The sequence below is a fragment of the Syngnathoides biaculeatus genome, chromosome 3, assembly GCF_019802595.1.
Source record: "Syngnathoides biaculeatus isolate LvHL_M chromosome 3, ASM1980259v1, whole genome shotgun sequence".
NCBI lineage: Eukaryota > Metazoa > Chordata > Actinopteri > Syngnathiformes > Syngnathidae > Syngnathoides > Syngnathoides biaculeatus.
In genome coordinates, this window is record NC_084642.1 from 10,267,625 (window position 1) to 10,411,803 (window position 144,179).

A 144,179-nucleotide genomic window follows, 5' to 3' on the forward strand; every position below is an offset into this window, starting at 1 on the left:
CAAATGTGCCTGCTCAGTTAATGAAGTGAATGAAGAGGGCGAGTCCCGTCGAGCCTGGCCAGCCATTGAGGTGTACAGCATCTCCTGGGTGACAAGCATTCGAGAAACATCGTTGATGGAGTTTGTCGGAACGGGTTTATCATAATTCTTTGTTGGAGGAAAAAAAAAAAACATTTTCCTTCATTCGCATTTACCATTTCGACATGCTTTAGTGGATTTCAACTCTGGAAAAAGTGAGCAAAACTGGAATATTTAATGTTGAATACTCATTAGCCTTGCAGAAAATGTGACCTCTTTTGACATTTGACAGCAATAAAAATACCTGAATGAAAGTTTTTCACAATGAAATTGGATTAATTTTCTAAAAAAAAAAAAAAAAAGGCCTAAAACACAAACGAGAATGTAAATCTAAAAAAAAAAAAAACAATGTACAAAAATCTTTTTGTACAGGTGTGTCAAAGTTTGTGTGGTCTAACTTGAATCATGTTAACTCAAATGAATTTTAGATGTATTTATTTTTAATGTATTTTTAAACTATATTATTTGTGAGCAGAAGCTTGAAACAGTCAGCGGGGGAAAAAAGCTGCCTGTATTCCCATGACATTTTTACAGCTTCCTGGTGAAACGTGCTCATATCAAGCATGACCTCAACATTTCACGGAAAGACCTCACTTCTGTTTTGTGGCTTTTTTTGTGTGATGAAACAAAAATGATGCGAGAAGAGAACCAGATTATGTAATATACTGGAAATTCCGCACTATGTATCAGGCTTCAATATATGTTGTACCAATGTTTACATTTTTTTTTTTTACAGTTACAGTTTGTGTTTAGTTTCTTCGCTGAAACATGTTAAATTCACAAATATTGGATATTTTCAGCGGGTGGGTGATTTCCAATGAAGCAGAATCTTTGCAGAAATGATGCCATAAAGTGTCTAATCAGATTACTCTGTCATCTCTATCCTATTCATGTCCCTAGAGGACATCAAGTATTTGAATGGTTTTTCTGAAGTAGTGTCGCAGTCCTCAATTAATTTCTTTCTTCCTGCGTCTGTGGCCAGTGTGGAGTTGAGGCCTTCTTGTCTCTTTTTTTTTTTCCAACAGACGCCTGATTGTGTGTCGCGCTTCCCTGTGTGGCCTCGAGCCTCTCATCAGCATCAAAGCACAGCCGGGCATCCGGGAAGTCCGCCGTTGTTTGCGCGCTGATGTTTTTCTTTTGTACAAAAGCACTTAGTAACTGGTAATCCTTCGCAACGAGAGGGAGAAAATACCCACAACCCATCACGCTGACACTGCTTTGTGGCTTTGTTCCTGTGGGCAGTAGAGAGAATCGGAGGGCATCTGGTTTCAGGTCATAGATGGAGATTTAATAATCTGTCATATCACCACCAGTGTAACATACAATGGACTTTTTGGCAGTTTTTTTTTTTAACTCTTAGTGGGGGCTCGCTGATGTGTATTTGCTTCCTTTTTTAAGTTAGAAAGTAAAATCAGTTACTTGAGCACAACCAGCTTCATGCCAGGTCGTGACGAGCAACAAAAACCATAATCGCATAACCACACCTCGCAATAGAGGTGGGGGGGGGGGGCTGCGTCAAATCACTTTCTGACCTCTCTACCAGTTAGAAAAATTAGTCAGTCAGTTTATGTACATGTATACGACGTGCGAGTGTTCTTACCACTTATTACCATCTGTCCTTCCAGGCTGTGTTTTCGTCTCTCTGCGTGCGCATATTGAGACACCTGATTAATCGCTTTAGGGGGGTAAAAGATTCCCAGTGACAGAAAGCCTGTCATCTCCTTACAGGCTGTGTCCCCCCCCCTCCTTTTTTTTTTTTTAATTTTTATTGTGGATGGTTTTATTCACAAATGGCCAACCAGGCATGAGTTCTTCCAAATACTTAAACACAGCAGGGACAGAAGCCGTCCCCTGCTCTGGGATTTCTCCTCCCCTCAACAACAAAAGTCTTCTTTTCCTCTCTAAGATCAAACGCACTTTAGCTTTGGATGTGTTTTAATCAAAGAGAGAGCTCTGATTGAAATCCAAAAGGGGGGGGGGGGATGGGCTCATGTTATTGCTCAGTGCAGGTATGCCGTATATCATCATGGATGCACTCCACAGCTTCCCTCTTAAGGCTTTAAAGGGCCACTGAAAGATACCTACAAATTTTCTTCATGGCATTTGAAAATTAAGTGTAGGCAAATTATTCAGGGATATGAAAAAAAGCAGCCCTCCTGCTTATTTTAACATCATTCTCCAGGAAAAAAAAATCTACTCTTGTATTTATTGTTGTGTTGTATTTCGCTGCCTTGTCTGCTCGATGATTTCGGCAACAGGTTTTAGGGTCACAGAACTCATGATCCAAGATGATGTCACCATACGAAAATGTATTGATTTGAATAACAGTGTACAAGGAAATGTGTAACCAGAAATTTTACGATATGTTGGGATTGGATAACACGTCACCTACTACTCAATTGTAGAAAATTGATGTATTGATAGAAAATGATCTAGAACCAATCACAACATCAATGTAAATGAAGAGAAAAAGTACATTTAAAAAGAGGAAATGTTTTTTTCCCCAACACATTTCAGATTCAACCGTGCTCCATCAGACTTGAGTGAAATTAAATTTTTCTTCACAACATTAAAGATGATTATCCAAGCTTGTCAGCATTTGTTTATTCAGAAAAATGACAGAGATCTGTGAAGATGATGATGAGCTAATAATATGCAAAGTACCCCTAAGAATGAAACTGCACATGCTTGTCGTACAAAATATCAATATTTGATGTTGGTGAATCAAGTATTGCATTGCGAGAGGACAATGATGAGCTAAATCAAGAACTCAATTCGGATTTATTCTGTGAAATTGTCAAAATTGTCAAAAAGAACCTCAAAGACATTTGTTCTCAACACATTCATATCTTGCTTTTAGATAAACATACATATACATTGCATATTTCTGCTGTCAACAAAAAACAGGTATAGTACAGGATAGCAAAAACGAAGCCTTACTGCAATTATATAAACTATACACTAGGTACGTGTTCACTTTGATTTCATGATTTTCTTTTGGGGAACTCATCACTAGTTGCACACTTCACGAGATGCACCTTCTTAAAATGTATGAAAAATAATGAAATATTTACCTTATTGAAAATAATAATGTAATGTATAGCTGCAGGTCTATATGATAAAAGTGTCAGTTATTGTTAGTCCATCATAACTACATCACGCTTGTGTGACATAACTGCTCCGTTCTATTTCAGGGCATTCCGTAGACCATTCAGATGCTGTTAAGAGAAGATGCCAACCTCGGTAAATCAAGCACAATTCAAAAGGCCTTCACATCTTGTTATCCATCCGTTCCCTATCTCTGTGGCATGTGTATGATTTAGCATCATATTGTGTCAGATGCACAATGCGAGCTCTTTTTCCACGGCCTGAAACAGCGGCTGAGGGGTGTAAGCTGTCATATTGAAACCTCTGCACTCGCTCACTTAGCTCGCCACTCTCCGGGGCGCCCCTGTTTGTCTACACTACTGTTCCGGTTCAGTAGAGAGAGCAACAGGGAGACGAGAGACTCCATGTGCCTTCCTGTCAAGAACTCCTTCACTAGGCCTGTAAACACACACACACACACACACACACACACACACACACGCACACACACACACACGCACAAAATGGTCTTAACGCAGATAAGCTGACTGCGAGTCTGCAGACTCGAAAGGCTGCAGGCGTGCTGGCTCCGCTTGCACTCACCTACTGCGGTTTCATTCATTATTGTTCTAATTAAAACCTTTAAAGCCTTAATAAGGCCCTCCTGATTATGGCGGCAACCACTGTTATAGTTGAATAACATTTGTAAATTAATACTACGCCATTCTGCGGTAGTTAGCGGGTTAATAAGGTTAGTCTTTGAGGTTCGAGGTGATTGCACTTCAATGGGAATTTCTGCTGAGTGCGCTGGAAGCACAGAGGCCTTTGTTGGAAGGACAGGGGCGGTGTGCCGCCAATAGAGGGCATTGTTGTGTAACTGCAGGCAGCCGAGGCGGCGTCTTTGTTTGGCCAGGTCGTCGTGGTTGCTGTGGTTTTGTTTACCTTGACCTCCGCTCAAACTGATGGATTTGCAATGTTTAAATTGGGGGTTAAAAAAAAAAAAAAAAAAAAAGCTATCATATTGTTTTCATCTCCTCTTAAGGGAAACTATTTTTGATTCACGAGCAGAGGTGGTGGAAGTATTCACACTTTAAGTACTCATATTTGAAGTAAAAAATGAGCTGCAGACAACACCCATTTTGAATAACTTGGCCAAAAATTAAAAAAAAAAAAAATCAGTTAACTTGCATTGTTTGTACTGAGGAAAAGAAGAAATCAACAGCGTGTTTGCATAGTTTTGTTAATCCTGATAACGGATGAGTAACAAATGCAAAAAATATTTAATGATAATTGCAAAAACTACCTTCCCTGTGCGTGTATATTCAGAATGGAAGGAGATATTTTTTTGAAGACCGCAATGCTGAGACAAGATGGAACGCATTTGTCACAAAATATTCTTCGGGGTGTCTAAATAACACACTTCTCCTAAGAAAAGGCCACTAATGGGGGAATATCTTGCTTCTCCCGATGTATTAGCATTGTCGTTAACACTTGTTCATCACTTCTTCCCTCATTGTTTTGTTTCACACCCCATTAGACTCCAGTCCAAGCGTCAATCAGTTAAGATCTCAAACCGCAGTTGATTTGACCCCCCCCACTCTCTCTGTTTCCACGGCGATTGAATCAAATAAGTCTTTATTTTTTTTTTTTAAACCTAGTACGACAGACATCTGTTTTCAAATGTCAGGAAAAATAAATACTAAAATACAGAGGGATGAAGATTTTGTTACCGTGGTGATTTTAATTTTGAGACTTTTTCCACCATTCTCTTTTCCCCAGATTAAAAAAAATAATAATAAAAATGTAGGGTTCATCACTTGAGTCCAAAGTAGAGTAATCCTCAGATGTCTGTGGACACTTGCAAAGTGAGCGTAAACTGCATGTGTGTTTTTTCAGGTGCCATGCAGGCATAAAGTCAAATTTTATGGGCACACAAGCAAGGGGCACAGTTCATAGTGTTCAGATACACAAAGCTGTATATGTATAAATGTTAAATGAGATAACCACAAAACATCCCTATAATGCGTTTTTGCGTTGGAAACCCCCCCCCCCCCCTTGGTCGAAAGGACAAACCTCATCCACCCTCAATTGAACATAATGGATCAGCATTCAATCAAATGCGTGGCAATTTATTGATTTAGAGGAATGCACAAAAGAGCGGATTTAAATCTCAACAGCGAATCTGAGGATAGATATGCAATTGGTCATAGATCACAAATGGCAGGAAATCCATCTGCAAATTCATATACCTCTCCAGTTTTAATTGTACCCCGAAAAAAAAGGTTGAAACCTGAGCCAAACCTGTTTTCGACCACCTGCCTTTTCTGACTGGCCGACAAGAACTGTCAATAAAGTTTATTGTGCGAGCCTAAGTGGCAACACATATGGATTTGCTGTCTTCGGGGGGGAAGAATGCCGGCCTGTTGGGGTGGAGGCCTAATTCGTACAGAATGTTCCCTTCAAGGCAAACGTGAATATTTGAGTGTAAATTGATTTTCAATTCGTCAAACCTATCAACAAGCCTGCAAATGTGGGAAGAAATTAAATTTTTTTTTTTTTTTTGATGCAACGTACATCTTGCCTCATACCCCATAAAGTCCGTCTTATACAGTATTAAAATGATAATTTAAAAAGGCTGTTTTGACCATGACAGCGAGTTGGTGGGGATGCTGACAAGACGTGCATGCAATATGCGGCGGCGGCAGCAGCGGCGAGGTCATTCATTCATTGGGTACACACGTTTTATCCTGGCCCTGAGTTCAGCATGCAATTGATACAGTATGTGATCTGGGAGCGGGCCGTTTATTGATTACTGTGGGGACTTAAGACGGAGTACGCTGGTGTGTGGATGGATTGTTCCGTGGTCCTGCACACTAAAGCCCTCGGCTTACCCTTTCTGAGCCTCATATAGTAGCCACTTTTTGACATGTTTATAGCAGTGCGTACAAACATCAAGTATGCACATAGGAAACACAAAACGTACTACATTATTACAATTTGCGCACGTTTAAAGTGGAGGTTACACAGAGAAATCAGTCTTTGACTAGTTATTTATACAGTGAAGAAAGTAAGTATTTGAGCAGCCTGCTATATTGCAAGTTCTCACACATAGAAATCATGGAAGGGTCTGAAATTTTCATCATAGGTGCATGTCCACTGTGAGAGAGATCATCTTAAAAGAAAAATCCAGAAATTACAATGTATGATTTATTTTTTTTCAACGATTTATTTTGTGTGATACAGCTGCGAATAAGTATTTGAACAATGTTAATATTTGTTATGGTAGCCTTTGTTTGCAATTGACCCCTCCGTACAGGGCACTTAACCACGCCTCCTGAAGTGACATCACGCCACGTGCGCTCACGTAAGACAAACAGTAAAAATGGCAAATACAATACATTCTGAACTGAGACAGACTCTATGCTTCTGATTTCATTCAAATCAATGATATATTATAGATTCTAAATACAATACATTCTTAACTGAGAGAGACGCCATGCTTTTGATTTCATTCAATCATTCACACGTAGCAATGTTATGCTAGCAAAGAACGTCTCATTAATTTATACGAGACGTGTATTAAAAATCAAATTTAGGGCATATCTTCGTGCAAACACAGTCTGGTTAAGCTTCGGCCGCGAGCCAGCAAGAAATCAATACGTTTGTGCAGTCCGATCATCGCTAAATATCGCTCAACAAAGAATAAGTGTGCCAATCGTTCACACGCAGCAGTGTTATGCTAGCGAAGAACTTCGAATTCATTTATACGAGACATCTATTGAAAATCAAATATAGGGCATACCTTCGCGCAAACATATGTGTTCCGGTTGATATTAGATGGATTTAGTTGATGATGCGGTCTTCCACAAAGTTTGATCCATCAAAGGCATTTTTCGTACTGGGTCTTCGGTTTTGGAAAGGGTACAAATCGAACTCCACCAACTAGCCTTTCAGGATACCTGTCGTCACTATTACAATGTCCGTGACTACACCTCTTAACCATATTTTTTGTTAAATAACCCAAATACGCGATAAAACGCTAACTCAACCTATACTGGACCATTCAATGTTGTCAGAGAAAATGGCGGGAGCAAAAACGGGCTTTGGTCTATGCAGATCTCTGGCCTCTGATTGGTCAGTGACGCGGATTGCGCAATATCCTCGGAGAGGTCAATTGCAGAGGTCAAACATTTCCTGTAGTTGTTCACCAGGTTTGCACACACTGCAGGAGGGATTTTGGCCCACTCCTCAACACAGATCTTCTCTAGATCAGACAGGTTTCTGGGTCGTCCCTGAGAAACACCGAGTTTCAGCTCCCTCCAAAGATTTTCTATTGGGTTTAGGTCTGGAAACTGACTAGGCCAAGCCAAAACCTTGATATGCTTCTTACGGAGCTACTCCTTGGTCTTCCTGGCTGTATGCTTCGGATCATTGTCACGTTGAAAGACCCATACATTGTGATTTCTGGATTTTTCTTTTTAGATTCTCTCTCGCACAGTAGACATGCACCTTTGATGAAATTCCAGACCCCTCCATGATTTCTAAGTGGGAGAACTTGCAATATAGCAGGCTGTTCAAATACCTATTTTCTTAATTCTATATGATATCTTGTATATATGTATAAAAAACAACTACTCAAGTACTGGGTAATTAGTGAGTAACTTCTGATTTGTTCCTTTTTAAATTAGGCAATGTCAAATAAAGTGTACAACTTCAGGTGTTGCCCAACAATATCACTTTCACCCACAAAAAAATCATGAATTAAATCTTGATAAAATATAAATGAAATTAACATTGAAATTAGTAAATTGTTTTTTGTCAATCAATACACACACCTAGTACAATTACATAGAATAACAGGAACAAGTTTGAGGTGGGATTCTTGTAGGCTGAAATGTTTTTTTCGGCAAACAGTTGACAGCGGATGAAATAACTTTTCTTTATCCTCGTGTGCAAGGTAAACATAGATTAAATGTGAAGCCAGGGGAGCTGCTTCTCTTCTGACAATGTTACTTTTTTTTTCTTCATTGTTTCTTGCCATACTTCAAGTAAATTACACACATTGAAAAACGTCGCTTCTGCTTTTAAGCCAAGTAAGAACATTACCGGTTAGTATTGTGTTGAGCTTCTCAACCTGAGTTTTCACGCACTCTAGCGATTGTTAAAATTCATCTCGACTGTGGCCCTCTTTTATTTAGTTTATTTTTTACTACACTCAACTCCAATTTCTCAACAAAGCACCTTTATGCATTCCACTTAATTTAAATGGACTGTAGGTGTCACCGTAAAAAAAAAGACAACTTTACCAAACTGCTGCGAGGGTGTCCGGAGGGGCTGCAACGCGAGCTTGGCTTGCGGTCTGTGTCCTCAGGTGATGGATAGACTCGGGGAGTAGGTGCTGGTGTGGGCCAGCTTTGACCTTGAACATGGACGAGTAAGCGCTAGCTCAGATATGTCACGCGACACCCGTACGGAGAGGTTCATTACGGAAGAGCCCCGTCATGCAAAGTGCCGAGCTCAACACCGGTGGACTGGCGAGGGTGTCTGGCCGAACACTGCTGACCTAACAATAAGACAACAGGGGGACGTCCTCTCTTCCACCTTTTGAAAACAGCGCCTAGTCAGGGTTACTTTGACTGCACAGTTCAGCAGAAGTCTGCACTTTGCACCTTTTTTTTTTTTTTTTAAAACATTTATTTGACCAAATTTCAATAGTGAAGGTAGTAGTATATAGGAGGGACTTGCTTATTTGTTATCCCATGTTTTGACGTCTGTAAATCTTCACTGCTATAAAAATTGAATGGCATACCCCGATGTGCAAGAGGTAATCGTCAGGCATGGTTACAGTTTTATTGACATCTGTGATTGACTTCGTCTGTCTTAAGTACCGACCATCCTGGAAATGTTTTTTCTCTTCAGAGTTTATGGTGGTTGACCCCACAGGCTTAAAAGCCTCTTTTTTTTTTTTTTTTTTTTTTTTTTTTTAAGGGGTGGTGGCGGTAGGGATTTTTATGTAATTTTCCCCATAGCAAATATTGGGACTACAAAAAATCTGCTCTAGGGTCAAAATGTTAGGCCCTTTTTAACCACTGTAATATGTCAAAACAAATAACTACTTTAGATAACACAAGTAGCCACTTACATGTCACTAATATTAAAAAAAAAAAAAAAAAAAATCTTACTTTGTTTCACAGTTTCGTAACTGAGAAAATTTCAACCAGTAGTGGAAGAAGTAGCGACAAACTGAATAGTATTTAAAGATTTACAGCATATATTTGAACATGTTTTCTGTACATTTCCTTATTGACAAAGATGATCTTTTACATTTTTTTCCTGCTACGACGTTTTTATGACCACCTCAGGACTCCCAGATGACCTCATTAGTTTGATAATCAAACAAAAGCTAGAAATATTTTCACGAAATGATTTTGGTTAAAATACAATAATGCTATTTTGTTCATTTTCTTCACAACTGTATTCCTCAACTTCTTCAAAATGTCAGTGTTGACGGAATATCTTCTTGGACTTTACGTATGATTTACACCAGGGGTGCCTAAACTTTTTTGCCCCAAGATCTACTTTTCAAGCAGCCAAGCTCCTGCGACAAAATTTGAGACACTTGGCAAACTGCCGGAGCAGCTGTTGTCTCAGCAATACTGTAATGTTCTGTTTTCTACATGCTATTGGGCAAAACTGTGTGTGTGCTAACTGTGTGAGTGCAAAGAAGATGAAGGACCCAAATTGTAGATGTCGCCTGGTGGAAAGGCACATCTGCTCCAGGGTAACCTCTTATCAGAGCCATTGGCATATCTTGAGCAGGATGACATAATCAATGATCAGAACTGTTAATCAATGGGTTTCTAAATAAGCATTGATTGGGCCCACAAGGTTAGCCGGCTTTATCGGTTTAGATTAAGCGAAGCAACACAATAGACAATGGCCTGTGACTGGGACGGGTTGATTTTTAAACATCAGCCTTCATATCACATATGAATATGGTCGAGGGATTCTTTCACCATCTTGGCCTTCAGACGTTTATCGCTGCCGTCTTCAAAAACAATTTCTTTACTTGCATCCTTTCAACATAATCGTCACGCAAGTGCTCATTTGAATACAATGAAGCTCCACTTGTATCTCATTATCGACATGGTCAGGTAAGACAGAGGTCACTGATTTGTGTCACCTTTCACAAAATAGCCAGCTCTCTCTGGGAGGGGGGGACTCTTGTTTGATTCTGAGGGAGTATGGCGGTACGCTGAAAGCATGCAACCCACCCACATCTCCCTAATTACCAGCTAGTGGAACCCCGTCACAACTGTCTGCAGGGTGGCTTTAGATGACCCTGGAGAATACACAATTTAGCACCCCCCCCCCCCCACCCATAAAACCAACATATTCTCAACCAACTGCAGTATGTGTTCTTACTATTATTACTTAGTGTCTACAGGTGTCATCTCCATGTCGCATACACTCTGCGTGCACCGTGATTGCAGTTTTCAGCGTTCTCTCTTGCTTCAGACTATACAATAAATAATACATGATTGCTGTCCAAAGTGTTTATTACAAAACTAATGGCAGACATGAGTGGAAAATGAGCAGAAATAAGCCTTTTAGTCTTCCTATGGCACAGCAAAAGCTCCGTTGCATTATGACAATCTGACAGCATGGATGCTGCAATCATTTATTGTAAACCATCCCCCCCCAAACCGCCTTCTGCCAGCGACTCACAGCCATCTTGTCGTTTCGCCATCACTTCTTGTACGGAACACATGGCTCGTATTTCAGACTCAGCCCGTACCGGGCGACGCAGCCAAACGCAACTAAAGCAGACCATCGCAAAAGAATTACAGTTGTCGACACTTCACCACACACCGGGGGATTGAGCATGACACATCTACCAATGCGCTGCAATGGAAAATCTGAGACCCTATATCAGGTTTTGAGGCTCCACAGACAATATACTGTACTGCAACATTTTTTTAATGAACTACAAAAACATGGCGTGATTGTCGAGGAATAAGTGGAGTGCATAAAAGAGGAGACTGCCAACAATAAATACTGTAGTGAGTGAGGATATTTTGAGCAGGTTTTGCAATGATGGATCGCCCCATTTACTGATTGGACCTAGACAGATTCTCAAAGCGTACATGTACATATGAAAATTATAATGCAGTTGAATACTATTGAAAAGATCATGTGTACACTGTATTGATGTATCGATTTGATTGAGGGGACCAATATAATTTAATTTTGCCATGCCACTTTTTCACCAAATGAATTCAAGAATGAAAGACTGCTGTGTTATGTTTCATATATATCATCGTGAAAAAGTGTCCCTGTAACATGAAAATAAAAATGTTGGAAATTTTGAGGTAACATACACAAGTGTTGTTAATAATTGCAAAATTCAAATGATTCAAAAACTGAAAAGTATATAGAATAAATGAGGCTTCAAAATGTCTCCCTGCTCTCGAACAATGTGAACTTGTCATCTGAATCTACCTGAACCATGGCCCGCTCAACTGTTGACTTCCACTGTAATACCACTACTCCAACCTTGGGGGGGGAATGGAAGCTATTTCCTGAAGCATCATAACTCCATATTTGAGCCCAGAAAATGTATCCTCTTGAATGCTCCAGTGTCTGGAATAACTTTCAAACAAATGTCACACGGCGCTGTTCTAGCCAAACCCAGAATGTTAAGGACTCTCATATGGTGGAAAACTATGAGGCTACATCGCCATACCTGAGCACTACATACTTTAATTCTCAGTCTTTGCACGTTTTCAACAATTATCTTCGTACATGTATCATTGAATTAAATCACTTAAGTTAAATGGGTTCCGGCTCCACAAGAACTCAACAAAGGATGTCAGGGGACTGCACTGTTCTGACAGAGAACTTAATCTTGGGTAAGCCAAAAACTCCTGGAAATATGATCGAGTTTGTTTAACAAGCTTTTATTGCGATAGTTTTTGTACATAATCTTGAAAACGGTAACTCCTTTAAAGCAACACTGTACACCGTTCAACGCATAACTGTTAAAATAATTAGTATACATAGAAAGTGTTCCTGACAGCTAGTTCGAAGCATGAAGTAAATCTGAAGACGTACATGGTGTGCTTCAGTCCTGTTAAAATATTTGAACTCACTGATAAACAAAGAAATTAAGTATTTGTTTAAATGGACAGTTAGTATCATTTATGTATTATTCATACTGAATTGTTTCACTTTGTTCTGGAGCTTGCTAAGTGCAACAAATGGGAGGTAAGCATCAGTGATACATGTCTATCTCCGAAGAGCTCTGTATCAGCGCGCCATCTTTGTCGACCCCCCCCCCCCACCACGCTCCCCTCATGTCTTCGCCTGCCGCCCCGTCGAGTGGCGCGCTCCCACTCCCTTTGTCCCTCGTGAAAGCCCCTGTCACCTCTGGCCCTCCCTCCTCTCCTCCCCCTCTGTGAAGCTATTACAAGAAGCGCTCCTCCCGCCCTGCCTTCCCCGTGTATTGCCATTAGAAGACATGCATCCTGGGAGCTGCTGCTCACTCCTCTGTGTTTTGATTAATATTTTAGCAGCCTCGGGGAGGAAATGGGTCTTCCTCTGAGCTAATCCGTTATGCGGTGGATGATCGGACCAGAGGAAAGGAAAGATGATAGACGAGGAAGGTCGAGCTTTGCTCTTTTTATTTTCCATGTCAGAAAGTTGTGACAATCAATACAAACGAACATGGCTGCAGTTTGAATTAAACACCAGCAAGAAATACTGAGCATCAACAAGTACTCATTCTTAATTTGACTACTTAAAAAAATCCATTTATGCACGGCATTAGCTCTTTTCGGCAATTCCATGTACTGTATGTTGACTTTATTGATGCTACAACGCAAGTGTGTTTGTTATTGCTTTTTTACGCTTTCAACGCTCATTGATTATAACTCCCTTTTATTTATGTTTATGGAGCAGCTTGACTCCGGAGCTACCTTTTTTCTTTTATTGTCCAATGCAATGAGGGGCTTTTATCACCGTTTGCCTGCAGGTCAAAGGTGAAAATGGAGATGAATGAGCCAACTGTACAACAATGACCTCTGTGTTCTGCGCCTGGAATCATCCCAAAAGTCTTTCAGTTTGTGGTGCTCGGAGACAGGCCGGGTGGAAGTGTTTTAGAAGAGATATTGCTAAGTCTTATTGCAAAATGGTTCAAACTGATAACTTGAAGCCAATGTTATTGAAAATATTTTTGAAAGTGTATCCCGTCAAATGCCCTCTTAGAGCCGTCACATTGTCATGGAAGGGTGTGGGTGTCCCAATGATCCAAAGAGTTTAAGTTGGGTCACCTGTGGCAAACCGGTCCTCGATGAGGGTCCAGATAAAGTATGGTTCAAAGACACCCTATGAAGACAAAAATGATTTAACCACGTTTTTTTCCCTGCTCTGGCATGGTTCACCGGGGTCCCAATCTGGAGGCGTGTGTAGAGGTGGGCCTCAATGCTGAGCGCCTGCACACGTGGCCCGGCCAGTTACAACCCGAAAAGGCAACGTGGAGTCCCCTTCCCGTGGGCTCACTTCCAATGGAAGGGAGCAAGCGGGTTGGGTGCTTTGTAGCGACCAAAGGCAGGGACACTGGTAGTCTTTTAGGGACCTGGACCCTCACTTATCTGGCAAATAAAAATCCTGAACTGGTGTGGGAGTTTGACAGGTTCAGACTGATTATAGTGAGGTTGACCTGAAGACACAACCTGGGCCTCTAGTACCAATCTTTTCGAGAGAGGTTGGAATCTTTTCTCAGGCACGGTGAGAGGCACCAAGCAGGTATGAGCCTACTGGTTGCCCCCCTGGCTCTGTGCCTGTATGTTTGGGTTTACCTGAGCAGAAAGGGTAGCTTCTCTTTGCCTTTAGGTGGAGTGATTGGTCCTGACTGACTCTGGTATGTGCCTATGCACCAAACAACAATTCAGAGAATCCACCCTTTTTGGAGTCCTTGGAAGGGGTGCTTGAGAGCTGGGGAGTCTATCGTTCTGCTGGTGGACTTCAACATTCACGTGGGCAATGACAGTGACATCTGGAGGGGCTTGATTGGGAAGAACCCCTCCCCCTTATCAGAACCCAAGTGGTGTTCTGTTATTGGACTTCTGTGCTCGCTATGGACTGTCCATAAAAAACACAATGTCCAGATATAAGCGTGTCCACATGTGCACTTGGCACCAGGACACCCTTGGCCACAGTTCAATGATAAAACTTGTGGCCCCCCTTCGGGTGAGGTCTTCCAGGGGTGTTGCACCTCGGAATCCTCTCAGAAGAGCCAAACGAAGTAGCTGGGGAGAGGGAATTCTGTACTTTCCTGCTTCAGTTGCTGTCCCTGTGACCCGACCTAAGATGGAAGGACGGATCCTCTCAAAGTTCTAAAATATTTTAGATTATACAGTCCTGCTATCCTGATTTATTTAATTTATTATTACATATTTAGGACACTTAAATGTTTCAGATCATCAAGCCAGTTTTAAATCTCACAAATAATGTCCAATTAAATGTATTTAAGGGGGACAAATTGAAACCTATCTGGCCCCATGTGGAAAAAGTAACTGCCCCATTCCCAAAAACAGTTTTTAGAAAGCTGATCTCAATTTGACCGACCAAACCCATGCCTGATTGAACCCGCCATTTGTTAAAATCAAGAAATCTCTTAAAAGACCACAAAGTGTAGAAGGCTACAGGTCTAAAAAAATAAACGTATATCACAATCTAAAGGAATTTGAAAATAAAGAAGAAACAAAGTGATTGAAATTTGGCAGTCTGCCATAATACACAAATGGATAAAACTTCCCTTTACCAAGACTGGTCGGCCAAACCAAATTACTCCAAGAGGGAATGTCGACTCATCCAGGAGGCCCCAGAAAAAAACATACAGTGACATCCAAAGAACTGCAGTCAAGGTCTGTGTTCATGACTCAACCACAAGGAAGGTCTGAGCAAAAATGGCATCCAAAGATGTTACTGTGCAAAAAAACGCAGCAATCAAAAAAAGAACACACAGGATTACATTTGCCAAGTAGCATCTTGGTGATTCCCTCAACTTTTGGAGAAATATTCTGTGGCTTGACGACAGTAAAGCTGAATGATCTGTAAAGTGTACGGGCCAAAACATCTGGTGTAAAAAAAAAAAAAAAAAAAAAAAAAAAAAAAAAAAAAAAAAAAAAATCCTTGTGCCAATGTGATGCTTTTGAGCTACTGTGCTACTTCAGGACCTGGATGACTTACAGAGATTGTTGGTAAAATAAATTCTGCTGTCGACCAGCAAAGCCTACAGGTGAAAATCTAGCCATTAGTTTGTGCCCTAAAGTTCAAACGTTCTTGGGTTGTACAGCAGGACAAGGACCATAATCAGGACCAGTAACTCCACCTATGAATGGCTTGGGGAAAAAAAAAATGGATTGGTGAAGTTTAAGTCTGGAATTAAATCAGAGGCATTTCATGCTGACCCCCCACATATGAGTTAAACTTACTCTGTGAAGAGGAGTGGGCCAAATGCAAAAGCTCCATCACAGTTACTGCAAATACTTGATTTCAGTTACTACTGCAACCAGTTATTGCAGATGATTACTTATTCACAGAGCCAGATTGGTTCCAAATTGTTCGATGCTTATGAAATCAAATCATCATATTGAAACTGAATTTTATATGTACTTGGGCCATCGCTGAGAGATATAAAAAGTGGTTTGATGATGTGAAACTGTGACACCGTCAAATGTGAAATCAAGAAGGGCACGCGTACATTTTCACAGCACAGTATGTATATTTTGAATTATTGTTTGGGGAAATTATTCCTTCAGTGTTCCTGCGTCGATGAAGAGGATGGAGGTCAAGTGGCAACAATTACTCACCCTGTGTCGGGTGGGGCAGAGTGTGTGAGGCTGGCACATTGAGAACATACAATGAAGGCTTGTCTTTGTGGGATGAGGGCCTTTTTTTGTTTTTTGTTTTCAACTCTGCCAGTGCCTTTGGGATAATGTCCACGAGGCAGATGCTATTTTCCACGAAAGGCTTTGACTTCCCAACGACGGCAGTATTTAATTTGGTTAAAGGCGGCAGGGATCTTGCGTTTGTTGCAGGCATGAATGGGAAGTGCTTCCTTAAAAGGGATCGTTGCGTTTACGCCATGTTTATGACTTTATGTGCTTTATGGGACATCTTGAAAGGAGCTAGTGAACATTTTGGAGTTTATACTTGGCCCGAGGTGTATTCTTTGTATTGTGAATATATTTCCAAACAAATGGCATCCTGTAATGTTTGTTGAGGGAGTGGTGCTTACTGCCTGCACAATAATACATTTCAGAAGGGACAAGGGGACAAAAACAAACAAAGCATAGAAAAACATTTTCGTGCATGTGACCTTGCAATTGAAGGCAAACAATGTGTGGTTGTTTTAAGCGGGTTTTTGTTTTATTCTAGTTTCTTTTGGTGAAAGAGCCCACTGACAGTGATTAGAGCAAATTTGTGAATTCTCGAGCCCTGTGTCTATTGGACTTGCGATGTTTCTTCATTAAAAGTGACAGTGATGCCAGAGGCAGAGGAAGTGTTGGAGCGCTACCGACCTGTCACCACCTTCTTCACAAACCGTAATTTAATGCCTGTACCATAATTGAAATAATTCTCTCTTACTGACAAGGCTGCCAAACGTGGGACCCGAAAAGTGCAGACAGAAGAAAAAGTCATTCCTCATGGTATTTCCCACTAAAATTCATCTTATATTTTAATGCATTAAATGCATAAATTCTCTAACTAATGGTTAGTGGGAGGCAGAAAAGTGGTCCATCCAATGTTGCAGTATAAGGGGGTTTTACACTTTAAACAAGACCCTAATAAATGCCAATAAATCTGTACACCCGTCCATATTTTCATAGTCCTAAATGTCTGCTGAATTAATCCCTTTCTCTGCACTGGCCATTTGCAGGAAGGCAATAGCGGCGTTTCTTTTCTCACTATACTTTGCGTCGTAGGATATTTTAAAATATATACTGTACATGCTTATTCAAAAATGTTCTGATTATTATTTCTTGCTCCAAAACTCAACTTGAACTTAATCAGCATTAACAATGTTAGTTACTTGGCTTTCAATCACTGAAACGTCACCGAGTCAGCACAAAAATCAAACATTCATTTGGCTGACCTCATGATTTCCACCAAGGGAAGACTTGATGGAATGGCCTCAAATAAATCAAAATGTGGAAAAAGAATCGAAAGTCATATGAGGAGGTTTTCCACGTGTCGAACGCAATGGAAGCAAATAGAACTCAGTGACTACGATTTCTCAGAACCAGAATCTTTTCTCACGCATCCTTTTGAAATAAATGTTTTTGATTGTGTCCTCACAAGTCTTTTGCTGATATCGACTCAATTGTTAATGAGTCAGACTTTATTGCAGACAGCACCGGTGTCGCGACATATATATAGTTTAAGAAATGTTTTTTTGTGTCAGACACTTTAGCTCATGAGATAATTAAGATCAGTAGTGATGGGAATTAGAATGCTTTGAAGGCTGAAGAATGTCATAGTTCCACTTCCCCATCAGTGACTTTCATTTTTGGCTGGCCATGAAAAGCGGAACCACTTGGGCCACTGCTTGCTTGCTCAATATTAGCATTGACGTGTTTGTCACTTTCACCATTGAACAGTTCATTTAAAAACTAAATTTTTACAGATGTGTTTTCTCTCTTTTTTCATTATTCATTCTAATGTTGGCATGTGATAATTTCAACTTCAGCAATTTCTTCCCACCATAAAATTTATCGAATACATTTCACAATTCACATTTTTCAATTTTCTACATTTTGAGTTTTTTCTCAGCAAAAGTACTACTCTTTCCACCGCCCGAGATTGCTTTATTTACTGTTCATCCCGGCCTACAGAGGGGACCTGGTTATAAGCCTCACCCAATACATTTGTAAAGGAAATACCATTTGGTACATACATACGCCGCAGCCGTGTAAAAGCCGCAAGTGCCCACATTGAAACACGAAATATTTACAAAGACTGTACACAGGGAGTTTAACGCTAGTGCCGCATCGCTAATGCTAACGTTAGCATCAACGCGCTAACGGGGCAAGTTGAAAAAAAAAAAACACACTGGTAAAAATCACTGAGACACAGCAGTAACTCGCTAACAGGGCTGGATCGGTAAAAGTCACTTCCTCGGCACATTAATTCCACCGGTCGCACTCTTAACTTTTCCGCTCGAGTGCCCCCTTGCGGCCTTTAGAAAAAAAATACACAAATTAGCCGCATCACCGCATGAACCGCAGGGTTGAAAGTGTGTCGGAAAAAAAAGTTGCGGCTTATAGGCCAGAAATTAAGGTAGTTGTATGCATGTTGAGGGATCAAACATCTGCACATGGAAAGAAAAATGGCTGCACTTTATGACTGCCATCAATAAGAGGAGATGTATGATTGATTAATAAAGCTTTTGTCAATACCAGGATAAGAAAACAACCCCCCATCCCCCACCCCCTCACATGCCACCAAATCCCCTTTTAAATCAGTCAGGCACTTGTATCCATCCTTCCGTGGGCGTGATTTATATATGGAGTCAAATGAAAAACACTGGCCTGCACATGACTACATAATGGAATCGTGAGCTAAGTTGGAGTGCACAAGGGCCCCTTACTCAAGGAGCATTTACTTACAGTAAGTGTACAGATTAGCATAAGAAAAGCAGTCCCATAACACGAGCCCACCTCTCTAATTGAGCTATTGTTCATGTAAGCGGTGTGATTTTCTTGCTCAGACGTGCGCATGTGTGTGACCGAGTGCATGCGCGCATATTGGCAAGTCTGTGCGAGTGCATATGAAAGGGAACTTATTTCTTCGAATTGATCCCCGCAAGTCACCAGGAAAGGACATGGGGGGAGTGGGGCGGGGGTTGGCAAACAGACCCTAAATCAGCCAATAGTGAGCAGGGTGGTTATAATGTGAAATCCATGGCCTCTCAATCGGGGCCATTGATCAAAAGTGTCTCCCGTCTGTTTGATTCCCGGCCTCCCTGGTGTAGTTCTAAGTAGTTGTTGATGACGAATCGCGCTGTTCTCGGTGATGTCGGTACAGTGCAAGGACAAGGGAGGCTCCCCGGGGTTCGTCTGAAAACAATTGCGACTAGAGCGGGGCGAGGATGAGTTTTAGTCACCTTGGTACAAGCTCCCCACTGTGCACTGACTTTGACTGGACGCCTCTCAAAGCTTTTAACAGGCAGATGTAATAGCTCTGTGGTTTGGAGGAAGCCGCGAACGAAGCATCAAGCCGGCGTCTCTCGTGGCCTCGGATGCGGTCTAAGTTGTACTTAATGCACTGACACGGTAATCCATCTGAAACTGTGATGCTTTATGCTGATTGAGACTGGAAATCAGAAACCTCGTGAGTAATTAATCCAAATGTCTCCTCCTGTTATCCCCAACCCATTAAGCAGAGGTGATCTTATGTTGGTTCCCTTTTGCAGGATACAGATTTTCTCAGCGTTTGTGCTGCTAAAGTAGAGCAATTTGCGGAAAACCGCAAGTAGTTGATGACCCCTCCACGCCTAATAATCCTTATAGTTGTTTTTTTTTATTAGTTTTGACTATAATTGTTCCACAAACTATGATACAAAAAACTGTTTAATATTATTTCAAACACATTTTATATCATTGCAATTGAAAATAGTTGGCTCAAAGATTAACTGATTTAGAAGACTCTCCATAACATCCCAGGCTAAATTTAGCTTCTCTTCTTCTCAACATGCAATCCTCTCGTCCAAGATGTGACTTCATCACAGCTACCTCCTTGACACCAATTATTACTTTCGAGTTTTGACGCCATCTTGTTGAATCGTACAACGTTACAAAAAGAGCACAAAAAGGCAAATTTGCGAAATCATCAGAATTCCCAGGATGATGGAATACAGTTGGAGCACCATCTGTGAGAGACTGAACCCACTTGATGCTTTTTAGAATTGGGGGAAAAAATGTAAATAAGTGGGGAATTGGGTCAAAACAAAGCATCAAATAGTATGGGATCTGTTGAAAAAAAAAAAACAAAAAAAAAAACCCAAAAATGTATGTTGGGATCTCTGTGAATAACTTGATTAGGTTCTCCCCAACATGCCCATCAAAATATAACCTCATGCTGATTTCCTACTAACTTCTAAATTTGTTTGTGTGGTTAAAAAGGTTTACTAAACCATTTTTTGTCTCTGTTGACAAGTAAAATTAAGAAATATACCAAGACAGTTTACAACTTCTTCATTGTGAATGAAATTTTAGCACAATATCCGTCAACATGAAGATTAAACACAATTCAGTAGTCATTTGCAACTAAAAATAGTCAAGAGGAAGCCAAACAAGCAATTGTAAAGGTCCACTGTCATGAAATGGATAATTTTTAGTATGTTATTAATGAAAAAAAGGCAGCCGGAATGGACCTACCCGTTTTTTTCACCACACATGATTTTGACATATATGGCTTTTTGTCACTCCCGCCATGAAAATCCTCTCAAGGGATTTGTTTTGGAGAAGAAGCAGGAAGTGACGTTAGTAGCAGACGCCCACTCAAGCAGTCTCGTATGTCTCTACTTGTTTTACCTGCTGGAAGGTAGCTCGTTGTTCCTTCGTGTTAGCCAAAATGCCGGCTTGTTGTATTGCTGGATATTGCTCGAACACTCGGAGGATGGATTCACTCTTCATACAAAAGACCCGGTTCGTCGTGAAAAATGGATTGCACAGGTGTAGAGGATGAGAGCTTCGTGTGTTCCAAATGACACGTAGGTGCGTATAGGGCTATTAAAAAAAAATAATAATAAAATAGTTGAGGGGGGACCACGTAATCCTTCGAATATAGCATAAGATCCGCGTATGTAAGTGAGGGGTGCTAAATGTGTCAATGTGCTCTCTCGCAATATGGCTCCCACTTGGTTGTGAGACTTCCGCAACTTTGCACATGGATGACACGCTCTCCGCTCATATTTATTTTGAAGTGAATGATGTTATATGTATTCATTCATTACAATATCTATTTTAGAATTTAGAATGTTTATAGGCATGACACTTGCACTTTAAGGCAATGCGTGTGATTCACTTGCATTTATTGTACACACATTCAACAGAGTGTGTGGCAGAAAAGTAAATCTGTCAGTCATCGTTGACTGAGATTATGTTATGTTTCAGTGTATCCCCACACGGATTCAACGCTTCCCAATTAGCCTGGTCACCTGTGGGATGTTCCAAAACGGTGTTTGATGAGCATTCTGCAAGTTTCTATCTTTTTTTGCCACCGATCACAGCTTTTTTGAAATATCTTGCAGCCATAAAACATTAATCATTGACTAAAAAATAGAATGATTGAATGATCAGTTTGAAGATTAAATAGCTGGTTTTTGTTCTGTATTCAATTCAAAATAGGTTGAACATGATTTGCGAATCATTGTAATCTTTTTATTTAACAATGTTGCAACTTGATCGGAGTTGCCGTTGTACGTCGACTGCAAGCCAGAGGGATAATTTTCTGATGTTCAAATACGTTTTTCTTTGAAACTGAATTGAAATGATGTGCCAATCACTGTTTTTCTCTCATTTAGCTCCCCTGTTTGTGTTCAATGACACGGATCCACACATAAAAAAAGGAAAATTAATTAATGTGCTGTATCTAATATACACAGATTATAGAAACACACAGTCCCAGGCTGTCCTCTGCGGTGATATTTTAAAAGCCGTCATTCCCACCGCAGACGTGCTCTCCAGAGACCACTGAGAGCAGCTTCCGGAGGCTTTTCTCTCCCTGAAACACAAGATGCCCATTACATCTTTTCATTTTTCACCTCCTGCTCGCCCATTTGCTTTTCTCTCTCTCTCTCTCTCTCTCTCTCTCACTCTCTCTCTCTCTCTCTCTCTCTCTCTTTGTCTGTATTTTTCTTCTTTTCTGAGGCTTTATCCATTTCATGTTTGGCGAAACCAGGAAACCCGATGCCGCAAATCTTTGATATCTTAAACAGAGGGCATAGTGCCAACGCTCTTGCCAGATAGGAAACCGGTTATCCAGGAGAGGAACATCATCCTGAATCAAACAAAATGAATAAATAATCGGGGTTGCAGACACACTTTCGTACTTGCGGTGCGTGTCTGCCGAGGATTGCTTTACCAGCCCGAGCGATTAGTCTGTTGGCAGAACTGTTTGGTTTCAATCATTCACAGTATGAAACGGCAGCACATTCAATCCTCTGCTTTTCTGCGTTAAGGGCTTAAACAACGGGGAGTTGGGAAAAGGCCTCCGTTCTCTGTTAGCAACACAGCCGCGGCAAATTTACAGCAACACGCGCTCTCGTGCTCCATGTTATTTGTGCCATCGTCTTAACTTTCTCTCCATTTTGTTTTCTATCTTTTTTTTCGTGTATAGATTTACTACTGTAATTCCGACCTAGCATATTCAAAACCACCTTCCCCGAACACTCAATATGGGTCTTTTCCTCAGTACCGCGTGGCTACTTGCCTGACATCGCATGAATAAACATGCAGTCAGAGATAATATTTTAAATGCAAAATCGATTTTCATGAGGTTACATTCCTAATGTTTATAAGTCAGGGACCTCGTTCCTGTTTATAGAATAGCAGGTATTAAACGGGAGATTAAATTTGAGCCGGCTGAATATAATACAAACACAAAATTATGCCTCTATTTTCAGGCCAAGCTGTGCATTGTCATTTATTTATGAGGTATTTTTGCCCTTCCCTCCCTTTGCAAACTCGACGGTGAATATGGAAATCGTGTTTGCCAGTCGACGCGTGGACACGCATGCATGAATGAGTTGCGTATCTGTATATGTGTTCCTTTGTGTGCGTATCTTTTAATGTGCGTGTTTTATAGCATATTCAATGCAAAGTTTGCATAACTACTATGAGGGCGCAAGTGGCACCCAGGTCCCTTTTTGGGTGGTCCTTCAATAAACTCCCATCCATCTTCCCAAAGCGCTAAAGACAGTCAATCATCCATTTTCGCACACCTTCTCTTCTCGTATCCTTCTGCAGACAGACTTTTATTGCTACTTTTATGGTTAGCCACCATTATCCCTTTACACAGGTGGGTCCATCGTTCGGGTTATTCCCCCAGAAGCACTTTACATTTCAAGAAGAACAAAACTGAAAATAGTTTCTCTAGGGTCTCAGCTTTTCTTAGTGTTGTAATGTTCTACAGTACATCACACATTATTGTTTCTGGCCTACGGTGGATTAACTAACTCCACACACGTCTGTTTTTCAAGACAGACTTTCGTGGAAATAAATAGACCAAGGTATTTCATTTTGAAAACTTATCCGTAACCTCTACAATCCAACTGCTTAAAAAATCTTTTTCAGCGTATTAAAAAGGAACAATTGAAATAATTTTTGCACAACCACAATCAACTACATTCAAAGTAACAAACAGCACACATTTAATGTCCCCCTTATTAATTCCAAATACTGAAATTCCCAGCCTACAGAGTGTACCTGGTTATAAGCCTCACCCAGTACATTTGTAAAGGAAATACCATTTGGTACATACATACGCCGCAGCTGTGTGAAAGCCACAAGTGCCCACATTGAAACCCACATACGCTATCGCAAGTGCCGCCCTATCGCAAGTGCAACGCTAACGCAAGTGGCGTGCTAGCAGGGCCGGTTTTAAAAAAAAAAAAAAAACAGTAAAAATGATGGAGACACGGCAGTAATATGCGAGCGCAGCGCTAACGGCTCCGGACCGGTAAATCTCACTTCCTCGACACATATATTCCACCTCTCCACCTTTTCCACCCGAGTGCACCCTTGCGGCCGTTAGAAAAAAATGCAAAAGTTAGTCACATCACATCACATCACAGCTCTATCTTGACACGCGTACAAATTTCTGAGTAGCATTGAAGATACTTGTACTTTTTTTTTTAGACGAAAATGTTGTGATGAGAATTTAGAATAGTTTTTAAAGTTCTGCTACTGGTCCATAAATCACTAAATGATTTCGGTCCTGAATACATGAAAGAAATACTTATGGAATACAAACCCAGTCGAGCTCTGAGATCGACTGACTTTGGTCAAATAGTGGAGCGCAGAGTCCAAAGCAAACATGGTAAAGAAGCATTTAGCTATTATGCTGCACACAAATAGAATAAGTTGCCAACAGAGGTGAGGTCACCCCAAGTGTGAATGTTTTTAAATCCAGGTTGAAAACTCTTCTTTTTTTTGGCTGACCTTGAGTTAACAGGTACTCTGATCAGCACTGGACTTCCAAATAGCAAAAATTATAAAAGAAAAAAAGTGATCACTGGAGACACATTCCTGAACCTGACGTAACGTTCCGGGAGGTTGGTGAGCCTGAACCAGTGGCAAAAATAAGTTCTGTGTATGGTCAGCCTAACCCCCTACATCATGAACACTATCCAAGTACCAAGAACATCGCAAAACACAGCCAACAACAAAACAAGACCTCAGTATGACCAACACTGAAAATACCAGCATCCCGGAATAAAACAGGACCATAATACATCCAAAAGGAAAGTCGTTGGGGTCAGAGGTCATTGAGGTATTGGTTGTGGTTAATGCCAAGTGCTCTCAGATTCTTGTACATCAGACTCGTTCCAGCACAGCTCGATAGACCTTGTTTGTGCACTGGAAAATGGAAAATGGCCTTCCTCGAACTGTTCCCACAAAGTCGGAGACATTGAACTGAGTGGTTTAGCCTAACCCCTGATTGATTCACGTATTGATTCAAAGTTGTGTTCTAAGACTTTTGCCCACACTGTATAGCGTTACTTATGCTATAGTGCACACCTGCAGTAATGTAAAGCTTTCACTTTTTCCGTCTTAAGTCCAGGCGCCCACTTACAGGAGGTGAGCTGGCTCTCTGTTATGTCCTGATAACATGGGTCAGAGATGGCGAATCCATCCAGCACCCTTTGCAGGATATGAAAATAAAATTCTTGTCCAGTGAGTTGCTGGCCTCTCTTCCTATGGATGCCCTAGCATGAATAAAGCATAAGGACTGCAGTCCACTCGACACCGGGACTAAATCACCCTTATTTACAACCACTTGAAGGCTTTAGTTGGCACGCAGAAAGCAGAAATATCTCATTAAGAAGCTTTTAGATCTTCTACAGAATTGCTGCCTTATTGGAAAAGATCTTTTTATGTCCACCGAAGGTTTCAGAGGGTTCAGGAAGTTGCCACAAACTTTATAGTAGTCGTGTAACCTACTGGATTTTACTTTTATCTTTAACCCTGTACAACGTATTAAAACACAACACATTCCCACCCTTTTGTATTGTCTAGGGAGCATATTGTGATACATAGCATGTAATTGGATTGTGTTTACTGTTTTCACTCTGCATCAGAAAAAAAAAAAAAGGGTTGTTTGTTTTTAGACATTTGTTTTTCTTAGCTGGTACTCCTGATTTAGATCATTTTTACTATACCAGATCAATTCCTTTTACGGCTATGCTCTGTAATGCCGATAAACTCTAAAATCTTTCCCATCTTCACCCGTTTGGACTTTCCACGCTCTCTTTCCGGCTCTAAAACTCTACATTTCCGCTGGGCCAGATCACTTTAAACCACAATGCCAGCCGCCAGTAACTTTAGAGCCCCTATAGGCCACTTTCAATAGACCCCAAGCCCTTGCTTTGAACCTTGTCTGGTAGCTGTAAAAGCACAACTATTACAGTCCCACTCCTGCTGCTGATGTATTCAGAAAAGGATGTCTTTGTAAAAAGTCATGTTTCTTGAAATTCTTAATTTTGATCTCAATAGTCGAATAAGATACACAAGAACTCATAATGAATGGCTTAGCATACGTCAATTTAAAAGTAAGAACCTTAAAAAGCGATCTCTTTGTGGATTTCAATCATGGCATCTATTTGCGTTTTCTCATACACGGACCTGGAACAGTCCCTCGAGCTTGGAGTTCACCATCGAGCCTTTTTTCTATGCTTTTTGATCAGTCCAGTTCTTGCTTGTATTTGGCAATGAGGAACTGAACCGAAAGAAATAAGCGTTAACCTCAGTGTATGGAACAGGTCACATGACTTTATGCCATCACACTCTCAATTTGCTGACAAATACACGTAAGTGAAACAAGAACCGGAAGAACTGCCCCAGTAAATTAATCAGTTAATTACTTATCGGTGTCCTCCTGAGCTGTTTTTAAAATAGTATCCTAATGTTAGACCAAATTTGAGCATTTCCCCACTCCCCCTTTGATCCAAGTCATCAATGGCCTGATTTTTCTTGGTCTCTGAAACCAAACTCTGACCGATTATCCTATCATTTGGAAAGCTGTAAGAGTGATTTATTTTTATTTTTTTGTGATCTGCTCAGCTCTGTTAAACATGTTCCCTAGTCACGATCACAAATCCCTACACTTGCAGCTGATAATGATCCACGGACTCGGTGATTGTGAGGCAAACTGGAATGGTAGCCAACGAGGTAGCTGAAGTTACATTTGCTGAAAACAAATAGAGGAGGGACTGATTTTTGTAGTTATCTGAACTTTTTCTGCTACTCTTGCTTTCTTCTTTTTTGTGTTTTTCAATATTCTGGATGCCCTGTGGCACCATGTTACCTCTCACGGATCAGATGTTCTATTAAGAGATCTGCTTTAGGGGAGGAGCATGGTGAAGCTGATTCTGATTGTCAGCGGCGATATCGTTACGTGTGCGATGTTTTGTTGATCATCTTGAGCACGCCACACAGTATACGAGTAGTAAGCAGCACACTTGCCAATTTTGTCCTCTTCATATGTCAGGTTTCTCACATTTAACGCAAAAAGGCACGTTTTATGGCGCTTTACTTAACTTTAAGCAAGCAGACATTCCCTTTTCAGTAGTCCCATATTCTTGTCTGCTCGTGACTCATAGCAGCAAATACGTTGATGACTTTTACAATAACTACAATTCATTTTGTCTCCCATCCGAGTGTTGAGGTGATTTTGAAATGACCTTTATTTGGTAGGTAATTTGTACAAACTCCTGATTGTGATCTCTCCCTCCACAAAGTGCTGTTTCAGCAAGGTTCCCTCCTGTTCCTCAGCGTGGTCCTCTCTTCCCTCCCAAGGTGTCCTTCTGGCTGTGCGAGCCTCTTTGAAGGCCCCCCCGCTTCCTTCTATAATGGAATCACTCGGCACACTTTCTGGTTGCAATACGAAGAGGCGATAAAGATAAAGATCCCTCTTCCTCTCATTTCATGTGTCTTCCACTAGATACAAAGCTCTGCAAGATTAGATGTGTCACTCCTCCCTCAATTCCACCTCACACAAAAGTTCCCATAAGCTTTTTGACCAGAAAAGATAATTTAATTGCTATTCAAGTACGGTGAAAACGACGAAGGAGCTGTACGTATTAGGATGGTACAGAAGAACATGTTATTCCATAAAATCACGGTGAGGAAGATTTACTAGAGGTCATCTCCAATATCTGTTAAATTCAGTGAAGCTGACAGATGTGTCAGAGATTCTCTCCTTCCTGTCTAAACGAACTCAGGAGGAGGTTAGTTATGATAATGAACCCCCCCCCCCCCGTGTGAGTGTATGCCAACGTGCACTCTGGTGGGAGCGCACTTCCTTCCCCTTCTCGTTTAATGAAGAGGTCATAAAAGACACCGGCAGTATGCGTGTGCACACCTTACCATCTACCGGCAAGTTCTCGCTCGCGCTCAAATGTCACTGAATATAACGAATTCTTTCGGTGTTTTCGGTGTGTGAAGTGAATTCATCACTGCCGACTGTGTGTTTTCTTGGGCGTGACATAAATACAGATTTGTGAGGATTTTCCCTTTTCGGAAATAAACAAAAATCAAAATAGCCATTTGGATTTGATTGACATTTCTACTCCTACAAGTTTTTTTTTTTTTTTTTTTTAAATTTAGTTGCAGAGGTTTAGGTCCCATCTGTGTAGTAATAATAAAATTGGAATATTATGAAAAAAAGAAATGAAGAAACTGGTCCAAGGGATTTGAATAGCTGGCGGAAGGTGTCTGGTGTATTATGTGACAGAAGATTCTCTGTTAGGATGAAGGGCAAAGTTTATAAAACAGTGGTGAGGCCGGCCATGATGTACGGATTAGAGATGGTGGCACTGAAGAAACAACAGGAAGCAGAAATGGAGATGTTGAGGTTCTCGCTTGGAGTGATCAGGTTGGATAGGATTAGAGATGAGCTCAATTGAGGGGCAGCCAAAGTTGGATGTTTTGGACACAAGGTGAGAGGGAGCAGACTTCGATGGTTTGGACATGTCCAGAGGCGAGAGAGTGAGGATATTGGTAGAAGGGTGCTCAGGATGGAGCTGCCAGGCAAAAGAGCGAGAGAGAGGAAGACCAAAGAAAAGCTTGATGGATGTTGTGAGGGAAGACATGAGGGCAGTTGGGGTTAGAGAGGAAGATGCAGGAGATAGTCTAAGATGGAAAAAGATGACACGCTGTGGTGACCCCTAACGGGACAAGCCGAAAGGAAAGGAGAAGATGAAAAATTGATTTTGAGTAAGTGTATTTTTCTTTTGAGGGAAGCTCAAATACTCCCCAAAAAGTAACAACAATGAGGCAGATATTTACCAGAGAAACCTGACAATAAAGTACATTTAATATGATCAAATTTTGACTCAGTATCGATGACAAAACATTACAGTATACACGTGAGGATTTTAAATTTGTTTTATGGGAAGTATGATACACGCAGAAGACTGCAAATGCACTTTTGTAAGAGACAAAGATATGTATCTACATCCTATTTTACCATTTCAAAAGTAAACTTGTCAACATAGTCATTGACCTAGTGACCCTTTTATTTGACAACACTTTCCTCATATATTCACTTTTTGATGGCCGATCAACATCTATTAAGACAAAAGAACATCGTTTCGGTCTATTTAAGTCCGACCGTCCTGTTTTCAAGGAAATGTCAAGTTTGTGGCACTTTCATAGACATGTTGTGTCATTCGTGTGTGGGCTTGCCTCTGTTGTTGCTTTGGTCTTTCCTGTGCTCGAAGTAGCGTAAAAGGGGGACTTCCTTCCAGATGTGTATCTGCTGCCTTTTCATGTGTCGAATGGTGCCGTGATCAAAGATTCAAATTGAGGACAGTCGACTCTAAACTATGTCTGTGGCCTTTATTTATTATTTTTTTTTAAAGAATACGTGCTTTAGCATTTTGTAAGAAATACATTTGAGATCAACAGGATTTTTCACTGTCGTGCTTTAGATTCTGTGTGATAAATTTAAATACATGCTGTGAACAGAATCATGATCATATGAGTTAATGAAGTCATAATATTAGAAGAAACCTTTGATTTAAATCTTATGAAAGAACCATTGTTTGAATATATCATTGTTTAAATGCAATGTTGACATCCATCCATCTATTTTCTTAGCCGCTTATCCTCACGAGGGTCGCGGGTGTGCTGGAGCCTATCCCGGCTGCCAATGGGCAAGAGGCGGGGTGCACCATGAACTGGCTGCCAGCCAATCACAGGGCACATAGAGACAAACAGCCGCACTCACAATCACACCTTGGGGCAATTTAGTGTCTAATTAAAGTTGAGAACGTGCAAATTCCACACAGGCAGGTCCGGGATCAAACCCGGGACCTCAGAACTGTGAGGCCAACGCTTTGCAGCTGAGCCACCGTGCCGCCTCAATGTTGAAAGTTATACATTTTGTGATTGACATGTCGAGGTTTTGTCTCATTGTCTTGGGTTAGAATTTTCATTATCCAGCTTGTTTACATTGAAGTATAAATATAATAATAATAATATTAATAAAAAAGAGATTTTAGGTATGGTTCTCAGAATAAAAGACTCGCTGGAAGCATTGATAATTTAAGCATTATACGTATCCATCCATTCATTTTCTGAGCCGGTTATCCTCACAAGGGTGACAGGTGTGCTGGAGCCCATTCCAACTTTGAATTTGAATTTGTAAATGTGTATTGTGGTTTCCGTTTTATAGAAATTCAGGAAGTAAACATTAGACTTGTGAGGCATGTATTCTTTCAAATATAAGACTGCGCAATTAACCAGCAAATTAGCATTCTTTAAATAATCTGCAATATATTGTATGTACGTATTGTAAGCCATGACTGCTATACCAGCATTTTTTTCCCTAACATCTGCTGTAGAGAACATGCCATTTTAAGAGATCAAAAAACAACATGGAAGGCTTTTCCTCATAGATACAGTATGTTTTCTCTCTTAGACTTCAACATCAGTGCCAGTTTGTCTAATAAGCTTCCACATGTTTGTTTTATTCTGAACAGTTTTGTTTACATCTTTCATGATCTCAGAGGCAAATCGTGGAGCATGCCGGGTTCAAAACCATCCTTGCAAAAACATGCTTACAACAACATTTACATGTATAAATGACTGAGATGAATAATTTCGCTGTGAGGGTCGGGCACTGCCTTTGCTGTACCTTGAACTACCCTGCTGACCGCAGACCGATCAATAACGTCTACAAGGTGTCGAGTTGTGCTTTGTTCGGAGAGATTTTATAATTATTTTGTTTTTTGCTTTGTTGTCAGTAATTGTGACTCTTCAGCTAGTTTTGCGGTGCAGTTGTCGGGCTTCATGTTTCCATTCTGTGTGAAAGATGCAGACTTGTCGTGGGGCCTTACATTGCACTGAAAGTAAGAATTGCCGTCGCCGTTGCTGTATTTGATCAAATCATAGCACTGTCTTAAATAAGAGGAATTATTCAGTTACATTTTCTAAAAGTCTCTCAAGGACCACTGACCAGGACAAAGTTTTAAATGTTTGATCAGTTGTTGGGCATGAATATTAGTTGACCTAAAATCTTAGATAACAAACCCCCCCAAAAAAGTCATTTTCTTACTATTTTTACAGATATGTTCAAAATGTAACCCAGTTTTATGAATACATTATTTTATGTAACCCAGATAATTAAGCCAACAATATCTTCTGTAGTACAGATAAGGAAGGCAAAACCAGGACATTCTTATACGGCGTACAAAAGTATTCACAACAAAATGAAACCCCAAACAAACAAACAAAAAAACCCAGCAAATTTCTGGTTTGCCTTTTGTTTGTTTGTTGCATTTTAAGTTTGCACGCAGATTAAACATTGTAAATGACTGTGGTCATTAACGCAGGGGTTGTACGATATGTGCGTAGGTGCTGATTTATCTACTTGTTTTCCTCAGATGAAAGGAGCGTCTTTTTTTTTTTTTTTTTTTTTTTTTATAAAACAAAAAGTGGGATTGTATTCAGTACATCATATCCACTTGGTTACAATAGGCTCCCAAGGGGTCTCCCTCCCTCTTTTTGAGCAAGTGTAGACTTAAAATAGTACAGTAGCTCAGCCAGAGCACAATCTATAGGCAGACTATCGGGAATGTGTTCACTACAACTTCCTTCAGTTTCAGGGAAAACATTCTAACATTCTCCATATGTACGTAGTTCTGTACATTCTTTTGTTGCAATATAAATACTGAAAGTAAAAAAAAGTGATTTTAATCACCACTTCCGTCTACGCAGCTACAGTAATGAGTCTTTGCCTTCCCCATCGTGACTCACACAAGCGTAGTGAGTCTGTTCAAATGATCAATATAAAGGAATAAAAGCTTCGCATTGCTCAATGTACATTGTATTTCCTTTGTGGCTGCACTCTATGCCAAAGCATAAATTGCTGAGGCAGGAGTGCCACTGCTGCTGCTTCTGAAGCGTTGTTCATCGATATTACAAAATTCTGGGTTAAGTTCTGTTACGATGTCTTGCCAGGCTTTTTACTGTCAGTGAAAAGCATGATCTATTGATAGTAGCAGGCCGTTTAGCATAAAAATATTCAGTTTCGCGTTTGTTTTCGAGAGAACCATTGTTATGCTGTATCATTGAACTTTGAAGGAGCAGTTGTCATATTTGTCTGCATGAACCTCACAGCAGTACTTGAGTAAAATGATCTGTGGAAAAAAATACATCCCTCTCTTGCCCCATCTTGGAGCTGTAATTAGATTTTTATGAAACCATCACACCAGAGTGTGACACGGTTGGGATGAGAATGAGAACGTCCATATATGAGACAATGGTACTCTGTTGGAAATGGTGGCGAGCCCTCTCCGGATCTTGCATCTAGTGAAGGATATCAAGTAATTCGGGGTTTTATTCACGAGTGAGGGAAGAACAGGTTGAGAGATCAACAGGGGGATCGGTCCCGTGCCTGCGCGAATGTAAACTCTGAATCGGTCTATCGTGCGGAAAGAGGAAGTAAACCAAAGGTGCCGCTCTCCATTTACCTGTAAATCCACCTTCACCTGTGGTCATGAGTTGTGGGTCATGAAAGAAAGAACTAGATCATGGATACAAGCAGCCGAAATGAGTTTTATCCCCAGGGCATCTGGGGTCTCTCTCAGAGATAAGGGGAGAAGCTTAGAGTAGAGCCACTTCTCATCTGCATCATGAAGAGCAAGATGAGGTGGATCAGGGAACTGGTCAGAATGCCCACGGAAATCTCCCTGGTTAAGTGTTCGGCTATGTCTCACCTTGAAGAGCCTCCTGTGATGACCCTGGAACTGCTGGGGAGACATTCTTCCAGTTGTTTAGGAACACCTTGGCTTCCCCCGAAAGATCTGGATGAAGTGGCTGTGGAGATCTGGGGTGACCTGATCCCGAATAAGTGGAACAAGTTGAATGAATGATGGACGGACCTCCCTAGATGAAGACCAACCAATCAGAGGTAGTAGACCTGGCACTTATTGCTGCCCACATGCACCCCTCACCCTCTGCTTGAGCTTCAGGAGTTTTGCTGAAACTATGAATGGACTATCCACCTCTTGGGGGGGCGGGGGAAAGCCTATCATTTGATAATAACACAGCACAAGACTAACACTCGCACGAACCTCAGGCAGCTGAGGATTCAGGAGCAATGTGAAGATATAGTGTACATTCCCGAAAATAAAACTTCCAACTGATGGTGCAATTGTTGCACTCCATTACCAATACGTCACACTCCCAATACAGCACCTCAGTTCAACCTGCAATTTTGACAATTTAAAAAGAAAGCATTATTCATTTTCTTCCCATCTAATCTCGCTGTAGTTATGGCATGTGACACGTGGTGAAATAAATGGTCCATGCAAAAGCTCTAACGACAATACTCTTTGCATATTGTAACTATAAGAACTGTAAAAGAGGCACTAAACACTGCTCACCTAGATAAGACATGCCACGTGTGCAGTACCATAACATACAGGACATTAAGTCAGCTGCAAAAAGTGCTCCACAAATCCACTTGTTCTCTGCTCCAGTATCGCTTTATAAGTCTAATAAATTTCCACATACACTTTTTGCTGTTTAATAAAGGGTGTAAAGGATCTTGTCATCCAACCGCTCCCCTGACTTTATAGCACACTCATTGACTTGTACCATGTTAACCAGCACACTATCAAACGACTGGAAACAGATTGTTAAACACGCCTCCCCTGGTACATCTCATATTATCTTCGGTTTAGCCAGAGTGAGTGACCTGTATAATCACAACGCTTGCTAATTAGTTCTGTTTCATTCACAAATTGCAACAATCCAGAAGATGGACCAATAATGGACCTTTCCAACCTGTCAATCACTCGTACAATAATAGCCAAACAGCTAGCCTCATTGTTTTAACCCCTGGCTTGACACGCCCCTCTCGCCGTCATGTCCCACAAGCAATGCTGGTTATCAGGCACGTGCGTTTTGAAAAGTTAATGTTACATACAATATGGTCCTCATATAAGCTTGGGGAATGTGCAATTTTGATGAAAGATATCCTGCTAGCTTACAAGGGGCCCCCGGTTGATTCATTTTCCAAAGCCTAAAACACAGTTGAGGAACTGTCTTCGATGGATTAAGGCTCGCGGAAGAGCGCACGTACAACTAAGTGTGGACAATATCGACAAACACAAGGCTGTATGTTCGAAGGTATAAGTGGGGGAGAAGTATCTTCTCGGAGTTTGACTGAATTATCAGTTCTTTATACATTGCAGGGGAACAACTTTCACTTTGTCAGTGTATCACTGATCTGCTGAATGAAGTGTGTCATGTTTCATGCCAAAGAGTCAGGTTAGTGATACGTAAATGCGCGATGTCATGCATGACAAATGTCTATTTGCCTATTTGTATCACATCGGACTTTTAAGACAGAGCACTGAGTTCCATTACGAGCCAAGTCAAATGAATACACCCACTCACATATAAAGACTACAATTATATTACTCGTGATCTTTCCAAGTAAAAAGTACTCACCCTGCTTTACATGCGCAGTACGATTCCACTATTTTATCCTGTTGGATTTCAATATGAAGTTTGTGAGCCGTCAAACGTTTTTGCATCGATTGCCAACGTTTCGCTGTAACTCTGACATTGCGTCCTGCTCCATCCAAAATCTTAATTCCGTGTACATATCCTCGCGTGAAATAGTTGAGACCTCTCTGTAGAACCCTCTTGGACAAGTCTGGCGCATTTGGCAAAAAACATACCGCAATGCTACCGGGAATATGGGATAGAGAATCCACTTCAAACCTGTTCTGTTCAGTCGCCATTTTGGAAGATTGTGGGAGATGGCAACTATAGCTAAGGGGGCCGGAGCTGCAGATCGACAGTCGGAAAGGTCCATTGTGATTTCTGATATTTCCTCACACAAGGGTATACAGTATTTACTGAACTGCAAAAAGTAACGGCCAGGTTTCTTGCAGCAGTTAGGATTCAGGCCGCAGTGGACCTAACGGGATTTGTAATGTGACAACGTGGGAATGGAGGATGGTTTACGGGGAAGAGCAAAATTGGCAGGCCGTGATTGTGGCTGTGACTGTGGGTGCTCAGTGAAAGTTTTGAAATTGGCATTTTCAAATGGACATGACCGTAAGACTGAGGATGAAAAACCTCGTCTGCCAAAGTCCAACTCAGTGCTGCCACTAAACCAGACATTATGTAAAATGACGTAACACAACTTGCTGTTGGTTGGAAGCATTGTGTTCCCTGATGAGAGAGAGAGAGAGAGAGAGAGAGAGATAGAGAGAGAGAGAGAGAGAGAGAGCGAGAGAGAGAGAAGAGAGAGAGAGAGAGAGAGATAGAGAGAGAGAGAGAGAGAGAGAGAGATCTCTAGAGCGCTATACTATATCTCTCTCTCGCGAGACTATCTCTCTCTCTCTCTCTCTCTCTCTCTCTCGCTCTCTCTCCTTAGATAGAGAGATAGAGAGCGAGAGAGAGAACATTCATGCCATAATCATAATTTTTGAACACAAACTCCTTATATTTTCCATATAATACCATTGGATACAGAAACATTCATTCAGATTTCTTTTGACTTTGCAGTCATTTAATTTTCCATTTTCCAAGCCGCTTATCCTCACAAGGGCCACGGGAGTGCTTATTGTTTTTTGTTAAATCAGTGGTAACACACACACACACACACACACACACTTGCCTCTATCTTAATTGAATGCAGCAGCATGGAGTCAGCCAATTACACCACCGCCCCAATTAAAATAAAACAACGGGGCTCTCTCAAGCTGTCCTCCAGGGGAGAGAAAATGAGTGGAGGAAAGTATGAAAGAAATGGAAATAACACATCCCAATCTGGACTGATTGTGACAATGTTCGTTTTATTTTAAAAAAGAAAAGAAAAATAGATGCACTGCAATTAACTCCAAACTATTCCAATGGGGCTAAATGATTTTGAACACATTTTCCACAGTATCCTGTGATAACCCCCCATAAAAGAATAATTTTTATTGCAATTTGGAGCTTTGTCATGATGAAAACGGCTCTTGATTTTGTTCCCTTTGACAGAGGCATGTATCATTTATCAAAGATGGAGTTCACGCGGGTGTGCTCCACAGCTCAAGAGATGACGGCCAAGTCAGACTGTCGTCAGTCTGACACGGAAACTCATTGTAATTGATATCTTTACTGACCAAGTTATATTCTTAGCTGTCAGTCTTCATTGACATTGTTGTAAGTCAAATGTCACATTCTCCTCCGTGATCCCCAGAGTATGATCTTCATGCAGTGTGCATTAATGTGACGCATAATGAACTGGACTCCATGGTTATGTAGGGGTTGATGGGCGTGGATCCAGATTGTTGTAACATGCAAAAGTGATGCTCGTTTATTTACATAATCTATTGTATAATGACAACAAGCACCATTGCAGTCATGTTTCTGGGTGTGGCTGCAGTTTTGTTCGATTGAGAATAGGCCATGTTATATGTTTTTATAAGAAATCTGAGCTATATCCTTGCACTGGGTACATTTTTCCCTTACATGATAATATTGTGAGTGAATGTAACTTTAAACATTTATACCATAATTTATAGTGACTGTTATAATATATAGTTGAACAAACCCCTTCCAATCATGTCATGTTATGCTTTTATAGGACAAGGAGCAATATGTGTAATTTCAGTGAAAAAGCACTAGCCAAGCTGATCAGCAAAAAAATTATAGTAAAAAAAGATTTATCTCTCGCCTCATTAGCTTTAATTTGGAGTTCTGTAATATCCATCCATCCATTTTCTTTGCCTATCCCAGCAGTCAACGGGTAGGTTGCCAGCCAATCGCAGGGCACATAAAGAAAGTCGCACTCACAACCACACCTAGGGGCAATTTAGAGTGTCCGATTTATGTTGCATGTTTTTGGGATGTGGGAGGAAACTGGAGTGCCGGAAGGAAAGCCACCCAGGCGCGGGGAGAACATGCAAACTCCACAAAGGCGGGTCCGGGATTGAACGTGGGACCTCAGAACTGTGAGGTTATGTTTTACCAGGTGATACACTGTGCCGCCAATTCTGTAATAATGATGCTTACGTGATATGGGTACTAACATATTTCCCCTTCCACTTATCAGGCAATTAGACTGAGGTTTTTTTTTTTTTTTTTTTTCAGTGCTTTTTGTAACGAAGGTGTTTAATTTGAGGTGTTAAAAATTTAGCAGCCAGACAGATATTGTTGACAGTTTGAAGGGTGCTATTATACGTGTATTTAATTCTTATTTTGGTAACTGTAAATATCACCAGCCGTGTTCTCTGCATGTCATCTGTTTTGTGCTTCCTGGCTTTCTTGTATTGAGTTATCAGATTTATTTAACATTGATGTTACCGTATTGGTTGATGGGTTCATTCATGTGTGACACGGCTGTTAATCCCTTGCGTATTACTGGTAAAATGGCCTCCTCTTACATTTCATTCATTCATTCATCTTCACTTCCGCTAATCCTCACTAGTGTCATGGGTGTGCTGGAACCTATCCAGGCCATTTTCAGGCGAGAGGGAGGGTACACCTCGACCTGGTCGCAAGGAAATCACAGGACACATGTAAACAACTATTCTCAGTCACATTCACACCTACAGGCAATTCAAAGTCTTCAATCAACCTACCCTGCACATTTTTGGGTTGTCTTCCTTACGTTACATACATACATACATCAAAGAGGTTATGTTTTCATTGTTGGATAGCTGATTTTTTTTTTTTTTGTTTTAAAGATTTAAGATGAAAAATCATGTATTGATATCATAAAATATATTTCATCATTATCTGGATAAATTAATTCCCCCTTTTAGCTATTAAGCGCCGAGATGATAGCCATTGAAATTATTATTGATTTAACGGTTGACAAATGTGTGAGCCTTGGCACGGATCTGCACTTTCTGACTGTTCTTGTTTAATAGCGATCATGCGTCTTCGAAAAAGGTCGGTCAATGATAAAGTTGGCCGACGAATTAGTTTTCTTTGGTTTAGCTCCCAAGATTTTGCCTCTCATCATAAACATTACCAATTCCATACTGAATGTATTCCTCCAAAGCATGCTTCAATTTCTACAGCCCTTTGAGACTTGTTTAATGGGTGTATATATAAATAAACTTGAGTTGATTGAACTGAGGTTTTACAACTGATGATGGTCCGCAATGCTCATGTCTTACATATCACGCGCAGTGAGGGATTTATACAAAGTTGTCTTTATTTCCAAATTGTAATCTCTATATGGTAGGGGTCTACCGTGTTCAAGTGTACAAGAGGGGTTGCGTCAGGAAGGGCATCCGGCGTAAAAACTGCAAAAAAAACAAAAAAATGAGCGTTCATCTGAGATGACACGCTGTGGCGACCCCTAACAGGACAAGCCAAAAGAAAAAGAAGATATGGTAGGGGTCTCCAACCTTTTTTGGGGGGGCAAGTACTGTTTTCACAGAAAATACTATTTTGCCAATAAAGAAGCATCAATTTTAAAAATACAACTGACCACTGAACTGAATGTTGCAGTGCTAAGAGCAAAGAGTCCTCCATTTATTTTCAACAAGCCAAACCCATTTTGGGATAAATGAATACAAGAATACAAATGTTTACGTTTGTTCAGATAACTGTAATTTTGCTTGGTCATTGCACACTCCACAAAGATTGAATTTTGGTATTGGAAGAAAGGTATTCAGTGTTTTTTTTTTTTTTCTTTTTGGAACCATTTTGAAAACTTCAGAGACTCAAATTTAAGCCTGGCCAACAGCTAAAAGCAATTGTTCAATATGGTAGTTGTGTACAGGTTTTTTTTCTTTTTTTCTTTTTTTTTTAATAAATGGAAGTGACGCGCACCCACCCCAGATGTCATTCATCAGACTGCACACTTGTCATTATAGGGGCTTACAAAGCCCTGCCATCTTAAACAGGACAAGCACATCCATCTACGCTCCGCTACAGCAGTTGTCAGTTTTATGCAAATAACAGATTTAGGAAAATAGGACACTGATAGGCTATCCGTGTGGAAAATATTAGTGTCAGGAGAGCTTTGTAAGTGCATTTGATGTTATGGGATACGGCCATTTTTATCCCAATGCGATGCTTGAAGATGTTGTATTAGGGAGAACCAATGTTACAGTATATCTATTTTAAAATGTGTATTTTGGTGTCAGTTGCTCTGTAAGACAAGTGGTTCTAAACTATTGTCACGAAGAGAACCACATTTTTCTATGATCGTCGTTTCCTGCGAAGAACAACAAGGCTCTCACCCAATCGATTGCAATGTAAAGCTCAGAACAATGTAGCGGCTACGCTCTAGCCTTGGGAGGCACCTGGGGCATAGAGATGTTTCTGTATACCTCCCAACGCAACTTTTTTTTAGATGGACCAACATGGTCATGTGGGTTAAGCGTCCAATTGGATGTTTTTACTCTTAATGAGGAAGTGGAGCAGCGTAGTATGGACCTTTCTGATGGTGACCTTCAGCTCCGCCCCCTTAGCCATCTCCCACAAGCTTTGAAAATGGTGATTGAATCTAACATGTTTGAAGTCAGTTCTTAATCTCATATTCCAGATAATATTGGGGCATGGTTTTTGCCAAATGCGTCAGACTTGTCCAAGAGAGTTCTGCAGAGAGATCTCAACTATTTCACGCAAGGATATGTACACGGAATTAAGATTTTGGACAGAGCAGGACGCAATGTCAGTGTTACGGTGAAATGTTGGCGATGGATGCAAAAAAAAGTTTGACGCCTCACAAACTTTTTATTGAAATCCAACAGAATAAAATAGTGGAATCGTACTGCGCATGTAAAGAAGGGTGAGTACTTTTTACTTGGAAAGATCACGAGTAATATGATTGTAGTCTTTATAAGTAAGTGGGTGTATTCATTTGACTTGGCTCGTAATGGAACCCAGTGCTTTAAAGTCTGATCTGATACAAATAGGCAAATAGACATTTCTCTTGCATGACGTGCCACATTTACGTATCACTAACCCGACTCTTCGGCATAAAACATTACACACTTCATTCAGCAGGTTGTTCTCCTGCAATGTATAAAGCGCTGATAATAATTCAATCAACCTCAGAAGATACTTCTCCCTCACTTACCTTTGTGCATACAGCCTTGTGTTTGTTGATATTGTCCACACTTAGTTGTACGTGCGCTCTTCCGCGAGATTTAATCCATCGTAGGACACTTCGGCAACTGTGTTTTAGGTTTTGGAAAATGAATCAAGCGGGCCCCTTGTAACCTAGCAGGATATATTTCAATTGCGCATTCCCCAAGCGCATCTGAGGACCATTTTCTTCGTAACATTAAGTTTTCCAAGCACACACTATTGACAACCAGCATTGCTTGTGGGACAATACAGCAAGAGGGGCGTGTCAAGACAGGGCTTAAGACAATGCGGCTATCTGATTGGCTATTATTGTACGAGTGATTGACAGGTCGGATAGGTCCACTGCTGTTGCAGCCTGGCTGAGCGATGTGGCTGCATATAGCCGGCCCAAAACAAAATTTTAAACACAACTCATTATTTTATGCCAAGACAAGTTCACGGTTATATCCAGACACTTTTAATTTCATGATATTGCAACATTATTACATCCCTAGAATTCATTGACAAGGACGAAGTACAGTACCATTGAGTGTGCTTTCCAATGCTCTGCAACCGCATATTCATTTATCATTGCACAAACTACTTCGCTGCATGCCATTTGTAACTTCTTACTTTGAGGCCGTCGTAATCCGAAGACCCCTCTACTTTTTTTTTTGTTTGTTTTCTTTAAACGACCTGGGCCTAGACCCACAAGTTGAGAACCACTGCTTTAGACAGTGATTAAAAAGTCCAACGTGATGCCACACATTATGGTTAGCGTTTCAAGTTTTGTTTGAATTTTGAGACCTTTTTCTTTCCAGGAAATTGTGGTTCAACTCCTGTATAAATATGGACAGTTTAATATGAGCGCTTCAGCTGTATTACGCCACATTTGAATTATGCATTCAAGTGAGACTTGAATGCACTTTCCAGCTCATTCATTCATTCAACCATAACTATGAAAAGTGGGGAATGTTTCTCCCACACGACCTCATGGTGCAAGAATGTCATGGCAGGGTGTCCAGACCTCCGGACAATAGGTGGTGGGATGGCAGGATGATACAGGACGCGTGTGCAGGGTGCTGTGGCTGTGCGCACAAAAAGCCACTGAGCCTCTCCTAGATCCTGCGCTGCCCCAGGGGATGATTTGATGTCACGTGCGCACAACTCGCAACAAAGATCACGCTTCATCAGCAGTTTGTGTTGTGACCGGGCCTGCATCTCGGCCCACAAAGGACTAGAAAGCTCTTTGTGGGCATCCAGATATCTTGCTGGACAACAGGTGGCCAGTGACAAGATGGCTGTATTTCAACTCACTACTTTGATCACGTTTTAAAACCTCCGAGAAGCATGGATGTATTTTTCTCCAAACCGGTGTTCTTGCCTTTAGCATTTTAAAATCACCTATAAAAATCAGTAAGAAGTGGTGTAATAAATCACGTTTGAAGATAAGAAAGTGAGCACCCAAGTTGCACTCGACCAAGACATGGAGTTTGAGCAAACCATTTACTAACTTGCTCCTTTTCTGGCAAAAATAAAAAAAAAATCTCATTGCTCCAAGATGCTTGGCTTGAAGACACAGGCGCCATTCAACAGTAGCGTAAAACATTGTGACAGGAGCCCCAGTAAAACTGGTGACAGGCAGCAATCTGCATATAAATGAGAACAATTTGAAGAGGCAAGGTAGAGTTGTTGATGTTGGTGGTCCAGTATAGCTGAAACATTATAGACACCAGGGGACACTGTCACACCAGCTGCTGGGTGGGTCACCAGGAGAGCTTCTGCTGTTACACAACATTTGGGTTTTGTTTGGAAAAGACTTTGTTTTCAATGTACTTGTGACATTTAATTTGAAGAAACACAAAGGTACCGACTCGATACTATACCGGTCCTTTTATTCCCACCTCGGCTATTCACTCATGTTAAATGTCCATCAGTGGCCACGTTAACAATTTCTTTCTTTAGCAGCTTGGCTTTTGAGCTGATTTAAAGCAGGAAACTATTCCCAAAAAGATATTTTAAAGGCATCCACTGTAGTGAAGATAAATACAGCAAAGAAAATAAGTATTTGAACACCCTGCTTTATTGCAAGTTCTCCCAGTTAGAAATCATGGAGGGGTCTGAAATTTTCATAGTAGGTGCATGTCCACTGTGAGAAAGAAAATCTAAAAAGAAAAATAAAGAAATCACAATGTGTGAAATTTTTTTTTTAATGATTTGTGTGATACAGTTGCAAATAAGTATTTGAACACCTATCGGCTAGAATTCTGACTCTCAAAGACCTGCTAGTCTGCCTTTAAAAGCCCACATCCACTCAATGTATTATCCTGAATCAGATGCACCTGTGTGAAGTCATTAGCTACATAAAGACACCTGTCCACCCCATATAATCAGTAAGACTCAAACTTGTAACATGGCCAAGACCAAAGAGCTGTCCAAAGACGCCAAAGACAAAATGGTACAACTCCACAGGGCTGGAAAGGGCTACGGAGAAATTGCCAAGCAGCTTGGTGGAAAAAGGTGCACTGTTGGAGAAATCATTAGAAAATGGAAGAAGCTAAACAGGACGGTGAATCTAAATCGGAGTGGAGCCCCGTGGAAGAGATCATCTCGTGGGTCTCAATGATCCTTAGAAAAGTGAGGAATCAGCCCAGAACTACACGACAGTACTTGGTCAATGACCTGAAAAGAGCTGGGACCACAATTTCCAAGGTGACCGTTGGTAATACACTAAGACGTCATGGTTTGAAATCATGCGTGGCAGGGAAGGTTCCCCTGCTTAAACCAGCACATGTCAAGGCCCGTTTTAAGTTTGCCAATGACCATTTGGATGATACAGAGGAGTCATGGGAGAAACCTTTGTGGTCTGATGAGACCAAAATTGAACTTTTTGGTACAAATTCCACTAACCATATTTGGAGGAAGACGAATGATGAGTTCCATCCCAAGAACACCATCTCTACTGTGAACCATGGGAGTAGTAGGATCATGCTTCGGGGGTGTTTTTCTGCACATGGTACAGGACGACTGCACTGTATTAAGGAGAGGATGACTGCGGCCGTTTATTGTGAGATTTTGGGGAACAACCTCTTTTCCTCTGTCAGAGCATTGAAAATGGGTCGTGGCTGGGTCTTTCAACATGACAATGACCCGAAGCACACAGCCAGGAAAACCAAGGAGTGGCTCCAAATCAAGGTTCTGGCCTAGCCAGTCTCCAGACTCTATTGGGTTGAACAGAAAATCTTTGGAGGGAGCTGAAACTCCGTGTTTCTCAGTGACAGCCCAGAATCCTGTCTGATCTAGAGAAGATCTGTGTGGAGGAGTAGGCCAAATCCCTCCTGCAGTGTGTGCAAACCTGGTGAACAACTACAGGAAACGTTTGACATCTGTTATTGCAAGCAAAGGCTACTGTACCAAATATTAACATTGGTTTACTCAGGTGTTTAAATACTTATTTGCAACTATCACACAAATAAATCGTTAAAAAAATTCTGGATTTTTCTTTTTAGATGATCTCTCTCACAGTGGACATGCACGTACGATGAAAATTTCAGACCCCTCCACGATTTCTTAGTGGGAGAACTTGCAATATACCAGGGTGTTCAAATTCTTATTTTCTTCACTGTAGGTACAGAAAATGGATGGCTGGATAAATTCAGATCATTCCCTTTTAAACATAAAACTGGAACCAGCATCGTGGACCTGATTGTGTTCAACTTTGGAGGCTTCACTGTGCTCCCCGGGTGGATCAGATATGCCATCCTTTTTTTATTTTCTTTATTTTTTTTGACACGGAGGGAAATGTGTAGATATCGACATCACTCGCGCAGTAACAGTGGAGAATCGTCTCGCGCGGCCAAGCCCGGATCGCAAATGCCCCTGCGATTTCTCTCCGCGCTCAATGCCGGGATGCTCCCGTGTTGGCAAGCTCGTGGCAGGGTTATTAGATAAGGAGACAGACTCTCTGGCCCCTCTTAAACATCCCTCTCAGCAGGATAAAATGAAATGATTTTACTCCCTCCCTCCTCCTCCCCTCGTGAGTGGAAATAGAACAAGACAAAGGAAATGAGTACACAGACGAGTTTTGCATCAGAACCTGTGGCCTCTGATCCAAGATTAAATTTCTTGGAGATTTCGCTTTGAGAAATCTTCTGAATCATTTACAGTTCAATCAAGCGTTTATCGTCACTCAACATCATCACTGGAAGCTTTCTCTGATCTCATGAAATGTTACTCCAAATATGAGTGCGCGTCATGTTTTCTGTATGTCAAACACGAAAAACACAGATTATGAAAGCATGTTAACCTACTTCCCGGTAACAGAAGCCAGCGTTTTTTTGTGCGCTTTGATCTCTTCCTTAATGGGAAACAACTTTTTTTTTTTTCTCTTCTCAATTCAGTCAGTATACATGCAGTGAAATTAAATTAAACCTGATTCTCAATCAGTGTTTTCAGCTGTAATATTCCAGACTCCTTTTTAATTAATTGGAACGGCAGCTGTAGGCCTCCTGCTAATACAAAGTCTCAACAAACAGGCTTCCTCCTGACCCAGCTAGCCCTGGGACTAATTATCGTCTTATGGAAATGGGGCTATTTCTGCAACTTCCATATCCCTAATTATTTCTGTTATTCCAATATCAGCCTTGCTTTGATGTCCCAAGTCCTGTATTTAAATAGTGTAAGATTCCTCCTATTCTTTGTGCCCTGTGAGGATTGTTCATGTAAAATACATGGACCAAGACTGGATATTACCAGAGCCTCCAGGGTTGGATGTACCAGGTTCACTGCTTCCTTGTGTTTACCTCTTTTGTGTCTGTGTGCGCGCGTGTGATTTTTTTTTTTTAAATTTATTTTTTATTTTATATATTTTTTTTTATTTTTGATTATTTTTTTTTTTAATTTTTACACCTCTTTCTCTGTTTTCCTTTGACCAGTAGAGACAAAGTGGACAACATTTGAATCCAAGGGAAACGCTCAACTGAACTTTTTGTACACAGAATTATTTTTTCCATTTCGAAAGTGACATTTTTATATCCATCGTGGCACCGCTATTAAGTCTGACTGATTGTATAAATGTTGGGGGCATTGAGGGTGGAACACTTTCCAACAAAGGCATCCATTGCGGGTGCATAAAGAGAAGACTTTCATCAGTTAGAAGGGTTAAATGGCAGTGTACCATATGGCCAGGCACCATCTTGGGCACTAAGAAAGTGATGCGCAGCCATTTGAGAGGATCTCATCTCACTCACACAAGTCACACCGTGGTTCGATTTAGCTGCACTGCAGCTTATTGGGACTCGAGTGAAAATGAAGTGCACGTAGAATTATGGCTGTGGTTGCTTCTCAGCATTATCCCTGCGCCGGCACATGAACTTCATCCTAAAAGATGACTCTGTGTAAAACCATCATCATGTATTTTCATATAGATGAGCTATGGCTACTTGCGCTCCCAGCCATGCCTTTATTAATGGGGAGCTGTCAGGACGGGGGCTGCTCTGCATTTTCGCATATTAAACAGGCACGGGGCGGAGTGGGGGTTTGCCCAGTTTATTACCGTTTGATATAAATCAGCTTAAAGCATCTCTCCACCTCCTGCTCCACCCCCTTTTTTTTTCTTCTTCTTCTAAGGACCATCTCTCTTTCACATCTCCTCATTTCTGCGTTCCTCATCAGGCACGTTATACCTTGACTTGCACATGAGAAAATCTTTGTGCTTAAATACAATGACCCCTTTGTTACGAAATAGGTCCTCCTGCAGAATCACTTCCACGCTGTCTCAGCGATATGGCCTTCAGATAAAATCCCATTTTCACTTTTTTATCCCCCCCCCCCAAGTTTCATTCCCTGCTTTAACTTGCTTGCTTCAACTTCCTGCAAAGATAACAGAAATAACTTTTTTTCAAAAATGAAACATGTTCCCCTTGACAAAAATGTTAATTTTGTCAACAAACGTATGTAATAATAATGCTTTTTGAATTAAAAATTTTAACTGTTCAACAATTGAGCTACCAAATTACATCTTCTTCTTCTGCCAAATCTCATTTTTTTTCCTCAAAGGTGACACAAGATAACTGCGAAATATTTGCAGCTTGGAAGCACATACCTCAGGTCAAAAGTTTACAACATCCTGATAAATCTCAGATTTTTGCAAACTATGCAGTAAATGGGCACCATGTTTTTGGCAATGTTCAGCATGAATCTGTATCATAAAACACAAAGTAACATGAAGATGGTTTTGCTCAGGTTTACGTTTCTTAGCAAGAAGCAAAATTGCAAATCGCCTTTTGGAAAAATAGATTTAATGGTTCACTAGAGGTGTTGGAAAGGACACGAGTGACCAAATCACACAGTGACTGTGCTTTTGTAAACTTTTATCTATTTGCAATTCTTCTTGTAAGTAGTGCATGTTAGCGGTGAAACACTGACGGCGTTACGCGTTCACTGGTGGTAGGCCCAATGAGAAATATAAGACAACGTTTCCTGCAAATAATTAAAATTCATCAATAAAATTGAGTGTTTGCCAGCCTCTATCTCATTGGTTTTCTCAATGAAACAAAATACTCAGCACGCAAAAATAATCTACTTCCTGTTAATCAGATCACATCACAATATTCGTTCTATCCATCTTTGCATACATCCATTCATTATCCAAGCCACATATCCTCACAAGGGTCACGGGAGAGCCAGAGCCTATCCCAGCTAGCTTCAGGCGAGAGGCGGACTACACCCTGAACTGGTCGCCAGTCAGTTACAGGGCAGATATCAACACCATCACTGAGCAGGAATCGATCCCACACTGCATGCACCAAAATCAGACGTGTGTACCACTACGCCATCAGCGACTCTATTAGTTACATAGCACCATAAAATCTTGCTGAATAAATAGGAGACATTAAAATTTGAATCACCTGTGTTTGATAAACTGTTGGTAATTTCTTTTAAATTCTTCATAATTTTTGTCCAAAGTCGCACAGTGTACTCTCTTCCCAGTTTTCTAAGTAGATTTATCTCTGGTAATTTTAGCTGTGGTCGTATTGAAGGTTCCTCTTGAATGAGAATATATACATTTTAAAGTTTGTGTGTCTTTCTGTGCGGCCAAGGCTGCAGCCTAATCCATAGCCTGTTGCCAAATAAGTGGGTACTCATAATCTCAATAAAGGAAATCATCCATCACCACTCTTAACCTTTTTTTTCATCCTTAATGAAGTCTAAAGTCAATGGAGTTAAGTTTTGCTTGCACTCTCGCAGTTTTCTTCATTTGCGATCGGTTCGTTCGAATTCGTGTGCAGAAAACAGCAAATTAATTTCATTCAATGTAGAGATTAATGTGTGGTAACAGTTTAGTTAATTACCCATGTTGTGGCCCTGCCAGCTTTCAAAATACCAATTCTTCAAAAACGTCTAAGAACAGCATCTCTGCTGCAGCTAAAGTACACAGATCTTGCATGGCTGCTGTGGTAAATGGAGCATCGTGCTGGCACCTGTCCCTAGGCAGGGCCTGGGCGTGCTCGCTCAAGCATGGCTGTGACACTAAACACTTTATATCCTGGCACCTCTCCAGACAACGAAATTATAATCGCCACTTAAAAGACAGAGAAAACAAGAGGAGTGGAGCAGAATATTCCTCCTGAGAGAGGAGTGTGGGACACGGCATGATGTGGCTCTAATCATGTCTTTATCCTGATAACAATCCTGACATGTTTTGTCATGGCCTGCCACGCTGATGCCTCCTTCCCTTACCCTTTTAATTATTATTATTATATATATATATATATATATATATATATTTTTTTTTTTGTGGGGGAGCCAGTAGGAACCATGCCAGTATAGTGACTAAACTACGCTGGTGGCTGCATTCTTTATTATTGTATTTTATTCTTTATTAAAACATTGCCTGTACACGTTATAAAAGTTTTTGATTGTGAAGCTGGACCCTAAATGGAATTATTCATCTCATGGATATCATCTCTTTCAACAATACTCAAAGTATATAGCAACTTCCAGAAAACATTGTTAGAATAGTCCTGTTGACAATCAAATTTTAAGTTAAATTAGTTTGGAGTTGAAAGGTTAAGAATCCCCATTGAAGACCAAACTTGACATGCTGGATAAGCACAGAAATGCTTATCAAATTCCCCAAAACACAACAATGGTCCATAAATCATTAGCTGTGTCCTCTGCACCCCCTTTTCCTCCCCCCCAGGGTTTTTCTTCTGTACTCCAGGAAAAACTACAGCTCCAGATTTTTGGGAGAACTTCCCAAAGGTCCTATTCATTACAGACTTTCCTGTTGAGTCCAACAGCCGTGCCTCCTGTGACCTTCTTGGGTAGGCACATAGGAAACAGAAGCAGTCTCTAGACTCACTTAATTTGTAGATTTGAAGATTCGCTGTTGTCTCTGCCTTTCTGTCGAACGAGCACTCAACTAGCCTCATGTCATTTGCCATTATAATTTCTATTTGTAAAGCCTCCATGTTTTGCTGACGCATTTGTCCAGGCTTTTAACTCATTTCTGTGAAGAGCGTGTGAAATGGAAAAGGATAAAAAAAAAAATGAATATTGTGTTAAAAAATAAAACCTTCACGGGCAACAATAGAACAAAGCCACACCCACAGGGAGTACCACTGAACTTGTGGAGCCGGGTCTCGGAACTCTGAATACTAGAAATACGAACGGGCCAATGGCAGGAGGCAGAAGCAATAATCTGAAAACTCCTTTCTGCCGCTGCTTTGCTTTAAACTCTACAGATTGCAAAAGTTTGCAAGCGCGTCTCAGCTGGGTTCTCCCACCAACGATCACCAAGGGAACCGAAACACAAAGGAACCAAATGAACAGCAACAACAACAAGGAACTTACCAGTTCAATTTTGGGGGGTGGGCATGAAAACTAATTTTAGATGCAGGTGTTTATATTTTGCAATATGCAAAAAATACTTTTGCATGTTGTGTTCAAAATCAGACAGCGATTTAAGTGCGGGGATCTGTAATAATTTTATTGAAATTGTATTTCTTGCACTTCAAGGTGTTTTAACTATACTTTCATTTTTCTCTGTTTTAAATGTTAATAGGCTGTTTTCTTCTATTTTTAAATGTTTTTAATCATCTGAGGTACAATTTGCTTTAATTTGCTTTGCTCTATTTACATGCTGCAGTATCATACAACTGCGATTGGCTGGCAACCAGTTCAGGGTGTACCCCACCTCCTGGACGGAGATACCTAGGATAGTCTCCAGTACTCCCGTGAGTATTGTGATATGCATTGCTTAAGTGATTAGATAGCAGTGGGTGTAGTAAAGAGGTACTTCCTGCTATTTAAAAAAATAAAAAACAAAAAATAAAAAAAAATGAATTTCAGAACATATAAGTCTTAAAACCCCGTGCCTGAATAGGTGTAGGAAGTCCGCTGTTTTCATTTAAAGTGGCCATTTTATGGTCATTTGTGTGTGTATGTGTGTGTGTGTGTGTGTGTGTGTGTGTGTGTGTGTTGATGCTACAATTGTGATGCACGCTTCAGTCGCGTTGCATGGTATGCAAAATGTTCTGAGCTTCAAGGTCTAGTGTACGAATTTGGAGGGTCTACTGTAAATTTGTTAATATTTTGGAATGAAAATATATATATATATATATATATATATATATATATATATATATATATATATATTTCAGTCACTGAGCCACACATACTACGACAGCAGTGTTTAGCTACTTGTCAAAATATAATATATAGTTGCCACTTGGAAGAGAAACTATTGGACGAATGTACTTAGACCAGGGGTGTCAAACTCATTTTTCTCGCGGGCCACATTTTAGTTACAGATTCCCTCAGAGGGCCGTTATGACTGTGAAACCATGAAAATCTTTGACCTCATCATATTTACACATGAAATTTATGAACTAGTGTGGGAATCAGAAATCAAGGGTAACGGTTTTTTCAACTATTGATGATGTTTAGTAACACACACATCCTTGCAATATCTCAGTTATCATAAGGCAATTTGAAATGTTGGTACAGATTTTAACAAAAATCACGGACGTTGATACACATGATATACCTTTGCAGGCCACATAATATCATGCAGCGGGCCAGATCTGGCCCTAGGGCCTTGAGTTTGGCACTTGTGACTAAAACGCTGCTTGTCTTTGTGCTTTCAATGTGAGTCTCTTCACTACCTACTGACTTATCGTTATAGAATTTTGTGTTTTCTTCAATTACACGGCAAAATTATTTCTGAATTCAATTTGTAGCAAAGTAGATTAATTGTACTGACAAGGTCTTCTTATCGCTCAGTGTGTGTGGGACGACTTCAGAGAGTGCCCTTAAGTGTGATCTTCAATTTTTAGGTTAACCGCGTCCGCTACCAGCTTCCAAAGGGTAAAAATAACACTCGTCTTCTCCACAATTACTCATTCAACTCCATTAATCATTAGAGCTTTATCTGGCATGTGAAAATGCACTTGCTGATAAGGGCTACATGACCCCAATATGAGATTTCCGGCTATTGTAGAGCTCGACTAATTGATCGTGGTCCGTTTCTGAGACTGACTCTGGGTGCCTCTGACTCAGTCGTCGTCTCACGCTTTGCTTCAACTGTCCAATAATTCTTCCTTAAAACCTAAAAAAAAAAAAAAAAAAAGGAGATCGCTGAGGTTGTCATATCATTTGCTTTATTGCTAGTGGTCCACTGTATGACACAGAAGAACATATTAAAACACATAATTTATACTCCTATAATCTTGCAGTTCCATTACAGCATACATTGTTGGATTAATTTTTAATTGAGGTGGGTTGTTGCTATGATGATTTTACTCCTTTTTTTTAATACTGCATTATGCTGACAGCAAGTGTAGAGTACTCGATGTTCTCCACTGGTGATAAAGTTGTCACAGACCATTGGCAAGGAGAAATGTTTACTCTCTTAGTGTTTAGATAGCTGTTGCTGTGTGTCTATCATCTACAACAGTTGAATCGAGGCAACACGATTCATCTTTTGCGGATTAAAATGACCTAGGTGACCGAGAATTTACACAGACGCATTACGTCTTAGGTTCATGTCGCAGTGCTTCTGTAACGTAAGATCACCACAACAGGCGGCTGTGTTTTTCTCCTTACACGACCTCCTCACTTGAGGGAAGTAGCTGTCTGTTAAGGTTCAGACGATTTGATTATACAGCCGATTTCTGTACTGACCAGCTTGTGGTCTCTCCCCAGCCGTGACTACAGAGCAGCCAATTTGATGTGGTTTGTGGTCAACAAACAGCCTTTGACCTCACAGAATGGCTGGCAGATCCATTGTGTGAGTTCTGGGGCCAAGGGTGGGAACGTCAGTCGGCCAGCTCTGATTGAGTTACTTTAAGCCACCTCCTCTTTGCTTGTTTTGTTGAATTATTTAATAGGTGTCCAAAAAGAACTATTCACTCAACTGATTTTTTCTTTGTTTGTTTTTTTTTTAAGACGTAGCAATTCCCTGACAGGAGTTTGTTTTATTATAATATAATGTAGACTTACACTGTACTCCTCAAGCCTTTTGACAAACTTAATATAAAACCTAAAGCATGTGTATTTTAATGTGTATTTTCTGACTTAAAGTGCCATTGTCATTAAATGCATTATTTTTAGTATGTTATTAATGAAAAAACGGCAGCCGGTATGGACCCATCCGTTTTTTCACCACAAAACATGATTTGGACATATATGGCTTTTTGTAATTCCCACCTTGAAAATCCTCGCGAGGGATTTGTTTTCGACAAGAAGCAGGAAGTAGCGCGCTCAAGCGGACTCGTTTGTTTCTATTAGTTTTACCTGCAGGAAGGTAGCTCGTTTTTCCTTTGTTTTAGCCAAAATGCCGGCTCGTTGTATTGCTGGATATTGCTCGAACACTCGGGAGGATGGATTTACCCCGCATAAGTTTCCAAGAGACCCGGTTGGTCGTAAAAAATGGATTGCACGGGTGTAAAGGACGAGAGCTTCGTGGGTTCCAAATAACGGCTAGGTGTGTATACAGCTTCTAAAAAAAAAAATAATAGTTTGGGGGGGACCACGTCTCTATAACGTAACAAAAGATATGTGTACGTAGGACAAGGGAGCTAAATTTGTCTGTGTGCATTGGACGGTTTCCGCGTCAGGCTCGCCGGCGAAGGCTTCCGTGTCGGGCTCCCCTGCGAAGGCTTCTGCATAATTCCTCGTGGACGAGGACGGCTTTGGCCAGGCTGGCTCATACATACTGTCTAGGAGTCTGTTGTTTGGTTAGAAGTGATCCGCATATCATTTAAATATGATTCGAAACAATAGGGTAATATTGCCCCGGACAATTCAATCGATTGTGAGATGTTCTCTTCTTCCGTGTCTGAAGGGGCGTGTCCCATAGTAGGGGCCACAGCGTGTTTTCAATGGCGAATGTCCGGGGTGACGTCACGAACAGTAGATGCAGCCAATATGGCGACCACTTGGATGTCGAATGACACTTCCACAACTTTGCGCATGTATGACGCGCTCTCCGCTCAAACGGATTTTTTTTATAGACATTGAAGTGAATAATGTTATATGTATTGTTCATTTAAATATCTATTTTAGAATGTTTATAGGGATGACACTTGACCTTTAAGGTTAACTTGTTTTCTGTCATAACACGGGCAGCATTTCTTACAATGTTTTTTTTCTTGGTCGTCATTATCCACTTTAAATATGCCTTTACATCTTCACAGCATTCCCATCACGTAATTGCTGGGTTGACGCTGTAATCTGTGTATTAACAGAATTCGGTAGACAACATTTTCAGTAAGACTCCGCTCTATGATGAGAGTTACTTTTCCAAGCCGGGCCTCTCTGCGTCCAAGACGACTTTTCAACACGTGCTCAATTTCTTGCAGCTTAAATGGCAGTCAGATTTGAAGGGCTGTTACTTTTCTTAACACAGCCAGATGGTGTGAGTGTGATGGAGGACTCAAGTTTCATAGATGTGTAGTCGAGCATTACGTGCAGGACTGGATGATGTAGTGCATGTTTGTTTTATATAGAGTTTCAAGGGAATTTACTATACATGATTTTTTAATTTCATGCAATTGTAATTAAAAGTTATAAAAGTATGGATGCATAACTCTTAGTCTCACTGACTATTGGCATCTATGCTCATCTATCCTCTCCGAGGCTTCATCCATATTTCCTCGCAAAGTCAAGTAATGCATATCTTTATCTGCAAAGCCTCCCATATGATGTCCATTTGCAAGTAATGGCAATGGATTACTTTATTGTATTTTGTTTATGATCTGTATTGATTGCTTTTCCTCTGCATCATGTACTGTGTAATGTATCATTCGTTCTTGAAGGAACAGACATCTATTTTCCAGAGCTCCAAAATGATGTCTGCTCTGCTTCCCTGCTTTAGCTGGCTCGACTGTTTGTTGTGTGTGCAAAGGACGCTTGCGCATATATCCACTTATCACTGGCTGTACCATAAGCGTCCAAACTCAAACATTTTTGTACTGTGTACTATCTGTTTTTTTGTGTCTCGTAGACACAAACAGCCACACTCACAATCACACCTAGGGGCAATTTAGAGTGTCCAATTAATGTTGCATGTTTTAGGGGATGTGGGAGGAAACCGGAGTGCCCGGAGAAAACCCACGCAGGCACGGGGAGAACCTGCAAACTCCACACAGGCGGGACCGGGATCGAGCCCAATCCTCAGGACTCTGAGGCCAAGACTTTACCAGCTAGCACGGTGGACACCAGCAGCAAACAATCCTTCAAAAAGCAGCCTTCAAGCGTTTTAATGCCACCTGAAGTTTACTGTCAAAACTAAACAACCACTTAAAACAAGCACACAACTTTTCCTTCCGCTAGCTTAACGCTAGCACACAATGTAAAGACCATATTAGGGCTAACAGATAAGCGTCAAACGTCGCAATGTCATAAGCCATGGATATTTGAACACAAATGGTGCATCAACATGTAGACAGACAGTCCAGCAAATATCCCGGGCATATCTTCTTTGTCCCCTGCAAGGATCAACTAAAACTGTGACACTTGAGATGAGAGCTTGTCCATTTATAAGCCGTAATTCTTTAATATTGGTTTGCGTCCATGCTACCCTGAGAATGCCCGATTTCGTCAGCTCTCGGAAGCTAAGCGGGTTTGGCCTTGGTTAGACCGTCTGGGAATACCAGGTGCTGTAAGCGTCTCCACCCGGCGAAAATGCAGAGGGGTTGCTTCAGGAAGGGCATCCAGCATCAAACTGTGCCAAACAAATATGCGTTCATCTAAGATGACACACTGTGGCGAGCCCTCACGGGACAAGCCGAAAGGAAAAGAAGTAGTAGTACTGTCTGGTTTTAAATCGCAATGGAAAGAAAGTTTACCACTTACTCTCTCTCCATGTTCCACTTTGACTCTTATTTCTCCCATGTCCAGTGAGAGTGTGAGAATGCAGCCTTTCCAGACTTATAGGTACTGTATGTACTGTATACAGTCTGTTGGCTGCTTGGATCCTGTTCATTATATTTTCATGAGCCATACAATACTCTATAAAGCATATCATTTCTTCACTGCACTCCCGATTGCCACTCCAGTCCAATTCACTTTTACGCTGCGCTACAGTGATCTCTCCGGTCTCCGTATCATCCCCAGCCTTCCGCTCACAAGGTTTCCTGTTTGTTTTTCCAGAAGCTCTTCATTCTCTCTCTCTCCCGCTGAGACTCTGAGGAAACGGCTCTGAGTAAAGACCAGGCTCAGCGGCTTGATAAGGGGAGGGAAGTGGCTGATCTTGTTTTTGTCAATACAGGAGCCCTTCAATCTGCTGCAAAGTAGCTGAGCGATTAAGAGATTGTTGCATATACTGTATGGTTATGATTGAAAGTTAAGTGAATGCATTTGCAGTATGTATTGTCACAGGCCACATAATTCCAACATTAGAGGCTCATCTTGTAGGTTGGAAACTAATTGAACCAGCTGCATTAACTTCTATGGAAATCTTCCCATCTTCCCGGTCCTGTAGGCTATACTAACAACAATCAAGGGTTTATTATTTTTTTTTTTTCTGATAATCTCATTATTCAGAGTATAATTTTTCCTTAATAGGGGTTTACTACTACCTGTCTCTTGACACCCTGACCTCACTCCGAGTTAATGGTTTGTCCCAGAGTGGAGCGGTCTTAAAATACAGTAGCTTTAATTCCTAACAATGAATGCTGTATATATTTTTTTTCTGATCCCCTTCCATTGTCAGGGAGGGGGTGGGGGAGTAAAACAGCTTTGCTAAAAGCCATTGTGATGATGCGAGGTGTGTTAGGGGCTCGTGCTAAATACATATTTAAAATAGCAATCCTTTTTGTAATCATTTTACACAATAAACCATGATGAATGATTAATCTTACAATTTTATGTCAAGTGAAACAGCAGTATAAGATTAAAGACAGATGAAGATGAAGACATAAAATAGTACACAGTGAACTTGTTTACAGTATCTGCCAATATAATACTCCTTACGTTAATTAATTTGAGGGGTTGTTTATGCACTTCAATGTTTCTGTTTTGGTTAACAACTGAGTTCAAATGAGCTCAACTCAATATGTAAACAATTGTCAAGTAGGTATCTGTCTGAAGGATGTTATATAATAGTTATTGAACAAAAAAAGGTGAGACGTTGGGTGACTGTTTAGAGCATGTGCCTCACAGTTCTGAGGACCGGGGTTTAAATCCCAGCCCCGCCTGTGTGGAGTTTGCATGTTCTCATTGTGCCTGTGTGGGTTTACTCTGGGCACTCTGGTTTCCTCCCACATCCCAAAAACATGCAACATTAATTGGACAAATAAATTGTCCGTAGGTGTGATTGTGAGTGGAGCTGTTGTCTGTCTCTGTGTGCCCTGCGATTGGCTGGCAACCGGTTCAGGGTGTACCTACCTACCTGTCATGTGGAACCCACAAAGTTCTTGTCCTTTGCATCCGTGCAATCCATTTTTCACGACGAACCGGGCTAACAGCTTGGATAGGCTCCGGGACTCCCGTGGCCCTCTTGAGCATAAGTGGCTAAGAAAATGGATGGATGGATGGATGGATTTATGGTTGTTTGTTTCAATGTGCCCTGTGATTGGCTGGCAACCTGTTCAGGGTGTGCCCCGCCTCCTGGTTGAAGATAGCTGGTATTGGCTCCATGTTTCCCGTGACCCTTGTAAGGATAAATGGCTAAGAAAATGGATAGATTTCTCATTTCACTATAAAATTAAATTCTCCTTTCAAGCAAAACAGAAACTAAAGAAACAAGGTCTCTTTTGGCACAAATAAACGTGTCAAACCATGGCCCAATAAACGTAGTATGGGCCGGATCATGAGTTATGAGAACCGTCTCAGGCCTCTACTGTATATACTGTATATATGCTGTATATACAGTAAGTGCCCTTTTATGCTTGAGTAAGGAATGGCAGTACGCTGTCTTCATGCAGTCAGCCCCAGTAGTGCTGTCTAAAGGCCACTAATAAAGCAGAGTTTAAGAGGCTCAGAAGTATCTTGCTGTAATACCATTAATAATTATTGGCATTTAAGAGCATGAGCAAGACTGGCAAGTGTACGCAGGGACATGCTTTTTTACTGTACTATACACCCACAGTTTTACAAAGAGGATCTCTTTCCACCCTGCCAGTAGCTCACGGTGACAAATTTAGACAAGTTAAAAAAGAAAAAAATAAATAAACCCAGAGGGGTACTTTTGAGATAGTGATTACATTGGGTATGTATAAGCTTCTGCTTTCTAATTTTCATCCCTATTTACAGTGTGGAAGCATGACAACACTGGGTGTTAATAAAAGTAGCGTCATTACGTTGGATTCAATTAAAAAAAAGGACCATGTTCATTTTCCCCCTTCACTGTCATTTCCCGGGAAATGATAAAGACTTAATCCAATTTGCCAGACAGTGTTTCATCACAATGCATAAGCAATGTACTCTAATTGGATTTAAGGCAATTAGCTGGATTAATTCCATGACAAGTGGGAGAATATTGTTAGATTGGAACAATTTTCCCTTTGCCAATGATATCAAATTTCACCTTTTTAATTCAAATGAAGTGCCACATTAGGCACAACCCTTACAATGTCTCATCCTTTGTTGTGCAACTAAATAGTACTGATTTGTTCACATTTGCATTCATCATAGACATTTTCACACAGATTCTTTTGACATAGATTTGCTGGAGCTGTTTTAAGAGAGATTTCACTTTTTTTGTGACTTTTTTTTTTTTGGAATCACATTACATGAAACGTTTTTTTCCAATCCATTTTCATCAGTGTTCACACTTGTCAGGTTTAATCAAAGAGCTCAGGTGTGATTGCGCTGAGTGCAGTTTATCGGTTAAGTCTAAGAGCAATCACCCAAACCCTGGAATGAATCCAACAGGCAGACCAAGACCACTTAAAGAGAAGATTAGATCTGCTTGCAAGTGCAGTTCAATCCAAGTATGAAAACTCCATGCTCCAACTACACAGACTTAAGCAAAAACATTGGGAAATGCAAATATATACATAGTGCAAAACTCAGCACATCCACAAACTCCCTTCTCTCTATGGCTTTTGTGTGTGTGTGTGTGTGTGTCTACTGTCAGGGCTACTGTCATGTAATGCATGATATTTAATGTTATTAATGAAAAAACGGCAGCTGGTATGGACCCATCCGTTTTTTGTATGGCTTTTTGTCTCTCCCGCCATGAAAATCCTCTCGAGGGACTTGTTTTCGAGAAGAAGCGGGAAGTGACGTACAGGGAAGTAGTGCACTCAAGCGTTTCTATTAGTTTTACCTGCGGGAAGGTAAGTCTTTGTTCCTTCGTTTTAACCAAAATGCCGGCTCGTTGCATTGCTGGATATTCCTCGATAACTCCGGGGGATGGATTTACCCTTCATAAGTTTCCAAGAGACCCGGATCGTCGTGAAAAATGGATTGCACGGATGCAAAGGACAAGAGCTTTGTGGGTTCCACATGACAGGTAGGTGTGTATAGAGCTACTAAAAAAATAATAGTTGGGGGGGGATGAAATCCTTTTAGAACGTAACAAAAGATCTGCGTCCATAAGTCAGAGGTGCTGAATGTGTCGATGTGCCCGTTGGCGCCGTGTCCGCCGATCACTGCTTCGGCCGAGCTTCCATGTCCCATAGTAGGTGGAAGCCGAAGCCGTGCCTCACGGACGAGCATGGCTTCGGCCTGGCTGGCTCATACATTCTGTCTGGGAGTCCGTTGTTAGTTAGAAGTGATCCGCATATCATCTAAATATGGGTCAAAACGATTGGGTAATATTGCCCCAGTCACTTCGCTCGTTTGTGAGATGTTCTCTTCCTCAAAGAGCTTCCGTGTCTGAAGGGGCGTGTCCCACAGCAAGGGCCACACCGTGTTTTCAATGGTGAATGTCTGGGGTGGCATCACGGGCAGTAGATGCAGCCAATATGGCGACCACTTGCATGTCGAATGACACTTCCCCAACGTTGGGCATTGGTGACGCGCTCTCCGCTCGTATTTATTTTTTCGTATCGACATTGAAGTGAATAATGTTATGTATTTTTCCTTTCAATATCTATTTTAGAATGTTTATATGGATGACACTTCCTTTAAAATTGCCTATTGTGTCATCTAAGGTGACACAAATGGCACAATTCAAAAGTAATAAGCGTTCAATTACAATGTGGTTGAAATATTTGGGTTCCAGTGCCGTACATATACTGTCCAGTCAAGTAGAGAATGTCATTTCTGGGTGGGGGGAGATTGTTTCAACCCGCCCCAGTTGACAACATTTCAATTCCCCCGTTTCCAATTTTTAGCTCTATTAGCGGCACTGCTTTTACAATTTTCAGTCCTACCACCCCAGTCGTCAAAAGTAAATGTTGGGTGTTCATCGCCAAAAGGGGGCCGGGGGCGCCCCAAAAAAGTTTGAAAACCACTGTTTCAATGCATTACGCGCTGATTAAACATGCTTCTGTGAATGATAAGTGGACTGGACCAAATGTGTGAATCGTGTCCATTTATTGTACTTTGAGCTTGACCTAAGTGCCCAATTACAACTGTGAACACAGCTTTAGTAGGACATTCTTAGACTGAATTGCAGTAATAAACAAAGGAGGAATAAGACTAATTTACCTTGGCAGCGGAACACAGTACTGTGTTCGTGATTTTCGGGTAATCTGACTGTACAAAGCTACGTTTATCTTTGTTGAGTGGAGGGAGAATAGACAGTGAGGAAGCTCGAGGTTGGCTCAAAGTTCAATTGAAAAGGGGGGAAAAAAGGATGAGTCCCCCCCTACTCCAAGCAGTTCGGTTTACCCCCACATTTTCTCTGCTAAACAAATGGATTTCTAGCCAGTTCAGGGAGAACCGCGCTAACAATGACAAACGACAGCACATGGAGTTTTCTCTCTCTCTATTAACATAAAGTAATATAAACTGAAGGACACTAGTGTATAGAGAGAGTTGGGGCTAATGTTCCATATCAGATGTGGACAATGTCAGGACTGAATACAGATTAGGCTGTGTCCTTCTCTCCCCGGGGGAATTAAGGGGTTGACACCGTCCTAGCTGCCAAGTGTATTATTATAACATGCTGGTGCCAGGTCTGTCCTCCCTGGACTATTAACCCCCTGTCCCCAAGGCGCTTGCTTACTTGCCCCCAAAACCATAACACCAGCTCGCCTTCCAGCTTCACCTCACTGTACTCGACCTCTCTTAGCCTCTCTCTGGCCTGCTGTAAAGTTATTGATAAGACTCGCCTTGGGTCTTGGACCAATAATTTTATTATACTGATCCAAGTAAACTGTTTATTTAATGTCACTCTCTCAAAAAATGAAAAGCCACTGTGCTACCAGTGCCAAGAGTTCAGAGTTAAGGCACAGAGCGAGCAATAGGTCTGCAGTACTCTCAACTTGATCAATTTGCTGATGATAGATTGCTCGTCATTTAGTAAGGGTCATTGCTCACGAGGTGGCATCTCGATGTTTGATTATCGGAATGACAAAGTTTCGAAGAAAGAGAAAGTTGAACGTGCTCTGTTTCCAGTTTGTGGGAGGTTGTCTTCTGAAATCCTGACAGAGTGAAATATTTTTGTTGCTTTTTATGTTGGGAATTACTACAAAGAGCTTTTAAATCAATTTCTTGAAGTAATGATAAATAACTGATAAAACTAAAGTAACTGGAAAAAGGGGAACCGAAGCAGATGCTTGATAAACAGAGGTGGGTAGTGATGAGCTACAGTCAGACTATACCCATACAATTATTGATATATAACATACACAAAAGTGTAGTAAATGCCTTTTGTGGAACTGATCATAATTGATCAGATCATCAAATTACGGCATTTAAGACAATCAGTATTCTATTGCCTGACTATTGCATGATACAATCAAGATGATCAGACAGGTGTGAGGCAAGCTAGCTCTTTGGAGTTCTCTGTTTATGACTCTACAAGTGTTTTGTGTGTGTGTGTCTGAGTGTGTGCGTGTATACAGGCTTTTTATGAAAAGGTCAACAGTCACGATAAATGGGGAATGAGTGATGTTAATCATAGAACTAGGCTGGAGACAAGAAGGGGTCTGGCTCTTCAGTCCAATGTTTTATTTTTTTTCACCAAATACCTGTACAGTTTTAGTGTCACAATCCAAAGACCATCCTGTTCCCCACCCATTTGCTCTCAGTCGGGCATCATCACAGGGTGATGATTAGTTTTACTCTGCTTAATTTCCATCCATTCATCTTTTGCCGCTTATCCACACAAGGGTCGCGGGGGTTGCTGGAGCCCATCTCAGCTTTCAACGAGCAGGAGGCAGTGTACACCCTGAACTGGTTGCCAGCCAATCGCAGGGCACATCGAGACAGACAACAGCCACACTCACAATCACACCTAGGGGCAATTTAGAGCGTCCAATTATTGTTTCATGTTTTTGGGATGTGGGAGGAAAGCGGAGTGCCCGGACAAAACCCACGCAGGCACGGGGAGAACATGCAAACTCTACACAGGCGAGTCCGGGATTGAACCCAGGACCTCAAAACTGTGAGGCCAACGCTTTACTAGCTGAGCCACACCGTGCCACGCCTGTTTAACTCATTTTAGTAAAACATTGCCTGTACAGTTAATATTTCATCAGTTTGACTCTGAAATAAATGAACTTTTCATTATTCCTCCGTGAAAATGTATTTTGTTTTGACTTGGAAGTTATCAAGTGACTCAGAACAGATTTCCATTTAGCATTTTCCCATTGGGTTGTGTCAGAATTTCGAGACACTCTGTGGCCTCTGCACACAGGAGCAAGTGGGGCTTCTGTTACTTTTTCTTGGGCTTATGTGCTTTAATTGCCACCACATATGGAAACACGCAGTGTTGTGTCGGGTGATGAGACGCTGGTGCTGGAAAATTCCATGCAATAATGCCTGTGGGTGTCTGTGCCATGTAAGCGATAATGTGTTGGCAGAGGCTTATTTTCTCTTTAATACGGGCATGCCCACACTGGCACACACGGAGGCCCCCGTTTGAGCACTGTAATGAAAGGAGCATGCTGTCATGGAGGCTTGGTTTTGAGGTGTTGTTAAAGTCTTTGAGGTTTTCTCCCCGTGGGCCTCTGTCTGCTGTCCTGAATAAGAGGGGCTTTGTTCGAGAGGCGACAGAGGCTTTGGTGAAGCATGTTGGCCAGATCTTGCTTTACTGGATTCTGCGTAGATCTCAATCTAGCCTTTAACAAGACCACTTCACCTCTTGACTGACACTGACTGGAACAGACAGTGAGGACAAGCAGTCTCTTTTGAGATGTTATCATGTTAATGTTACAGTGATTAACAGCAGTTATGTCACAGGTCAAGGGTTTTGACCCCCCCCCCCCACACAAAACAAAAGCGTGCTCTGTCACACTTTATTTTTAAACCATCATTAACGTCTTTTTAAACTTGCATAAGTTAAGACATTAAAAAAATGTTTCTTAAAGAGAGACTATAAAATGCTTTTTTGCGCACTCAACGATAAAAGAACCAGAAGACAGGTGCTGGTCGCTCGTCTTCAGCAGGTCATCAGCACGCTTGCAGTGTGTTGCTTACAGCACAGCAAGTGAGACACTTGGTCTTGTTTTTTGGAATTTTTTTCTTCTTTCAAGTTCTTCTCTGCCAGCCTCACAACCCTCGCAGCTAGTGACTGCGCACTGTGAGTGGCCATGGCGGCCAGGCCGTTTTTTTTCAAATCTTTTTTTTTTTTTTTAATCTACAATCGATTGTCAAACGTGTGGCCCGTCCAGTGGGTGTTACCTGACCTGCACTCTTCTGCCCATCACTCGTTTTAATTCATTTGTACAAACTCTTATTTTGAAAATCATGCTTTTATTTGGAGACAACTACAATAGAACAAGTGTTGTGAGTCGCATGATGTGACATGCCCAAAGCTGAGAGAGAAAAAATATCTGCGCAGCAGGGGACGCCTCCAAACGATAGACTGCGTCACACACCTTCCGATTTAGAACGCGGGTGCCATCTTGGTTTGGGGAATTCATGTAAACACACGTAACTGAGCAGGAATCATTTCAGAAAGTTGTATGAATGGGGACGCACTGCTATGTTATCGGTTGCTCAAACGCCGTTGTAAAGCGTCTTTCTTTCAACTGCCAGCTGTGACCAAGAACCAGTGCGAGAAAACGGAGCAATTGGCAACGAAACGGCGAAAACTGTGGCTGTCTCGTATTAGCAGAGCGATCTAGCGGCCAAGCACAATACTTGTGTATGTGTGAATGCAATGCATGTCTACAAAATCCGCATTTTCTGTTTCATTATAATAAGTTTGCTGACAGGACTTACCGCACCGCTTGCTGTTTTGTGAGTTGAGTTAAAAATGTAGCTCTGCAAGTGGAGAAAAAGGTACGAGCTCCACTTGGGACTTGTCCCGGTCGAACATCTCTCTCTCTCCCTCTCGATAACAAAACCGAAAATAATAATCTACACCTCTTTCGTTGATATAATCAACATAATTTAACACAATGCTGACTATAATCACGCGGTGCACTACCCTTAGCAGTGTGGAGACACAGGTTGCTTACAATGGATACCGCTGTATGATGAACCCGGCCATTGATGTATTTATTGTAGGCCTCCAGACCTTTGAAATTCTTTAGTTGGTCCACGGTATAAGCGCTTGTCGAGAAGAAGCAATAGTGGACGATGTCTGCATAGGTTACTGACGCCCGCAGTTGTGTGCTCCATTTGTGTTTCTCCAAGTGGTATTAGAGTTTAAAAAAAAAAAAAATAATAATAATAATCCGAGTACAACTAAGCTACACTGGTTTCCTCCCACATTTTACAAACAAATGATTGAATGTCGACCAGTCTACGGTGCACCATGTCCGTCGCCCATCATCAATTGGGATAGGCTCCAGTTACCCCATCGACCTTAAAAAGGACACGCAGTTCAGAGAATGAATGAATGTATGGATGGAACCATAAAAGTTGTCCTGCGTATGTTTTCTGTCCAATAAAAAAATCATTGCTCGCCGATTTCTGTATTCCCTCTCGACCAATCAAATATGGCAGCGAGCAGCAAACAGGAAGACATCAGCATTCCTTTCCTTTCCTGGCAGGAAGGTTCCTTAATGGCCTGCTGGGAAACCTTTTCCTTCTTTCCATCTTTTTTTTTTAATCCTATCTCTGACAAATGATGATCATAAACTGTCATTAATATGGCTGCCGTCCTGCCAAACAAAACTGTCGTTCTCAACCAATTCCCCTGTTGAAGAAAGCTCTTCCAGGACATTTCATTCTTCACACCCTCCCTGTCTGAAGCTCCCCACCTTTGACCGCTCATTGGTGAAGCCCGTTCAGCCACGTCTCGGTGTGTATTTTCACACACTCACAATTGGCTGCAATCTAATTTTGGGAAAATCATAATTTATTTGTAGGTCAAATCACTCATGCTGGAGTGATGAGAAAGTCACCAAGGATGTTTCCTTTATGAATCAACAGTTTGAAAAGTTGGAGCAAACCTAATAAATGATCTGTACCAACATCGTGATTCTAGTTATAAAACAGTTATCATTGTCTGTGCTGTTTAAAGAAAAAAATAATAATAATAAGTGCAAATATAATATGCATCGTTTGTGAATGGTTAAAGTGAACCGAAGCAATAAAGTGACTGTAACCTTAAAGAGTAATATTATTGTGTTGCTCAGCACTTCTGGACACTGAATAGTGCTGGGTGAAACCGCGATGCTTTATGAGAAGCGGTGGGGATCGCTAAGCATTGAATTTGATGGTCAGCTATAAATGTTGATTGGGTGCCCGTGGAGGTGTTTAAGTCTGAGTGTGTGTGTGTGTGTGTGTGTGTGTGTGATTGCTTAGTGGGCAATAGAGGGGCTTGGGGCAGTGCCATGCCCCCTGTAGTAGTTTATCTTGGGCTTGTACAAGCCCCCCTTTGGCAGGGTCAATTCTCAGGGTGCCCTGCCCCAGCACGGCTCGATTAACGTGTGTGCTAACCTTGCAACAATGCTGTGACACCCTCGTTTTTCATCCGGCCTCGCCTTCAGCCTTTTTACTCCACTCAGCCTAACCTTAGGGCTTCCCAGTCGAGACGGAGCTGAGATGTACTCGCTATTCTGACGGAGACTTTCTGCCACCTTGTCACTCAAAAAAAAATCATCAGCCTTGTATGCTGACAAGGGAGTTTTGAATGTTTTTTTTTCCAATAAGATAAGAAAATCAGAATACATCATACTGAAGTAAAACAATTGAAGTCGTAATTTAAGTGGGCATGGTGGTCCAACTGGTTAGAGCATTGACCTCACAGTTGTGAGGACCTGGGTTCAATCCCGGCCTTCCCTGTGTGAAGTTTGCATGCTCTTCCCGTGCCTGTGGGGGTTTTCTCCTGGCACTCCAGTTTCCTCCCACATCCCAAAAACATGCATTCATTGGACACTCGAGATTGCGCCTCTGTGTGATTGTGTGACTGTTGTCTGTCTCTATGTGCCCTGCGATTGGCTGGCCACCAATTCAGGCTATACCATGCTTTCGGGCCGATGACAGCTGGGTTTGGCTCCAGCGCTCCCATCACCCTCGTCAGGATAAGCGGCACAGAAAATGGATGGATAGATAGTAATTTAACTGCCTTGGGCATTTTTATGTATGCTGTCCTTAGTGATAATTCAAACTCTGGTCCACACCAAACAAGTGGACCAAAACCACAGAAATGAACCCACGTCTGCTTGGGAATGAAGTCTATTACACATTAATATACTCATGTCAACCAATAGTAACCAGTGTAAATCAAATCTGTCTTGAAATAATTAAAGTCATGACTGAATCACAAATGTACAGTAAACCAAAAAAATCATCTGTCAGTCTTTTTTCACTTGACATGTTTAGGAAACATTTTTGACACCGACTTGTGACATCGTAAAAGTAGTTGTTCCACTCAGCAGTCATCAATTCAGTTGTGAAAATTTGAGTTTTGGCATGCAAAACACCACATATGCACTCAAAAAGAGGTGGTGATTTTATGAATGTGTTTTTTAGTGTGCCGCCTTTGGTCTGATGTAATGTGTGAACACTAAGAGGGCAGGAGCCCAAAAAGTACCATTTAATTATTGTGCACCTGAGCAAAGTATTCGAGTACAGATATGAACGCAGTGATTGCATCATTTTAGCATGCCGTCGTAGTAAACTAGCTTTCATATGTAGATATATATAGTACACTACTTCGATGCGGAGTAAATGTCTTTCTCAGAGCCAATCAATGACGCCATTGATCAGATTAGCCAAGTACGAGATCAAAACCGATCAGCAAAAAAAAAAAAAAACAGTTATCAGCCAATCCGTTCAGGCCTATCAAATCAGCGTAAATTCCATTTGGTAGTGAGTGCAAGACCTGGTTTTATAAATGTAAATGCAGATGACAGATCCTGTTAAATTGATTAAAGAGCTCTTATTAATGGAATGATGTCGCACATCTTGTTTTTGGGTCATGCAGATCACAGTTCATGAATATATTTAAACACGATAGGCTCCAGCATGCCCTTGTGAGGATAAGCAGTGCAAAAAATTGATTAATTGATGCATAGACTTTAAAGGCAGTGTTTCATACGGGTGTAAAATTTGAGTATTTAAACTTGGGGGTTAAATTAGATCTAAGGCATTGAGACAGACACAGTCGGCCAAATAATGAGAACACTTTTATCACTTTTCCATATTTTGGTATGTTTTCCTGAAGTCCTCCTTCCTTTTAGGTAGTCACCAACTCAGCTGTGAAAACTGTGATATCCTGTGACATCACGCTCATTCTCTGACAGACCTTTGCTTCCAGTATTCTTTTAAAAGGAGAACTTATGTCAAGGTAGTGGCTTATTTTCATGAACCAAACAACTACAGAAATGTGACTTTTGTGCCGCTGTAATCGGAAGTTGGATTTCCATCTGTATACGCCAAGCTCTTTATCTATTACTTTAGCTGTATTCATCTATTCAGATTTTTCTCATTGTCTCCTTGCATTTTTTTCCCTCCTTTTTGTGTACGAATGAAAAAGCTTTAGGTCGCCTCTTCTTGGCAGGTGCTTTACAGCTATTCTCAGTGCGTCTTTGTACATAATCAATCTGTGCAAAGCTTTTGAAGGCGGCAGGAATATAGAAAAGCTCGGCCTTCCCGCCCGCCCCTAGCGTGCGGATGATTAAATGGCTGTAATGTATATTCTTGCCTGTTATGGTCACTGTATTTTGTGTTGCATGTCTATTCATGCCCGACACCGCTGTGATCCATCATAAGCACTGCTGATGGATATCCGTGCCCTTCAGAAGCTGCTCTGGACACATACTTATTGAATCCTTTTACTAAGGTGGCGGAATGAACTCGGGCGGCCCTGCGACTACGGGGGCTGACACTCAATGGCTGAATGAGCAAAAGGTACAATACCCACCGCACTGTGAAACCAACTGCTAGAAGAGAGAGAGGGATGAAAGGCATGAATAACATGACAAATCAAAGTGCTCTGGCATGGCGTATTCCCAGCGGAATGACATGGTTGTTACTGTTCTTTAGTTGAACAGGAGAAATGAATTAGTTTCTTTTTTTACACCACTCAGGATTGTCTGTGATAAAACATTCAATCAGAGGTAGCCCTGGGTGTTACTATTTTAGCGTCCCCCTACATTCTTCTTTCTAGGGAATTTAGTGTGATTTATGGTGAAGCCCGGGCAGCCGGATGAGTCTTCTCCCGCTGATATGATACATGCATGTAAAGGTATAAACAAATTATGTGGCACGCAATGCAGAATTGGTCATTGCCGTGATGAAGGAACCAATTAGAGCCAGATACATATGGTTCTGTGATTTGTAAAAAGAAATGCGCCATCCATAAGTCTCAATTGCGTTATAATATAGTAAGCACTTTTATCGGAGTACGGTTGTATGTTTAGTTTCTCTTCATGCTTAAGATAAATGGAAAAACTTGAAATGACCCATGCTGAGAGGAAGGATTTGCACGAGGGGGATGTATCACAGCTAAGCCCCTTATCCGATGGTCCTGCCACCCACTCGCCGTCATCAATAAAATAATCAGACGGAGATGAAACACTTTGATCCCCGTACATTTCCCATGTAGACCGTTTAAGTCCCTCAGGAGTTGGATTAAATGTGTGGCTATATTTTTCTAGACTATTATAAATAGTTGAAATGCGGTGCCGAATCTATGATTTGGTTGCCGTGTCTATCTGGTTTACATTGTTTGAGTATAAGAGTATAGAGGCTTCCTCATCAGCTGAAAATGTCGATGTAAGCCCACCTAATAAGGGGGCTTAGCGAGCAATGAAAGAGAGGCATACAGTGAATTAGTTCCTGATTATATGCTATCATGGTAGCCTAATCTTTTGTAAGCCGCCTTTTTGCCTCACTGGTTGCTGAACCTTTGCTCTACTCGCAGTGATGGGATGACCTGAGACTCTTCCTGAGACGCATGCCTTTCCTTGGGGCATCGGGTGCACCGATAAGGAAAATACCGTGTTTAAAAAAAAAAAAAAAAAAAAACACACAAGAGGGAAGTTTAAAGTTGGGGGAAAAAAAAACAAATATTTCTTGGAGACTTCGTCTGAAGATTGTAATTTCTTCTATTAGTTGCCCTTTACAGATCAACTCTTTACAGCTATACTGGGTGATGCTCCATCTGGGGTGTTAGCACAAGGACTTGAGGAGGAGGAGGGACCGGTTTGCCCGGCAAGGTTCTCAGGTGACCTCAGCGTGCCCTGGAGAGTGTGAAACCCATGTGGGCACAGGTGTGGTTGGCACAGATTTGCGATGTAACAGCGTGTCCCATGCAGTCTCACCAGCCGGTGTGCCCTGGCATCGAGCCGCGTCCTTCCCCTCTCCTGCCTGCCTTTGTGGCCACATAAAGTGTGATGACTTAATTCTTGCCGACTGTGTGTAATTAAATATGATCTCATAATGCTATTGATTTGGGTGGGGGGAGAAAAAAATACTCTTCCACGGTCTCGAGAAGTGCACCATATATATTAAGTGGTGGGTCTGAGTGTTGAAAGTGAAGATTGCGAGGCCACACGACAATATAAAGGAGGAAATCAAAGTTCAATTCAAGGTGAATCATGTTACAGTAATATTGGAACTGTGCAATGTGAGCACTAGTGGGGGGGGATGGTAATCAATTCAGTGATGGAGGATATGGGCAATTTTGTGAGAGTGATTGTTGTCCTGAAACAATGCAGGGAAAATTATTGCACTTACTGGCTGCAACCAGCAGAGGCGCTGTTAATTTAGTTGTTGACTGCACAAAAAGCAGCACCTGAGAAAACGAGCTAATGACCTCACACATCTGATTCAGGATAATACATGGAGTGGAAGTGCACTTTTAAAGGTGGACTAAAAGTCTTTCAGGGTCAGAATTCTAGCTGATAGACAGATGTTCAAATACTTATTTGCAGCTATATCACACAAATAAATCATTGAAAAAAAATCATACATTGCGATTTCTGGATTTTTCTTTTTAGATTATCTCTCTCACAGTGGACATGCACCTACGATGAAAATTCCAGGGCCCTCCATGATTTCTAAGTGGGATTACTTGCAATATAGCAGGTTGTTAAAATACTTTTCTTCACTGTACAAGCTCATAGTAAAAGAATATGTGCAGTCATTGTAAAAAAAAAAAAAAAAAAAAAGTCATAAAACAAAAGGGTAGGGGGGCTCTTTACATAAATTGTGTTTAAAGAAAGGATCCACAGACTCCTGGTCCAAGTCCTGAGGTAGCTGGGCAGGGAGTTTGACAGACGTAGTAAAGAGGCGTAGATATCCCAGTCACCCATGGTCTGCAAAGGTTTTCTGGAAGTGTTAAGGAGGTTTTGCTGCGCCGAATATTTCCTCCTGGTTGAGTTTTGCTGGGTGAGGAGTTCTTTGAAGTATGGTGGGCCGTTTCCGTAGATGGATGATAAAAGCAGTCTTAAATATAAGTATGGGAATGATTGGAATCCCACAGTGTGTGTTGACCACTTTTGAGAAAGATCCAGAGTGCGCTGTTCGGAATTAATCAGAGTTTATGGAACATTTTGCTGGGTGTCAAAATCAGGAAGACATTACAGTCATCCAGTCTGGAAGAGACAATGGTGTGGATGAGCTTCTTGGCATCAGATACGGTTAGGGAGGGCGAGGTCTGACAATGCTTTTTAAGTGAAAGAAATGTGTTTTTCACAGATGGTCGATTTAAGTGGGGATCGAGTCTCACATCAAAATTGTTGACAATGGATGAAATGGGATGATTATGTCCAGAAAATGCTGATGGTGGTTATAGAGGATAAGTGCACTTGATAAGGGATGCCAATACATACGGCTTCAGATTTATTACAGTAGAGTCAGAGGAGGATGTAACTTGGTCACACCTTTATCTCTTCAAGGCAAGCGGTGAGTGTTGAAAGTGGTGTTGTTGGTGATGGAACTTTGGAATTTTCAGTCAGTTTTGAGGTACAACTATTATAGCATCAGTAGCAATGGAAAGATGTTCAGTATTGGATAATTATATAACCAAGAGGAAGCATGTACAGGATGTAAATGAGCGGTCCAGGTACAGAGCCTTGCGGGACACTACAAGTACAAGAGAGTGTTGTGGACACTCCTGTCCCAGGGGGTCCTCCCAGTGAGGTACAACGCAAGACAGTCCAGAGCAGATTTTGAAAGGCTAATATCGTCAAACCAGTACTCGAAATGAATGAGACAGTTACAGTAATGATATCAAAGGCAGCTGTTCAGTCGAGGAGGAAAGCAGAGATAGCATCAGCTGCTCTAAGAAGGTCATTGGTGACACGTACCAGAGCGGTTTCAATGCTATGAGTAGAACGGAAACCCGAGTGGAACGTTTCATACAGGCTGTGAACGTGCAAATGGTGATGAAGCTGTACTGGAACGTTTTCCAGCGCCTTTGAGATCAACAGGATATTAGAGGCGGGCCTGTAACCTAATAATAGTAATCTATTAATGACCATATTTGTGTTTTACTTAGTTTTTTTTTTCCCCCCTTCATGAATGAAAGTACCACATTGGAATACCATGATGTAAATGTATATCAGCCATAAAAACATCTTACATCTAAAACTAAAAGATTTTATAGAAATGGTTAATTACACATTGAATATTTAGCATTCCTAAATAAATTATCACAAATATGAGCACTGGAGGTATCTGCTTATGCATCATCTTTTAACCGCGTCTTCACTTTAGGTGCGCGTTGACTCCTCGTTGTAGGTGGCTCTGCAGTTTCACCATGGCAATTGTCTTGCTTCACTTGTATTTTGACATTTGATTTATGTTTGTGTGAAACCATTTTAATACACGCAGTTATGCAATCTATAAAAGCGAGCATGTGGTTTTCAGTGAGCGTGTGGAACGGCTGTGGCATCGCACGCATACCAAGTGGCCCGTCTTTGTAAATTTCATTACTCTATAGACACCCCTGTAGCTCTGACCACAAGCAAAAGGTGCCATTGGCTAATGAAGGAGGAGGCTACGTGTAGATGGATGCTGACATCACTTGTGCCTGGGGCCTATAAATGAGCATATTTTGAAAAAATATGAGAGACTGCCACTATTACTGCGTCTGCAAGATGAGCTACACATAAAGCAGTGTTTTTTTCCTGAATAGAAAAGGAAGAAAACCAATGCATGAAAGACTCGAAAGATGAAATCAAGAAATGAAAGTACAGTACTCAGTTAAGTGCTTTTTATAAGTATAAAGCAGACCTTTTTTTTAATGAGGTGCATAACACAGTACAATTATTTACCGTTGTTCCCGTAATACACTATTAGCATCTGCTCGAATAGAAAAGTTCTTGCAATCAACACACGGGCTGCAGTGAAGCTGAAATGTATTTCGGAGTGGAAAGAGATACTGTTGCTGTGTGTATGATGATTTTTGCAAAAATAATAATAAATGCAGCTGAAAAACAGATGTTTACATTGCTTATGTCAAAAGACACTGTCTTACTGTCTGGCCTAGAATCAGACCAAACATTTACCGTTTTCAGTTAATTAGGATGAACAAAATTATTACAATATACCAAATGCCTGAATAATGAGTGGATTTTCTAGAAAAATGTTTCATTTCTCCTTCAAAGTCAAAGCTTTATGGAGACTAAGATAACCATGACTATATTTTCATATCCTGATGATGTCATTTATTAGAAAGACATCATTTGAATTTGAGACACACCCATGGATGTATATGAACCAGAAACACCAGAAAGACTGCTTATTTGTGTAGTATCAAGGAAAGTCAGAAGAAATAAGTCAAGATATCGGGAACAAAACTCTGGACTTGTGTGTGTGGTCTGATTCATTTCAATTTCTAAATGCCTGAACGTGACGTTAATCTGTTTAAACAATTATATGCAGGTATAAACACCGTGGGAATATTCAGCATTTATAGCTCTCAGGGAGGAGGTTCTGTGGCCCAAAGATGAAATGTGGGTTGATGTGAAATATGCATATCAACCCAAAAATAAAATCAAAACACCTTTTGGAATATGCTGAAGCTTGTAAGAGTATGTCATTAATCACAGTGAAACGAGTGCTGTGGGGACACGGGCTGAAAGGTTACTCTCCCAGGAAGAATCTATTACTCCAGAGAAACATTAAAAACCCTGATTACAGTGTATTATTCTTATGTTTTGTTTTTAAATTAATTAATTAAAATTCAGCTGTTTGTCCATATAAACATTTTTCTGACGGAAGCTTGCAAAGGCCGAGAACACTATTCCAGTTTTGAAATGCGGGGTTTGCGACATCATGTTGTGGGGTTGTTTTCCCTGAAGAGGGGACTGGTGCTTTTCACATAATAGATATCATGAGAGAAGAACTTTGTGGTAATACTCTTATCATCTGCCAGGAATTCAAACATCGGGTGCAAATAGGTCTTCCAATTGGACAATAAGCCAAAGCATACTCTCAAATTGCTTACAAAGTGGCTTAAGATTCACAAAGTCAATGTTTTGGAGTGGGTACACAAAGCCATGATTCCAATCCTTTTAAAAATCTATGAGCACAGCCGAATAGCCATGTGCGAGCAAGGTGGCCTACAAACTTACCCCTGTTCTGTCACGAGAAACTGGCCCAACAACTGTGAGTATCTTGTGGAAGGATATCTAAAACATTTGATCCATGTCATACGGTTTGAACAAAATGATACCAAATAGGAGATGTAAATGTCTAACTTGGAAGAAAGTTAGAATCTGAATCATTTTTATTTGCCAAGTATGTGAAAATCACAAGAAATTTGTCACCAATATATTGCATAACAACAGATATGCAAGTAGTGCAGGGTGCCAAGACTACTACAGTGTGTCCAAGAGTGTTCAACTGTTAAAATAATTTCTCACTATAGTTTTGGGGATAATATATTGTCCGAAAAAAACTCACTATCATGAGAGGAATAAAAACAATATATGTAATGAGAGAGCACAAGAGCAATGACCAACACAAAAATATTGTTCTAAAAACATAAAAAAATAGAACTGTAATACAAATCTGCACTATAGCAGGACTGTGAAGTGACAACCATCACATAGCGAAGGATTACTGTATTTGTATTCCGTGATGAGAAGTTCATGGGACTCATTGTTTCCATGATTTGTAGGGACTCGCATATTCTCCAGTGTTAAATAACCAATCTGGGTATAAACCTCTGTTTGCAACTGCACATATTATAAAATAATATATTGGTAGGAAACATAGACACGTCCATAACAATATAAATGCCTGACACCTACCCTGAACTAAATGTTTAGTAAATAAAGGTCCCTAAAAACGTAACGTGCGTTTCGATAAAACTGCCAGGAAAGTGTCAAAGCACTCGTTATTTGCAAAAACAAATAATTGCTAACTTTCTAAAGATGGAAGTAAAGAAATATCACAATCATGATCCAGTGTTTCAAATTCTATTTCTTAAAACACCCCACATCATGGTCTCCTCCTCACAGGTTTTACATTACTTGCATTACTTCTTCATCAGCCTTCAATAACCGTGACTACCTTTCTTTAGTTTTCATGTTTTAGGTTAAAAAATATCTCTTTATGCTTCCCAGCATATTCTTAGCACCATATTAGCTTGATTCCATTGTGTTGGAATTAGATGACGCTCGACTTTGAACACTGCAGTGCATCATACCAACAACATTCTATTGTGAAGGCTGAATAACACCACTACTCCAAAGTGCGTCTTAATACTATACAAGACCGCTTTAAATTAGTTTAGAGTTGCCTTCACGACCCCCAGACCTATTCATCTATACTCCACTCCTTTCACAATACTGAAAAGAGATGCCTTTTACATTGGAAGGCAATACAATGACAATCAGATTACGCTGGCTGCACTTTGGTCATCCAAGCAACTCTTGTGACCCAAATGATTGGTTAAGATCTGGCACCCCGGCTCAGCTGGGAGACAGAGGTGATGCTCATGGCAGCCTCATTGTTCAACGGAGAACTTGATGTGCAGCTGGTGTTGCCTCTGATGTGATTTGGCCTTCTTCCCATCCACACTTTGGTTGATAAAAAGGTTTCCGTGGCTCGTCAGTCCGATGAGAGATTTAGGGCAATGATTATGGTCAAGACTTGGGGTGGTTGCTCAAGACGAGTGTGATGCAACATTGTTTATGGCGACTGAGATTTGGACTGAGTAAAAACTGATGTTGGTTGATGCTGCCAAATTGACGGGCATAATTGTTGCTTGAGCTTTTATGTGTCAACTAGGTCAGTTTTAATCTCACTTTGTTCCTCCTGTCACTGTCTACATGAGTGCAGTTTATCTGATGAACTTTTTGTAATTGTTACTATTGCTCTACTTTCACAAAGTCCTTCCTATGTACAGTAAAGAAAATAAGTATTTGAACACCCTGCTATTTTGCAAGTTCTCCCACTTAGTAATCATGTAGGGGTCTGAAATTTTCATCGTAGGTGCATGTCCACTGTGAGAGAGATAATCTAAAAAGAAAAATCCAGAAATCACAATGTATGTTTTTTGTTTTTTTTTTAATGATTTGTGTGATACAGCTGCAAATAAGTATTTGAACACCTGTTTAAACCAATGTTAATATTTGGTACAGTAGCCTTTGTTTGCAATAACAGAGGTCAAACGTTTCCTGTAGTTATCCACCAGGTTAGGTGAATCCCACTGCAGGAGGGATTTTGGCCCACTCCTCTACACAGATCATCTCTAGATCAGACAGGTTTCTGGGCTGTCGCAGAGAAACATGGAGTTTCAGCTCCCTCTAAAGATTTTCTATTGTGTTTAGGTCTGGAGACTGGCTTGGCCACGCCAGAACCTTGATATGCTTCTTACGGAACCATTCCTTGGTTTCCTGGCTGTGTGCCTGAGGGAAAGAGGTTGTTCCGCAAAATCTCACAATACATGGCCGCAGTCATCCTCTCCTTAATACAGTGCAGTCGTCCTGTCCCATGTGCAGAAAAACACCCCCAAAACATGATGCTACCACCTACATGCTTCACAGTAGGGATGGTGTTCTTGGGATGGAACTCATCATTCGTCTTCCTCCAAACACGGTTAGTGGAATTATGACCAAAACTTTCTGCCATGACTCTCTGTATCATCCAAATGGTCTTCAGCAAACTATAGACGGGCCTTAACATGTGCTGGTTCAAGCAGGGGAACCTTCCCTGCCGAGCATGATTTCAAACTATGACGTCTTAGTGTATTACTGACCGTCGCCTTGGAAACGGTGGTCCCAGCTCTTTTCAAGTCATTGACCAAGTCCTTTCGTGTAGTCCTGGGCTGATTCCTCATCTTTCTAAGAATCATTGAGACCCTAGAAGGTGATATCTTGCGTGGGGCTCCACTCCGATTGAGGTTGACCGTCATGTTAAGCTTCTTCCATTTTCTAATGATTGCTCCAACAGTGGACCTTTTTTCACCAAGCTGGTTGGGAATTTCTCTGTAGCCCTTTCCAGCCGTGTGGAGTTGTACAATTTTGTCTCTGGTGTCTTTGGACAGCTCTTTGGTCTTGGCCGTATTACAAGTTTGAGTCTTAGTGATTGTATGGGGTGCACAGGTGTCTTTATGCACCTAACGACTTTACACAGGTGCATCTAATTCAGGATAGTACATGGGGTGGAGGTGGATTTTTAAAGGCGGACTAACAGGTCTTTGAGGGTCAGAATTCTAGCTGATAGACAGGTGTTCAAATACTTATTTGCAGCTGTATCACACAAATAAATCGTTAAAAAATCATATATTGTTATTTTCTTTATTTGTTTTTAGATTCTCTCACAGTGGACATGCACCTACTATGAAAATTCACGATCCCTCCATAATTTCTAAGTGGGAGAACTTGCAATATAGCAGGGTGTTCAAATACTTATTTTCTTCACTGTACATGACAAAATTGTAGGTAAAAGAGCAAACTTTAAACCACTCCCTTCAGTTTGTTCAACATTTATCCATGACTTGCATCCTCCTACGTCACAGTTTGGAAAGCCAAAAAAAAAAAAAAAAAAAAAAAAAAAAAGACTTGTAACCACACCACATACAGTAGAACCAACTGTCCCTCATCAGTTGGAGAATTCAGTTTCTTGCTCAACCCATGAGGCTTTGGCTCTGCATCTGCCTGTGGGGCTGTTTAGTATCTACTGCAGGCTGTTCTGCCTCTCCTGTCAAAAATACAGGAGAACACATCGGCCTGCTGTCAGACAGCATTTTCCCCCAGCCTGAAGGTTTTAAGGAAGAGAGACAGAAGCCTCCCAGCATTCAGCTTGTTCGTTCCACACCTCTCAGAGCTCTGCGGTTATGTGGGAGAGGCGCTGTCTGACGAGACCACCTCTCCTGCCAAACTTGGAGTAGAAGGTGGGAGAGGATGAAAGCATCGGAGGGAGAGAGCGGGAGAGGAGCCTGGAGACTATTTCCCTAATCTTTATGTATTAACAAAAACAACATTCTCTCAAGCTTGCCAAAGCTTTCGCTACGTCCTGAAGGAGGAGAGTTTTGGACAGGATTTGTTTATCTATCCAATGGGTGTGCGTGTATGTGTTGCAGAGGTTTGGGTGATGCTGAGTGAATGTACCAAAGCCTCTATTAGTGTGTCTGGAGTTACTATCGATCCAAACACAGGTGTTTTGTCCACACAGTTGATCTAAACTTTAGCTGAATTGGTTAGTGTATTTGAACAATCTGAAAGGTGTGGAGGTAACAGCATATGAATTTTTAATCGCAGAAAGCAGCCCCGGCTTTGCTCTACTTTCTGGGCAGATCTGCGTTTGTCTTAACTTAACTCAGGATGACATTGCATCTGCAGCTAGGTGTCAACATGAATGTGAATGTTTGGGGTTCATTACCACCCTAACTCTTATCATGACTGCATCAAATTTGGATACTTGATGCAGCCCAAGCTTGTACACACACAGGCTCAGACATTTCTCTTACTCAAAATAACTGCGGTTCTTTCTCTAATGAGAACCATTTACTCATCTGAAACAATCACAGTGGAACCCCAAAAAGATGATACAATTTGGATGAATACGCCTCTTAAGTCATACTAAACTTTGACGTTTGAACCGTAATGTATGGACCAAAGATGTCAGAATTGCTAGACCTCAGTTCTGGGAGTGCCAAATCATAAACTCTGTATGATAAATGATTTGCAATAAGGATTACTTATTGTAAACGACAATGATGACTGTTTTGTTAAAAAGAATGTTAGAAAAGAGTAATTATGTATAAAAAATATATGATGATGCAATCGAAGCCCTAAAAACTCTTATCCCGAGCTGGAAGCTTACCAAAGCAGAACTGCGACAGAAGAGACAGCCTTTTTTACTTTATTACTGAATTCCTTAAAAATGATCTTTGTGTTGAATATGTCATATAATAACATCCTATTCCTACTTCCATTATCTCCTACAAGATATTTATTTGTAAATTTGAAAAAAAATTGAACAACTCAGTGATGACCCAAGAAGAAGCTAAGTGATTTGGATTTTATTGTGCCATGTTCTCTGCATATTCTATTAGATTTTTATGACCAAATACAGGTAAGGTTTTAATTTATCTTGCTGTGCCTTTGAAGATTGTGTAATCCTCTTCATATTATTCAGTTAAAAGTGTTAGTTGCCATGGATAACTCCTAAACTGTGACACTAAGAAGTGGGGCCCAGAGTTGCCCTCTGCCCAATACCAGCTCCAAACACCACGTTTCATTATGCGCAGCACCTAGTTTCTAAATGCCTCACATACAGCACCTATGTATTCTAATCAATGACAATATGATTAGCTCTTGAACGGCTGCATGCATTATTTAAAGTACCGTCCCCTGTCTTACTTCATGCCAGCCTTTAATTGAAGCTTTAAGTCAATAATTAACGTTGAGATTAACTGTGCACACCTTTCTGAGGGCACTGTTGAGCACATGTATGTGATACTAGGAGAGCTTTTGACACGTGAGTGCGTTACTGATATGGAACCAGTCATCTGGAGTGGCGTGATCATGATCTTGGCAATGCGCCCTGAGTGATCGTCTTTTAGCCACTGGCAGGAATTTTAGACTCCTACCGCTTGAATACCTCAATATTTACAGATGAACTCTCCTCTCCCTCCCCCTCTCTCCCTGATTTTGTGGAAGATACCAACAGAAACGGCGAAGATGCGAGGTTTTGTTTTTCTCACGGTGACATGGGCTGAAGTTATTTCCTTCTCTCTGAGGCGAGGGGTCATACAAGCTGAGAGAGAGCCTGCGTTTTCTCACACATGGTTGGAGTCTCTGCATCATTCAAGGCCCCCTGAAATCTGTGTGGATGATAAACTGCCAGCGCAGATGGGAACAACAGCAGATAGGGCTTTTATAGCAGTTCAGCTTGACTGGAGGGCTTCTGTCTGCACTGCCAACAGTCTGATTACTCAATCTACCTTTTCCGCTACTCGCAATCTACCTGAACAGCTCTCAGGACTGGGCCTCATGGCTACTTGTCAGTATCTGATACCAGGGCATTAATACTCCGACTTTACAAAGACAGTGAATTCCGTGTTTCTGTAAGGAAAACATTGGTAGCATCTCAACTTTAATGGTTCCACTCAGAATTATCTGGAAATGTAGTTCCTTAGTCAAATAATAGACTGTACTTTAGCATTGGAAATTGCATCTCACTGCCTGATAAACAAACTTGGAGGTTAAGTCAACCTGAATACAGTAGTATCAAACAGGTAACGGATTCTAGAGGTACAAACCTGCCAGGGGCGTGGCCAAGCCACTGCCAAGGGCGGTGCTGCCTCTGGCTGCAATCCCACAGCTACGCTCCATTGGACGGTAATTAGACCGGGCATCTGAGCCTTGAGTGTGTTATCTAAATTTGCCAGTTTGTTGTGTTACTGTGTATTGGATACTCCACTATTGTGCGTAAGTTCCAAGCTTTGTTTAGTGCATCCCTTCGTCACAGCAAGCCTGTGCCACTATAGTCTTGTTACGTCTTGTTCAGGTTTCTAAGATTTGCCTCATTGTCATCGTACCTTATTGCTTGTTTTTTGATCTTGCCTGTAGCCTCGCGTTTTTTGGACTGCTTACTTGTTTCAGCTCTGACATTGCTGCTTTATGGGATATCTATGTTCAGTAAAAGAGGCTACATGTATGTTTATCAACCCCCCACCCCTCTGACTTTGGGACAAATGCAATGGACTTTAACTCTGTTTATCTTTGTCATTCAAAACTTTCCTGAGGAAAGGTAAGATCAAAGATGACTAAACGCTGAGGAAAGTTTTTTTTTTTTTCCACCATCTGTTCTGAAATCGTTTGTCTTACCTTCATGCTCATTTGCAAGAGCAGCTCAATATACAAAGCAGGATTACATGAAATTGATTGTCCGTCAACCTTGAAATGTGAGGTTTCACATATGAGAAGAGCTTTGAAAGAGACTAAAGAATAGAAGCTCCTTTCATAGTAGCAAGATTAATCATGTCCATTGACTGCATTGCATATCATCCCTTAGGAACTGCAGACAATATTTTTATGGGGCTATGAACATACCAACCAAAAGTAAAATGGAAAAAGTAATACACAGCAGTACATAGATCTTAGATATTGTCCATGACTTTCACATAAATAACAAGGAACTCACTTAAAGACTGCTTTAATCCTATCCGAATGTTCCGCAATTTAGTAAAACAACCTGATCATGATAATTACCATGATGGAAATAAATTGTTCCCTCCTTGAACCGTCACCTCATTGTAGTGGAGGAATTTGTGTGTCCCAATGATCCTACGAACTAAGTTGTCTCGCGGCTTTACGTCCCTTATAGGTTCATCCGGGGCAAATAGGTTCTAGGTGACGGACCAGACAAAGCATAGCTCCATAAACCTCAATGATGAGTAACAATAATGGATGTATCACGAGGCCTCCCCCTCTGGATGGAGCCAGGCCTGGAGGAGGGCCTCGAAGGCGATCGCCAGGTGGCCGGGCCTTCAACTGTTGTGCTCAGCTGGGTACAGCTCAAAAGGGTAGCATGGGCCCCCCTCCCCATGGGCTCACCACCAGTGGGAAGGGAAATAAGGGTTGGGTGCAGTATGAGCTGATTGGTGGCCGAAGGTGAGGACCTTGGCGATCTGATCCCCGGCTCCAGAAACTGGCTCTAGGGACATCGAATTTCACCTCCTACAGGGAAACTGCCTTAGCTGATGTATAATGTCGAAAAGTTGTGATTAGATATAGTCGGCCACACCTCCACACATGGCTCGGGCTCTGCTACCAAGCCTCTTGAGAGGGGAAAGACACTTTTCCACTCTGGAGTTCCCCATGGTGAGAGGCGCCGTGGAGGTGTAAGAGAGTGTAGCCTCCTTCCTCTTCTGGGTGGGAAGACTGGTCCTGACTGGTGTTTGTGTCTATGCATCAAACAGCAGTTCAGAGTACCCACCCTTTTTGAAGTCCTTGGAGGGCCTGCCGGAGAGCCCTCCTGCTGGGAACTCCATCACTCTACTGGGGGACTTCAAAGGTCACATGGGCAATGACAATGAGACCCGGAAGGCCGTGATTGGGAGGAATGGCCAAACAGCCAAAAATATAAACCAAGACAAAATTCATGTGAAACATCAATAAATTAATCTGAGGCTTTGCAATTCTTTATCATTTTATTCAAATATTTGTGACAAAACATTTTTCAATTCAGTTAAATCTTAAAAAAATGTGTATAATTTCTTTTAAACTACATTTTGTGCCAACTCTAAGTAATGTTTAGATATTTGCGTTTTTCGACTTTCAAGCATTTTCATCCAGGTGTTGAGTACTATCGCTTGAAGTCCTCCTATCGTGGAGCGCTGTCTGCTACTTGAATGTTGAAATCAGGGATACGTGGACATCAGGGCTCATTCTTCACTTTCACTACACTGCAGAAATATGTGCACATGCACTCTGGTTGTTTTCCCCACCCATTCACCCCCCTCCCCCCGTCGGTCCACATTCTTTGTTGATCGAAACATAAAAAAACAGCTACAGCTGTATGTGACCACATTACTCTCTCTCACTCCTTAAAGCGGGAACCACATATATTAAAAAAAAAAACACAGTACTCTAAATGCAGGCGTAATAATATGAAATGATAATACTAAAAATTTGAAATGTTATCACTATTTTGTGTACCCAATTATGTTTCATCCCTACGTCCTACCGCTGCTAAGTATTATGTATGTATCAACATGCCTCATACACGTATGACTTCAAAGTTCTCCTACAATGCCAGAAAAAAGAAATCCAGTTATTTTTTTGTCATGGTGCATGCTGAATTTAATGCGAGAGCATCGAGAGTAATTCATCAATTGCACAGCTTGCCCAAAATTACACGAGAGGTGTTTTCCTCAATTAATGCTGAGAAAATGTTTTCATTGGACTTTGCAATCCATACTGAGCATGTACACGTAATTACTAAATTGCATTAATCACAAGAGGAATACAAAGCATTCACCAAACGCGCGTCGATGCCTACCGGAGTTGTTTTTAAAATTCAAAAAGTAACACGAGAATCAGCCATAAAACTGTAAACTAACCAATGGATGAATGGACAGATGAAAGGTAACCTATTCATTTACCCAACTATTTCATCAGAAACATGATAGTTTATCAAGGACTTGCAGTTTATAAATGGAACTTTAGTTTATCTATTATAATCTTGCAGTGGTTATGAGACGAAGCGGAAATTCTGAGTGGTTTCCAGCGGTCTACAGAGGCATTGCAAAGAATTTGCACATTCCAACGTTTGTCCTCTTAACCTATTTTGCAGCTCGCAGGTACACTTGCGGTTGCCCAACAGACAAACTGCACGTCAACTTTTGACTAATATTGTAACAACCGGCCCGTTTATTAGTGGCGGTGGGACATTTGTCTGCTGCAAAACAATATGGAGCCCCAACTGTTCCCATTTAATACTTAAATGCTGTTATTTTCTGTATTTGCAGCATTTAATCTGACACTATTCACTGACTGCAATCAATAACAAGAGATTTTATTGAAATATAAACATCTTAAAAGTCACTTAAGTTATTTTTTTTCCTGCCCCACGCATCAACATCGACACTGTGGCGATTCCAAGGCATGGAAGACCCTTACCCTGTAATTACCTTCTCCTCACATTGTTCTGGAGGAGTTGAGGTGGATCTCCTCCTGCTCCTCCTGCACACTTTAGGGCATTATCATAAATACAGCACATTAACACTTGTTCCTGCCTTGTCAGGATATAAATTAAGTCTGCAGGTGTCCCAGCGAGGTTTACCCCCGATGCTAATTAAAGCATGATAATTAGGTTTGTTAAATTTGGTCCTTTCAGCCCCAGTGCCCCCCTTGGAATACAACATTCGCAGATTGCAGACAAGACAAGGGCTTAGAAAGAGGCTTCTCTCACTAACCCACAAGAACCGACCACTGGGTGCCTGATAAAGTAATTCCACAGTACTGGAGGGAATATTTGTGCTTGTAATTATGATTTTGCGTGTGACAATTCTCCTTAATGTGACTCGGGCGCATTTTGTAAAGGGAAGAGACAACATTTTGATGAGCTTCTTCCTCATCATCAGAGAGCGAACTATTCATTTACACCAGTGAAATACCCCCCCCCCCCCCCCGCCTCTCCAACCCTCCTTTCTTCTCCTCTCCCCATGTCTGCATGACCTTGGCGTCTGGCATGCCTTATCAAGCAAGAGACAAGAACAAAGAACGAGGAGAATAACAGAAGGTTATGGCAGCTCTTTAAAGCATTTCACAGGCTCAAGCATAAGTTCTGTCTTCTTATAAGAGTGAATACAAAGTCAGTGTATCCAGTGATGCTGAGCTCATTAGGTGATGCCAAGATGTAGGCTGAGGATTGTGCACCTTTACAGAGAGGTCACTAAAGGACACCGATCTGAATATCATTAATCACTACCGCGCTCCCTCAGAAGGTCTCCACACTTTAATGTAGCTCTCAAGTTCAGCTCGGGGAGTGTGCTCATTTTCATATTAGACAGGATCGCTTGCAGCAGAAGAGACGAATGAGAAAACCATTTTTGAAAAGAGTAGCTGATGCTTTTATTATGTCATCCAGCTATTCATTTTCTGTTCCACTTATCTTCTTCACGGTCACAGGAGGTGGCTGGAGCGTATCCCAGCTGACGAGAAGTACAAAGTACAACCCCGTCAGTCACATAGAGATTTTGAAGTGGCTATTGAGAGGGAATCTATACCAAGCCAGTTGTACAGAAACCAATGGCCTGCTTTTATTACATCATATAAAAAAATCGAGCACATCAGGAAACCCAGGCTTGGTTTGGATTAGGTTCTTATGACGTGTCACCCTCCCTCTCTTGTGCGGGGCGGAGGGGGGAACGAAATGATAGAAGGGAACAAGGGGACAGTTCTATTGCGAACGAGTCGGCCAGCCCAGTGGTCGAGCTGTTCATCATCCTCTCCCACGCGACTGCAACCTGTAGACCCCTCAGTGCAGTGGAAAAAGAAACCTAGACAGAGATGGAGTGAGCAAAAATAAAAAAAAAATCATAATTGGAGTGATCCCTTTCTCCCATGGAGTCCAGATGTCAGACTGCGTGCGGGCCTCCCAGTCCAGACCTCTGGGACCAGCCCCCAGCCTGGTGAAGCCTACTGACAGCACAGGGACAGCAGCTGTGCACAGGTCCTCTGCTCTCATGCTCACAGCTCGAATTTGGGACAAACACGTACCGCTCTTTGTTTACACATTGTTTTTGTGAATGCACTGTGCTTGTTTACAAGGCTTTTATTGTTACTTTTTTGTGTCATTGTTCTGGATTGTCATCAGTTTTTGAAGTTTTAGCGCAGCGCAGCTGATGGCTCTCCAGAGGTGTCTCGGATGCACGCCACAATAAGCATTTTTTAAGAGACATTTTCCATTTTATATCTCCTGTTGAGCTGGCAAACACCTGATGTCTGGGCAGTCTCACGTTTGATTATGTAGGACTACATATGAGATGATGATGATGATGATGATTCACTGAGCCACTCAAAAGTTTTTGTCAGCACTTTGCTACTTCTCCCAAAAAATGAGTATTGTCAGTATTGACAAAACAAAATATATCAGAAGCTATAGATATTTTCACATTTAAACTGTGCCTCCAACTTTCATGGATGGGAAAAAAAAAAGTTGCTAAGGCTTTCTTTGATTTCTTCACATTTTAATCAATCTCAAATGTTTGAGCTGCATTGTTAGATTTGTAGTGACTGATAATAGAGTTTTGGTGATGACAAAATAATGAATGGGCATCTTATGAATGGCAGAGCAACTGAAGCGGGTGAAACTGCTCATCCTGACTTGGACAAAAAACACAATAATATTCTGCAAAGACTACTGACATCCTCCATTAGTGAATATATATATATTAGTGAATAGAATTTGTGCTGAATTGCATACTCTAGGCTAGCTCACTACACAAGCAATCACAGATGAAGTATATGTATATATACACCAATAATAATTCCCGACCTACAGAGCGCACCTGATTATAAACCTCACCCTGTTACACAGTTGTGTGAAAGTCTCAAGTGCCCACATTGAAACCCACATTGAAAGATGAGATATTTGCAAAGAAAGGCGGTACACAGAGTTTAACGCTAGTGCCGCGCTAATGCTAACACTAGTGCTGCGGTAACGCTAATGCTAGCGCTGCGGTAACAGGGCCTGTTAAAAAAAAAAAAAACATACCGGGAAAAATCACAGACACGGCAGTAACACGCCAGTGCAGCGCTAACAGGGCCGGACTGGTAAAAGTCACTTCCTCGACGCATATATTCCACCGGTCTCACTCTTACCTTTTCCGGTTCCAGTGCCCTTTGCGGCCGTTAGAAAAAATGCACAAATTAGCAGCATCACTTTATAAACTGCAGGGCTGAAACTTATAGGCCGGATATTACGGTAATTGTTTTTAGAGGCTGACGTTGGTTGGATATTTCACTTCTAAATCTCTGGTAGACTTTAAAAAGGAGGCATTGGTGAAGGGCGAGCCCAGGTCTTCTCTCTCTCTCTCTCTCTCTCTCTCTCTCTCTCTCTCTCTCTCTCTCTCTCTCTCTCTCTCTCTCATCCACTTTCCTTTTCAGCAGCTGATTTATGGCTCGCACAAGTGTTGCAATTTCAGAGGAAGTCATAAATAGAACAAAACCTAGGAAGACAGGAGGGAAGAGGAAACAGACCCAACGGTGGTGGTGGTGAAATGCAGAGTGAGATCGTGTGCGAGAGAGAATTCCTTTTGACTGATTATTTACATGTCATTTTTTTTCTATAGAGGGAAGGCCTTCTGCTGCACTTCTCGTGTACTTGCTTCCCCTTTATCTTCCTTCCTGTCAGCTGACCTTTGAACTGCTGATAGCGAGTGTGCCTCCCTGTGGTTTGTTCTCTTAATTGGAGTCAGTGTGCAGATGCCGCTGCAGCTCGAGGGTTCATATATTGTATACACAATTTGTTGTTGTAGTAGCGCCAGCACATTGATGAACTAAAGAAGGTCATTCGCACTGAAAGAAAAAGACAAGGAGAAATAATCTACTCAGAATAAAATAATCAACTCGATGATGAGGTGGCCATTGCTCATATGTCTAATATTTGTTCCATCTTGGTCATTTTGCAATGTCATAATGAACATGCCCCACGCCCAGTGGAATCCCATCTCAAAAGGAATATGTTAACAGGCTTGTGAACAGCATGTGGAGACGTTCCCGAATCATATGACATATGTTGTAGAATTGCCAATATCTAATTGATTTTAATTCTGTAATCAGACCCTGCAAACACCACCAAACTACAGCCTTTTACCAGGGGTCCTCAATGTGCAGAGAGAGAAAAAAAAAAGACATCAGCTATATATATTTTTTTAACTTTAGCTCACCGCGCATTTGCAAACAATGACAGTACAGGAAAACGCGCTGTCAGTGAGTTCCCCCCTATTTTAAGCTCTCGCTTAAGAAATCTTAACAAACATGAGTATGGATGCTGCTGTAAGAAAGACAAAAACGTATCACTTCCATACAGAATGTGAGGCGAACTTTTTTTTCATTTTTGAAGAGAGTTTGCATCAGCTGCCAGGGTAGTGAAAGGTGAAACGGTATTTTCCAACTGTTTATGGAAAATACGACACCAACCTTCTGCTGAAAAGCAAGGTGAGAATGAGAAAAGCGAATGAACTGAAATCCAAATTGGCTGCACAGCAGTCACCTTTCACACAATGTAGTTCAACAGCGAAAGCCGCCTCCATCGTTTCCGGGCTCGTCACATCACACATAAAAGAGGCAGAGCTCACTCGTTGTTCCGATCTTTTAAAAATAAGGCGGAAATATTATCTTCAATAAAATCTCTGCAGCTGTAAAGGCTTTGTGAAGCCATGGCTGATGTGTGGAAGGACATCGGACATTGTGTTTCTCACTGCAGTTGGACGAATCCACTGATGTGAGTGACACAACCCAGGTGTGCATTTTCATTCGTATAGCATTTAGTGATCATCAACGTGAACTCGGATAGTTACAAAAAAATGTTTACAGTTAATTATGTTGTGTAATATCTGCTCATGCAGTTATGCAAGGCAAACAAACATTTACACAAAAAGAATCCTCAATATACTTTAAAATAAATATGTTTTGCATTTATGTCGTGGGTAGACCTTTGTGGCTTGGTTATTCTATTTCATCATTGGCCATGCTAAAAATAATTAAAAAAAAAAAAAATCCCAGCCAACCCCCAACCCCCCCACCTGTCGATTGCAAGAGGCTGGATGCTTGAGAAGTAGATCTTGAGGTAAAAAAAAAAAAGTCTGAGCACGCCTGGTCTATTGGAACAACAAAGTACAATCTGTTTGGCATAAAGTGTAACCATGGAGCATTTTATATCAGAAGGATGCTTATATTATATTATATATATATATATATATATATATATATATATATATATACTCTGATGTGCAGTTCATCCGAGAAATGCATTCAGTGGATACAAAAAGTATACACACCCGGTTTTTGTGATTTTAATAAATGAGAGCAAGGTAAATTATTTAAAAAAAATTTCCCCACCATTAAGTTTTGAATTTATCATTTATTATTATTTTTTCATCACAGAAACCTGGCGTATGAACAGTTAAAAGAATATTGAAACAACTGCCTGGATCTTGAACAAAATATAATGGTTTCTTGCGAACTCCTTCACACAGTCTGATGATATGCGGTTAAGTAGTTTTTGCGTAATCTTCTACACTAATAGTCGACAGGGAATAAGCAATTTTGTAACTTTGGAGGGGAAAAAAATTGTGACCATTACCCATTGCTGGTTAATTGAGCGGGCATTGGTAGAGGAGTAAAAATGTTGTTGCATGAGATACAATTTCTTTTGTTTATTACTCTTTTGGTGTGTGTATTTTTTTTATTTTTTATTTTTTTTTTACTGTGCAGACGGTCCATTCATCATGTCCTCTTTACTGTGTTTCCATGAGTCATTTGCATGTCATTACAGTGTTGTTTTATAAGTGAGTGGCTATTAAGGAAGCTGCTCCATAAAATGCTTGTTAAAACGGAGGAAGGCAGCAATAGGGATCTTAAAAATCCAAGTGCACCTAGCACGGTGATGGAAAAAGTATGTGTAACCCAGATGTCTTTCCTCTGGGATTCACACATCTGTTTAGTTTTTAATAGCAGCGAAATTCATGCGGCCCAATCCCTCCCTTTCTCGATGCACCCTCTGTTGTTCGGGGCATCATGCATCTGGACCTGACTGGAGGAGCCCTGGTGTTGTCCCCATCTGTGGGGAACGCAACTATTGATCCAAATCATTCTAACAGGCTGACTGTAGAAGCGCACGTGCAGCGTGATCCTCCTCGACTGTTGTAATACGGCATCATAACTGCCCATCTGCAGAACCACAACTACGCACAGGTGCATAATAATAATGACATATTTGCTTTGTTTTTAATTCTTAGTTAAAATCAAAACCCCTTTAATGATGACGCACCGGTAACTGGATTGTTTGACCTGATTTCAACAGTTAGAAATGGGGCGCTTTTGGGGCGTTGTATGCAGAAACACGACATGAGATTAGTAGCATGTAGCTCACATCTGGTTCTGCTTACAATGTCAAGGAGGGTGCGTTCGTGACAGCCAGGCACGTGGCAACAACATCAAACCTGCAGAGCAAATGTCTCTGTAACTCAATCGTGAAAGAAATCTCAGTCTGGAAAGTAATTTTGACAAGCATATAATTGTATGCGAATCATAGAAACAAAGGAGAGGTTGTGAAAGGTTCAACCGTTCGGCGACGGCAAGGAGAAACAAGCTCTCTGATGCTAATACAAAAATGTTTCAAATTACCGGACCCGCAGTAAAAAGCAATTTTCACCGTGCGATTCATCAGTTAAGGTCGAGTCATTTATTATAATGTTTTACTGTTAACAGTCCAGTAGCTATAAAGTCCTTTTGACACCTGTGACAGTTAAGAATCTTGTTTAATGATTTGATTGAGTAGTTTAACTTTTTGCGTGTATGACCATTAATAGTTTTTAAATGTTACTAATAAGATTTTCCACTAAGTTAATATCCAATTTATGATTGTTTTATCCTTAAACTGAACTATTTTGCTAATTATATTTCTAATGTTATTGTATTTATGTAAAGAAATGGAGGAAAACCAGCATCCTGTATCCGTTCAGATGACTTTTTATTGTAGTTACAGAAATACATTTTCAGCAATGTGCCACCAATCAGTTTTACAAACAGTTGTTTTTGTCCGAATGGATTGGAGAACTTCTACTCCCCCCACCCCCCCACCCCTTAATTCTTGTCTTGTCAAACATTAAGTGGGTGCACTGCGGTTGGAAACAACTGGTTCCCATTTGTAGCACAATGACTGCTCTGTTTTCAACAAGTATATTTTGTGAGATTACATTCTTTTCCATCTTTACCTACAGTGAATTTAATTACTGCTTTTAGGGTTTTGTTTCACCGCATTTTTTTTTCTTTATGAATGAGAAAAGAAATAAACAACCGCCATCATTTGTTCATTCTGTCATAGTGGTGCATTGCTGTATACACTACACGCTATTCATGCCGACTTTGGACTCTATCCACTCCCAACTGTTCTTCACCAGCACATTCTCTTTCTACATGACCTCCTCCAAAGCTTTCTCTCCGTCCACTCGCTCCAAACACTGTTTCTCACAGCTATTTCTTTCCCCTCCCCCTCTCGTCCACTTGTGCTCATGGACATGACAGTGCGGGGGGATAAGGGAAGAGTAATTATGGTTCAGTGAGGCTGCCAGGTGTGATAAATGACTAATAAGGGGAGCAGAGCCCTTGGTCCTCTAAGGAGGACTATTACAGTCTTATCAGCACAAGGCTGTAGCTCACAGCCTGGCCCGGGACAGAGGCCCTTGTTGCTGTGCTCGTTCCCCTCGTAACCCTTTCACCTCGAGCAGCATCGCTCCAGCCCACCCCAGAGATGGGCCCTACCTTTTAACATCTTAACGGCTGTCTCTGAAAAACATTCCGATCTTGAATGTTAATGTGCTGGCATCTTGGGTTTTAAATTCATGACATTTAAAATAGTGCTACCTCTACTTACAAACTTAATTTCTTCCAGAATGTGATTTTTTTGTAAATAGAAGCGCTTTTTACATGTAAATATCCTAATCTGTTCCAAGGGTCCGGGGTCAAATAAACATTATTACTGTATGCTAGTTTAATTTACTGGCAATGCTTTAAGTAATTTGAACTTTGAACTCGGTAATTTGGCTACTCTGTAGCAGCCTGGACGGGATGTGTCCTTGAGGGGCTCCGATGCTTACCGACTGATCCTCCCTGTCAGGAAGCTTTTAATCCGTTGGCAGATAGCAGGTGAAAGGAATTCTTGACCACAGATGTCGGAGTGACAGTCCTGTATTGATCCGGTCCTGAAAGACATTTTTTTTTTTTTTTTTTGGGCACTCTGGATAATGATGGGCTATTTTGAAGCAGGATTCAGACTTCACTTAGTTCTGGAGATCTGTTGAATATCTGACTGAAGAGAGGAGGCAGCTCATCAGTGTAGATATTCATGCAGGAGGGAAAGACACCATTCGGGCCAGTAGCCTTCTGAGTTTGAACACCCGATTCACATCCTGTTCTTGAATGGTTAAAGGGTCTTGCCATTGATACAGATTCAGTAGCAGATGAGGAGTGGATGGAGGACGACTTATATTCCTTTGGCTAGTTATTGTGCATCTCTCAATTATCCATGACTTTTAGTAATTACTGTATAGCTTAGCTCTTAGTTCTTTAAAGGGGATTTATGACTGTGTAAGGTAACATTCAAGTAGATGATACAAACCAAAACATTGGCATCCTGCCAACTGTCAATTTTAATGCCATTTTTATGGAACAGCAGTAGGACAAAACATGATTTCTCTCAGTCTCCAAGGCAAAATGTTCACGAAGCGAGTGCTGCTCACGGAACACAATGTGTTCATTCTCAAGCAACTGAATGATATCATAGCTGGCCCAAATTGCCTTGCAGTAAGTTTTATCTGATGCTGGTGTGATTTCCCCCCCCCCCCCCTCCAATGCACGGCTGCATAAAATAGTGTGGTAACATCAGATATGTTGTCTATGCATATTTGTTAAAATGTTTTATTCTTTGAGAATGTGAAGGGTGCAAAAAATTACATCACCTATTGTTTTCTTCAACATACTCGTCACCATTACAAAATCAAATAATTATCAAATGTTGTCATCTGGTGCAAAGGAGTCTCCAATCTAAAACGTTTACTTGGTTTGCCAGTCTTCCGAAATGTTTTAGTATGTGCTAACAGATGGTGACACTGACCCTGTATCTGTATTTATAGGTCAAATAATTGATTTACCATACATTATAATAAATTACATGTCATGTCACAACGTGCCATTTGCTGTGTGCACATTCAGCGTTTGTTGCACGAAGTTGGATACAATTTAAAAATTAAAATTGATTTTCCTCTGTTTTCAGGGTAGTAGTTCAAAGAGGCATACCAATGATGTGACCCCCCCCCTCCTTCACGCTTCACTGAGCGAACAAATAGAACCAAAAATATGATTCAGTTAAAGTTGAACTGTTAAAGACAGTGCACAGTCACATTCTCAGAAATATCAAAAATTATGTTCTCCTACCATTTGCCACAATGAGCAGCCATGTCAACCACAAAGTTTTACTTGGCCCATCAAGAAGCTCGATCCAACATCTGTTTGCCCACTGCGGTCAAACCGAACAACTACCCTGTGTTTTTACTGTAGTCTCTTAAGGTACAGTAGATTTAGTCTGAAAATGCTTACGTGAACTGAGCCCTGGTGAACTTAAAACTGACCATAGGAAAAGGTAAAAGTTCAGGAGTTTGAGTACATGTTAGGCACCCACAACGTAGTAGGTTGGCTGTAAGACCAGTTTGCTGCTTATATGAGCTTGTTCTTAGTGTGTAATCTGAACTGATTGGACTGACTGAAAAAATGAACCACAAATGTGTTAAATGCAGATGCCGTCCTTTAAACTATACCCTCTCCCCTCATCTAAAACTCCGGGCTAATTCATAGCCCCGTTGATTACCCAGGGGAATTCTTTTATCTCCCCCATTTCATTCCTGAAGCGCTCCGTGGACGTTTTAATGGCTGCACTTTCATCGTCTGTCAGATATTTAAATGGGGAAGTGTATGCATGTGGTAAGGACTGAGGCAGCGGAGGAGCCCTGTCAGATTCACCATGTCAATCTTTAATGCCAAGAGATATGGACGGGAGCTGACCTCTCACTCTGTCATGCTGCCTCTCCCTCGCATAAATTGACCCCCTGATAATCATTTCCTGCTCCTATATTCCATAACGAGTGTTCCAAAGTACTTGGCAGTCACGTGACCTGAAGCGAGCACTCAGGGTTGAGAGAATGCCCCTTTCCCCAATGGCTCGGCAATAGAGCCTCTGTCTGACATATGGAATACAGTTGGGCGGTCATGACGACTGAGTATCATTCTGTATACTATGGCCATGAACATGACAGAATGACATGTAATAGAAAGGGAAGTCATTGATCTAATGGTGCCACAAGAAGAAGCCATTTTCCATAACGGCTACATCTGGTGCTAGTTTGCAGTGGAGCGACGTGTGGCTGTAAATAGTTCATTCTTCATCACGCTATGAATATTTTCCTCCCGTTTGTACATGAAAACACCCAACCTCAAATTTAGTACATTTATGGTCCATAATAATTAAATACCCTGCTGAGCTCTGCTACTTACCTTGCTTAGCACCAATTCAACGAGCACCAATTTTCCCGCTCATCCTCTTCCCAAGCCACACTGCCACCATCATGTGCAGATGGTGTCACGCCTACTCCATAGCGGTGGTTGTTCACAGGTGAGCAGACACTTTAATGGTGGCCAAGGCCAACGGAACCATCATTACTCACCCTAAAACTTCTCTTCTCTGACATGATTAATCCTTGATAGTTTAATGACACAGTATGTTAAATGAAGTGTATGTAACTGGAAATTACACTTGTGTACAAATGTTGGATAAGGATTACTACTTATTCTGAGATGCAAAATTCCGATTAATTATTTGTAATTGTCCTGTGACCTTTGTGAGGATAAGCAGCTCAGAAAATCGACGGACGGGTGGATATTTATAAGAGCTCCTCCTCTAATGAACATGTAATACCTTTGGGGAAATTCTAATCCATCCATATTAAAACGGTAAAATGTGGGTATTGATCTAATTACACATGAATTGCTCCAGAGACCCCTGAAATTAAGTGTTCTGCATGTAGCCCCCAGCCGATGTTCCCGTTGCGTATGGCCGTCAGGGTGAGGGCCCGTAGAAATGAATTTTTATTTGGGGCAATTTTCTGTGCCTGCAAAAGATAAAATAATTCAATGTATCTACCAATAAACGCAATCCCTTCCAGGAGAACGGTTGATGGTCGAATTTTAAATGCCAACAGAATCAGCATTCCTGGCCATGTATGTGGTCTCTTGTTCTTTGTACTTTGTTGTTGTTTGTTCGGAATGTCGTACCGGGGCAGCACCGACTGTCAGAGAAAAATTCCTTGTCTGTTTTTCCACACTTGGCAAATTAAGATGATTCTGATTATTCAGGGGCACGTTAGGTTGTTTTAGTATTTTGTCATCTTAATGTTAACGATGACATATTGTACTGAGTAGGCAGGTGGTCATATAAACTAGTCCAAGAACACTGCTCAGTGAACGCCAGCAGTTATTCTGTCTTTGTGTGTGACTGTCATGAGCAAGGCCATGCCACTGCCAAGAGGGGCGTGGCCTGACCACTGCTTTGGACGGTTCCACCTCTGACACCTGTCACAGCTGTTTCACATTCAGACTTTAATTATACAGGCATTCGAGTTAGAGTTTTTGTCACGGGTATTTGCCAGTTCGTTGAGTATGCTTTACCACGTGCACAACTTTAGTTTATAATTAAACCCACTGAACATCATGCCTTTGCCTGGGAGTCCTGCATTTGGGTCCGCGCCCGCTGCACTGGCCCTTGACAGTGACAGCCCTAATTCAGTGAGAGGAACAGCAGAGTTTTGAGTTGTTGCTTTTGATGAACCTTTGGACCAATATTTTTCAAACATTGCAATTAAACTTGATGGACTAAGGAGCTAGTTGAAGTCTATATATATATCTGTTTGTGTAACGTCATAAGTATATTATTTGACTTGTACCGATATTTGTTCTTTAGTAACTGAAAATAAAATGTAAAAAATATTTTTGCCCCGTTTTCCATCCAAATCAGAGGTCAGAGTAGAAATGACAATTTTTCTGTGAAGCATGTTATGCATCACGTAATTCTGAGCTACATATTCTGCCCTTAGTCATTGACTGTGTACTGGACTGACACTAATTTCATTTTGTTTTTTTTTTGTGAGGAAAATATTATGCTTATGCATGGGAATCGTCTATTTACATCATGTAGCCCAACCTGCTTGGCTCATATAAAATCACAGCTGTTGTGGGGGAAAAAAACAAGCTGAGTAAGATTACTGCACTCGACAGTGTAAGCAAATTGTGTTAATATGCTTATGTTTTCATATTAGGTAAACATCGCCAATATCGGATGATGTGGAAGCACACCAAACTTTCTGATCCTTTTTCATTGAGGTACATTGACAGTGCTCTTCATATTTTGGTTATGTGAAACGTGTCTTTGGCGTTCAAATAAACATACGTTATACGAAAGTGGTAGTCTGTAAGAGTTAAGCCCTCTTTTAGTCGACTAGCCTCTGTCAAGGTTAAACTGTTTCAATATTAAATGGAAAATGGGTGATATTGTGGTTCTGTGTAGAATATTTGCCTTATTCTAGAGCTTAGAAAATATAGACAAGTACAAATAAACAAAGCCTCAATTTGAAGATTAGTGAATTCCAAAATAGCCAATCTTTTTTTTTTTTTTTTTAATACTGAGAATGCAAAATTTAAGAGTTACGACAAGGTCATTCTTCAACCTTCCTTATGTTTTTACGGCTGATGTAGAATAGAGCAATTTTTGAGCACAACAATTTGGAAATGACAAAAAGATATGCAATAATAAAATGAAAACAACAAAAGAATTCTTTCTCCTTCTTGAGTCTATTTTTCATTATCAAAGTTGTTTTCTTGTGTCTGATCACAGCAAACAGATGGTGGCCACCCTCTGTTATTTCTTGGTCACGTGTCTGCAAATTTATATTTCTAATCTATGATTTATTGACTGGGCACGGTGGATCAGATGTTAAAGCGTTGGCCTCACAGTTCTGAGGTCCAGGGTTCAATCCCTGCTTGTGTGTCATTTGCATGTTCTCCCCGTGCCTGCTTGGGTTTTCTCCGGGCACTCCGGTTTCCTCCCACATCCCAAAAACATGCAACATTAATTGGACACTCTAAATTGCCCCTAGGTGTGATAATGAGTGTGGCTGTTTCTCTATGTGCCCTGCGATTGGCAGGCAACCAGTTCAGGGTGTATCCCGCCTCCTGCTTGTTGACAGCCGGGATAGGCTCCAGCACTCCCCGTGACACTTTTGAAGATAAGCAGCTAAGAAAATGGATGGATGGACCGTCTTCATCGCATTCGTGCACTTTTTTATGCAAGAAATATTTCAACACTCTATTGCTGTTTCATTTTGAAAATGTATTTTCACCACAAACTACAGTAAGGGAAGGTAGGTGAATAGATACTGTAGTGTTAAATAGCCACCAATGAAGAACTCTTTGCTAGAGTCGATAGCTGAAAGAATAGCCATAGTTAAGGTGAAAAGTTAAAAAGCTAAGAAAGTGAGCAGTGGATGTACAAGGAAGTAGAAGATGCTGCAAACAAATGAGATGTAGTTGCTTGGCAAGATGGAGTTAGAGACAGGCAGTGTTCTAATGACTTCACACCCCATTATCCACTTAGTCTGATGCGTCACACCCCATTATGCAGCAGGAGCAGCAGTGCATGAACGCGTGAAACCGTCCGCTCAGCCAGACCTGTCCACCCGCTCCTAACGCTTGCTCACTTACAGCAATTAGTGTGTGTACACCTCCGTGTTTCACCATTGCTTGCATGCATATGTAAAGTCCATTGAGCTTGCCTGTTTTGAGGGAAAGAAAAAAAAAAAACACAATAACCACGATCAACTATCCAATGAGACATGTCTATACGGCAACTATGTGGCATTTTAGCACATGCCTGCCATGGCTACCCCTCAGCTCGAGCTGCAAATGCAGGGAATGGGCCAGACAGAGCCCAGCATTCATTGTCGGTCTGCTTAAGGGAGGTGGACAAGCATGCTCCAGAGGACTTCCCTTAATCGTTCTCAAACATCCAAACACAGACATATAAGGAGATTTGAAAGAAAGACCCCCGTCACCACACTCACTACACAGTGCCATTCCCTGCATGGGCAGCCCCAGTTGGCAGCGTGTGAAGTGTTCCTCTCCAAGACCACGTCCCGCTAACTCAAATCCCTGGCTTCAAGCCACACTCCTCTCCATTACAAACACTGGACCCATTTATTCCAGTGCTCCCCCCTCCTTCAGTCGCACAGCTCCCCCAGAGGGGGAAAGTCACAAAATTGTTCTGTAGCAACTGGACGGACGTATCTGTTCCAATAGAGATTATGGCTTTATATTCGTCGGTTTGTCAATAAATATCAAACCACTGCATCATCCATCCATTTTCTGAGACGTTTATCCACAGACAAAAAAAAAAAAAATAATAAAAAATGCCCCCCTAACCTAACCTAACCCCCAAATTTTTGTAATCTTGTACCAGACACTCTATATCACAAGTGTCAAACTCAAGGCCCAGGGGCCAGATCCGACCCGCCAGATGATTTTATGTGGCCCGCAAAAGCAAATCATTTGTGTCAACCTCCATGACTCTTGTTCAAATCTGGACCAAAATTTCAAATTGTCATATCATAAATGACAACGTTGAGATCTCGCAAACATCAACAACAGGTGAAAATGTGTAAATATGATGAAGCGATTAAAGGGAAACTGTGACGACAATGTGGCGAGGAACAAAAACAAGTTTGACACCCCGAACCCTATAGCAACCCTTCAGTCAAGAAATAATGGAGGAGCTCATGTTACGCAAGTTACCCCTCACTTTTTCAACGATTGCTTTACCTCTTTTAATATTTAACGCAAACTGCATTTATAGTTGCTAATACTGCTTTTGAACAGGAGAAATTCCACAGTTGAACACAATCTCCTCTGTACTGTTATTTCACACACTAAATCATGGAAATAGAAATAATCAGTTCAAGGGTCTGTCAGCACAATACAACATTCATATTTTGTAGGTCTTTTAACATGCTCCTCAGTCAACTTTAGTTAATATCAAAAACTATTTTTACTTCTACTCTTCAAAACAAATGGTCAGGCGAGTTATGCCACAACTTACATCATGATTAATTTTCTAAGTATGAGCTCACTCATTCCTCGCTGTATAATAATAGCATTTTTATCAGTGATTTTTGTACACCTGTCTCCCAAATGTTTTGTTTGTGTCGACAACAGGGAGTGACCTTCAAAAGCAGATAATGTAATCATGGTTGGGGAATTGCTGCTGTCAAGCAAGCGTCCTCCCGGTGATGAACGCACGCTGTGTGAGCATGTCAAACATCACCCACCTGAACACCTGTCTGGTTACCTCACCCCGTCGTACAGGACACGGACGGGTGGGGGAGTGGGGCTGGCTGGCTGGGAGGGGGGGTTATTGCAATTTGCAATGGGGAACAAAAATCCTCCTGTGCCTGTTTAGCAAATAGATGGAGCATTTGGATCTTAGCATGCCGTAGATTACACTTCCCACTAATTGCGTTGGTGAATTGCCAGAGTTGAAGTTTAATTACGTCTTTATCAGTGAGGGGTTCATATGGGAGGCTACATTAGTAACATTTGACAGTCGTAGTATCAATCAGATGTAGCTGACTGGCAGCTGTGACAAAGGGCACGGCTCGCTGTGTGTCGGCCGCATGCGGTCAAGTGTTTGCGAGCTTCACGCTGCTGCCGCTGCCCTCCGTGTAGCCCAAACCTCCATTGCTCACAGTCATTGCATCTGCCTATTTTTTGAATCGTTCCCCACTGCCTGGATAAGAGGAAATTTTGCTACCTTGAGGAGGATTTGCAAAAGATCATATTGCATTGTTAATCTATTGTGGTGTTACATACCTGATTTTGATATGGTTGAGATTGACTGACCTTTTGACAATTGTGCACCCATGAAAAAGACAGAATGGACATGTCTTCATTTGGCTCGTATAAAATGTGGGACTTAATTTCAAAGACATGTGGAGAAGGGTGATAATGTTATGCACTTGAGTCAGATATTATAATTATGCCTCATGCTTGTTTCTCACTTTCAGTGGCTTCATTCAACGGTCCCTCTTCCCTCAATCCTCTCGCTTTGGCTCGCTTCTACTCCCTGTTCTGTTTTTGGACAGGGGCATGGCTGAGATCTTAATTATGTTTTGACACATGGCGTTAGCCCCTAGAGCACTCCAATTTTAACTCAAAGTGGGAATTGTCAGCGCAACGGAGCTTGCTACTCTTAATTGGAGGGGAGGGCCAAGAGTCCCACCCACTAACCACCGGTGACAGTTTTAATGAGGTTATGTTTGTGCAGGAAGTCAAAGTTGTGACAGGAGGAAGCAGTCATTGGCCTGTTAAAGAGAGCGGACGACATCTCAAAGTGCGATGCATTTGCCGACGAGAGGGGGGACCTCCCACTCCGCTTTCCACAGGTGGAAGCAGGCAATTAAAACGTGACTGAGTAGCTAAAACACCCAGGTCAACTATGCCAACTAAAGTACATTGGCAGCAAACACCACACATTCAAGGAAAAGCTGCTGGTGAGATGCGCATTAACCCCTTGCCATCGCTTCAACAAAAGCAATAATTACTCCAAGCTAAATTGTAATTAACAGGGTTTGTGTAGCTCTTTGAGAGCCCGTCTTTTCAAGTGGATCTTCTCTGTTTGCTTTTTCAGTGAATCTCTGCCTTTTTATATTCTCCTGAGAATGAGAACAAAGGTGTTGAAAGGAAAAGTACAGACTTATTCATTCTCAACACTGGCTCCAGTGTTGTCCAGGTGCACCCTGTTGAGGAAGGCTGCCGCTGTCAGAGTTTTGTGGCTGTTGCTTCCCTGCCTCAACAAACGGGCGGTGCGCAAACTCCACTACCATCAAAGTGAGATTCCTTTGAGTCCTCTTTTCTCAGAAAACCCAATTTAATAAATGTACTCCATTCCTTTCTCTCAGCAATAACCACAACTATCATATTGGTTTGACATTTCAATTCAAACAAACTTGCATTTGGAAAGTGGACCATATTCTTTTTTTTTCCCTAGGTAGCTTTTGAACAGGTTTGGGTTTCATAAATGCTTTTAAGCACACAAGCATCCAATCCAAATACTTATGAGCCATTCAATGTCAGTCATTCGCCCACCTCTGTCTTTCGTCCAACTTCAGCCAGCTTAATGCAAAATAGTTTGTTTTGACAAATGGAAAATCTTAGATTTCAATAATTTCTCAGTTGAAGGAATTCAAGGATGTCATTTTTCAGTATATTAAGCAACACTGCTTGTAAGGTCTAAGATCATTGACACTCCTGTGACCTACGGCATCAGGTTAAATATCAGCACATATCAGCAAATATGATAAAATGATACTAATCTGAAGAAACCCAGGGAAAACTCTATCATGTCAGAATTTGATACAGTTGACAAAAAAAACCCTATAGAGACAACGATTCAGAAGCTTAAACCATCAACGAGCTGTCCTGACTCAATACCATCTGACTTTTTCAAAACTATTGTGAAGTCTGTGCTCGCTGATTTGCAAAAGAAAATCAATTACTCACTTTTGTCTGGCGAGTTTCCTAGAGCTCTTAAGGTAGTGTCCATTTAGCATCTTCAAAAAAAAAAAAAAAAAAGAGCGCTGGACGCTTTCACGTTAGCAAGCTGTAGACTCATCTCAAATCTTTGTTTCATAGCCAAGATTGTTGAGAAACTTATGGTTCAGGTCCTACCTTGAGGAAAGGAGTAACTTTGTAACTGTTAGAAGTGCTCAATCTCGACAAATGGGAATGAACTAAGGGGTCCCTCAAGGGTCACTTCTTGGCCCCTCCTTGTTCATCCCGCATATGCTACCCTTGGGTCAAACTCTTCAGAACTTTAGTTTTACTATCATAGCTATACAGAAAACATAGGTATATTTGGCAGTGTCTCCAAATAACTACAGTTCCATTGAGGTGTTGTGTCACTGTCGAAAGCAGACAAATAACTGGATGAGTCAAAGTTTTCTTCAGCTAATCCACAACAAAACTGACATTGTTTTGGGCAATGAAGAAAAGAGGATTGCTGTTAGTAAATACCTAATTTTCCAGGAGCTTCTCCATTTCTTCTATTATAGATGGGCTCTGCCTTTTTATGCTAGTCACTCCTTTGGCAAGACTAGCTGACTTTTATTCCATTTTTAGTCTCTAGGACAGTCAAAACACAGTCAACTTAACCAAACGATACCAGTTAGGAAGAAGCGCATGCACCCCGTTTTTGTACTTAGTGATTATCTTCTTCCTTAAATCCGCTGTGGTTCTCACAAACTTTCCTTTTTCCTTTGCCTCTGGTAAAACTGCTGTCTTTCTTTGGGCTCATGGCAAAGACAATCCATCCATTCATTATCTGAGCCGCTTATCCTCACGCAATACATTAGTAGAGTTTAAAATAAAAGGGAAGAAAGAACGGCGAGTTTGGTTCATCGCTTTAATCATGCACTTGCAAACTACGTGGTCAAGAGAAAATTGTGATGTATTTTTCGGCAAATACAGTATGCGCCATGCATACATCCAGTTGATGCCAGCTACTCTTTGGCTTACGTGTCACCACCTCTCTCATATCACAAACTTAATAGAGCCTCTTTGTCCTCCGTAACAATACGTGGCTTCACACAATTAGAGAGGACTCCTTCCTGCCATAGTGCAGATAAGAATCAGCTGCCGGCTCTATAGATTGGAACGGCACTCGAAGGTTGTCTAGAGGTCTTTCTGTGTTCAGCTCTGCTTTCAAGCAAACGCCACGGAGCTCACTTCGAATCCAATGTGCTTGGATCTGGTATGACCTTGTGTGACATGGGGTCACAGGGTGTGGACGATGGACAGAAAGCAACAAGGTCACTGTGGTTTAGATGTTTGGAGGGGGCTTGACAGGTCAGCTCAAGTAATGAGGACACTGGAGCCACTTGTAAATCCATACTTCTGGTTTCTGATTGTTCTCATGTTGAACAGTAAATGTTGCCAAGTGATCTGAGAACTCCCACCTTCTTCATAGCAATAACTTTCATAAGCAGTTATTTCACTGTTGTACAAGCCGCAAAGAGCTCTTTTGAAGTACTTTAGCATTTGACCGTTGTTCTTATATTATGACGTACAGGAGTTGAGGATTATACAATTTTGTATTTGAAGCTGAATCAAATCCAAGAGAAATGGGCCTCAGTTTAACTTGTATCATCTTCAAGATCCTCAGATTTGAGGATATGAGTTCACGTAATCTGTATTCACTGCTTGGAACAGGGTCAGTGATGGACCTATAAATACTGTTGCGCGTTGTGGCAGGGGTGGGGGGGGGTGAGGTTGGTGATTGGAATCTGGGCTCGTCGCCTTCTTGTGTTCTGTTGACATGTTCTTGCCAGGCTTAATTTGGGTTTCTGCAAGAACTCCCATTTCCTCACACATTGTCAAATCATGCATGTTAGGTGAATTTAATTCCTTAATTCTAATCCTTCATTGTGAGCGTCAATGTTTGTCTATGATCATCTATATGTGCCTTGTGATTGGTTGGCAACCAGTGCAGGGTGTACCCTGCTCGAATCCAAAATCAGATGTGATGGGCTCCATCCAGCACACTTGTGGCCCTAAGAAAAGGGATGGAGGAAATATAATGTTACTTCAGCATATCAGACTACGTAGTCGATGTCTAAAGCAGAGAAAGTATTGACAGGGCTGGAAAACAATTTCCATTACTTCCAATTGGAAAATATTTTTTCTAAATTGGAGTACAGCCAGCGCTTCAGATCAGGAGTTTGACTGTAGAAGTTCTGCTCTATTTTCTCGTTTTGTACAACCTCTCTAGTCAATTAAAGTCTCTTTCAGAAACCTTGAAATTCAATTCAAACATTGTTTGGTGAAATAGCTTGCCATGAAATTGATTGTAATATGTGTCGTGTGTGTGTGTGTGTGTGCACTCATGTACTATTTCAATACTCATTTGCTATTATTATTGTAGTGAGTTTGATTTCTGGAGATCCCTGTATTTCCATGAGTGAGACGTCTGTGGAAATGTGTTGTACAACGCAGACTTTGAGGCTCTACACTGATCACCTCTGGTTAAACCAAGAATCCTTAATGTGCCAAGGTCCCCTCAGCCCGGCTTTCCAACATTAATAATGCAGAACATTTTCCTAATGAAGGAACATATTTTTTCTTTTCCATTTCTCTTTCAACATGTTGAATCACTGTGTTAATCAAGGCTTTTACTCCCCCCCCCTGCCCCCCCTTCTAATGGCATATGCATTGGCGAGAAAAGGTCATGGTGGTAATAGACTGATCTGTAGTCCTCAGGGAGATTCTCTCTCTCTCCTTCCTTTCGTTTCTTTTCAACACCCCTCTCCTTTTGACACATCCCAGTCAGACGGTCTTCATCCTCATCTGCCTCCCACTATGCGCTGTCCAGCGCGCCAGGATTTCAATCACTGGGCTAAATGAAATTATTAAGAGGTGTAAAACTTATTAATCATTAAATTAACTAAATGATCCTCCGAGTGCTCGCGCGGATGAATGACATGTCATCCTCTAATGCAATTTGTCTTTACAACAGGTGAAGGTCAGGATGATGGAAAGGCTTATCCTTCACAACTTCATCAAAATCTGAGCATGTCACCACTCTGACTTTTTCTATGAGGGACTAGCATGGTACTACACCAAAAAACCCAAGCAGTCCTCATTTGGTTACTCATTTTTATGGTGGAAACAAATGAACGTTGGAGGGGATATATACACCTTCCCCAAAAATCTGAATATTATGGAAAAGTATTTTTATTTTTACAATTCCATTCAAAAAGTTCAACTTTCATAGATTGTAAATTCATGATCAACAATTTAAACAATGCCAAAAGTATGTGTTTGTTTTTACATAATTTGGGCTTCTAGCTCATAAGACCCATGAAATCAGGAATTATGTGAATACATCCATCCATTTTCTTTTCCGCTTATCCTCACAAGGGTCACGGGTAGTGCTGGAGCCTATCCCAGTTGTCAACGGGCAGGAGGCGGGGTACACCCTTCACTGGTTGCCAGCCAATCACAGGGCACATACATACAAACAATCATTCACACTCACAATCACACCTATGGGCAATTTAGAGTGTCCGATTAATGTTGCATGTTTTTGGAATATGCCCGGAGAAAAGCCACGCAGGCACGGGGAGAACATGCAAACTCCACACAGGCGGGGCCGGGATCGAACCCGGGTCTTCAGAACTGTGAGCCCAACGCTTTACCAGCTGATCCACCGTGCCGCCATATGTGAATACAGTTTTGTGAAAAAAAAAAAAAAAAAAAAAATCACCATTCACTCCTCGGTTTCGTATAAAAAAATGTCACATTAAATCTGTCAAATTATTTGACTTTCAAAATATGTCAGCCTTTGGTGAGCTAATCAGCCTGTGGAATTGCCTGGGAGTTATGGAAGCCCTGATTTCAGTTCTGTCAGATGTCAGTTCTTCTTTGTTTTTGGGTCTGGTGACCCTCATTTTTCTCTCAGTAAAACCTCTTAGATTCTCAATGAGGTTTAGATCCGGCGAGTTGGCTAGCCACTCAAGCACTGGAAGATAAAATATTTTAAAGGGAATGAGAGAAGTTGCTCATCGGCTTGAAGTGTGCTGAGATGATGCCCACACCAGTGTAGAATTTTCACTTTTAAATGGGCTGGGACTATCCTGGTCCATCGAAAGACCAAAACTGGATCTACGCTGCCTCCTCTCAGAGTTACACCAAGCCCAGCTCTGGATTTGCATGAGTCACAAAAATAGAGCACTTTATTTTTGTTAGAGCTTTTTCATGTTGCTGTAATAAACCACTATAGAAGGATAGAAAAATATTTTTTCTGCTGTTGATTAATCTGTGGGTGGTGTGGCTTGGTGGTCTGGTATGAGAAGTGTGGTATTCTCTTGAACTTGTTTATTCAAATAGTTTAGAGTCTAGAATATCATGGAGTCTGTAATCAATTGTGTATGGTATTAATACAAATATGATTATATAATTAGTCTGTGATCAATATGACATTGATTGCTGTACAAACAAGGGATTAGAGCTTTCCCTGGCCTCTGAACAGTTTGGCATTCATGATCTGGACATGTTCGACAAGCTGACCAACTGACCTGTTCAACCTTGACCAAGTTTACATCAATATGTTATTGTCAAACTCAAAGGCTGTGGGAAAATAAAGAGCTCCAGGTTAAAAATAGAGATGCATTGCAACATTTTCTCATTGCAGATCCATTTCAATTTCACCCCTCCATCCATGTTTTCTGAGCCGCTTATCCTCACAAGCGTCACAGGAGTGCTGGACCATATCCCAGCTATCATCGAGGATGAAGCGGGGTACACGCTGAACTGGGTGCTAGATAATCGCAGGGCAGATGTAGACAGACAACACTCACACTCTCATCTAGGGGCTATTAAGATTCTACAGTTAACTCATTTTTTTGGGGATGTGGGAGGAAACCAGAGTGCCTGGAGAAAACCCACGCAGGCACGGAGAAAACATGCAAACTCAACTCAGGTGGGGCCGGGATTTGAACCCCGGTCCTCAGAACTGTGAGGCGAACGTTCTAATCACCGCCCCATTTCAAATTCTTCTCACAAACTCATAATAAAAAAATCTTCCAAGATAACAGTAGATGTGCACAGTGAAGGCATCTCTACATCGATCCATTTTCCGTTCTGCTTATCCTCACTCGGGTCATGGGCGTGCTGGAGCCTATCCCAGCTAACTGAGCGGGGTACACCCTAAGAGTAACTGTAACAAAAAGTGATGTGTGTAGCCTTTATGCAGTGATGTGCACTTCCCTTGCCCTATAAGTTATGAATCATGTTAATTGATTAGTTCAGTTTGACTTACATTGCTTTTCCACCTCAAATATTCAACCTGAATTCAGTCCACGTACAAGTTAAGGCTTATCAGTTGCCCTCTTGTACAAATATTCTAAATCATTCGGATGGCTTATTGTCGATTTTTTTTTTTTTTTTTTTTTTTTTTTTTTTTTTGGAACAAAAACGGCAAGTTCTTTGAGTTAAGCCATCCCTAGATCTTGACTCGAAATGTGAATATAAACTCAGATATTTTGATATGCCTGCAGCGTATGCTAGTACAACATGAAGCACACCGGTAGCGACTCATATATCCTCCTGTATTATTTGACGTTACCGAGTGTAGAACCCCAGAGAGTGATTGTTATATCCACGAACAGCGACTCCTTCATGCTCCGCTGACTCTCGATTGCCAAGAACTCCGGAGAGACATCAACAATCAGAGTCGATGTTTGCACAACAGTGACTCGGTGTCGTGTCTTGTAAAACAAGAGCAAATATGAACATCTGCATGCTTCGTGGCTTAAAGAGTGAATCCGATGCAATTTAAATAAAAGGGTCTCGAAATACTTGACTGCTGTCAATATCCCCTTTATCTTTGTGTAATATGTTTCAATTAATTACTGATATGATGCAATTCCTTTTTAAATCCTTTTCCCCACACAGCTATACTGCGTGTGTCTATAAACAAGTAACGATACTACGCCGTATTTTGTTCCATATTTTCTTCACCGTTGAATGAGTCCAAAGCGACAACAAACAGGCAAGAAAATTGCCAGATTTAACACAATAGGCACCTATAAAACCTCCGCCTACTACAATTGTGTGTTTTCCCCTGTTGTGCCTTTGTTTTGTGCGGGCTCATTTGTGATGGCATTCATCTTGCTAAAGGATGCAAATACCTTGCTCTCGCCCGAAAGAAGATTCATTTACAATCATCTACATTAACAAAACTCTATTTTACCATTACAATAAGCACAGACAATGGCACGTATCCTCCTTCTTCATTTGTGTGCAGCAAATGAATAGACCGCTCAAGCATCCCATGTTTTGCGAAAAATGTGCCACATGCATCATAATCTACCCCTGCACTTTGTAATAGATAGAGAAGATGCTGTTAAATTCCACAATAAACTATTCACTTCATTGCTAATCCGTTTTTTTTTCCTCCCAGTATTGTAATGATCACAATTGTCGGATAATATTTCTCATTCAGTGCACAACGATTTAACCATTGAACATTGAGAAGAAAAACACCCTCAGATTCTTGCTTGGTGGTGGTTTTATGAGACCAAGAATGGGTCAAAGATGACTAGAAATTACTTCTTTTTTTTTTTCTTCCCTGAAATTGAGTGTAAAGGACAGTTCTTCAGCAAGCGGAGATGCTCGTTCAAGAAATAAATGGTTTCTCAGCGCGGCTTAATTAGCCACACAGTTTTCAGAATAAATCAAGACGGATATGAAGCTCTAACTGTGATAAGAAATCCACGTTTTCAATGTGAGCAGACGAAGAACTAGTATTATCTCCAAATTGAGTTTTCAAAAAAACACCACAGCTAAGAAAAAACAAGTCTTGGGCTTCAGGAGCTTTGCTTAAACTATTGGGGAATAGCCACCGCCGGTTTGCCATAACATTAAAAAATAAGGAATTTGGACAGATGCAGTCTTGTGTCTGCATCATAAGCAGTCTTTCAGAGGTGGAAATATTTAGTGTTATACGCTCTATTATGAATAAGTGATGCTACCAATATAGCAGCCATGGCTAACGCTAGCTTGTTTACAAAGGACGTCTCCTGCACATACTGTAAGTGAAGGTCAGCGAGTCGGGGGGGGGGGGGCGTTTACTGTAATGAAATGTTGCAATCTTACTGGCAGTTTTAAAATGGCAGAATCTCCCATTGATGGAATAACAATACACTCAGCATGAGAAAAAAAAATAATCAAGAATTAGCCTATAAAGTTCAGATCCACTCATTTGTCACTCTTCTGCCAGGAGTATTGCAGTTCTTTGACACTCTGACATTTAATGAAAGGAAAAAAACGACACCTTAAAATGATCTTCCCTTCCTCATTTTTTTACATGACGTTCTTTAATAAATTAGTGTCTAATAAGAACTTTAATGATCCCAACATGTGTTGCCTTTTATAGGTGAAAATACTTGTTCTCAGATCTCCTACCTATTCATAGCATGCGAATGAGACTAGCAAAGCACTACAAAAGGCATAGTTTGACCGTGTCTGCACAAGTAGTTCTCATTTGCTTCGTTACGCCTCGCGCTTCCTTTCTGTTTCTTGATCCACCTTCATAAGCACCATCCACCATTCACCACTCTCCTTTCCACTCTTGGCTGGAGAGGCCTGCACTTGCATGCCAAGAGGAACACTTTAAACCCACAACATCCCCATCATGCGCGCACAGTCGTGTTTTTGAGTTCCCATTGAACTGTGACACACGCCACTTGACAGGTGACACAGTACACTTGATGTTATCGGGTCTGGCCCGGAGTTTTATCCTCTTGAGTGATGAGAGACTGTCATTGCATTGTTTATCTACGCTACCAGATGAAAGTGAGGAAGACGGTGTAGTGAGAGGGGTAGTTCCTTTGTTGCTTTTTGAGGCAAGATAAATATCAAATCCCTAGATTAGACTAAGTGAACACAACAGTTGGGATATTGAACCAAAATTTAAAATCTGATAAAGCAAAAAAATTCTTTTTCATAAACACAAACAATAGGTTTGTCCTTGGTTGTTTGTGTTGGAACTGTACCAATTGGAAACGACAAAACACAACCACTTTTGCCAAGGTAATACAATACTGGACACTGTTAAGTGTGTTCTTATTTACATTGCATGTAGTTGGGACATAACTTCTCTGACAGCTTTTTGAGAGGAAGAGAACAGAGGGCGTGGGGAAATCTTTCTAATAATTTGGATTTGTCATATTTTATCTCTCTGGGCTCTTCGGATTCTGATTTTTGCTTGAGACCCTTCCTTTCAGACAGCACGGTGCCCCAACTGCCTGAAAGCTCTGAACACCGGGGTTCAAATCCTGACCCGGCCTGTGTGGAGTTTGTGTCTTCTCCCTGTGCCTAAGTGGTTTTTCTCCGGGCACTCTGGTTTCTTCCCACATCCCAAAAACATGTTAATTGGAGACTCTAAATTGCCCGTAGGTTGATTGTGAGTGCGGTTGTTGTCTGTCTCGATGTGCCGCGCGATTGGCTAGCAACCAGTTCAGGGTGTACCCCGCCTCCTGCCCGATGACAGCTGGGATTGGCTCCAACACTCCCACAACCCTCGTGAGGATTAGTGGCTCAGAAAATGGACTGATGAATGGATGGATGGAGGCCATGAAACAATAGGCTAGTGCGTTAGTACAAAACATCTTAATTTTCAAGTCAGAATAAAACGACGATTTCACAAAGACTACTCAATTTTTCAACAACACACACACACACACACACACACACACACAGAGTACTAGGGAGAGCTTTTTTTTTTTAGTCCATGTTTGGAGACCTGTAGCTGCAGTCGTATGTCGGTAATACTCGGCATCATTTGATGACGCTGTTTAGGAAAAGTGTTGTCAAATTCATTTTGAAAAGTGCTGTCGTAGGTGCACATTCAAAAACAAGCACTTTTTCATTTACCCTTAACCCCACTGACGTTTTCCACAAACGTTAAGGAAATGTGGTAAAAAGGTGAGATTTGACTTTCCGAAGAGGCCGTGTGTGTGAAGAGGCTTCATCGTTTTTAATTTTTTTTTTTTTTCTCCTTGACTTTTCAATGTTCAGTTGCTGCTCACTCAGGTGACATTTGTGCATCATGAAGGGATAAAGCAGAACAACACAAGCCTTATTGTTACAATAATTATTTATTAAAGTTAAAATATCTTTAGCACTGGTTAAAAATTAGACACTTCCTTCTACAATGAGCGCCTTGATTTAATGTTTAAACATGGTTGAAAATAAACACTGTAATCAGACATTTTCACCAACCATTCCTCATTGCAATGAAAATAAAATATCACATCGTTACGAGGGCAGAGGCAAATTTGACATGAAATTATGAAATTAGTTGCAATCTTGTTAAATTCCCATTAGCCCGGGCTTCATTTTTTTTTTTTTTTTGTAACATATCCTTCTTGTTTCAGAAACATTTGCCTTTTCAAAATAGCAGCGCACTTAACAGCTGGTGATGATTTTTTTTCAGTCAACGCTTTGACCAAAATTTTCAGCTTTTTCATGGCATTTTATCGACTGTATAAGACTATTAGGACCCACAATTAGAAATCAATTTTAAGCATGTGGTGGGAAATGTGTGCCCCCCAAGCCCTCCCCCCCCACACACACACGCCCAACAAAGAATTTTTCAACCAAAATATGATTTATGGTCCTTTCTTGCCTCAATCCTACCTTTATGAAACATACAAACATGGATTAATAATACAAGCCGAGGACTGTAAATGTCAGACCGATGCATCAGTAAGAAAACATTAACAGTGAAGATCTTATTTTCATCATTTACAAACCATATGCTTTTGTATGTTAATTATTTTCACTTTTTTTTTTTTTTTTCTTTCCATGCCAAACGAGGATTCCGGATTACAAAAGTACCTGAACAGACTGCTTATATATTAGCATGCATAGGTATTTGGTATTTACAACCTATTTACAGATGTGAACTAGGAAGCGGGGGCTCTACTGTCAGTTTCCCTTCTTATATTTCAGTTATGCTTTTAGATGGAGAACAAATGTGGTTTGTGGCGTACACCGCACATGCACATACAATAGAATAGAATGACCTACAAACTCGTTTTAATCCCCCATTGATACAAAAAAAGTAGCTTAATGGTGTCACAGGCTATAGATTTGACCGGTGCAACAACATTGCATAACACTTTTTTTTTTTTTCCATTTTATTTGTCTCTATTACACGCTAGTCTCTGTGCACAAGGTACTTGGAAAAGTTAATTTATGATGTTAACTGTGCCGTGAAGGGAAAAGCAAATAGAAAAGAGCATGCACAGCACCGGGGAAGGACATTAAGCTGAGGCCGTATCTTTCTCCCTCTGTCTGTCCAGTGAAAACATCGCGGAAGAAGACACGTCGCCACTCGTCACGGAGGACAAACTCAGAGGGTCGTTCGGCGATGATCCGGCCGTTGGCAGGTACACACCTCTGACACCAGATTTGTTTTTGTCTATGCGAAATGCAATGCAAGAAAACGAAAAAAAAAGGCATCCTTTGGAAATGTTTCTTTACAAAAGCAATGAAGGGAAAATGTCCCTCACTTAATCAACAACAACAGGAAACTATAACACAATGTGTTAAATGTACATTTAAGCACACGTTAGCATCTTGGTAAGAAAAGGAAGACATGGATATAGTTTGTCTGCAGTGAGTGTTTATAATTCATGGGTAGGTAACCTCCTCATGGCGTATTGCAGTCACTAAAGATATTGCTCAGTAAGTAAGAAAATCATCAGCATCATAGTCACAGTTCTCCCCACAAGTACAGGTCCGTTGTACACACACCGGCCTCTCATATTGGCAGTACTGCGTCCTCACTTGGGGTCCATAAACACTCCATTTCACATAACCGCCTTTGATAAAGGAGGCGAGTGACTCCAGGAGCATGTTAATGCGCTTTCCCATGAAGCTTATCTCAAACAGGGTTCACGGAGGCCAAGTGGCAAGGGGCTGATCGCCATTGCAATAAGACCCCAGAAGCTGTTAGTGCAGCTTACGACCCCTCAGATGATAACGGAGCCAGCCCAGGGCCTACTTTTTTGAATAATCAAAGTCTTCACTCAAGCCCATGTGGGAAATAATATCCACCTTTACAACAGTTTAGGGCGTGCTCAAATTAACCTCTGCTCACCGAGATGGGGCGGCCCATTGTGATGTGATATGAGGAGACATAATTGCCCAGCAGCAGCAGCACGAAATACAATACAATCTCTTTGACCATCCTCATTGAGAAGTGTTTTAATTAAATAAAAACTAGAATGGAACACGAACAAAAGTAGAAAAAAAAAGGTCATTGATCTATGCTAAAATTTAATAAAGCTTGATAAATAAAGTCCATCCATCCAATCATTTTCTGTACCGCTTATTCTCACTAAGGGTCACGAGCGTACAGGAGCCTACCCCAGCTAATTTTGGGCGAGATGCAGGGTACAACCCGAAATAGTCACCAAAAGTAGTTTTTTTGCATATTCTTGCTCACAAACTATCATTTCCTGTAATGAAAGCAAACTCCGAGGCAGTGAGAACAGAGCAATGTAATATATTATTTATATCGTATCACACGCGGGAGAATGTGTAGTTCTTCATGAACGCCACAATACTTATTTTGTCAGATTCATTTATGGTGTGGTAATGAAGTGGACCACTTTGACGGCATATTGTTCTCCCCCGCTGGTCTACACTTTCACCCACACGGGAGAGGATGGAGGCATGTATGCATAACTGTCTTGAATGCTACAACCATTTCACTAGTCTCGAACTGAAGGATTACGCCTTGTTCACCGCAGGGAGAATAGCACGCATCCTAGCCTGTCCTCTTAAGCCACTTGACTCGACATCGTGAACCCTAATATCCAGTCAGCAGTCCTACCAGCTTCTGATACTTCAGTCCCAACAGGAGAAAAATCATATTTGCGTGGTCTTAAATAAGCCCGTCTCACCTAACAGGAAGTCCATTTGATGTTTTTTTTTTTTGTTTTTTTTTTTTTGGTAATACTTCATCTTCATCAACTGTGCTTTAAAGCGTCCAAATAGCGTAGTAAATCAAACCTGTCAGAAAGCAGACTGTACAGCTGAGCGTTGCAGGGTGGAACACCACCTGTCTACTGCACTTTCTGGTCATTTATTTATTTCAACAGCAGGATTGTACATATTCATAAATCCTTTTCTTTCTTCCTTTGAACAAAGTCATTATGTTTGTGCTTTGATACTGTTGCTTCAAAGGGATCCACAAATTTCACGTTTACCTCCCATTAACTAATCTGATGCCAAATATTTGTTTTAGAGCATTTATCAATTGTATTACTTTCAAGTCCACCCAGAACTTTTTATTTATTTTATTAATTTAATGTTTGAATCCGATTATCTATAGCCCTCCTTAAATCTTCTTGGGTGAGCTCATCTCATTGAGTGGCTGGGTGGCTAACTGTTCACACAAAGCACGAGCATATGTGGTGGCCAGAATAAGGGGGGAGGATGGGCTCTAGAGGCTCGATTATTCATCCCTGTCATTAGCTGTATAGTATGACATAAGGGAGGTGGGGGGGCTGCTCAGTCTTTACTGCTTCCAAGTCGCAAGAACATGGCTCATCTACTGTTTCTAGTTGGTTTATACCATGACCAAGTGAGTACTTCATTAAGCAATGCAGTGTGCGTACGTTGAATTGTATTTCAATGTGTGTACGGCTTCTGGAGACAAGAGTTTTTGTGCACAAAGGTGGAAATTAAAAGCAGAGCAATTGCTACAAGTTCTCTCACTGTAATCAATTCAGCTTTGACCCAACTACCCCAAACACATTCAGCTCAGTTAATCAAACATTTTGGGCTCTATTTTCGTAGACTGCACAACATGTACCAGACCTCAAATGGTGGCATATCTTGATTTATGTACAACTGCAAGATCCAGAGGCACGTTTGCCAATGGACCTTTCCGACCTGTCAATCACTCATACAAGAATAGCCAATCAGATAGCTGCATTGTCTTATCCCCTGGCTTGACACGCCACTCTCGCCGTATTGTCCCACAAGCAATGTTGGATGTCAGTAGCGTGAGCTTGGAAAAGTTAATGTTAGGACGAAAATGGTCATCAGATGCGCTTGGGGAACGTGCAATTCTGATGAAAGATATCCTGCTAGGTTACAAGGGGCCCGATTGATTCATTTTCCAAAGCATAAAACACAGTTCACGAAGTGTCTATGATGGATTAAGGCTTAAATGTGGATAATATCAACAAACACAAGGCTGTATGTTCGAAGGTAAGTGAGGGAGAAATATCTTCTCTGAGTTTGATTGAATTATATCCGTGTGTTATACATTGCAAGAGAACAACTTTCACTTTGTCAGTGTATCACTGACGTGAAGTGTGTAATATTTTAGTCGGGTTAGGGATGCGTAAAAGCATGATGTCATGCAAGAGAAATGTATATTTGCATATTTGTATCATATCGGAGCACCGGGTTCGATTACGAGCCAAGTCAAATGAATACACCCATTTACTTATAAAGACTACAATGATATTACTTGTGATCTTTCCAAGTAAAAAGTACTCACCCTGCTTTACATGCGCAATACGATTACACTATTTTACCCTGTTGAATTTCAATATGAAGTTTGTGAGGCGTCAAACATTTTTGCATTGATCGCCAACATTTCGCTGTAACTCTAACTTTGCGTTCTGCTCCGTCCAAATTCTTAATTCTGTGTAGATATCCTTGCGTGTATTAGTTGAGAGCACTCTGTAGAACTCTCTTGGACAAGTCTGACACATTTGACATAAAACATACCCAAATATTATATGGAAAACACGATAAAAAATCGACTTCAAACATGTTGTTCAATCACCATTTTGTAAGCTTGTGGGACATGGCTAAGGGGGTGGAGCTTTAGATCACCATCGGAAAAGTCCATTTGGAAGACCGATCAGAGTCAAGATTTCAGTACGGACGCAAAGTTTGTGTTATTTTCCTCCTGCTTCAATTTATGCCTGCTCAGACCATTTGTAACTTTTGGCCCGGCTGCTCTAATGCGATTTTGGTGAATTTGGTTGAGGCAGGCTGACAGATATGCAATCTCCGCGCACATCCGTCAAGGATCAGACACATTTTATTTATAAATATGGGAACAGCGGACATTGAAATCTCTGAATGATTGAATAAAGCAATGAATTATGCCCATTATTATTAGTTATTGTATTATTATATTTTTGTAAATGGGGAAATGACAGCCATGTACATTTGGGATGAAGTGGGGGTTCTTGTCTGTGGTGATGCCGAGACTTTTAAACATGCTGGGTTGTATGGCAGTCCATGAAATTATTGATTGTACCCGGTCTCCTTGCAGAGTTATGCCAGGCACAGCGTTTGATGTGTGTTATTCACGAAAATAGAGCTCTTTACGTCAATGTGACAGCAAAAATTTCCATTTTGATGCTATGATGGTTTTACAATTTTTCTGAGTTGGTCATGAAACAAAACTCATATCATAATACATCCACCAAAGGTTTCCCTATGGTTTGGGATTTTAGGACCGAGTCGGACTCCTCTCCTCTTGTGAATCATTGCTAATGGTCTTCAGAGTCAGTGATGACAAGACTGGGTGTTTTGTCAGATGGACATGGACTTTTCAACTAGTTAAAAAAAATGGCCACACACTAAGTCAATTAACTGAAAGGCGACTACAATATCCTCCATCTTGACTGAGACTGATGTGCTCCAAGCACAGAAAATTGCAAATTTTTATCACTATGTTCACTTGGGATGGACAGACGAGATGATAACTCGATTAGTTGATTCATTGACAAGAATTTTGTAAATTATGTGGCACGTGAGAGTGGACACGGTAAACAATGGGAAAAACATCTCATAAAGAAATGGACAAAGAAGCTGAGTCGGTGGAGCACAGAGAAAGGATGCAGAGGAGAGAAAGGTAGGTAATGGGTGACTCTGCATCCATTGAGTTCCGTACCATTTGCATTCCAACGAGCCACCTGCCCACCCACATATCCATCATGTTAATATACCTACAACAGGGCCAACTGGGTAATATATCTTTGACCTCTGATTACGCTCTCACCTTATTGTTTGCACACTGAACAATCCCATTATGTTGACGATCTGTTTACATACTGCCTTGCTCTTTAGATTAGTCTGCGTATGTGTGTCTGTGTGCGTGTCTGTCTCTGACAGCAAAAATCCTATATTTTGCTCTGTTTGAATGCAAATTCTACTGAATGTACGTATTGGCTGCTATCGCTCTTTGAACGGCTGCATACATCTGGCTCTTGGGAAGTCTAGGCGAGCAAATGCTGCCTAATAGCCACATCAGGAACCATCTACAAATATTTTAAAATATATAGCCTTTAATTAAAATATCATAGAAATAATGTAGAGCCTTATACTGTTGTTGGGAATCATGTAAACGCAGTTCGAAGCACCCGGTTGAGCTGAGAGCGGTCCTCATTAGCAAAAAAGTAAACATCGAGCAGGACACAAGGTCAACTAGAAACATAACATGCTAACAAGCAAATGTCAGTCAGTATGGGTGGGGGTGCGGCTCATATTTGTGTTTTTGATCACAATTGTATAGTTTTAGGTGTATACTTTTAGGGGTAAAACGGACAACTTTCTGATCTGGACTTTAGCTTTGGACTTTTCTGGCAGAGTGTTGGTTCACTGAGATGTACAAATCTTTTTGACGTTGAATGAATGGACAGCTGCTGGCACAATGCCCTGTACCACTTTGTAAGCTGCCATTTAATTGGGGCACCCTGTTTGCCTCCCTTCTTCTCATCCCCCACCCATGTACACGGTGGTCAGGTTTTTTTGGGACATCAAAAGTTGAGGTTACGTGTCCTTTTAAAAATTGGTTAAGACCTGTCTTTTCTGCTCTTTCCTTTGAGGTCGAATAGCAATGTTCAGGAATGGAAATAGGTCAGTTAAAACTACATGAGTTGTGTTACTTGTGAGGAGAAGTGAGGAGGTTATGTCGTGATCAAGTTCCAACTCAACATGCAGCATCTGTGGCTATTCGGTGTGGAAATACTGTACATATATACAGTGGTATATTTTCGCAATGCTGTTTTGGTTTCAAACCTTTTCACGTGTTGTAGCTTATTTTATTAAGTGTCAGAGTGAACATCATGTTTCCTCGAGTAAAATGTCCTCCTGTAGCATCCAGCAAAGAGCAAGGTTCTCCTCGTGTCATGCAGCCGTGAAGCAGGTTGACGAAGTCCTAAAAAAGTGACAGGAGCCTCTGTGCAGAACACTGGCTGAGAGGTAGGGGGTGTAAAATGGTGGAAGCGTGGTGGTGACCATGTAAAGTTCTTTCGTCTATCCATTGGTTTGGCATCTTCTCCGTCAGTCCATTTGATTTTCGTAACGGTCCATGGACGACAGCGAGTCCTAGTTTACGTTGCGATCCATGAGGTGTTCTTTCCATTTATTAGGTCAGGAGGAGAGCACCTACAAACCATGCAAAGCAAAAGGTGGCCCCTAAAAGGTGGAGCTGGGCAGCTCCAACAGGAAGAATGACCATGAATAAAGGAAACATCCAACTAATATCAGTATTAAAAGAAATTTAACTTTTTCCAAGCCGTGTTCATCTCTTGCAACACAGTTTCTTTTTATGGTGGCTTCATTTTTACAGGTAGACATACTTTGTGGTGTTGCCTTGTAAGTCTCAAGCATGTCTAAAAACAGTTTTACCTATAGCTAAGATCTTTATGCAGTCTAATAAAACTACATAATTGTGTTGTAACATGTTTATATTCGAAAAAATGATCAATATGAATGTCGAGATCTATGTTACTGAAGAGCTGCAGTGTCACACTATGGAGTGTCTTTGTCCATCTCTATTGACGTGTACTAAAGTGAAGACTGGAGGGGGGAAGATTGGGCCAGTAATAATTGGAAGCACTTTTGGCTTTTTAAAGTCCCAATAAGCTGAAGAGAAATGATACTGGAAATGATGATTACGTGGTGTCTGGAACCAGAGGGATAGCGGCTTCATGTGGAAAATGGTTCGGTCATGAGGACTGTACACAGTTGTTTTATAGGATGGTGAAAATGATTTGGTATGTGGCTTACAACAGGGGTGTGGGTATGGTTTTATTATGATCTATTTACAGAAGCATGCATTAGTGAAATTACTGCTGCGGGGAAAATAGTCCTCCCGATGTCAATGTCTCTTGAGTTTAGTCTTTTTTTTGTTTTTTTTCCCCCCTTTTTTTGTGTGTTTTTTAGAGAAAAAAAAAAGGGAGTTAAAATATTAGGGAAAGAGTCCAAAGTTGCAGTTTTGAGGGTTTTCAGCGGGGCTGTCCGTCGTCTCTCCCGTTGAAGACATTTTTAAAAGTTGTGCTTTGTTGGTGTCTTCATCCGATGGGCCAGCCGTTCTGATGGCCTAACTGCTCAGTTGTAGGTTTGTCTGAAATAAATAAATAAATAAATAAATAAACAGGGAGAGGTAGGGAGCAGACAGAAACAAAAAAAAAAAGAGTGCAGTTATTCAAGTGTGACTCAGACAACCACGCACTCACACATGCATGTAGTGCTTCCATACAACGGCTATAATGTGCAGCTTGAGAAACTGAAGACCGCATTGAGAGCTGTAGGGTACTTTTGTCTGGGCATGCATGGTTTAGGGTGACAGACAGTGAGTCACGGTCACATTATATGAGGGGCGGGGAGGGCTCTGCTGTCACCGATGCCAGTGTACAAACAAAGGCAGAGTGACCACCCTGTGAGTGTACACGGCGAGCCCACTTGGCCGAGATTCAGAGTGACAGTGTCGTCTGTATGTGGGCTGACTCTTCAATCAGCTTCAATTAAGGCCAAAGCTAGACGTTGGAGCTTCTCCAAGGTGTCTTTGTATGGCAAGTTTTATTTTTTAACGTGGTCATACAACCCATACATGTTCATGAAAAACACGTAACTATTTGATATTTGTTTATTAGGGACACACCAATCATGTTTTCTGGGTTAGCTCCATGACAAAGATATCCATACCACTGCATACATACTATATTTGACATTGAATAACTACAAATTGCAAATTCTAATTGTTCTCTTATTCTCCAGTGATCACTTATTTACTGAAATGCTTAACTGAATTAATAGTTTTTGTCATACATTTTATCTTAAGCCTTGTATTTTTATAGCCTTTGGAGTGAAGACCGTTTGCTCTGATTCATCAAGTCCCCCAACCAGAGCACCTTCTTATAAACTGTCGTCCTCAATTAATCCACTTTTCATTTTTACCCACTATCATGTAACAATTGCTTTACACTGTTCCTTGCTTGGAGCCTTTTGTCTTCATATTCAGACATCTACTCTGAATATGACATTCACTCTTTCCAACTATTGATTGCCATTCTAGTAGTTGTTGTGTCATACACGCAGTTGTGTCAATTGCCCTTCTCCAAGTGACTCTACCACGTAAACCACAAATTGCTGCGAGCTCTACATGGTTGAATTGTCCACCTTACACACAGCGGAGAGCCATGTGAGCCAATAACCCCACCGAAGAGATCACAGCCGTTGCCCCAGGCGTACTACATCCACTCTGAGGGGGAAACGGCAGACTCCACAGCTCTTCAAGACTCCATGTGGTCCCAGGGTGTGTGATAACAGAGTATGTGATGGGAATGCAGGGCCATTTGGACCTGCAAAGCCAGGTGTTAGCACTTCAGTTCACCGCCTCATCAATAATTGACAGAGGCAAACCAATCAGAACAATTTGCTCCCCGCAGCGAAGTGCTAGAGCAGCCTAACACTGGTGAATCATTAATGAGGCAATTAGCAGAAATGTTTAGACGGTTGGCCCTCACCGGCAATGGATTTGTGATGCAACTGCGACAAGTCTCTTTTTATTGGTTCCTGCAGATGATGGAGTGATGTGCGGGCCTACACAAGATGAAGCAAATAAAAGAGGCACAAGATTGCTTCCAGACGCAACCAAGCCACCTTAGACTGCAGCGTAACTTGCGGTGGTGCCAGTTCTCCATCTGTTGACCACAGCTCAGAGCACCAATAATGGGAACAAACCCAATTGGCTATTACCATGGGAGATTGACCTTTATTGGCGGTTGTTACCATTGCACAGACCAACAGATGCCGTCTCCTGGGTGATTCAAGTGTGGGAGAGCCTTTATGGACGTGGATAAAATCGACCTCAGTGACATCACTCAAACATGGGGGGGAAACAACAACAATAACAGCAAAGATGGCGTTTGCCTTTGAAGATCAGAGATCCCAGATTGTTGTTTCAGAGGAAAATCAAAGGCCTGAGGGAGTTCCTCACAAAGCCCCATTGATCAACAATATTGGAACCATTTTACAGTTTATCAATGATCCTCGGCCTGCTTTCTCAGCCATGGGTCTACTACAGGCGCAATTAAATCAGCAACCTTGATCTCAGAAACAAATTGAACACAAGCAAAATGATGGATGGATATTTGTAAATCACGTGAGCTTTCTTCATTTTTAATGTCCCTGTAAATTGAAAATGACCATACTGTATTCTACATTGGACACACAATAGTGTTGTTAACAAGCCTGTCCCCCCATGCCCCAAAAATCATAAATTATATAAAAAGGTGAAAAATCAAGTCATTCTCTCCATTGTTGCACGTTGTCGGTGTGTTTAATAGATACAGAAAAATCAAGCTGCATTAACTGTCAGTTAGTTACCTGAATTTAAGATGGGGAAAAATAATTCTACTTTGTCTAGTACCCTTTTCATGCCTTCTTATCCCATTGGGTTATTGCGGGGGGTTTCCACACCACAGCAATGAGGTTTTCTAAGTAGTTAGACCAGTGGAACCCCTGATCCACACGCTGGCTGCCACATCGACCAAAGAAAATATATTCCTTCTACCCGTGCCCACTGCAAACAGAAGTGTTGAGTCACATCCATCCATCCATTTTCTTAGCCGCTTATCCTCGCAAGGGTCGCGGGGAGTGCTGGAGCCTATCCCAGCTGTCATTGGGCAGGAGGCAGGGTAGTCAACTATAATTTTGTGTCAAAAGAAGACTAGCCATTCCATTAGCTATGTGAAGTTGAGCAGCAATCACGAATAACTCCACTGCATTACTGCATCAGAAGAAGAGTTTAGAAAAATATTATCCTCTCACATTGCAAAAAAAAAGCACTTTTTTGTTGAATTTGCATTTTATGAATGACTAAGAAAATCTGCTGCAAGTCATTGATAAGAAGTTGGGTCAGTCTGTGTTGCTGATATTGATACTTGTCTTTTTAATGGTTGCTGTCCACTTTTGTAGCCCTCTCAGGATGCTGTTGGGGGAAAACAGGAAATTTGCAGGCTGGCTTGAGAGAGTCATAACCCCACCACCTTTGTACTGTGAGATTAACATGTAATTAAGATAGTAAATCAATATTTATTAAACAGTAGTATAAAAATATGAGAACTGAAGTCTCTCATAATGCATTTTGGAAGCCTCCCATGGAAGCATATTTTGCCATAAGTGACGAATTATTTTACTTGCCTATAGCAAACAATCACACAAGAACTGCACACTTGGATAACTTTTTATTTTTTTCAACTTTTGGGTGAGGTTGTACTTTTTTTTTTTTTTTTTTTACACCATTTACGAGAGAATGAAAAGATGTTAAAAGCTATATTTTCTTTTTTTTCCACTTTATTCAAGTACATAGCTCTATCAAACATTGGATCATGCAATCATGCATTGAAAATAAAGTTCTGAGCAAGTGGCTTGATTATTGATGCTGATTACTAGTGCATGTTGGTAATGAGTTTTTACTCTTTTCGGATGCTTTAGCTTGTATTGATGATTTTTCATCGAACAAGTCTTGATCTGTGAAAGATGGAAAAACAGATCAGGAGTATTGGAAATCTTATGTGGGATTACAGGAAGTACAAGCTGTATGGTTTCGTTGACATCCATAATAGGAATATGAAAACAAAGGAAACATATTCGTCAACAGGATTTTTACACTGCTTTGAATGAAGGGATTCGCAATAATGGCGTAAAATACTAACACATTGTTTTTCAAAAATAAAATCTTCCAATATGATATTGAAATTAGTATTTACTTCCTCAGCAACTTCAGAGCACCACAACTTTAGTAAACCACCCAGTGAAAAGAAGGAAATAAAACCAAAATGGTGATGTAATGAATTTTAAAAAGATCTATAAGTGCAATAAAAATATACATTCATTATTATCCTACATACATGAACAAATCTTATCTATAAACTTAGTTTTAAAATCAATAACTTTCAAATCTGGTTGTCTGCAGATGCAAATATTCATGGTTGCTATGGAAAGAGTTTGCTATCCTTTGTTACTTTTGATATTTTGCAAACACTTATGCAGAAAAAAAATGATACTAAAATTGGTATTAGCCTTTGCGCTGATGTGACATATTGCAAAATTTTCCATGGGACAACTTTTTTTTGTCCGTTTCTGCAGGTCCAAAAAAAGAATCCTGACATGAAGTGACATTATAAATATGAATGACCAAAAAACTCAGGTTTACTAGATTCTTCTCATAAAAATCTACAGATATTTTTATATCATTAGACCACCACCAAATGTAAAGTTTGTCACAGCTTTCCTAAATTTACAGCATTACCAGATTTTTTTTTTTATTTTTTGTGTAGCTATGTGGTATTGGTGTCTGTTAATTTTTAGTTCCATTATTTTATAAAGATGAAAGTGCATTATAATATTTTAATAAATACCTTTCAATAAAAAAAAAACTGATATAGTGGAGAAGCACCACCTGAAACTGTGGTATTAAAAAACTGAATTCAGTTCATCTTCCATGTTCAAAGTGGTTTAATTTTGACACAAATGAAAATTCACTCAAATTGAAAGCCTGCACTGTTGACACAACTATACCCTGCGTCTTTGGTTGACTTAAGGTTTTCTCGTTTGTTTGGTTGACATTACTTTTTTACTTTTTTTCCCTCTTGCGAGACCTCAAAATCAGGGCGATCATTACATCAGATAAGTACAAAATGTACAGTTTTACAGGCCACCAGGTCAAGTGGAGCGTGACTCAGTGGCGCGCTGAGGAAAGTCGTCATCATCGTTTAACAACCTCTTTTCATATATGAGTATAAAGCACTGCAGTGGAAACTTGAATCGGATACACTGCACACACATTTATCTCCTTTAGATAACAAAATGTGCACATTTTGGTATACTGTTGAGGAAATTCCCTGTCAAATCAAGGGGTTTTACTACTTCCAGTATATGCTCGAAACTGGAACCAATGTACAAGCACTATGCACATCCGGTGTTGCTAGATTATCGCTCATAGAATGAGCAGTTTGCTCGTTTAATGTCCCACAGCACTCAACATGGAGTTTTAATGTGCGTAAAGTAAGAACAACAAAGTATCTAAGTACTAATGATAATGGTCAGCCATGCTTGTTTTTTTTTTTTTTTTTTTTAAAGGATTAGTACCGTAATTCCCGGCCTACAGAGCGCACCTGGTTATAAGCCTCTCCTAGTACATTTGTAAAGGAAATACCATTTGGTTCATAATAAGCCTCTCCCAGTAATTTTTAAAGGAAATACCATTTGGTACATAATAAGCCTCTCCCAGTACATTTGTAAAGGAAATACCATTTGGTACATAATAAGCCTCTCCCAATACATTTGTAAAGGAAATACCATTTGGTACATACATACGCCACAGCTGTGTAAAAGCTGCAAGTGCCCACATTGAAAGCCACATTGAAACATGAGATATTTACAAAGAAAGAAGGTACACGGAGTGTATAACGCTAGTGCCACCGCCCTAACGCTCACGCTGACGTGCTAATGCTAGCGGTGCGCTAACAGGGCCGGTTTAAAAAAAAAAACAAGAAAAAAAAACATACCGGTAAAAATCCCTGAGAAACGGCAGCGCTAACAGGGCCGGACCAGTAAAAGCCCCTCCTTCGGCACACATATTCCACCACGCTTACATTTTCCGCTTGAGTGCCCCCTTTATGGCCGTTCCAAAAAAATGCACAAATTAGCCGCATCACCTCATAAACTGCAGGGTTGAAAACGTGTGAAAAAAGTTGCGGCTTATAGGCCGGAAATTATGGTACAATTATGGCACTTTTGAAATTCTGCGTATTATAGCACAGTACATTGTTTATTGGCTGTAATTTGTAATGGTTCTGAAAAACTACAATATTAACTCACGTTGATTGGATTTTTGAAAGCATACTAGTGTACCTAAAAATCGACTACATATGCTTTTGACTATTTAAAACATTGCGGTGCCCGTCAGGAGGAAAATAGACAAATGTGACTGAAAGTCGCGCGACGACATTTTGAGCGGGCGTTATAAAAGCTCAATGGATCGTGTGTCAGCTTTAAACACGAGCAGGTTGAGCGAGACGGACAAAGACGAGGCGTTCAAAGGAAAAAATGGAGAGATGAAACTAGGGCTGAAACAAGCATGTCTGTGATATATCGCAGCCTGTGAAGCATTGTGACTGCTCTGAGCCTGAGGCCGGACACAATCAAATATTGAGATGATCTTCGTGCGTGATATACTGACAAGTAGGACCTTTTTTTTTTTTTTTTTTTTTTTAACCACAGGAATTCAAACAGAAACAAAGGGGAACTTCTGGTGAATTTTGTAATCAAATAACTACAGTTGATTTGATTCATTCTTCCAATGATTTTTTTTTTTTTTTTAATCTATCTTTTGAGGTTGTGTCGCTCCCCCCCTCGACATCAGAGGCCACATCTGTCTAACCTTCCCGGTCTTCCACATCGCGTGTGGGGCATATGCTGTCCTCTCCTCTTCCAGGCTCCCATAATCAATACCCATCAGCCTGCTAAAACAAATACATTTATCAAAGCCTGATAGGTGTGTGCTACACCTCATTGCTACAGCGTGTTACATCTGATTGCAGGAGCAGATACTGAGTAGCATCCAGCGGCCGGAGACGCTCCCGCCTGCCCTTGCTCAAATTCGTTTCTGTTCAAATGTTCAGATAACACGCAGCGTTGTTTTTGAGCAAAAGGATGACAGGCGTTTTGGCTCCATCTGGTTAAAAAAATAAATAAATAAAAAGATGACTTTTCTGTGTTCTCAATCAAGCTCTGTGGCATTTAAAATTTCATCAGAGGGAAATGTTCCTTATGTCCTCCCTCTGCTGCAGATAAAGAACAGGCGTTTGAGTAATTATGGTGCATTATCGCCAAGGAACATTTCATTGCCACGTTTTAAACTGTGTAGCGAGCGGTGACAACCAAACGACTATTTTAATTCCGATCAGGAGGGGAAACACATTGCCGGCGCCAATGAAGTCAACTCTCGCATTCTGCCTCTGACTGACACCATCTGGATCGAATAAAGTTTTCCGCCTTTGAATCAGCAGCTGTTGCAAATTACGCAGCGACACCTAATCTCTATATATTGGTCCTCTCGTTGTTGCGCTTGCACTACAACCAACATTGTTTGTTTAGTTTGATTTTTTTATGGCATATTTGATTACAGAAAAAAAAAAAAAACAGGGGCACTCAGTAAAAAAAAAAAAAAAAGTACCTCAAATTAAACTAGATGCAGTATCCTGCAACTTCAATTCTCCAAAGCCTATAATTTCATAAAATGTTGAGTTCTACAGTGGATATAGGTCTCTATTCATTCTGAATTTTCTCATCACAATTAAAGTACTGGGACATTACATTTTTATTAAACTTGACCACACAAAAAAAATGTGTATTTTCTATTGGCCATACCATCCCACAAAGTTTTACATACATCAGTTGAGCAGTTTTTGTGTAATCTTGCTCATAAACAAGCCATGTTTAAAACTTAACCTTCTCTCTCTCTGTTTCTCTCTCTCGCTCTCTTTCTCATTGCTTGCAGTGATCGAAGGCTTGACCGTGTCTGTCAATCTTGTCGGCAGCTGACAGTTTTACAACATATGCACTATACTGACAGTACCGTTGCACAGTAACGATTGAGCCCCCCGCACTTGAATCTAAATACGACAGAACGAAAGAGATGTAAAGGACCAAATAAACAGAAGAGGAAAAATACAATTTATGTAAACAAATGACACCCAGACAACTGACTGAAAAGGTCAGGAATTGCATTTCGGTTTTACGTGTCCGCGTACCATTTAACTTTTTAACATTGGCAGAAAGTTTTCAACTAACATTTCCGCATGCAGAGGTGGAATCCATTCGTCTTGTCTTTCCACTGGCTAGTGAAAATTTGTTCCATCCCATGGGTGACACTTAAAGCTATCGTCTACTACAATTATGGACGAACAGAAATATAGACCAGATCCAACCAAATGGAGCAAAATATCTTGTCATAGCTTTCTAATTTATTGTTCCATTGTCCAATTTTGCTATTATTTATTACACGAGGGAGCCTACAGTGGAAGGAATATTCTTTTGTTGACTGGACACTTTTGTTTCCACTTGCAATTTTGTGCATCTACCAATCCTGATGTAAAATGTTCCAGAATGTATATGCAACAAAAGTAATTTTTAATTTTATTTACTCCGATACCAATCCCTCTCACTGCTAACATAGACCGAAGATTTTCAATAGATTTTGCACCCAGCTTAGAGGCTGCTTTCCAAATTTATATTAAAAAAGTATTCAGAATTACTATAGGTTCATCAGAATAAGATGCAGAAATAAAACAAATCATAAAATGAAGTCTCCCAGATCCTCCCCTTGAAACCAAGAAACAAAAGCTGTGCCGAGGATAGCGGAAAAGGAGCTAATCTACTGCACTGAACGGAGACCGAAGCATCCTTCCACCCCACACTGTCATACGGAAGCAAAGCTCCCGCAAACACATGCTTAATGACGCGATTCATTCACTCTGTTGCCTTCCCTTTGTTTTTTCCTTCTCTATTCCTCCAACCGTTTTACACTTTCTAACTCTGGTGTTCTTTTCCCAACAAAACATGCAAATTCGTATTTGAACCTGGAAACGTGTCCCTACGCATTTAACATAGTTCTCCTTGATGAGGAGAAAAATGTTTTGTTTTTTTGCACGGGTGCCATTCATGCCACCCCACTGAATGTTGTTCAAGCATCAATCATACACTTGCTCCGGAAGGTCTCTCAAAAGCTATATTCTTAAATCTACGCTGACAGGTGATGACATGATGGAGATGGGGGTGCACAATTGATTGTCTTCTCCCTTTTACTTGCCCTTCTCTTCTCTCTCTCTGACTGTCCAATCACTCTATGCCTTATATGTTTCGCTCCCGCATCCCTTTTCCTCTTTTTTTTTTTTCTCCTCCTCTCGTCGCTTCAATGTGTTGAGCGCAAGATGTCAGATTATTTCCCAGCAGACACTGCGCAGCGTGACAGAGGACCGGAGCATTATATCACTAGATGACACCTCCTCTGCCTCGAACCCCCCCCCCCCCCACCCCCCCCCACACACACCTACCACAACCACCGCCACCTTCCATCGCCCCGCAGACAACATCAAATATTGCGGGGCCCTTTTGATCACTTAAAAGCCTTCTATTAGGAGAAGAGCCGGCGCTTAAACAAAAGCAAAGACATTGTTTCATCTGTCACGTTTGTCAGTGTTGCCATATGTGCATTGTAACAGGTTTTCTGTCAGAAAGGCCCTCAACTGCGTGATATCACATGTGGGACTCCAAAGGCTCTCGATCAGGTGTCGCAGCATGAATTCTTGACTGTTTCATGTTGTTTTACTTTGAAATGCTCACCAAGTCATCACATCAAACACACACTCACTACCATGAGAGTCAATGCAAGAGCTGTTTTACCCAATCCAATAAGCCTAATGTCTCCCCCCCCTTTTTTTTTTTTTTTTTTAATACTGTTTAGTATTCACAAGCCTCTCATGCCAATCCGTCTCGTACAAAATGTTTACATTTAGTGTTTTGGATAGTAAAGCCTCAAGTCCAATATGGAGTTCAACTGCTCATCTTATTGTATCCATGGCCGTTGTCCCCTCAGATTAATAACTCGAAGGTCTGTGCTTCCTGAGTGTACATGACCACATACCACAAAATACAATATTGAGTTTGCGCCAGGGATTTGGACTGCAGCCTCTCACAGGATTTATGGCATATCGAGGAAGAAATAAAAGGTGGTGAGAGAGGAAGAGGGGCAAATAATGCTCACCAAAGAAATGAGCTCAATAAGAGAAATTGCGTGTTTGTAGCGTGATAATTATTACTGTGTTTCTCATCACATAATGAGTTGGAACAATGCCGTTAATGGTATTATTGGCTGGCTCCCAGAAGAAGGTTTATATGAGCTTGATAGTCTGTTTTTAAATCCATAAATCATGGTAGTACATAGTTATTTTAATCGGACTGCTCTAACAACACAATCAGTTTCTTGTTGCCTTTTTCTTAATGATTGATTGCTGTCATCACAAACATATCTCACGATTGTGAACGACAGCTGGTGATTGCATTTTATTTTTTTTGTTTTAGGCGCATGTGTTGTTCCAAAGTAGCCTGCGGTGAATTTAATGGCAATTATTCAGACGCTGGATGAACGCTCACATTACAACATCCTGGAACATAGCACAAGCGATCACTTTGTACACTTAAGGTTACAGCTGCTCGGACTTCTGAGAAAACCTGAATTAAAAGTTAGCTTCACTTATTTTGTTTTTTTTTTTTTTTTGGGTGAGGGGGGGCGTCGGCACTGACCTCCCCTAATGTTCTCCCTCTTCCCCAATGTGTTTTCTTTTTCTGACGGCTCAATAACAGGTGCCATGCTAAGAAAGCTGTTACAGCCGTCCCTGAGTGGTTGTGTCAGCAGCAATGTTGAGCTTGAGCTTTCCAACCTGCTAACCATGCAGGAAAAAGGAGAGAGAGGGAGAAGTAGGTGGGGGGGAGAAAAACTCTCCCTAGTCCCAAAATGATGCCCGTTGGGAGCCATCGTGTGCTAAATTTCGCCGGGTGGTTCTCCGCTGTTTTCTGTCTTTTGGCTTCCGGACTCTGATTAACAGACAGAGCCATATTGAGCCTTCCTGCATGGCAGAACCCCAGCATCTGTCTTCCGCAGGAGAAAAAAAATGGCTGCACATCATGAAGAAACAAAAATTCCAACTCAAAGCTAAGGGACTTTTTAATTGGAACAAACTGCAAAAAATTCTTTTTTTTTTTTTGTTTTACATCATTATTTCCAAAATTGTTCGAGCTTATCCGGCAAAATGATTGAAAGCTTCAAAAGAAATTTCACTTCAGGAGCTCATCTAACGCAAGCTGATAGGCATATCGCCGACCTTTAACGCAAACAAGAAGCTCCGTCGTCATGATTGCTCTTTTTTTAACCCTCCTTCAAGCACACTCATGAAGATTTGAGAGCTACGTGGCCAGATCTATGCAAATGAAGCTGCTTTGTGAAAAAGCGCGTGAAGCCAGAAGCGAGCAATAATCACCGGCGGATTGTGTGCAAACAAGAGCTGCTAAGCACCTCCGAAAGCGACAAAAAGGCACCGCAGCGCAAGGAAACATAATTCAAGCAGGTGATTTTTTTTATTTTTTTTTTCCTGATGAGCCACTAAATAGTCACTTCATCCAAAATTTCGAACTTTATCTTTATGAATGTGCATAATTTTACAACAGCCAATACTCTGCAAAAGTCTTTTTCAATGGCCCATTTACTTTTTTATCATCCTGTGTAAAAGACGAAATAGCCTGCCTACTATGTAACAAACAGAAGCACAAGTATGACGCTCCATGATTTGAATGTGTTTTTGTTATCAGGTTCTGTTCTCCGCTTCGTATTGCAAATAAAGCAAAAACCAAGGACAACAAAATAATCTAAGAACTCACAGCTGCAGTCTCATCTTCTCAGGACTCACTCAGCAACTTTTTGGAACTTTGTTTTTGCAGGAGGAGGAAGGGTAGAGGATGCTGGCCTATAGGTAATCTAAATTTAGCGGCCATACCATCACAAGGGCGTTTCATTTTACATGCACGCGAAAAATGATAAATTTCAAAGGTGACCTGATGGCTTCACTTACAGCTGATTGATCGGCTTATGTTTGTGAGGGTAGCGCAAAATGGACAGGGCAGACACAGAACACCTTTGAGATCCTTGGAAGGACGTACAGGCAGTCTGACCACAGCATATACCACATAACTGGGATTTACGGTACCTTTTTTGATTTATATATTGATTGATTAACTTCAAAACTTTAATTTTGACTACCATAGATATGCAGATGACCCCCAGTTCTATTTAGCAGTGTCTCCAGATGAGTACAATTCAATTGCGGTATTGTGCCACTGTCGAAATCTGCTAACTGGACGAGCCAACATTTTCTTACACTAAATCCCAACGAAACTGAGACAATTTTTTTTGGCAATACAGAAAAGAGAATTGCTGTTAATAAACACCGGACTCTCTATCTTTAAAAACCAAAGACCAAGTCTGAAACCTTGGTGTTCTAATTGCTTCCGACCTGACTTTCAACAATTATATCAAATCAGTGACAAAAACTGCCTTCTACCATCTGCAAAACATATATAGAGTGAAGTCTTGTATGTGTCAAGCAGACCAGGAAAATCTCATCCATGCTTTTATCTCAAGTACACTTGACAACTGTAATGTTCTTCTGACTGGACTCCCCAAAAAGAGTATTAAACGGCTGCAGCTCATTCAGAATGCTGCAGCTCACGTTCTGACCAAAACAAAGCGGTCCAAGCATATAACTCCAATTCTAAAGTCCTTGCACTGGCTTCCAGTCAGCTTTAGAATAGATTTTAAAGTTCTGCTACTGGTCTATAAATCACTAAATGATTTCGGTCATGAATACGTGAAGGAAATGCTTACGGAATACAAACCCAGTAGAGCTCTGAGATCGACTGACTCGGGTCAAATAGAGAAGCGCAGAGTCCAAAGCAAACATGTTGAAGCAGCATTTAGCTATTATGGTGCACACAAATGGAATAAGTTCCCAACAAAGGTGAGGTCAGCCCCAAGTGGGAATGTTTTTAAATCCAGGTTGAAAAGTCTTCTTTTTTTTTGCCATGCTTTTTAGAATATATCCACTTTTTGATCGCATTACTTGCACTGTATGCATTTTTAACTGTCTTTTTTAAAAATATTTTGTTTGTCATTTTTATTGGTTTTATCCCGTTTTAAATGTTTTATCTCTTTGTTTTCAAATGCCTTCAATCACGTAAAGCACATTGAGTTACCTCGTGCATGAAATGCGCTATGCAAATAAATTTGCTTTGCTTTGCTTCGGAAATTTGCAATCATTCTTTTATACGAGTGTCAGAATTATGGCCATGCAGTGATAACTTTGTTGGAACAAAACTATCAGCAGTAGATCACAATAGCTCTGTAACTGAAAAGGCAAACATTAAGCATACAAGCATTCAACATTTATTGTAAAACAATTGCATAATTTAAACTTTCTACTTTTTAGAGTTGATTATGAAACCACAACAAAGCAAATATATTAGTACATACAAAGAATCTTTTCCATGGAACTAAATCATTGAACACGGTGGTTATTTTTATGGCTGTCGTGGATTATATGTGAGTGTTTGGGAACAAAGCAGGGATAAATGAACCTCTCCTGAAAACGTAAATAACGCAGGCAATTCATCTTAAGAACGCAAAGGAAATGTCAAGGGCACAGGAGTTCCTTTTTCTCTTTTTGTTTTTTTTTTTTTTTCGTTTTCTCATGTCGAGGTCACGCACAAAACAACAGCAACACACGTGCACAAACAAACAACATTTGCATGCCGCATCGTGGCCTGCCGTGCTACAAATAAGTTAAGGCATTGACAAATCACTGAGACCTGGAAGCGGGGCTGAGGTGGGACTAATTGAAATGAACTTTTGTGAAGGGGGGGAGTTGGAGTAGGGTGTGGGCACCTAATTAAACAGGAATTTTCGACGTCGTGTTTTCTGTTGACATCCCGCAGCCTAAATTTAAGCTCATCTTGTTTAGCCGAATGTGGTGATGTAGGCAAAATGCTGCTTTACATGAACACGAAGATGGAATAAGGTCACCACATCTCCTAAGTGGAAAGCATTTTTTTTTTGCCTCATCTCGCTTGAGACGCTTTTTTGGGGGGGAAAACGCGAGTGGAACATTTATTACATTGAGTACCTGTTTTCGTTATGGAAGCAGTATGGTAACTTTTGTATCTGTTTATGAACACTATTGTGAAATGTAGTATGTGCTTATAATATATTATCAGGCTCATATACCTGTACACACACAAGTAGAGGATATGTCAAATTTGGAAGTTTCCCACGAAGAGCCCAATTCCTCAGTGGCTGTTTAGAGTGTCTCGAGCAGTGCTAAGTGTTCTCCCTGTGCCCGATCGGTTTGTTGAAGGTCTCTTGAGAAGATTCTCACATCCTAGCTCAACTCACTCCTTTGTTTTCCTTCTCCCTCGTACTCACTGTGCCGTAAGCCACACGCTCAAATAGGTTCGACTTCAATCCCGATTCCCCGGGATTGTGTACTTTCTCATTGTTTTGCGTAAAACTAAATAACGAAGGCTGTTATTGTGTTTGTGATAGTTTCAAATTATCATTGTCATACTGACTCCGTCATACCAGGCAAAAGAAAATAGCTCAATTTGTCCGTGTTGCTTCGATAGAGAGACTGATGCCGGAATGTATGCTGAGTAATTGTGTTTGTGTCATACTGTCTATTGAAAATATATCACCTTATAAAACAATACATTAATCATTTTTATTACTGAGTAAATTATGTCCACTGTCTGTCTTAGCTACATAATTTACTGACTGAAGGTGGTGCAGTTTTTCCTCCTAAGACTTTTGCAGCATATCATATGGGAACTTAAATTTTTCTTCAATTTTTAACGTTGATTGCTTAAGCCTTCATTTACTTGCTAATTGAGTCACCCAAATATGTGTTGCAAGTACTTAGTTGTATTTATTGGTTATCTGCATTATGTGTCACCAGGTCCAATCCTTCAGACACTGGGAGTGAAAGACATATAGAATATAATACATTCATTATTTCTCATCATTGGCCTCAGCTGGTGTCTGTGTGACATCTCAATTAAATGTATGTTACAACTTGTCATTTGACTTTTGTAAATTGATTAGGGTTAGATTTTTTTAATTAGTTACAGGTCATATTAGAGTGAGCTCAGTTTACTTTTGGTATTGTATGAAAAGTAGCACAGTGATACCAAAGAGGATGATGGAAACAGAGCTGAACCTTCATGGATTACAGCTCATCTGTCCATTCACAAAATATCATTATTGTACATCCAGTTAACAAAAGCTTTGTGATATTCAAAGAAGTGCTGGACCTCCTCCTCTTGGATTAAACCAAGTGGGGAGGAAGACACTTCCCCCCACCCCCTAGCAAAGCCAATGCAGAGTAGTATATCATGACAAATTAGAACGTCACCATACACATGCAAAGACAATGTTCCATGGATGTTTTCTTCTTTTTCTTTCAGCTTGTCCCGTTAGGGGTCGCCACAGCGTGTCATCTTTTTCAATCAAAGACTATCTTCTGCATCTTCCTCTCTAACACCCACTGACCTCATGTCCTCCCTCACAACATCCAACAACCTTCTGTTTGGTCTTCCTCTCACTCTTTTGCCTGGCAACTCCATCCTCAGCACCCTTCTACCAACATACTCACTCTCCCAAGTCTGAACATGTCCAAACCATCGAAGTCTGCTCTCTCAAACCTTTGTCTCCAAAACATCCAACTTTGGCTGTCCCTCTAATGAGCTCATTTCTAATCCTATCCAACCTGCTCACTCCGAGTGAGAACCTCAACATCTCCATTTCTGCCACCTCCAGTTCTGCTTCCTGTTGTTTCTTTAGTGCCACCGTCTCTAATCCGTACATCATGGCCAGACTAACCACTGTTTTATAAACTTTGCCCTTCATCCTAGCAGAGACTCTTCTGTCACATAGAACGCTAAACACCTTCCGCCAACTGTTCTACCCCGCTTGGACCCGTTTCTTCACTTCCTTACCACACTCTCAAAACCTTGGTACTGCTGGACTCACGCAGAATGATTCCAAAAAATATGAACCAAATGCTCGTCTATTGGCTATAGTCAAACTGACAAAAGTTCCACTTTGCTTTTATGAATTCATAATTGTTTGAAATGACTGTAAATTTGTGTATACACCTCTTACGTATGTGTTAACACGCCCTCGACCATGCTTAATGTACATTGTTTGTGAACGTGGTATCATTTTGCACCCCAAACAAGTTGCTCCTGGATTATAAAACCAACAACAGTTTTTTCTAGTTCCTCCTGGGATGTGGGACTTGTGTGAAGGTTATCCAGCTGCCTATGTGGCTAAAGAAACTGAGATGTTGAGTGATCATAGTCTTTGTCTTTGAAGGCTGCACACTGTGTCCGTATCGCTGTTGCAGCGTAATTGATACAGTCTCACGCTGTCGAGCTTAACGGAGCCGCGATGCGGCCTAACACTCAGATCTCGCACAGCTGTCGGGCTCAGAGCTCTCGTAAAATCGTACCAGCGTGTGTAGACGCGGACGCGCATCCACCGAGCCGGCATGCGGTGAGATCACAGACGAGGAGATCCAGAGTAGGGCTGGTTAGGCGGACACTAATGGAGATGAGCTGCCTGGTTAGCTCAATTGAAAATTGAGCAGAGTTGATGCTCATTTCTTCCCAGCAGCAGTCCGCTCCCCTGGGAATACAACTGATTTTAAAGCTCTTGAAAGAAAGAGGAAATGGGGGGGGGGGGGATGTGTGTCGAGGCTAGACGTGCACTACAGAGAGGGCTTTATCATGTGAGGTTTATATGAAACTGCATGTGATAGATGATTGTCTCATAAGAAGCGTGCTCAAAGCATACATTTGTAAGGGCATGCTGTGTTCAATCAGTGCTCCTTCACTGACAAGAAGCTCTTATCGTTTGCCTGCTTAGTAGCAAGTGCATTAAATCATGTCACAAGTGAAAAAGTGTGTGGCACACCTGAGTGCATTTGTCCTGGCCAGCACCACTGTAGCGTAGTAAAAACCACAGAGGTTCACCCGCAAGCAATAGGTGGTCCTCTACTTTTATCCCCCCGCCTGACATTCTGTGACATTTAAGAAGTCGTTAAAGGTGTCAGCATGAGGAGGAGAGTTCCTCGGGCAGAGAAAGACCCTCAGCGCAGTCACCAAATAAAATCTTGTTGGATGAACTGATTATGGTGTCAGGGGGAAAAAAAAAAGTGGCATTACTGCACCATTGTCATAGTCTGTTTTTACATATTTACACTTTATATTTGCTGTTTTGGTCACTAGGATTAGAAAGTGGCCATGTGGCACACACAAAAAGAGGTTGCACTGCTCTTCGAACATGGCCTGAAGTCCAACTCTGATCTGGACTGGTCCGTGGCGGTTCACCGTAAACAGGACCGTGACACAAACACGCAAGGTCTACAAAAGATAAGCATCTCCATCTTTATGAGGCTCTTCCTCTTCACCAACAAACCGCTATTAAATCATGTCCTCATCTATCTCTTGCTGCTGCTGCTGACGGCTTACGTCCTGCTATTTGTCCATCTCTGGCCTCCGTCTCCATAAAGGGCCGTGCTGTAAAAAGCACAGCTGACCTACATCGTTAGGGCTTGACCCCACCTTTATTGCAGTAAATGTTTGTTTAGGGAAAGCCCCCCTGATCTCAAGTGGTGCTTAGCCTTTTGGTGGAGAGAGTAGCCCTCAGGTTCAAAGTTCTTCCACTGCCGAGAGGCCATCACCTCCAGTAGCTATCTGCTCAAGGTCCTGTGCCTCCCCTTTTGATGCAAACAAATGTGGCAGATAAAAGATTTGATATTCCTCCAAAGCACAAAGCGCTTTTTATCTGCTTTTTTTTTTTTAAGATTTGTAAATCAGTCATCTCAACCTTCTTCTTTTACAGCATGAACTCAGGTAGACTTCATTCAATGCCATATGCGTCCCCCATGTCTTTGTGACAAGAGTGAAAGTCAGCCAGGTCGCACTCAAACCTTTATTCATCAATCTGATGTGACGGCTGAAGTTCCGGTTTTCACACGGGGGAGGTCCTGACATTCCCACCGTGCACGCAGAGGTACTGGCGTCCCACATGTGTTTAAGGGCGCAGACTGTCCAGTGAAAAGCGGTGGTGACTGAGTGGCAGCGGTGTACAACAGATGGTTGACTCCTGCCCAAGGTACATGAGTGTCTGCCTCAAATCCTTGCTAATATACAGCCCTGGGTCAGGTCTGCCCCAAGCCACATCACGTGGAGGGGACAGAGTCACCTTTTGAATGATGTTACAAAGCTGATGTCTTGAGGTTTGGGAGTTCTCAGTGGGACCACATTTGGGCTCCCTTTTTTTTGTGGTACCTCAGCTGTTATTGGACTCATAAAAAATGAAAACCACTGGCCAGCATGATTTGACAGCTACACATTGAAATATTCAAACAATAAATGTCAGACAAATGGCATGAAACCAGAGCATTTTTGAAACATTGTAACAAATGTGAGTGTATCTTTCAAGAAAAACTACTTTATAGTGGATTACAAAAGTTAATATAAAGCTGACATTGTCTCAAAGCTTTTTACTTACAGTAAAATCCATTACTCTATCCATTAATAAGCACTTGTGTTTCAAGATCATCTATTCTTGAAGTTAAGGCAGGTTGACCTGATATGAAATTCCACATTGTTTTCCCTCATTGAGCATCATGAACCCAGCAAACTTTTTTCCCAGGGTAAGTCAGACCTGAACCTGTCTGAGCTAAAGCCAAAACTAAACACGCAGACATCTGGTCACTGTAATCTTATTACAAATGACCCTGCAACCCCCCCATTCCTCCGCCCTCACCCCGAGACACACACACATACGCTCACAAAACTAAGACATTGGTGAAACCGACATTGTGCCATGGAAATTATAAATTATGTCCATTGACTACACAAAAGCATCTTACACCAGGAAGGGTCAAGCAAGAGACTTTTGTATGTTTAAGCATTGAGCAAGACTGTAGAACAGGGGTGTCAAACTCATTTTTCTCACGGCCCACATTGTTGTTCTGGTTTCCCTCAGAAAGGCCATTATGACTGTGAAAAAAAAACATTTAGTCACCTCATCATATTTACATCATCAATTTATGAACTAGTTTTGGAATCAGAAATCAAGGGTAATGTGTTTTTCAACTATTCAAGCTTGGTAGCACAAAAATGCTTGTCATACCTCACCTTTATCATTTATGATATATGACAATCTTAAATTTTGGTACAGCTTTTTACTAGAATCACAGAAATTGACTCTCTAGATTTGGCTTCGCGGGCCACATAAAATCATGTGGCGGGGCACATCTGGCCCCAAGGCCTTGAGTTTGACACGTGCCGTAGACGAAAGGTCACAGGCTAGTAAAATCTGTATGACTGGTTGTTGCTTTGGTCATCATGAAGGTAAATACTCTAAAATACATCTGCCCCCTGACAAATTGTGCGCTACTTTCTGAACATATATTAGAATAATTCAGAAGCCCCGTAACACTCACAGTTGGCAAGGCCAGCTACAGTATATTTGACTTTGAACATCACGGTCATTGTCTTCAGATTTGTAGGTTAATTAGTCTTACTCTGTGCATGCAAATTAAAATATGTGACCTTTGCCTATGCACCACAGTCTTCAAGGTTTGCATTTTGACTGTATGTTGGCTCACTTAAATCATAAAAGGAAAAAGGACACACTTCTGCACTTTGCATAGCTTCTGCAGAAACTTTGGATGCAGCACATTTGATAAATGTCGTGTCGACTTGGAGAACCTCAATTTTTCCCCGTACAAAATATCGGTGTATATTTTTAACTCAGACTTGTCAGCGAATTGGAGAAGTGACAGTGTTCCCTGAGCCGCAAATGAAACGAAAGTGTCGATGAGATATGTTGAACTGTTTCACTGCAATTTGAAGGTGGTTTTTGACCAGTTTTCCAAGTTGATATTGTCATCATCATATTTTCGAAATTCTTGGTCCATTATACTCAGGTTGAAGTGGCCATTCCAACCAGAATCAGCAACTGGACACAATGCCATAGTTGGGGAATGTTCATGATGCCAATACAAACATAGTAGAGTCAGTCGAGTACTTCGTGAGTAAAGATGGTTTCTTTTAGAATCAGAAAAGATGAGAGCGGATATATAAATGAATGACAGGAGAAGGTCCAGTAAAATGTCTGAGGTACTGCCACAAAAAGTGAAGCTGTACCGTCCCAGAGGTTACCTGTCCTGGGTAGACTATACTGTATGACCCTCATCACTCATAGCAACGTCCTCCATCACCCTCGTTTGCCTTTCTCCATTTGTAAATTATTCCATGCGCCATGTGTTAAGTGTGCAAACCTCCTGGGTGCCATTTTAGCTGGAGCAAACGATCAACAAATCTTTGCTTCTCCCCTGGCAGACCGGTTACGAGTCGCCATAAATGGTTTTTGAAAGAAACAGACTGGAACAATGGTGGGGACTGCGTGCTAAATGGCTTCCTGTAGTGCGGAGAGTAAGTAAACGTTCAACCAAACTCAATATGAGTTCAGAATATGGAGAATTATCACTTTACAAAGGCAATTCATAAATGTAACCAAGGCATGCACTTAAGTCATTCTATATTGAAAAGGGACATAAACTTGACAAAGGGTCTTCAGCACAGGTGTCAAATTCAAGGCCTTGGGGCTAGATCTGCCCCACCACATGATTTTATGTGTCCAAAATCAAATCAGGCAAATCATCAGTCTGAATTTCATGATTTTTGTGAAATTCAATACCAAAGTTTCAAATTGTCAGATATATGCTAACGAGATGATACAATTATGTTACCATATACTCAGCTGGAAAGCGTTCTGAGGACCTGGGTTCGATCCGGGCCCCGCCTGTGTGGAGTTTGCATGTTCTCCCCGTGCTTGCCTGCGTTTCCTCCGGGCACTCCGGTTTCCTCCCACATCCCAAAAACATACAACATTAATTGGACACTCTAAATTGCCACTAGGTGTGATTGTAAGTGCGGCAGTCTCTATGTGCCCTGCGATTGGCTCGGAACCAGTTCAGGGTGTACCCCACCTCCTGCCCATTGACAGCTGGGATACGCTCCAGCACTCCCCGCGAACCTTGTGAGGATAGGTGGCTAAGAAAATGGATGGATGGATGTTACCATACATAAATAATGGTTTAAAAACCCATTACCCTTGATTTCTGATTCCAGAACTAGTTAATAAATTTTGTGTGTAAATATGATGATATGATTAAAGTCATAACGGCCCTTGAGGGAAACCGTAACTACAATGTGGCCCGTGGGGAAAAAAAATGAGTTTGACACCCCTGGTCTACAGCATCCAGAAAATCTCATGATAATCCTAATTAGCTTTAAAGATGTATTAAGATGCAAAAAAATATGTATTTGCAATCTTGCTTCATGTTCAGTGTTGTGTGAGAAAGAACAATTGGATACTGCAAGGATTTGTTGCCAATGAAATGTTCTAGCCGGGATATATGTGCAGTATAATTTTTGTCACATATGGTGTCACTATCCAAGACTGAGAATTAACTGCTCTAGCAATCCTTCCTCGTGTAGCTACTGAGCCCACAACAGCATTTTAGGTGTGAATGTTGACTAAAGGTGCATAAACTTCAAACTCTTCCACCTGTCATCCCAAAGGTAGAGCGTCCCCAGGAAAGCACTCAGAATTTTAGACCAGAAATTTGACAGCACCTCTCCAAGTTTAAATAAGCAATGCGCCTCATTAGCACCGTGCCCAAGAAAGGGGGGAAAAATATGGATTGACAAAAAGTCCCATAATGAGGAGTAAGGAGACTTTGGTGTTGACTCAGACCTGGATGGACTTTGTAGCATTTTATCATTTTTGAGACTGGCAAAATAAAAACAAGTGCTTACTTATATGGAGTCAATGCTCCACACATCTGGTTAAGGATGTTTAAATATTTATAGTTGAACACAAAAGTGAGACACATTGAAATCTAAATCATATCCATGCATTTAAAAATCTCTGAAATGTAAAGTATCAGTGTTAATGAAAAGCAGCGTTGTCTCAACGGGAGCCATCCCACATCCATTTCATGCTTGCTTTTTCATCAAAATGCAGGCCACCACTTTTCTCATCTCTGTTCGCACCTTAATACTTAATGGACCGGCCATCCACTCACCTTCTGTAAGTTGGGCTGCTGAACGAGGTAGGCAGTACCGCTTCAGAAAGAGTAACTTGACAGTTTTGCAATATGCGTGGTGTGTTTAGGTACTATATACCCTTTCCAGGCTTTGTCTCAAATAAAAACATATGTTCCTATTGATTAGAATTAATACATATATATATACTTAATTTTGGGTTTCATCTTTGCTTCATCATGTCTTATTTTATTGTATTATTTTGGTTCAAGCACCTTGTGGACTCGCGCCTATCTCATTCTATGCACAATCATAAAATAGATACAATAAAATGTTTTGATTTGATTTTGATATTAACGTCACACAGCTGGGTTCATTCTGAAGAACTCACTGCAGAGTTTTGCTTCGCCGTGTTTACAATGCACGGTCATCGATGATCTTATACTCAAGACTCTGTGTGTTCCAGGATGCACATGTCTGGGAACAAAAGGTCTCAGCTCTGGAACAATGAGTTGCTGCAACTTGTCATCAAAGAGTACAAATACAACAATCCTCCATTATATGGAGGCTGTTGGTGGTCGGCGATATTGCAGATTTTTATTTGTACAATTTATATCATTTTTGGGGGGTTTTCCATTGTTGTTGCTCTCTGGATATACATTTGTTTCAGTCTGCCATGATAGGACATTTTTTAGGTTCATATATTTTTCCAAAATCTGTCACAATAAATTAATCATCCATCCATCTTCTTAGCCGCTTTTCCTCACAATGGTCGTGGGGAGTGCTGGAGCCTATCCCAGCTGTCAACGGGCAGGAGGTGGGGTACACTCTGAACTGGTTGCCAACCAATTGCAGGGCACATCGACGGGCAATTTAGAGTGTCCAATTAATGTTGCGTGTTTTTGGGATGTGGGAGGAAGCCAGAGTGCCCGGAGAAAAGTCATGCAGGCACGGGGAAAATATGCAAACTCCACACAGGTGGGGCCGGGATCGAACCCAGGTCCTCAGAACAGTGAGAACAATGCTTTACTCGATGACCCACTGTGCCACTATTTCATTTATATTTTAGATATTTTTTTTAATACCACTGATGTTACTATAGAGAATAATAATTCAAGTAGGTGATATGGTGGATGACATGCATCTGCCTTACAGTTTTGAGGTCCGGGGTTCATATCCTGACACCTGTATAAAGTTTACATGTACTCTCCGTGCCTGTTTTTTTATTTATTTATGTATTTATTTATTTATTTATTTTTAAGGGTTACATCTTCTTCTTCTTTCTTCTTTTCCTTTCGGCTTGTCCCGTTAGGGGTCGCCACAGCGTGTCATCTTTTGCCATCTTAGCCTATCTCCTGCATCTTCCTCTCTAACCCCAACTGCCCTCATGTCTTCCCTCACCACATCCATAAACCTTCTCTTTGGTCTTCCTCTCGCTCTTTTGCCTGGGAGCTCCATCCTCAGCATCCTTCTACCAATATACTCACTCTCACGCCTCTGAACATGTCCAAACCATCGAAGTCTGCTCTCTCGAATCTTGTCTCCAAAACATCCAGCTTTGGCTGTCCCTCTAATGAGCTCATTTCTAATCCTATCCAACCTGGTCACTCCGAGCGAGAACCTCAACATCTTCATTTCTGCCACCTCCAGTTCAGCTTCCTGTTGTTTCTTCAGTGCCACTGTCTCTAATCCGTACATCATGGCCGGCCTCACCACTGTTTTGTAAACTTTGCCCTTCATCCTAGCAGAGACTCTTCTGTCACATAACACACCAGACACCTTTCGCCAGCTGTTCCAACCTGCTTGGACCCGTTTCTTCACTTCCTGACCACACTCACCATTGCTCTGGATTGTTGACCCCAAGTATTTGAAGTCGTCCACCCTCGCTATCTCTTCTCCCTGTAGCCTCACTCTTCCCCCTCCACTTTTCTCATTCACGCACATATATTCTGTTTTACTTCGGCTAATCTTCATTCCTCTCCTTTCCAGTGCATGTCTCCATCTTTCCAATTGTTCCTCTGCATGCTCCCTGCTTTCAATGCACATCATGATATTATCTGCGAACATCATGATCCAAGGGGATTCCAGTCTAACCTCATCTGTCAGCCTATCCATTACCACTGCAAACAGGAAGGGGCTCAGAGCTGATCCCTGATGCAGTCCCACCTCCACCTTAAATTACTCTGTCACACCTAAGGCACACCTCACCATTGTTCTGCTGCCATCATACATGTCCTGTACTATTTTAACATACTTCTCTGCCACACCAGACTTACGCATGCAGTACCACAGTTCCTCTCTTGGTACTCTGTCATAGGCTTTCTCTAGATCCACAAAGACGCAATGTAGCTCCTTCTGACCTTCTCTGTACTTTTCCACAAGCATCCTCAAGGCAAATAATGCATCTGTGGTACTCTTTCTAGGCATGAAACCATACTGTTGCTCGCAGATACTTACTTCTGTCCTGAGTCTAGCCTCCACTACTCTTTCCCATAACTTCATTGTGTGGCTCATCAACTTTATTCCTCTATAATTCCCACAGCTCTGAACATCCCCTTTGTTCTTAAAAATGGGAACTAGAAAACTTTTCCGCCATTCTTCAGGCATCTTTTCGCCCGCTAGTATTCTGTTGAATAAGTTGGTCAAAAACTCCACAGCCATCTCTCCAAATTGCTTCCATACCTCTACCGGTATGTCATCAGGACCAACTGCCTTTCCAGTTTTCATCCTTTGTAGTGCCTTTCTGACTTCCCCCTTCGTAATCATTTCCACTTCCTGGTCCTTCACTCTTACCTCTTCAACTCTTCCTTCTCTCTCATTTTCTTCATTCATCAACTTCTCAAAGTATTCTTTCCATCTATTTAGTACACTACCGGCACCAGTCAACACATTTCCATCTCTATCCTTAATCACCCTGACCTGCTGCACATCCTTCCCATCTCTATCCCTCTGTCTGGCCAACCTGTAGAGATCCTTTTCTCCTTCTTTCGTGTCCAACCTGGTGTACATGTCTTCATATGCCTCTTGTTTAGCCTTTGCCACCTCTACCTTTGCCCTACGTCGCATCTCGATGTACTCCTTTCGCCTCTCCTCAGTCCTCTCAGTATCCCACTTCTTCTTCGCTAATCTCTTTCCTTGTATGACTCCCTGTATTTTGGGGTTCCACCACCAAGTCTCCTTCTCCCCTTTCCTACCAGATGACACACCAAGTACTCTCCTGCCTGTCTCTCTGATCACCTTGGCTGTCGTCGTCCAGTCTTCCGGGAGCTTCGGTTGTCCATCGAGAGCCTGTCTCACCTCTTTCCGGAAGGCTGCACAACATTCTTCCTTTTTCAGCTTCCACCACATGGTTCTCTGCTCTACCTTTGTCTTCTTAATCTTCCTACCCACCACCAGAATCATCCTACATACTACCATCCTATGCTGTCGAGCTACACTCTCCCCTACCACTACTTTACAGTCAGTAAACTCCTTCAGATTACATCGTCTGTCCACCACCATCTGCCCTTCAAAGTTCCTTTCCTGGATGCCGTACTTACCCATCACTTCTTCATCGCCCCTGTTTCCTTTACCAATATGTCCATTACAATCTGCACCAATCACAACTCTCTCGCTGTCTGGGATGCTCAGAACTACTTCATCTAGTTCCTTCCAGAATTTCTCTTTCAACTCTAGGTCACATCCTACCTGTGGTGCATAGCCGCTAACCACATTATACATAACACCCTCAATTTCAAATTTTAGTCTCATCACTCGATCTGATACTCTTTTCACCTCCAAGACATTCTTAGCCAGCTCTTCCTTTAAAATAACCCCTACTCCATTTCTCTTCCCATCTACTCCGTGGTAGAATAATTTAAACCCTGCTCCCAAACTTCTAGCCTTACTACCTTTCCACCTGCTCTCTTGGATGCACAGAATATCAACCTTTCTCCTAATCATCATGTCAACCAACTCCTGTGCTTTTCCTGTCATAGTCCCAACATTCAAAGTCCCTACACTCAGTTGTAGGCTCTGTGCATTCCTCTTTTTCTTCTGACGCTGGATCCGGTTTCCTCCTCTTCTTTGTCTTCGACCCACAGTAGCTGAATTTCCACCGACGCCCTGCAGGTTAGCAGTGCCGGGGGCGGGCGTTGTTAACCCGGGCCACGACCGATCCGGTATGGGATTCTTTAGATGAACGCTCATATTTGTTTGGCACAGTTTTTACGCCGGATGCCCTTCCTGACGCAACCCTCTGCATTTATCCGGGCTTGGGACCGGCCTACAGATTGCACTGGTTTGTGCCCCCATAGGGCTGCATTAAGGGTTACATCTCATATCCCCTAAAAAAAATCATGTCTTGCAGGTTAATTTAAGTTTCTACATTGCCCAGAAGTGTGGTAGTTGTTTGTTTATTGTGACCAGTGGGTACCCCACTTCTTGCCCAAAGATAGCTTGGATTGGTTCCAGCACGCCTGCAACCCTTGTGAGAATAAGCGGCACACACATGGATGAACAATTCAAGTACATCCTTTAATTCTAAAGAGCATTGATTAATGTAGAAGAATAAATTAAGTCATTTCAATAAATAAAATGGACGCAGGATAGGTTTGTAAAAACTGCTCTGAAACAAATATTAAACATTTGGCACATACTGAAGGTTTAGTCATTAAACCACAAAAGAAAAAGTTTTTGTGGGTTAACAGCCTGCTGAATCTGAATGGATAAAAAAAAATAATAATAAAATAAAATACTTTAAAAAAACACCATGCATGCACTTGGAATTATTCATCTTTGTCATTGTTTTTAATGAGATAACTTATATTATATCATCACATTTTGTTGGTCCCTATTTTTATTTGTGTGAATGTTGTTGTGCAATGTACTGTATAATTTTATAAACAGTAAACTCTCGTGTGTGTGTCTGTTTTATGTGGGGGAAAACACCCAACTCCAAGCGCTGATTTTTTTTTTTTTCATGATGTCGCTGCGGTTAAGGGAGATTATCATCTCCAGCCCTCAGATCGCTAGCTCATTGGCTCACAGGCTAGCAAATGTAACGGTCAAGTTTCCCTTTGTCCCAGTTGTTTGCATCTACGGCACGGATACCGCGCTACCAGTGGCTTGCTACATCTTGTGCCGGTTGTTACTGCAGCAATTAGTGTTCAAGTCCAGAAAAAAATTCCCTTGTCCTTTTTAATAGAAGTATAACCTGTCCTAGAGCGTCCCTAATCAGATAGCACCAAGAAAGGATTCCTACTTTTGATTCAGTGTGTGCAAGTTCTTCACCGGCACACACTCACATAAAGTTGGTTTGGCGGGTCTTAAACCACACATCTCATTCAACCCTGCTAATTCTTGTGCATCTCGGATACAAGATGAACATTCAATGAAATCCCTGCACATTTAACTAAAGTGCCCCCCCCCCCCCCACACACACACACACAGACATCGAGTGATGGGGTCAAATGTGACTCAAGTGGACTCTTTGATCGCTAATTGTAATTCTTTTGAGCGAACGCAATTGAGGACCTTGCTTCTACCAGTGCGCTGCAGTGGAAAAACTACTCCCCTATGTCAGTCTTTGTGGTGCCGCTGGGTGCGTCACTGATAATCACCTCCATAGTAGCGAATAAGCTACACTTCACAAAGGGAGGGCCAGTTTTGCATAGGCAAAGATGAAGTCAAACCATGCTAATTGCCCAGCTATCATTACAGTAGCAATTGTGACTGTAATAAATGCAAAAATATAAAT